This window comes from Anolis carolinensis, chromosome 2 (genome assembly GCF_035594765.1).
Source record: "Anolis carolinensis isolate JA03-04 chromosome 2, rAnoCar3.1.pri, whole genome shotgun sequence".
Lineage (NCBI taxonomy): Eukaryota > Metazoa > Chordata > Lepidosauria > Squamata > Dactyloidae > Anolis > Anolis carolinensis.
The window spans coordinates 146,828,273-146,972,451 of record NC_085842.1 but is presented as its reverse complement, the minus strand read 5'-3'; the positions used below and the strand labels follow the sequence as shown (position 1 = coordinate 146,972,451).

At 42.4% G+C, this 144,179-nt stretch overlaps 4 protein-coding genes and 1 long non-coding RNA gene across 9 annotated transcripts in view; 1 reads left to right on the top strand and 4 right to left on the bottom strand.

Moving 5' to 3' along the window:
- Positions 1-50,284: 50,284 nt before the first annotated feature.
- On the bottom strand, positions 50,285-76,232 carry LOC103277796 (uncharacterized). The gene is made up of 3 exons (XR_505678.3): positions 75,553-76,232; positions 74,579-74,791; positions 50,285-50,485 (listed from the first exon to the last, which is right to left on the bottom strand). It is a non-coding gene; the product is annotated as an uncharacterized LOC103277796 (long non-coding RNA).
- Positions 76,233-89,923: 13,691 nt separating this feature from the next.
- On the top strand, positions 89,924-108,005 carry LOC100564571 (uncharacterized). Its single transcript, XM_008104200.3, has 7 exons — positions 89,924-90,380; positions 92,903-92,986; positions 93,880-93,968; positions 98,831-99,016; positions 100,677-100,814; positions 101,198-101,390; positions 101,665-108,005. The coding sequence occupies exons 1-7, from the start codon at positions 90,020-90,022 to the stop codon at positions 101,952-101,954; spliced, it is 1,341 nt and encodes a 446-aa protein (XP_008102407.3). The 5' UTR covers positions 89,924-90,019; the 3' UTR covers positions 101,955-108,005.
- On the bottom strand, positions 95,405-123,963 carry tmem235 (transmembrane protein 235). 2 transcript variants are annotated; one of them, XM_008104198.3, is made up of 4 exons: positions 118,905-123,963; positions 113,448-113,528; positions 112,317-112,454; positions 95,405-103,609 (listed from the first exon to the last, which is right to left on the bottom strand). In XM_008104198.3, the coding sequence occupies exons 1-4, from the start codon at positions 119,752-119,754 to the stop codon at positions 103,377-103,379; spliced, it is 1,302 nt and encodes a 433-aa protein (XP_008102405.2). In that variant the 5' UTR covers positions 119,755-123,963; the 3' UTR covers positions 95,405-103,376. The 2 variants fall into 2 exon arrangements, with proteins under 2 accessions (XP_008102405.2, XP_008102406.2); XM_008104199.3 differs by lacking the exon at positions 113,448-113,528.
- Positions 123,964-127,543: 3,580 nt separating this feature from the next.
- Positions 127,544-135,792, bottom strand: birc5 (baculoviral IAP repeat containing 5). 2 transcript variants are annotated; one of them, XM_062970772.1, is made up of 5 exons: positions 135,611-135,750; positions 133,251-133,376; positions 132,346-132,455; positions 127,906-128,023; positions 127,544-127,746 (listed from the first exon to the last, which is right to left on the bottom strand). In XM_062970772.1, the coding sequence occupies exons 2-5, from the start codon at positions 133,350-133,352 to the stop codon at positions 127,666-127,668; spliced, it is 411 nt and encodes a 136-aa protein (XP_062826842.1). In that variant the 5' UTR covers positions 133,353-133,376; positions 135,611-135,750; the 3' UTR covers positions 127,544-127,665. The 2 variants fall into 2 exon arrangements, with proteins under 2 accessions (XP_062826842.1, XP_008102410.1); XM_008104203.3 differs by lacking the exon at positions 133,251-133,376 and having other exon boundaries at positions 135,611-135,792.
- Positions 135,793-141,279: 5,487 nt separating this feature from the next.
- afmid (arylformamidase) overlaps positions 141,280-144,179 on the bottom strand; it is a 12,824-nt gene continuing 9,924 nt past the window's right edge. For all 3 annotated transcript variants that reach the window (XM_008104206.3, XM_008104204.3, XM_008104205.3), the window contains one exon: positions 141,280-142,946. In XM_008104206.3, the coding sequence (XP_008102413.1) occupies positions 142,909-142,946 (38 nt within the window). In that variant the 3' untranslated portion in view covers positions 141,280-142,908. The remainder of the gene's footprint in view (positions 142,947-144,179) is intronic.

The following is a 144,179-nucleotide window of genomic DNA, read 5'->3' as shown; positions in this document are numbered from 1 at the left end:
CACTTTTTGCTTGATATTCAAGTAATGCTTCTTGTAGATCAGAGCACCGTCCAGGGTAACTCCCAAGTATTTTGGTGTGCTGCAATGCTCCAGTGGGATTCCTTCCCAGGTAATCCTCAGAGCTCGAGATGTCATTTTCATTAAAGTAGTGTGAAACTGCATTAATTCCACAGTGTAGAAGCATCCTGAAACTTTGGACACTATGGTTCAGCTCCCCACTTAGCCGTAGAAAGCTACTGGGGAATCTTGGGCAAGTCACACTCTCTCAGCCCCAGAGGATGGCAAGAGCAAACCTCCTCTGAATTAATCCTACCAAGATTAGGGTTGCCACAAATCAGAAATTACAGTAGAGTCTCAGTTATCCAACATAAATGGGCCAGCAGAACGTTGGATAAGCGAATATGTTGGATAATAAGGAGGGATTAAGGAAAAGCCTATTACACATCAAATTAGGTTATGATTTTACAAATTAAGCACCAAAACATCATGTTTAACAACAAATTTGACAGAAAAAGTAGTTCAATACGCAGTAATGCTATGTAGTAATTACTGTATTTACGAATTTAGCACCAAAATATCACGATGTATTAAAACATTGACTACAAAAATGTGTTGGATAATCCAGAAAGTTGGATAAGCGAGTGTTGGATAAGTGAGACTCTACTGTACTTGAAAACACAGAAAACACAAAAGCATGTTGTTCATCTGCATTATGCTCTTCAAAAACAGCTGAAGAACTATGACTTTCCGCAAAAAATTCTTGGGAATTTCATGATGTACTGGCAGCTGATGGCTCTCATGTCAATGGGAGTAGTAAATCCACAATGACTTTGAATCTGAAGTTGAATGGATGTTGCATTATTTTGAGCACAGAATTCATTAATGGATTACCCCTTTGAAGTGCAGACTAAATCCCAGGCTGGAATTACCAGCTCAGTGACATCAAATCCACCATTATTATGTTGTTGAAATGGCATTGAATATTTGCCAGTTTTTATGTTTTATGTCTGGAAGCTGCCTTAAGTCCCTCCAGGGAGATAGGGTGGGTTAAAAATAAATTATTATTATTATTATTATTATTATTATTATTATTATTATTATTATTATTATTATTACCAGCTGCCACTGAGAATTTTCAAATACTGTAGAATAAATTCAAATTTCAGTTGCATTAAAAAAAAGGGGGACAGGAGAAACAACATTACAACAGAGTACAAACCCTTATTTGCAAGATAAATGAAGATTGCAAATCTACATTAATTTACCTGGGGGAATGCCCCACAAGATTTAATGGGGCTTATTTCCAAGTACACACCTACATGTATATTGCAAAGATATTGGATGAATCTAGACTTGGTAATCTTTTGAGTCATGACTAACTGAAGTTCTACTGATTTCAGTTGTTCTGTTGTAAGCATGACTAACACTAGATGCAGCCTATTGCATTGCAATTTTATTTTTTTTATATCTCAGAATATGTATAATGTTGCTTTCACCGTGGAACAAAGAGCCACCTCTTTCATGAAGCATATAAAACAATACCTTTGCCATGTGCTCCTACCATACAAGGCCAAGTGTTTATAGTAGTCACAAGAAAAGGGTTGACTTGAATAGAAATACAATTGTTCCTGAGACTATCAAATATGGTTTGAAAAACTGAAGGAGGTTTCTTGTATGGGTGGGGGAGGGATTTATTTTGTTTTAGATTCTTTTTGGAGTACTAATGTGTAATGTATAGTTTAACAACCATTATTCCCCAGATCAGAAAAAAAACACCTTCTTTTGATCTGGGGAGTAATGGGCCTTAAACTAAACATTACAAATTCTTTAAATTAATTTTTGTAATTCAGAACCTTGCAGTGCCATACAAGAAGCACCAGTAGACAGACACACAGATCTTAAGAAAAAATCCAGAACTGTAGTGGGGCAATATCTTATTAAGGCCATATCTTTAAACTGCCCCAGTCTGGGAGAGAGAGTCCTGATTTGGTTGTTGTGAGTTTTCCGGGCTATACGGCCATGTTCCAGAAGCATTCTCTCCTGACTTTTCACCCACATCTATGGTAGGCATCCTCGGAGGTTGTGAGGTAACTTCTAAGGATGCCTGCCATAGATGTGGGTGAAATGTCAGGAAAGAATGCTTCTGGAACATGGCCATACAGCCTTGAAAATTCACAACAACCCAGTGATCCTGGCCATGAAAGCCTTCGACAACACAGAGTCCTGATTAATCTTTTGTCATCACATTTTTTGAGGTGCCTTTAAAATTTCCCAGCATCTCGCTCCCCCCTTTTCCTCAGCTTACTTCAATTTATTTATTTATTTACAGTTTTTATATCCTACCCTTCTCACCCTGAAGGGGACTTAGAGCAGCTTTACAATAGGCAACAATTCAATGCCATAAACATTAAACAAACATGTAGTAAAATGAACAGATACATAAAAATATAAGATTAAAAGCATAAAACATTAAAACCAATTACAGTAGAGTCTCACTTATCCAAGCTAAACGGGCCGGCAGAAGCTTGGATAAGCGAATATCTTGGATAATAAGGAGGGATTAAGGAAAAGCCTATTAAACATCAAATTAGGTTATGATTTTACAAATTAAGCACCAAAACATCATGTTATACAACAAATTTGATGAAAAAGTAGTTCAATACGCAGTAATGTTATGTTGTAATTACTGTATTTACGAATTTAGCCCCAAAATATCATGATATATTGAAAACATTGACTACAAAAATGGCTTGGATAATCCAGAAGCTTGGATAAGCGAGGCTTGGATAAGTGAGACTCTACTGTATTAGCAATAACCACATAATCTGATCTTAGTCAAAAGGCCGATCCAGTCATCTTTCATCTTCCCTTATTTCACTGCATTGCTATCCAAAGGCTATTGTTTTAATAAAAAGTTGGACAAAATGTAGAAGCATTCAGAAAGGTGCAAGTGACATGCTTTCTGTCATTTTAGATCCTATTACATTTTATCCAGCTTCCGTAACTATAGAAATATGCTTTATCCCTGCAGTCTTCATACCACTTGGGTTTCTATCTGAATAAGCAGATGAAAGCTTATGTGAAAGAAAAACTAGCTAGTTCCAAAGATGCCAAATTGTTTTCTCTCTCTCCTTTCTTCCTCCTTTCAATTACTGTTATTAATACATTTGTTTAATTTCATTGTTTGTGTGTTTTTTGGGTGTACATGCGTCTTCAAGTTACAGATTAATTTATAGTAACCCCGTGCTTTGAATGCGATTTCCTGCTTCTTAGCGGGGGGTTGGACTGGATGGCCCATGAGATCTCTTCCAACTCTACTATTCTATGATTCTATGAATTTCTTAGGGTTTTCTTAGTCAAGAAATAGCCAAGAGGTTCTTCTGCCATTTCCTTCCTGTAAAAGATAGCCTACAGCAGTGGTTCTCCACCTGTGGGTCCCCAGATATTTTGGCCTACAACTCCCAGAAATCCCAGTCAGTTTACCAGCTGTTAGGATTTCGGGGAGTTGAAAGCCAAAACATCTGAGGACCCACAGGTTGAGAACCACTGGCCTACAGCATCTGTATTCCTTAGGTGTCTTCCATCCAAGTACAAACAAGGACTGACCCTGCCAATCTTTTTAGGATCAGATGGGATCTTGTGCTTCTAGAGAATATACCCTCGGATAATAATATTCAGGTAGTACAAATTACCTGTTATTTAGGTTCCTGCAGGGGAATGGCTAAAATATGGTATTTTCAAATGAGGTTTAATCTGTTTTCTCCCTTCTAAAACTATAATGTAGTGGTTCTAAACCTATGGGCCCCCAGATGTGTTTGCCTTCAACTCCCAGGAATCCTAACAGCTGGTAAACAAGCTAGGATTTCTGGGAGTTGTAGGCCAAAACATCTGGGGACCCACAGATTGAGAATCACTGCTATAATGAACGTAGAATCCAAGGATTGGAACAGGCCTCACAGGCCATTCAGTCCAACCCCACTCTGCCATGCAGGAACACACAAGCAAAGCACTCCTGACAGATGGTCTTTGTTTATAAACCTTCAAGAAGAGTTACCCAACTTCCAAGGCTTTAAAGCTTGGACACTATTTTGTGACTAGACAGTCTAATAACTGTACTGCTCTTATATGGATGTTTTTCTCATGGCCAGCATGATATTTCTTTGTGAGTAAGAGATTACTGAAGTTCCCTTGATCAACACAGAAATCCTCAACTGGTGAAAGAGGCTGAATTTACTGATTCATGTTACCAGTCTTTCAGGGAAGTGGAAGCTTTTAACAGAAGCATGAATACATATTGCTGCAATGTGATGGGGGGGGGGGGGGCAGGATAGAGACTGGCACATATTTTGGGGAAGCAGTGTTGGCTGGTTGAAAATGCTGTGTATCATGTCACCATAGTAACACATTTTCTGTTGCTCCATCGCCAGTGAGGTCTACGATAAACCCTCGTAAAAGGAGACGGGCAGCTGCACATTCCTCACTTGTTCCATTAGTGAAACTCCTCTCTGAGCCCAGACCTTTCCTTCTTGCCAAAGCAACCAAGATCCATGAGGTCATCAGATTCCTCTCTCAGCTCCCCCCCCCCCCCCATTCCTCTCCAGATTTACTCCAGCCACAACATTTCCCAGAGATGCTGTGAATGAAATCAGAGCAAAGCTGGCTAATGTCAGGCCAGCTTGAATTCAGTGTAAACAGATCTGGCACTGAGTGGTTATGTAAGGTAAAAGGTACAACTCTAACCATTATGACCTCTAGTAGCATCCTATCATCTATACAAGCTTAGTAGATATAAAGGCACTAAATATGTGTTATTTTCCCCCCTTTATCTGCTTCCTTTAGTAGACAAGGTGTTTAAAAAAGGATGGCTACTGAACTGATGTTGAAGACAGGATATTTGCATGATGGGTTGAGATCAAGGGTCTACTGTCAACATTCAAATTGGAATCACTTAACTCCATGTTTCTCCACCTGTGGGTCCCCAGGTGTTTTGGTCTACAACTCCCAGAAATACCAGCCAGTTTACCAGCTGTTAAGATTTCTGGGAGTTGAAGGCCAAAACATCTGGGGGCCCATAGGTTGAGAAACACTGAGTTAAGTGATCGGTTTGGGATTTTACCAGGCTGATCCCAAGGTAATAAAAAAGGAATGGAAGTTTGAATTTCCATTTGGAAAACATAGAATCCAACCGGTAAACAATCCAACTGGCAAAATAAGCCAAATCTATATCAATATCTATCTATACGCATAATAAAAGTGAAAAATGTGTATGTGTGTATGTGGAGGAGGTATCCACTTACATAGACAACCACCCACCTCCACAAACAGTTCTAGTTCCCACTGAACAGGAGACACCAATGGCCCTCCCTCCACTGACAAGAAGGTTATAGTGAGCATCATGAACATGTAGTCCAAACCCTGCCCGTGTCCTCCACAAACACTATTTGCCCTATAACCAAGTGAAGGATTTCATGCGGGGACCATTTCATCCTAGATGTTCTGTTTTTCCTCCAGAATTGACATCCCAGGGTTCCTTAATTTGCATGACCCCACCCACTGCCTCTACCTTAACCCTTTCTTATGGCACACAGTTAACAGAGGAATTGATCAGCAACTGAACAAGAGGTTTGGAAAGAATTCACCATGATTTACAAGAGTTGTAGTTGACCTACACCTAGGGACCACTTTTAACCTAACCAACAAGGGATCTGGACCCAACTTGCCATGGATAATGGGACTTACTGATACTGTGACCCCCACCAACAATGGGTTGGGACCAAACTTGGCACAGAGAAACCCCATGACCAACTGAACATACTATAGGGTTTAGGGGAATTGACCTATCTGCTCCTTCCTTTGCCTTATCAGTCACTATTTATAGATGGGATTATGTTTTCTAAGCAATGGTGATTCTTTGGGGAGTTTCCTCTTGTCTTTCCAGTATAGTCTTTCCAGTACAGAAGGAAGCTCTTCTGTAGAGCTGGGGAATCTTGTGTGCTAAAGGTCTGTCTGCATAAAACAATCTTTGCCCTTTGCTGTAAGGATAACAAGGGAGCAGCCTTCCAGCCAAGGCTCCCTTGGAAGGGTGTGTGAAAAGCTGTGAGCTACAGCCACCAAGAGGGCATTATTTCCTGTCCTCCAAATGAGAAGGTGGCAAGTTAAGAGAAAAGACCAAGATAAGGATTGAATACTAAGGAACAATAGGAGTCGCAGGCCACCAGTATCTGCAGGGCCACATAGGACCCGTCCTGCTCCACCTGCATTTTCTCTCTATACTAGGAAGAGAGATGATCTGCATTCCATTAGAATGTCCCTGCTTCAGAGCAACTGAATTACATACCAAGTATTGTGACTTAATATATATTGGGGCGGGGGCACACGATATGTAAACACAATACAGTAAAGCCTCCATTGTCCTAGAGTGGGCATTGCCCTGTCTTCCTATTCTGTTGCATCAATTTTATAATTGTCCTGTGTATTGCTGCCTCATTACCTGAATAATGTGAGTAAAAAATTCACTGAGCAGTGAGGCTGACATAGAAAAAAAAGTTATCTCAAAGAACAATGGCCTTTCACAGCCATCATAAAGTAATTAATACAAAAACCAGTGTAGGGTGGCATGTTAATGCAACACTCCACTAGATGATGAAGAAGTTTGGCACAGTTTAAGTGTAACATTGAGATCCTGATAACAGGAGCAAAATTATTCCCATAAAATCAATACTATGAAAACAATGAAATTAATTCCAGAAGTTCAGAACTAGGAACCAAGGCCATGACTACATTATAGTTTTAAATCAATTTAAACCCCTTTTAACTGTCATGGCTCTCATCCAAAGAGCATGGGAACTGTAGTTTTGTCCAAGAACTAGGAATCTCAAATGAATTCACTGTCCTTTACAACAGTATTTGTGGCAGAAACCTTTTGCAATAGTTTAAAACACTCAGGGGACTATTTTACTCTATTGCACATATGAAAACACTTTGCTCAACATATGCTTAAACATACCCTGTTTGGACAAAGTAAATGGTAAAGGGGGGGTGTATTTCTCCAAGCAATTGTCACTTCTTGGGCACAGGGCTCTTGCAAGTTTGACGTTTAGAAAATACTCATTCTAAACACAGAACCATTTGGCTGTGTCTTAAAGTTTAGTAAGAATGGGGCACAGAACATGCAATATTTACAGTAGACTTTGCAGAAAATGCTTCAGTTGTACTTCACAAAAAGCAAAATCAGCCTATTTAGCAAGCTTGCATATGCTAATTTATTATCAGCAAATGTTTAATGTTTATACCTATTTTCTTTACTTTTATGCCTGGGTTCACATAAAAAAAATTCTTGAGCAGAAAGGGGTCATAAGTGGAAAAGGTTTAAGAAGCCATGGTCTAGAACAGATAGTGGAGTCAGGATCGGAAAAATTTCACTTCCTCCTTCCTTTAAGGCAATTTCAAGTGTCATTAAACTGTCATGCTCGTCACCATCTCTGATGTTATCTTTCTCTGTCAGCTGAAAAATATACAGATGTACACCTGCTATTTAAGCAACAACTTTCAAGATAGTGGAAATATGGAAATATTTGCATGCACAGCAGAAATTACAAAACTTTACTACATGCATTAGCATGGGAAACCTACAGCATTCCATACTGTAATATCTCATTGCAGTTCTTTATCTTTCAAGGTGAATAACAATGTAGCAGATGCCTTATATCTTTTTCTAGGCAAGAAATTCATTCTGGAGGTATCCTGACAAGAGAGGTGAGCCTATCATTCTGTGGGGAGTAATTAGTGTAACTGCTCCAGGCCTTCCAGCTACAATCCAGGTTTCCCCGCGTGGCATTTGAATATTTCATAAGCTTTCACAAGGTAGGTGGCCCATAGCTGGCCTCAATCAGGAGCCATGGTCTTAAGCAATCTCATATCCCTTATGCGGTGGGATTTTGTGCCCAAGGCTATAACCACCCATTTTACAGGTCTTTCTCTATCAAGATTCTTGAACTGGCTGGCCCATGCTACTGCAAAAATTAGGGGCGGATTTGCCAGTGCATATCCCAGAATGCTCCAATAACATCTCTGTGTTGGTCCCATTAAAGCATTCATATCCCACGCTAGCTTCTCTCCAGCCGTCTTTGAGACACTAAGATCCAATAATTTGTACCATGCTCTAGAACAAGATGCTTCTGCCAGAAATCTTCACAGCAGAAAAAATAATTTGCCCAGAAAGAGGTTCGTTTACACATTCTGCTTTTCTCAAAAGGGACTAAATTGGGAAAGGGACATTCATTCCCTTAAAAGTTCTCCCTGGCCTCGGGAATTTAAGGTAAAGGTTTCCCCTGACGTTAAGTCCAGTCATGTCTGACTCTGGGGGTTGGTGCTCATCTCCATTTCTAAGCCGAAGAGCCGGTGTTGTCCGTAGACACCTCCAAGGTCATGTGGCCGGCATGACTGCATGGAGTGCCATTACCTTCCCGCCAGAGCGGTACCTATTGATCTACTCACATTTGTATGTTTTCAAACTGCTAGGTTGGCAGAAGCTAGAGCTAACAGCAGCCGCTCACGCCGCTCCCGGGGTTTGAACCTGGGACCTTTCGGTTTGCAAGTTCAGCAGCTCAGTGCTTTAACACACTTCGCCACCGGGGAATTCCCAGTCTTCTCAACTGTCAGGCCTGCTAAGAAGGGCCCATTCTAAATTAGGTGATGGATCCTCCCCCAATCAGATTTCGGTTTGTATGGACACTGTGCAATTGCTCCATGGGTCTTTCACTGGAAGCATTTGGCTGCCGTTTGCTTCAAGCTGGGGCCAACACTTCAGCCTCTGCTTGGGATATGCCCAGTGTGTGGATCCAGGTTGTTTAGATTGAGATACTCAACCTACTGAACTTTTACGTAGCAGCTCAAGCATCTCACCCATACTCTTTCTGTCATTTTGTTTGTCTGTCTCAATCTTTCTATTTTGAAGCTGAAGGTACCAGAAAGCATACAGCTTGGATTGTTGGCTACAGTACTGTGCACCGGTCTCAAACTTTTGATGCATTTTCTTGGGAGTATGCTTTCAGAATTTTCTACAAATGCGATACACTTTGGTTTCAGTATACACTGTCTCTTTCAGAGTATTATCTCCTTGTCTTAAATCAGATTGTATTTCATGGAATCATAGAATCATAGAGTTGGAAGAGACCTCGTGGGCCACCCTGTCCTACCCCATTCAGCCAAGAAGCAGGAAAATCACATTCAAAGCACCCCCGACAGATGGCCATCCAGCCTCTGCTTAAAAGCCTTCAAAGAAGGAGCCTCCACCACACTCCGAGGCAGAGAGTTCCACTGTTGAACAGCTCTCCCTCTCACAGTGAGGAAGTTCTTCCTAATGTTCAGGTGGAATCTCCTTTCTTTCCTGGAGTTTGTAGCCATTGTTCCACGTCCTAGTCTCCAGGGCAGCAGAAAACAAGTTTGCTCCCTCCTCACTATGACTTCCCCTCACATATTTGTACATGGCTATCATGTCTCCTCTTAGCCTTCTCTTCTGCAAGCTAAACATGCCCAGCTCTTCCAGCCTCTCCTCATAGGGCTTGTTCTCCAGACCCTTGATCAGTTTAGTCGCCCTCCTCTGGGCACTTTCCAGCTTGTCAACATCTCACTTTAATTGTGGTGCCCAGAACTGGACACAGTATTCCAGGTGTGGTCTGACCAAGGCATAATTTAGGCTCAAAATTGGCTAGTAAGCCTGTACACTTACTATTATGCTGTCTTGCAAATGACATCCTATGTTTTAGTTTATTTATAGATATTTTCATAATATTCAGACATTAGGTGGATTGGATGTGACAAAGTATGTATCAAAACAGCAAGCTGCATTTAATAACAGGCTGTTAGGTCCTAGAGCAGTGGTTCTCAACCTGCGGGTCCCCAGTTGTTTTGGCCTACAACCCCCAGAAATCCCAGCCAATTTACCAGCAGTTAGGATTTCAGGGAATTGAAGGCCAAAACATCTGGGGACCCACAGGTTGAGAACTACTATCCTAGAGTCTTTGGCCTCAACTACACTGCCCTATAATGCAGACTGAACTGCATTGAACTGGATTATATGAGTCTATACTGCCATGTAATCCAGTTCAATCTTCATTAAAATGGCAGTGTAAATGAGGCCTTTCTCAGCATCATGGCAAAATGTTAACAGCTGTCCAATGGCCTCAAAATGGCTAATTAGACTCTTTTTGATAGTTTCACAGTGCCTGCTTATTTCAAGGCTTATTTCCAAATCCAGCTGCATAGGATTGCATCCACTCAAAAACTCTTCTAGAGCAATTCTATATAAGGATGTTTAGAAACCAGTCCCATTGATGCACCAAGGACTTTATCCTACGCCCCCTCCCCACATTTGAAAATAGTTGTAATCTATTGAGGGAATGAAAAGTGACAGAGCCATGACGCAGAGGGACTTCCTGTCAGTCCCCATCATGATTAGAAAATAAAACGTCTGAAAAAGTCCAAAAAAAGGGAGTTGGGAGAAGACTGTCTGAGATCGTCTCAGTAACTGGGATATTCCATTAGAAAATACCAAAAACACATGGGATAGAAGCTGTCAGAATCGCCCACACTGAATCGAATTGATAATGAGAGCAAATGGGCGGTCCTGTGGGCGGTCTCCTACCCAAGAGTCCCTGGTACCATAATGCAGCTGCCCAATCCTTGAATGGTAATTTTTTTTAAAAAAAATTCAAAAGTAAAAAATAGCGTGATTATTATTATTGTTTACTTTTCACTCTGCTTTTTCTCTCCACAAGGAGACTCAAAGCAGCTTAGGAGATCACTACTTTGGGAGGTCACTACTTTGCCTTATGTTTTAATCACAAGACATTGTGAAAGTTCGATCCTTCATGGTGTTGAAGAATCCACTCGCTTGTGGGATAAAAATGAAAATGTATAGTAAAGGGTAAACCAGCAAATTCAGATGACATATGATAAGTAATGCATAACAGAACATAGTGATTTGCAAGGCTACAAGACTATGACGTTACCCCCCACCCCATGGAATAAGTCCCAAGTGAATGGATATTTTAAAAACCCTTGCAAGCAAAGCAATCTAAGCATATACATGTGCCAACAGATAACTGGATGGCATTCCTTCATCCACTGCTGGAAATAAATCTGAACTGGCTTAGCAGCCTATAATATCAGAGTAAGATTCTATAATTAGGAACTTTGCTACCCTGAAGCTTAGATTGGCAGATCAAGTTTATTCTTGTTTCTGTGTTGAGTTATTCATTTCATAACCTTTATTTCATAGCCTTCCAGAATTTTTTGGCTGCCCTTAATGGGTATATACAGTTCTGCACTGGAATGTTTGTTCTACGAGTCTATTGAAACTGAATCAACTGGAGTCAATCCAATTTAGTCTCCTAATGTGTGCATATGTGCAATATAATAGTTGTAATATCATACTGTTTACATTTCAAGTATCAACAGTGCCAAAATAGAAAGAGACAGATAAAGAACTAGTTCTGGTGGAATAGTTTTCAAAGTAAGTGTGGGAAAAGTGTGGCCCATCCATCAGATATGTCCCCTGGGGGGGCTTTTTGCATTTTTCAGGTTGATAAAGCCTCCCTGCAAATCTTTTGGAGAAAGAATATACACCACATATTGGCTCAAATTGGTCAAAAATGCTCAGACATTGTGTATGCCACTCTCTGGAAGTGATGGTTTGCCTTGCAACAGAGCCTCTCCCAGTCCCCAGAACAGCTGAAAAATTATGGAAATCCAAAATAGAAGACCTGTGTGATCATTTCTGGTTCAGATAGTTTTCAGTCCACTACAGGTTCATAGGAACAAAATTGTCCTCCATGCTCATTCCTGATGTAATGGAGTCCCCAAAGACAGGGATCTGCTAAGAGACAGATCTATAGGAAAATCCATGGCACCCAAATCTTCTCTGGTTCAGGAATTAAGAGGCACTTGGAAAAGAAAAGTGAGGGTAAATGAACCATGCCAGAAATGCCCACAGGGGTTACTCTGCATCAGCCAATTCAGATCAATCCACAATATACCCACAGCATTTCTTTCCACCAGTAGTGGCAGCCAGTGATCTCTTGTTGTCCTGCACACATACATTTGTCTATATTGTATGTGTATGTACATCTGCACACACACATCAATGTTAATGCTGTCACACACGTGCCACTTAACAAGCAGAATTAAAGCCCTTTCACTGTGATTTAATCCTAGGGAAGAGTGTAAAGACTACCTCCCGGAGAAGACTTTTGACCACTGGAGTTATTTAAATCCAACCTAGATTGGTGGGGGCCCTGATAACAGGCCTATGTAACCATATTAATAATACTTTCAACATACCTATAGGTTGGAAAATGGCAATAATCATCCCAATTTACAAAAAAGGGTGCAAAAAAGATCCAAAAAATTATAGACCTATCAGTCTCATTGACACAGTGGCCAAAGTTTACTCTCTAGTACTCCTCTCTAAATTAGACCTATGGGAACAAGAAAATAAAATCTTAATAGTAGACCAGGAAGATCCACCATGGACAATTGCTTTGTCCTAGGTCACTTAATTAATAAACACCTAAAAAGAAAGAGCTTCTTATACGTCGCTTTCATCAATTTAAATGCAACCTTTGATAGCATCAATAAGGAGATTATCTAGCAAAAATTAGCAGATCACAATTTATCATAACTATTGCCCTTGATTAAAAGTCTATATACTAACAACAACTCATATATTCAGGTTAGAATGGGAATCAGTGGAGCCCTGACAAAGAGACTAGAATCCTACTAAGGCATAAGACAAGGCTGTCTATTAGCCCCTTTACTTTTTAACCTTTATATTAATGATCTGCCAGATTATCTCAAGAGGTTCTGAAGCACATATGCAAAATTTGGCAATAGACACATAAACACACTTTTATATGCAGATGATATGGTTCTAATGTCAAACACACACATGGGATTAATGAGGTTACTGAATAAAATTAACGTTTATGCCCATAAAAATGAGTTGACGATAAACAAAACTAAATAAAAAATAATGGTGTTTGGAAATCGCCTCCCAAGGCATAAATGGTTCTTAGATGCTGATGGTATAGAACAGGTCAGCTCATTTACATACTTAGATTTAGTCTTTTCGGAGTTGGGTTCATGGCCTGCACATTTTCACTCATGTGCTATTAAAACTAGGGCACGCTCAAACACACTAAAAAGCCTACTATCCCATAGATGCCTAAGGTCTTTAATCCCAATAATAAAAGTTTATAAAGCAAAGATTGTCCCTATGATATTATAGAGGGCTGAAATTTGGGGTCTAAACACATTATTGGTAATGGAACCTATCCAATCAATTCCTAAAACATATGCTGGGGGTAGACACAAGGACCACTGCTTCTGCTGTCAGAGCGGAATTAGAAATAAACCCCATTGAAGGACTCGTTAAAATCAGAGTCTTCAATTATTGGTCAAAAATTTTAAAATTGGAAAATGGTAGACTCCTAAAATTATGCTTGACAGAACAAACTAATGGTCAAACCCAAGCTACCTGGTCAGAACAATTAACAAGGTCCCTCTGCACTTGTGGATTACAAATCTCTTCCTTAGGACATAATAGGAACACTGAGAAAAGGATAGTATCTTAAAGGATTTTAGATATTGAAGCACAGAAGGATATAGCCACTCTGTCAAACACAGTCTCCTTGTGATTAGGTGATTAGGTCATTTTAAACAAAATTTCCAGTCAGTGCTTTACTTAAAAGTTGATATGCCAAGACACTTAAGAATCGGTTTTACAAGGGCCAGAATTGAACAAATGAAGTCTATGGAGAGACATGGTAGATTCAATAATATCCCACCCGAAGAAAGACTTCATGTCTGTGGCGCCCCCGAAATTGTAATCTGAACCACATATTACATAAATGCTGTTTGTATGAAAAATAAAGGAAACAACATTTATGGCTTTTTATTTGTAATAAAATGAGCTGGGATACAGCGGCCAAAACCACATTTTTACTACCTGGTCATAATCCTGTTGTAACAACTAAAGTGATTCTTTATTTGTTTAAAGCATCTAAAAGGAGATCAGAGTATATTGATCAGATTGATATACAGTGTAAGGGGGACGAGCACGTCTGATGTATATACCTAAGATTAAGGTACATTTGGTTACAAGTTGGTCACCCCCACTTTTTATCTCTGTCCTTGTATGTTCATAATTTACTCGGACCAGGTGTATACTGCATGTTGTGTTTATATTGTCTGTTTTGATAAAGCCAATTGGCTGATCAATAAAATCGTTTCTATAAAAGGTAAAGACTATCATTATTTCTGTATGTCCTCTGGTTTTATTTTACAAAATAAGCTTCTTTAGAACATCAGCTGTAATAAGAAAAAAACAAATTAACACAGGTCTCTTTCATTCTGTCATACAAATTAAACAGACATTGCTTTCAATTGTTGGACTTTATCGCATGAGATTGATAAAGTGCAATTACAGCATGATAAAAGCATATTTTGATGGGGTTTGCCACACAACACTGTATCTTTCCCGAACCCACATTGTACTTTAAGGTCGGGTTGCTGACCCGAAAGCTGCCGGTTTAAATCCAGGAAGACCGCGGATGAGCTCGCTCCATCAGCTCCAGCTCCCCATGCGGGGACATGAGAGAAGCCTCCCACAAGAATGGTAAAAGTCAAAATATCCAAGCGTCCCTTGGGCAACGTTCTTGCAGAAGGCCAATTCTCTCACACTAAAAGCGGACTGCAGTTTCTCAAGTCGCTCCTGACATGAAAAAAAATTGTACTTTAATCATGTGTTTTTGTTAATGGGAAAAAAACAATTAATGAAACCAATACTGATGTTGTTCCATCACCCTTCCTTGTACATTAATGTCCTCCCATTGCAGTCTTGATAACAAGAAGCAAAGGAAGGTCACACGAGAACAGCAAAACTGCAGAAGGCAAAAAAAGGCAAAAATGATAATTCTTATAAAGATATGTTTCCATTTGCTTGAACAACACAATTATGATGAGACAACAGACTAGTGCGATAAAGTCCTTCCTGACCAAAATAATTAAATATTGCGACTTTGCACAGGTATCATATGATAGGTCTTTCTGTTGCATTTTTTCAGGAAGATATTCTTTCTACCATTTTCATTTCTCTCTCTCTCTCTCTCTCTCTCTCTCTCTCTTCTTTTTTGTAATATCTTTGGTCATTGACTAATTGTCTGGTCATATTTATTCCCCCTCCCCCCAATATTTTAATTAAATTTTTGGACAGAAAACACACACACACACACACACACACACACACACACACACACAAGAAAAGCCACAATGTTTATGTGTATATACACATGGACATACTCAGACAACAATTATAAACAAATATTTACATATAACTCTAAAACTACCAACATATAGATAGATTAGTTTTAAAAGTGGATTTCCAGCTTCCCGTTTGTCAGTTTTACTATAAGTTAACATTTTTTCCTACTTTATTTCCAATGATTTGTTTACTTCAGTTTGTTTTAACATTGACAAGTGAACCCTGGCCATGAAGAGACTTCCATCTTGTCTCTTTGCATCGGCTGAGGCCTCTCCCACCATCTCCAACTGACGCTCGGGTGCCAGAGCTACGAGGGGGCCATGAAGAGACTTCCATCTTGTCTCTTTGTATCGGCTGAGGCCTCTCTCACCATCTCCAACTGACGCTCGGGTGCCAGAGCTAAGAGGGGGCCATGAAGAGACTTCCATCTTGTCTCTTTGCATCAGCTGAGGCCCCTCCCACCATCTCCAACTGACGCTCGGGTGCCAGAGCTAAGAGCGAGCCATGAGGACAGTTCCATCTTGTCTCTTTACATCAGCTAGAGGCCCCTATCCGCAATAACATGCTATGCTAGTTTTATATCTGGAGCAGAATGAAGAAGGCGGGGCCGGGAAGACATCTTTCCACCATGTCTCCTGTATCAATTTAATGATATAATGATATATAATAATATTATACTATACTAATATTATAATACATTGTATATACATGTAATATTAATAATAATATTATGATGTAATACAATGTAATAATTATTATAATTCACTATTATAATTGTATATTTATATTACATGCAATATTACTAATAATATTGCGATATAGTTGTATAATATAATATATTGTATGTATATATACTTGTAAACCACCCTGAGTCCCCTTCGGGGTGAGAAGGGCGGTATATAAATGTCGCAAATAAATAAATAATAATAAACATCCCAATATTTTATGTCTGGTCTCATTTAATAAATTCTCGGTGGGAGTTTGCAAAACATCCAGAATAAACCAGTGCAATTGTTCCGGCTCCTTGTAAATCATAATCTATTCTGAGAAAACAACACCCTGAGAATTGTAAACAGTAGTGTCAAAAACTATGCATGCCATTTTACTGGATGCTAAACTCTATTTCTATTAATGATTTGCTGAGATCGTTACTCACAAGGGACCGAAAGAGACGGATTGAGCTGGGAGTGGCCAGCTCCCACACCCCATTATAAGCCCCCTACTCAATTTGGGCCTAGGAGTTAAAAGTGATAGGATATTTCAAGGTATGAATCACATGTCAACATGAAGTTCTAGAAGTTATTTTCCCCCCCAAAAAAGCTTTCAGAACTCAATAATTTTCTTAGAGATTTTATTCTGAATATTTATGCTCCCAGGCAAATAAACTCAACATAAACATACTTGTCCCAGACACAATTCTGCTTGAAAAGTAGTCATTGTGGACTAGATGGGCCCAATATGAAAAAGAGACAGTGGGAAGACTCTGATGAGTGTTTCCAAGCATGTTTTGGCTACCAGCATGTAATAGACACTCTCAAGCAATGCTTTTGAACAAAGTTGATCTTGCCACTTGGTGAATCTAAATTAACAATTAAGTTTGAAAAATATGACTCCCATATCCACAGTAATTGTATATGTGGTTTCATGTTCCCATATCCAACAAAACATGTCCTCTCTTGGCATTTTCAAGGTCATCCACCATGATTCTATGTATTCTTGGGCCGAAGGTTCTTTATTTCAATAGGGTTTGCTGTTATCTATCCACTGTTTTGGGCATTCACTCATATCCTGGGAAGTTATTCCCGACAGACCTGCAGGTTGTACTGTACATAGCAGGGAACAATACAATTCTTCTGCTGGATCAGAACAAAGTCAGTCAAATCCAATTCTGCCTAAACTGGCTAGGGTTTCTGTGGGTCATAGTACTCGAAAGGTAACTTTTCCAAACTCTGTATCCAACACACAAAACACATTTTCAGAATCTAAAATTTCTATGAGATTTATCACATAGTCCCCTGTGCTCTCTCCCTCTTTCAACATCTTAGATTATGAACTGCTTTTGAAATTACGCTGTTTCAAAATCAGCATGGGGACTGTTTTTAGTGAGACTCTATAATCTCCTTGACTTCAAGAAACTGGTTTCATGTTTATTTGGGTTTGATCGTTGTCTAGAAAATACATGGATCCCTTCTGTACTTTCTCCTCAATAATTAGATAAAGTCCTATAGAAGGAAATTCCCATCACAGGGCTTATCTGAGCGCTGCATTGCTCCCTGATGACAACAGAGAGAGGAAATGTCATTGTTATTTGCATAATTTGAAAAAAGAAAAAGGAACTAACAGCTGGGACAGTAAAAAGAGAGCATTTGCTTCCCTGTTTGACCAGGCTCCAAGTTCTTTCGACAGGGCAATATTACGTGGCCACTTTGCGAAGGAAATTGCAACTTCAGGAGAGTCTTCGTGATTGACAGGGGTGACATTTCCGGGAAATGTTCCAGCGAGAAGGATCTCCTACGCACTCACACACCCCTGGGGGCTGGTTCATGGGAAGAGAAAAGTAGTCTTGTTGTCATAAACAGCACGAGAGATTCCCCAGAAGCTCCACTTCCCGAAAGCCTCCCAGTTTCTGTCAGAGACGAGTCACAGCTGCAACCAGCAAGTGGAGGCAAGCAGCACCCCAGAGGCCAGCAAAAGGGCATGCCCTTCCAGCAGAAAGGCACTGGGTACCAGATTGAATTGACCAAATTTAGCATCTATTTATAGGCCTCCTCTAGAGTGCCTTTTTACATGTATCCCCTTGTGAAGCAGCTCAGCCTTCCATTCTGTGTGCAAAGGTGTGTGTAAAAATGGGGCTGTCGTTCCAGATAAGATTTTGGGTTGTTTCACTCAAGGCCTCAATACAGCATATATTTTATGTGGGTTTTGCTTGAGATCTTCCTCCACTTACAACCTTCCATTGATTTTTTTCCCCTGCTTCTAGGTAGAAGGCTCCTACCTCTCCCAGTTAAAAGGCATTAAGCAGTTGTTCCATTCTTTTCCTTAACAGATTTTCTCTGGTAAACAAATAAATGTGGAAGAACCAAGGGAAAACATGGAAGGACTTCCAGTTGGAGCCAGTGTTGTCTGAACCTCTACAAACTTTCATGAATCCCCCATCTGAAATAAATGGAAAATCTATTAAGAAAAAAAGCTATAGAATAGCTAGAAGCTGATTTCCAACTGCTAGTAGAATAAAAGCCTTGCCTGACAACCCTATTATTATTATTAATAATAATAATAATAATAATAATAATAATAATAATAAACTTTATTTGTAGACAGCCCTATCTCCCCGAGGGGACTCTGGGCAGTTTCCAACATGTAAGGCAAATATTCAATGCCAAGAAGTGAAAACATACAGAGAAATTACATTAGGACTGACCACATCAAACAATATAAAAACAGCCTAACTTAAACTTAATAACAGACCAATAACAGACAATGAGTCTTAAATGATTCATGCAAACATAACACTAATATAAATTTAACATTAGGTAAACACAGTAGCTAAAACCGTAATAAAATATGACATGATATACAACAACCAATAGGCTGAAGTCAGTTCAAGTCTCCAGACAAGATTTAACATATCTAGGCAAGTTTGGGAGGCAGGCATGTTAGTCCTCCTCCTCTCCATACACCAGGGTGCATAGATGGGTTTTTAGCAGGGCACGATCACAGAGAAGGACTTGTGGAAAGTGAAGGGGAGGGCCATCTCCTTTTTATTTTGCCCCCATAAATGAAATCCCTGTCCACATTTTATCTGATTAGTTTGATTTGGAATTTATTGCCATCCTGGCTGCATTTCTATGCGCATACACACATTTATGCACGAGAGTCAGAAGAATATAACAGGGCTCTTTTCACACCAGAGTGATAGAGAAATTGTTCTACTTTAGCTGCCATTGGAACATACTATGAAATCCCAAGACTTAATGTTTAGGAAGGAGCACTTTGAACAAGCTGCGAATCCCATGATTCCATAGGATGCAGTCACAGCAGTTAAAGTAGAATCATAGTCAATAAGAAAGGGCCCATAGATGGACAGACACACACTATGGGCATCTATTGGATGAAAGGCTGGAAATGGCAGCACTACCAAAAGACATAAGTACATAAAATAAAGTTGGCACCAGAAGAGAAGCCAAGATTAAAGGAGGTGAACTACCAAACCTGAGATAATCCTTTTGTCGGTGCCTCCAAGTATTCATCCACATGCAGCTTTTCTCACTCCCACCCTGAGAGGCAGGGAAAGCCTTTCCCCTTCATTCTGACTCACTTCTGATGTTGGAAATAGGACAGAGGAAAATGTCTTAAGCAACCAATGCATGAATTAAGGTAAATGAGTCACAGTTTGATTCTTTGCCTCATATACTAGTTTCATATAAAAAGTAGATCACAATGATAAAGACCTCAGTGACATAAAAATTACTGATATAAAGTTTTTGGCTACACACTCCTTTTGAGATGTCTTGTCTTTTTTTTTAAACCACTATACTACATGGACTCTCATAAAAATCTATTTACTTAGTTTTTTATCCGCATCTAGGTAGGAAAAGTGTTAACCTGAACTCTACCTCAGCTGCTTTTTTGTGCCTCTCAAGCCCTTCAGGATACTTCCAAAGTTCCTAGAATAATAATTAAAAAAAACCTCTGGGTCGAATAAATCATTTCAAACCCAACCACCCTAAAATATACAAATCTAATTTAAACCCTGTCATCATTGAGGAAAAAATAACTACCAAATGAGTCACAAATCAAGCAAATCAAAGGTGACTTTCATTGACTCCCATTTTGCTAAAATACATTGATATGCACTGCCAGGTGTGTAAGAAATTGAAGATTGTGCCTGCCTGTCATGCATTTTTCCAGCCATTTTCTACATGATCCAAATGGTGCAACAATTATTTGCATACATGTTAAATTCTGTGTATTTTTCAGTATGTCCAGGCATAACATTTAAAAACACATATAGATCCAGGAAATAAAAATTCAACCTAGTTTACATCTTTTCCTCCATGTTTCATACAGAAACACTGCTCTCGTTTTGTGGCTTATAGTTATGTCTCATGACTTTTGAAAGGAACTCCAAACATGCAGGAGAAGTTCAGAAGGAAGTGAGTGTTCCCCCCATTTGAGAAAATTGCTACCTCTGCTTTAGGTTTGGTAACTATTCTCTTTACACATCTTCTACCACCAACTGCATCATTACTAAAGTAGTAGCCAGCTGTGGGTGGTTTGGGATGCAATTAGTACGGAAAAAAAGATGTGTTCATTGGGTTGTTGTTGTTTTTAATCCTCCTTTGATTCATCAGGAACCACAAAGTACGGTAACTTTCCAAGCCCACACTATAGCCAGAAGGAAAGCTTACTCATTCAGACTCCTCCTGTTGTAATGCAAGACCTTGTATTGCCTTTGAAGCTGGCTGCATTACACCCAGTTACAGGCACCAAAATATAGACCAATGTTTCACATCTGATGATTTGGCGTTTCCTCCCCAATGTACTAGAATAGATACCATTTTTGTGCCCACTGGCTACAGTAGTTTGTTTCCTGGAAGCCTCCTAAGGAGCAGCACCTGGGTGGCTTGCAGACCAGCACTGATCCATAGATCACCATTTTGAGTAGAATTAGCATCAGCTCACCTGCTTCAGTTTTGTGCCCTCCGGAAGTCCAGCCATGACTTGTGAGTGAAGGGTATGATAGTCCTGACACTGACATCTGATCATGCTTGTGGAATCACTAGTATTAGTGTCACTTAGTGTGGTAACTCATGGATCACCTTCCAAAGGAAACCGGCACAACCTTCCTGGTCATTACTCTCCTAGAAATCCAACCAGCCCCTTCATCTCCTAATTCAGCTTCTTCACTTGCATGGCTACCTCACAGAGGTGCACATTGGGTCTTGATTTGCTGCATTAAGAGGAGGGTTGGACTAGATGGTCTTTAGTTATGCCTTCTCATTCTATGTTTCCCATGTGCCAAAATCAAATGCTGAAATCTTGTTGGTCCCAGGTAATGCAGACCCACTGAATCAATTGTTTAACATATTAGTAAATCCAACTGATTCAAGGAATCTAGTCAGGGTCAGCAATAGGATTGGTGCCAAAGAGATCCCTGCCTCAGGCAAGCCCCAGTTTGGTGGTACACCGTTTACAGCATTGGAAGCCTCTGTTGGCCCAGTACTTAACTGGGGGTGAGTCCACCCTTATAGTTTCATCCCCTTCTTCAAAGGCTCATGGACTCACTCTGGGCAAGAGGAAAGCACTGAGGATCCAAGGAAGGCCTACACAACTTGGCAGCAGTAAGGGGCTGAAATTAAATAGGCCAAATCTCTTGGGGCTACTGATAAGTTTTTAGCACCTCACTTTCCAAATAAAGGTATAATGAATGATTAATTAGGATTTTTGGTGTTGTGTGCCTTCAGGTTGTTGGCTTAGGATAACCCTAAAGTGACCCTATCACTGGACTCCAGATCTGGGATCTGGCTTCTCTCTCTCTCTCTTTCTTTCTCTGTGTTGGGATCCGGAGTCCAGGCCTTCCAGTTGGTTGCCCCCTCTTTCCTTTTCTTTCTGAAGGCATAATGGCAAAGGAACAGGAGATGGGAGAAAGATGCCCTGTCTGCCAGGAGCAATAGATAGCTGCTGCCACCTCCTGTTCCTGGCACACAGGGCTTCCTCCCATCTCCCCATCCCCTCTCTCCAGTCAAAGAGAGAGAAACTAGATACAGATCTGGAGTCCCTCCCCCTGATTTCCCACTCTCTTTCCAGAGGCACAGTGACAAGAGAGTGGGGAGGCAGGAGGAAGCCCTGTGTGCCAGGAGCATGGAGCTGGGAATGGTGATGTCCCTTTTGCTGCTTCCTCCCTCTGTGGGCCGCACCAACTACTTGTGTGGGCTGCACATGGCCCCCAAACCACACGTTGTGCAGGCCTAGTCCAAGGTTCTTCCCAGTGCAGCAGAGACATCAGGTTTTGAGCTATTATTTTTTGCACATGGAAATATTTCCTTTTTTTCAGGATATGCATCTGTGCCCGGCATGGACATCTATGCTTTGAGAGGAAAAAATGCAGGGTATGTGTATGTGTATGTGTAAAACAGATTACTTCTTTGACCAAACAGAGGAGGGAGATGCGACATATCCTGGAGTATGAGAAACAAAGGCAGAGTAGACTCTTGGTTTTGAGAAAAGTGTCCAGTTTTAGAAAAAGAGGCAGTGTGGCGTAGTTGTTAGAGTGCTGGACTTGGAGGTCCAGGTTTGAGTTCTCCACTGAGTAATGAAACTCCCTAAGGGACCTTGGGCTTCTTGGTCAGTCATTTTGGTGTCATCCAGGGTGGTTTGGAGTCCCCACACCCCTCTAGAGATGCCACTAAATCAAGCAACATCAAGAGCAGAAACATCATTTTAAGGGGAGGCTTTAAGATATTCCATATAGGTCCCAGGTTCAAATCCCGGGAGCGGAATGAGCACCCGCTGTTAGCCCCAGCTCCTGCCAACCTAGCAGTTTGAAAACATGAAAATGTGAGTAGATCAATAGGTAGCGCTCCGGTGGGAAGGTAACGGTGCTCCATGCAGTCATGCCGGCCACATGATCTTGGAGCTGTCTATGGACAACTCCGGCTCTTCAGCTTAGAAATGGAGATGAGCACCAACCCCCAGAGTCAGTCACGACTGAACTTAACGTCAGGGGAAAACCTTTACTTCCTTAAGATATTCCCATGGAAGATTCCAAAAATTCCCATTTAGGTGAAGGCCATCTACTTTTGTAGTCCCTGGAAGTGCATTCTGCTCAGCAAGCAATATAAGCAATACTTCATGCCATTCTCAGTATCGCCAGGAATTCAGTTCTAGACATTACAAAAACATGGAAAAAATTTCCCATGCATGGCCATTTTCGAGACAGATTGACATAGTTGACTCAGGCAGCAACAGCGGACTGCTGGCAGAAAAGTGTCAGAGGAAGGAACTGGGTGTTGTCGGGGTTTTTTCAGTACCCCTAAGTTGTCCTGTTGCCTTCAGGAATGATCTGTTGTCAAAGATTCAGCTTTCAGCTCTCAGAGCTTTCTTAGATAGACAGAAGGATCTTCTTCCTGTTCAAGTGGAAGAATGTCTTGGGTCAGTTCTGTTTACATAGATACCAAGCTTCAGCAAAGCAGAGGGTATGCAAAGGGAGAAGAAAAACTATTTCGGCACTTAACCCTTGCCATTTCTTTCCTTTTCCTTTAATACAGAATCCGCTGCTTCCTCAGTGGGTTAAAGCAGATTTTTAGATTGGGGAGGGCATTAACTGTGTCTTTTCATTTCCATGGTATCCAAAGATATTTCTGCCATGAGAAGCAGCCTCTAAATGCTTGCCGAAGGGAAAACATACACACATACACATACATTTACATACGAACACAGCACAAAGGATTTTGTGACATTCTGGGCAAATGTTTCAAACAAAGCCCTGTTCCTATAGCAGCTGGAGCTGCATGCATGTCATTTTTTCCTTCCTTCCCTCCACTCCACACCACACACATCACCCCCCTGCTTCCTTCCCAAACTAGGGACACTGCCAAGGAGGAGAGGAAGCAATTGCTGCTCACATCCCTGGCGGAGAAAGGCAGCCACTCATGCGAGATGGATTGCTAAAACAGAGATGCTGAATTGGCCCTGAAATTTGGGTCTAGTTATTCTGAGGGAATGTCATATGATTCTGCCTTGACAAGCACAGAGCAGACTATTTTGGAGATGGGCAAATACAATATTGTCATCCCAGCCGTGTGAACATAGCAATTCCTTGTAGAAAGAGCCCTTTTTCCTATGCAAAGATTCCCTGTCCTATGGCACACAGTGCCATGCACAACCCTTATTTTCTGGGATCTGTCTCTGGTTTAGTCAAGAGTCTGTTGACACTGCTTTTTTCCTTGCTGAAGAAGGATAACAAAGAGGGATTCAGCATTTCCCTCTCACACATCTGCCAAACATGCCCCCGAGATTATTGGACTGAGAGAACGTGTCCCCCCCAACAGTTAAAAATGCAGGCAGACTCATGTGGGAGAATCCCGTTCTTCTAATAACCAGCTTCCTGAGATTTCTTAGGATTTTACAGGTTGTAACTGGTGCTTTGATTTGTGCCCAAAACAGACCAACAGACAGCAGGAAGAATTGCACACTCCCTGGAACTAGCTATGATCAACAGTCTGGCCACAGTGTTTTCCACCAACAGAAGTTTCCAAATGGTTTTCAAAGGTATCCCCACACAGAACCCTTTACAGCAATCCAAATGAGATTTCTAACTAATATATGTGTGTATTATAGCAATACATGAAATTTTAAACCATAAATGCAGTTGGTACCCTAGTCATGCAAACACATTCCTGGCTAACACAACATTGGGGTTATTGCACAATATCATGGCTGCTCCTTAGTTGCATTGTGCTTGAATCATCATTGGATCGTTTCTTTTCATTGATGGGGAAAACCTGTAACTGAATCCAATATTGCTGTTGTTCTGCCACTATTTCTGATGCAATATTTTACTTCCTCTGCAGTCTCGATATAGCAAAGTAGAGGAAGATCTTGTGAGAACACCGAACCTGCATGACTGCGCAGTTGTAGACAAAGAGAAACACAGTGTGCATGCACTATATTGGTTGAACACAGGAAGAAAGTGAGGCTGTACAGAAAACTGACCATAGGAATTTCTATCCCCAAAGCACCGGCATAGCACAATTGCAGCAAAATATGAAACCGATCATTCCAATAATGATATGTTTCCATGTGCTAAAACAATGTAATAAGCTTGTGTGATAGTCCCAAGAATAGAATATTGTAGACTGGCTGAAAGTCATCCAATATAAAGGGTATCGGGAACAGGGAGAGTTTTTTTGTTTTGTTTTTAAAGCAATCTTACTGACTCTTCTATGTATGGTGGAACTACATCACGAAGAAGCATACACAACTACGCTTCTCCATTTGGCAAGCCCCTCCTGCCTGCTTTTATAAGTCAAGTAGAAGAAGATTCAAACATATACATGACATGTCTCCCCTCTCTAGGGATCCCAGCCACAAACTGGTATGTACAAACTGGAAATATATCCATTATTATTGGACAAGCAATGCTTCCAAATTATATCAATTGGCCTAACTATGTAAGACCGAAGTCAGGACAAATCTAAGCAATTTTATCCACAAATATCCATACATATTGATCACAATAGGCTAAAAGGTAATGTTTTGGGTTGGGCTTTCATAAAGTCAGAAATGTGTGCACTATAGGTAAGGTAAAGGTAAAGGTTTTCCCCTGACATTAAGTCCAATCGTTTCCGACTCGGGCATGGAGCTCATCTCCTTTTCTAAGCTGAAGAGCTGGCATTGTCCATAGATGCCTCCAAGATCATGTGGCCAGCATGACTGCATGGAGCACCGTTACCTTCCCACTGGAGTAGTACCTATTGATCTACTCATATTTGCATGTTTTCAAACTGCTAGGTTGACAGAAGCTGAGGCTAACAGCGGGAGTTCACCCCGCTCCCTGAATTCGAACCAACAACCTTTCAGTCAGCAAGTTCAGCAGCTCAGCATTTTAACCTGCCTTACTACTGGCAGCTCCACAATGAGTTACTGAGTGGTATATACTTTCTTCTCTGAAGCTAAAACATTTTTGTGAGCCAAACAGTACTAACCTTTACAAAAAAAGAGCTGTCAATGAAATTAGAACTAAAGAAAGTTTCTTCATGAAAGTTTTCAGATTCCAGCAAGTTTGTCTAGAAATCAAACTCCCCCTGCTGTGAATCACAAACCTCAGTCCACATTAATGCATTGACACAAAAGCATGGAACTCCCCATGCCTATGGAAATACTCTTATAGCATGAAATAAGGTCTACTGTGCGATAAATCTAAGATTTTTTAAAAAGTGTTATAAGATGGAATGTCCTTGGTAAACACCAGATTTCAAAATTGGGCAATGCCACCAAATGTGGGCCTTGTTATGCAATTACTCTGCCTCTTTCAGTGAACTTTGGCAAGGGTGCAGATATTGTTATTTTCAATGTGCAACTCTTTTGTGTTTTTCCATGGTTTCTTCCAAATTCTTTTCTTAACACAGAAATAGCCCTGTTTATGGAAAAATGGAATATGGACTTAATACCTTAGAGCAGCCCAAGCTGCAGACAGACACAGCAAAAGCTTTGTTGCAATAATCTCCTTGAGAATTTTTGACATGTATTACATGTTCCTAACCACACAATGTTTCCTGATAGTATTCTTTTAAATACTATTATTGCAGTTGCCATGCAATGCAGTCCAAGCCTTTTTAGTGTAAGATGTTGAGAAGAGGAAGGAAAGGTTATTTTCCGGAGAAAGTTGACTTCAAAGTTAGCTTCACGGGGACAGCCTGGACCTCAAGGGAAGTTCCTTTTCTGCTGCTAATGGAGTTGAAATTTTATTACTTGTCTTTTATTTCTCTTTGTCCCTTGTCCCCAACTGTCCGAGAAAGGAAATGGCCTCTACCTGTATTGAGGTCTCTTCTGATCATCTTAAAAATAACAGATGAAACAACTGAGATAAAATGTAAGACCGTAACATTAACATTATCTTTGCTGTACCCCAGCAGCCCAGTGAATGCCATCTGGCCTGGGAGTGTCATATTCTGGCACTCCTGGTTTCATTTTGAATTCTCTTATCATAGGGTTTGCAAGACAAAAGATCTTCAAAAGAATGCTTTGGTCTTCCAGATGTTCTGGATATCAGCTCCCATAACCACTTGCTATTAGCCACAGAGGATGGGGTTTTGGAAATGGATGTCCAAAACATCTGAGAGCCATGGTTGAGAATTATGACAAATGACCACTCAGGTTTTGTGAGATAGTTTTTTTTTATGTCAGGAGCGACTTGAGAAACTGCAAGTTGCTTCTGGTGTGGGAGAATTGGCTATCTGCAAGGATGTTGCCCAGGGGACGTCCAATGTTTTGATGTTTTTACCATCCTTGTGGGAGGCTTCTCTCAGGTCCCCGCATGAGGAGCTAGAGCTGATAGAGGGAGCTCATCTGCATTCTCCCCGGGTTGGATTTGAACCGGCAACCTTCAGGTCAGCAACCCAACCTTCAAGTCATCAGTCCTGCCAACACAAGAGTTTAATCCACTGCACCACCGGGGGCTCCTTTGTGGGATAGTTTATTTTTTCCGTTTCAGGAGCGACTTGAGAAACTGCAAGTCGCTTCTGGTGTGGTATAGTGCAGGGCAGGGAAAGGAAAATAGTTGCAAGTATGCAAAATAGTTGCAAGTATGAAAGCAAAGTCAATCAGTATCTATATGTCAGGTAGAGATGGGAGTGCCAATAGCAAAAAACCTAGGCCCAGCGATTGACCGAAACTAATAAAATGAAGTTCAACAGGGAGAAATGCAAGATACTCCACTTAGGCAGAAAAAAATGAAAGATACAGAATGGGGGACACCTGGCTCAACAGCAGTATGAGTGAAAAAGATCTTTGAGTCTTCGTGGAAAACAAGTTAAACATGAGCCTACAATGTCATGCAGTGGCTAAAAGAGCCAATGGGATTTTGTCCTGCATAAATAGGGGTATAGTGTCTAGATCCAGGGAAGTCATGCTACCCCTCTATTCTGCCTTGGTCAGGCCACACCTGGAATCACACTGGGTCCAATTCTGGGCACTGCAATTGAAGGGAGATGTTGACAAGCTGGAATGTGTCCAGAGGAGGGTGACTAAAATGATCAAGGGTTTGGAGAACAAGCCGTATGAGGAGCGGCTTAAAGAGCTGGGCATGTTTAGCCTGCAGAAGGGAAGGCTGAGAGGAGACAGATGAGGGCCATATATAAATAAGGTAAAGGTAAAGGTTTCCCCTAACGTTAAGTCCAGTCATGTCTGACGCTGGGGGTTGGTGCTCATCTCCATTTCTAAGCTGAAGAGCCAGCATTGTCCGTAGACACCTCCAAGGTCATGTGGCCGGCATGACTGCATGAAGCGCCGTTACCTTCCCTCCTATTGATCTATTTACATTGGCATGTTTTCGAACTGCTAGGTTGGCAGGAGCTGGAGCTAATAGCAGGCGCTCACTCCGCTCATATATAAATATGTGAGGGGAAGTCATAGGGAGGAGGGAGCAAGCTTGTTTTCTGCTGCCCTGGACACTAGGACGCGGAACAACAGCTTCAAACTACAGGAAAGGAGATTCCACCTGAACATCAGGAAGAGCTTTCTGTGAGAGCTGTTCAGCAGTGGAACTCTCTGCCCCAGAATGTGGTGGAGGCTCCTTCCTTGGAGGCTTTTAAGCAGCTATATAAAAGGCAATGCTTGAGAAGTGATACCACAGAATGTAGAGCCTCTGTTTTTTCTTCAAGCCATCTGCTAGAATGGTTTTCTAGCCAGCAGCTGAGTATTAGGAAATCATCCCTTGACCACAACAGCTGATTCCCACCAGGCTCCCCAAACCAGCTCTGTTCCCTTGGGAATGTGGCTTCCCCTTCCTCCCCCACTTCTCGAGGTCTCTCGTGTTCTCCAGGTTGGCACACTTTGATTCTATTCAGGTTGAGCAAGATTTGAATGACTCCCTCCCTTCCTCCTTCCCACCTGCCAGTAGGTGCTTCAGAACCAGAACAGGGGGTGGAGGAGAGACTGCAGCAGTGCTTACACAACATTACTACGTGTGAGGCATGCTTCCCGTCAGTCAGTCCACAAGTACAACACACACCCCGGTTTTATAATTTGCACGTGCATTCCCATTACACATGTACACACCCATAAAACCAGTACATTACAATAATTAATCTCGTTACTCAAATTACTACCTTGGAGTGAAGGAAGTACATTGCATTTTTCATTTTAGAGGCCCATTTGTTTGCTTCTATCCAACAGGAAAAAAAAGAAGAAGAACAAGAAAGGCTACATGTGTCAAACTCAAGGCCCACAAGCTGAATTTGTCCTGCCATATCATTTTATTGGCCCTCCAGATGCTGGACTACAACTCCTATATTCCTCATCATTAGACATCATGACTAGAGCTGATGGGAGTTGTGATACAGTAACATCTGGAAGACTGCAGTTTGTTCTGTTTGGTCAGGATATTGTGGTTTGAATTTAGATACAAGGCTTGTGGATATAATGCCTGACTTTAAAATGTCCTTTAACCTTTCTCCAACATCAGAGACACAAGTGCTGTTGGGATTCAATTTCCATTATACCCAGTCGGCATGGCAGATAGTCAAAAATGATGGGAGTTGTCATTCAATAACCCAAACTGGATAAAAGCTAAAGAGCACTCACCACTATGTAAAAAAAATATAGTTGGCTCTCTGTATCCACATATTTTCTGTCCATGGATTCAACAGCCCATTGAATGCATCCATAAGGCTAAAGTGGCCCTTGACGATAATGAGTTTGGCACTGTTGAATGACTTGCTGAAAGAGATTCAACAGCTAAACAGGCTTTTGAAATTTTAAAAAGAACTATTGACCTACCTTTTCTGGCAGTTTTACCCAGTCAATTTTAACCTATCAATTTTAAATTATTTTATAGCCATGACTTATTTCTCTGTGAGTTTTGATCTTGTCCTATGGGTTTTTAATCTGTGTTTTAAAGAGATTTATATTTTTATCTATTGCTATGTTTTTAGCAGTTGTATTTTAACTCTCTTGTAACCAGCCCCAAACCTTGGGAAGAGGTGGGTAAGAACTAAAGCATTATTTTTATCATCATCATCATCATCATCATCATCATCATCATCATCATCTGAGATATCAGGATAGGTATCACTACTGTGGCAATTTGTCATCTTCATGCAATAAAGTCCTAAGTTATTGTTGACCACGGGTGAAGAGGCATGCAGGACCCCACCTTTGCAGTCTCTAAAAGACCCTTCCCCATTTTTTCAGAGAGATTTCCAGGCAATTATCTGCTCATACTGCCCCAAGCACACCAAAACAGAAGACGCGGGAGTCTGCCCCTAACCCACCCTTTGTGGAAGACAGAAACTGGCTGACAATCCTGACTGACAATGACATGGTATCAAGCTTACATCAAACTTATTGGATATGGCTGGCTTGCATTTCATGTCTGAATCAGTCTAGGCAGAGGATAATTTAAATATCTCCCCCTCTACATCCTCAGCAGTCTTGAAATGCTATGGGATTTCAGTCCACCTGGGCCTTTTACGTACGGTAGGATTGAAGGATGAACAGAGAGCAGCTGCTAGTACAATTGATCCATCGAACTCAGTACTGTTTAGTCCAGATGCAGAAGTCACCTACTTCACAGGTCACAAGCAGTCCCTGAAAGCTAAATATGCCCCCTTCCAAAGCCAGAGATTAGATATAATGAGTCACACGTAACATCATTGCTTTCTATGGAAGATGGTGGTTATTAGGCTGTAAAAAAAACTATATGAAAAGCATAGTAACAAATAAGAACCTAATTGATGAACGAGAACCACAGCTTATAATCATTTTAAAAAGTCATCTACCTTTTAAAAACAAAGTAACATCTAAAAGCTTTACTGAAGAACTGAGTAATAGTTTCTAGTTATTTTCAAAAGTTCCCTTTTGAAAACAAGGTACAATTTCCAGTTTTATGGCTTTTTCTACTTTGTTCTGCTTCGCTTTTCAGAAAAGCAACAGAAAGTAATGGACTGTAAGAATCAGTACCATAGGCAACAGAACGAGGTAAGATTTCCCCACCCTTGTAAAACAGTATTAACAAGTTACTTTTGAAATTCTGCAATGAACAACTTAATTTCCCAAGTTCTGCCTCAGGCCCTTTTTTGACCACATCAACCAACAAAAGAGCTATGGGGACATAATTCTGGCCTAAACCAAGTTACAAGCTTGCCCCATATTGTGCTTTGATAATAATAACAATAATAATTTCTGTTCTTTGCAGAAAACAGAAATGACTTTACAGTCACTTTCCCCAGAAAGCTGGGCACAACCTGGAGGGGTCTGAGACAACGTTGCTCTTTACATTTACAGCCACGTTATAGTAGCCTATCGCCGTTGGTTGATGCCCACTGTTTTAATTGAGTCTTAAATTGTTCCTATGCCTATATGTTTTATTCAATTGTATTTTATATTGTGTTTATTTTATGTTCTATTTTTAGGCACCTTGTGCCGTGTGTAATCCACTCCAAGTCTCTTCGGGGAGATGGTGTCAGGATACAAGAATAAAGTTGTTGTTGTTGTTGTTGTTGTTGTTGTTGTTGTTGTTGTTGTTGTTGTTGTTACTATTACAAACCACATCCTTAATCTGTGCTGGCAGAAGTCCCCTATAGTTTCAGACAAGGGTCCTTCCCAGCCCAAGTCTGAGATTCTAGAGACAAAACTAGGGATTTCTTTTTGCAGCTTGTGAGGGGCACACTGTCCTTTCACAAGATCTTTATTTCCAGCAGGAGATGAGATCCACCAAGATTCAGCATTGGTATCAGTATTCAATATCTCGGGGATGGATGACATAACGGCACCTGAGCGGCTGCAAAGTTCATTTCCCATCTCTACTAAGCAACTACAGATTCCTCAAACAAGAGATTTGGGAGAAAGGCTCCCAGATTAGAACGAAGGAGTTTGTATAACTATCTCTTTTACCCCAAAAAAATCAGCATTGCGAAGTAAACTTTAAGTATCAATCCTTCAATTTCGGAAGGTTCTGACAAAGCATGATTGGGGGGCTGAGTTGAGAGCAACAGATTGACGTGTTAGACATGGTGAGTCAGTCAGTCTGTTTGTTTCTCTCTCTCTTATGCAAACGCATGTGTGTGAACACACAGAATCCTTACACCAATGCCTTTGTTGGTGATTTTGTCCTGGGAAGCCCGGAGGAGAATCGTGACTAATATGTTCTTCAAACAAGAGTGATTTCTGTAAACCTCTCCAGAGGAGATTGGCAGGACAAGAAGGGGGAAACTGAATCATAGGCATAGGCCAGAAAGTTATGTTGGTCAGAGAAAGGAAAAGGCAGCAGGCGCCTGCCAAGGGCATGGTTGAAGCACACTGCGCTGGAGCCTGTGGCGAGCGAGAAGGCATGTCATGGCTGGGGGAAGACAGTTCAGCCAAGAGAGCCCTGGCAGAGCTTTCCGTTTGTATCTCAGGCGGGTTAGGAAGAGCCAAGGAGGTTTTTTTTCTCTCTCTTTCATACTTGCTATTGCTGTGAACTTTGTCAATAATAAAAACGCACCTCGAACTCTATCCATTACTGCTCACTAACATTTAAATCAGGGGCATATAATGGTCATAAACATAAGGAAGGACTTAAGGCAACACTTACACGTAAAGAATTCTTATGCAGCTGCAGGAAATGGAACTTAGGACATGGAAGCCCCCTCTCAAAAGCATGATGTCCTCCCAGAAAGACAAATAGCAAGTCACAAGATATCTTTTCTTTCTGGGGGGTTCTTTTACACTACACAATTATATGTTTATAATGCTCTTAAATACAGTAGAGTCTCACTTATCCAACATAAATGGGCCGGTAGAACGTTGGATAAGCAAATATGTTGGATAATAAGGAGAGATTAAGAAAAAGCCTATTAAACATCAAAATAGGTTATGATTTTACAAATTAAGCACCAAAACATCATGTTAGACAACAAATTTGACAGAAAAAGTAGTTCATTACACATTAATGCTATGTAGTAATTACTGTATTTACGAATTTAGCACCAAAATATCACGATGCATTGAAAACATTGACTACAAAAATGCATTGGATAATCCAGAACGTTGGATAAGTGAGTGTTGGATAAGTGAGACTCTACTGTACCCCCAAAGATACCAGATCCTATCTGATCTTGAAGCTAAGCAGGGTCTGCCCTGGTTAGAACTTGGATGAGAGATCACCAATGAATACCAGGTACAGTATGTCAGAAGCAAAGGTCTCACTTGCCTAAGAAAATACCTTCAATTTACCTGTTGACTGATGACAACCCTATGAATGTCATACGGCTTCCTTTCTCTTAAATGTACTCTGCAGCACCTGGTATCTGTTGGCAATCTCCTATCCAAGTACTAAACAGGCCAAACCCTGCTTAACGTCCAAGAGAAAAAAGGATCTGGTTCCTTTAGGGCAGTGGTTCTCAACCTGGGCTCCCCAGATGTTTTTGGCCTTCAGCTTCCAAAAATCCCAACAGCTGGTAAACCGGCTGGGATTTCTGGGAGTTGTAGGCCAAAAACATCTGGGGACCCCAGGTTGAGAACCACTGCTTTAGGATCTCTAGGCTACACTACACAATTTACCACCATGGTTCCACTTTAACTGCCATAGCTGCATCCTGTGGAATCCTGTTTTATTTTTGGTTCTTTTGTAATTTGGTCAAAGGCATAGAGAAATTCTTTTGGTAGAGGATCTGTAATACCATTCCCTAAGATGCAAACCCCAGGAGACCATAGGATGGAGCCATGACAATTACAGTGGCATCACAGCATTAGCTGTCTGATGTAAAAGAACCCCATTACAGTCTGCTTCAGGCAGGATGACAACCTTTTCTCTGCAAGCCCCAAAGAAAACCCATCTTTCAAAAATCTTTCTCAAGATGGGAAGGTTATAAAGGCAGTGATGGAGATAAGCCTAAATTGTGCAAAATGAGCTTCTGGTGATATACTTAGTGACATAACCATAAATTAGTTGACAAATTATTCTTATGCTTTGTTTAATTATTGTGTTATAAGCCATCCCTAAGACTGCAAAGTGAACAAATAAGTCTCCAGCCAATTTTTGAAAATGTTACCTAACATAAATTTACATTTAGCAAGGTTTGCAAGATTTTTGGTGCCCTCCTACGCTCACCTGAGAACACCTGTGTCATAACTTTAACAAACCCACATTTCTGCCAATCTCCCATTTTATAATGTCTCTCTTAAAGACAGTCTAACAGCAGTCTTTTACCTCTCCAAGTATATGAACCCAATGGGGAAGTCTGTAATGAACATGATTATCCACAATGGAGAATATTCTGGAGAATATTCTGTCCTAACAAATGGATGAAGATAACCTTTCTAAAGGGGAAAAACATCCTATGCGCTCATTTGCCACTTATATAAATGCTAATTTGGGAGGAGGATGCACCCCAGTACTATAAGAGAGTTTAAAAAAAAATCTGGTGTGGCACTGTTGTGGAAAGATAGAATTCTTGCTGGTATTCCCCATTCCACAACTTCATTTTTTTCTGCACATCTTCTCTCATTTGAAAGGCACAATGCTAATATTTGCACTAGCAAACCATAATGTACTACACTGACAGTTTAAGCTTTGCTCAGAGTACTTAAAAACACAATAGCCTTGAAGGAAAATCAGTAACTTGCAGAAAGGCAATGTCTTCCTTACACGTGAAGAGTTAACAAAATTGCACACACAATATGGACCTGTTTGATTATAAATGCTCCCTGTATCTCCACTCTATGCCATTCCTCCCCACTTCCAGTATCATGAAAATGTCAGTGAGTAAATGACCAGTGAATAGGGCGGTCTTGTTCTGCTTGGGATCAGGCCCCCATTGATTTGCTGTTATTGAAGGAAACAGCAGTGGATGCTGCTGTCGGGAACTCAGAAGCCTGGCTTCCCCTCAGCCATTTCCTGGAACAGGTCTTGCACATATGGCCTTGGGTCCCAGAAGCTGTATACACAAACACTTAACGTGCCTTAGACCCTGGACTGGCTCACATGCCTTTGCACAAGCACACAATACACACAGAGAGACAATTTCTGGCTTCTACACATAACCAATTCATCACTGTTTCTGCACGCCCCACTTCTATTATGAGTTATTCATGAAAACACAACAGGTATCAAATCTGTTGGCTGGCGACTTCTATACTGGAGTGCCAAATCTCCTTTGGGTTTCAGGCCAAGCTTAAAATGGGATCTCCAAGATGCTGTTCTGGATAGAAGATTCAGCATTCTAAATATTAGAGCAGATTCATCACCTCACCGTAACATGTTTCATTAGGACACACTCATTGCCTCAAGCAAGGCAGTTTATTACCGACACAGGATTTAGCTGTGAACACATACTCGTAATGGACCGAGTTCAAAGCACTGGGCTTCATCTGTAAAGCTTGAAGTTGGGTTATTTGAAAGACTGCCATCACCAATATAATCCTGCAAAATCTGTTTCTCAAGTGTCTGCTCTTAAGACTGGCTACATATACAGTAGAGTCTCACTTATCCAACATTCACTTATCCAACATTCTGGATTATCCAACACATTTTTGTAGTCAATGTTTTCAATACATCATATTTTGGTGCTAGATTTGTAAATACAGTAATTACTACATAGCATTACTGTGTATTGAACTACTTTTTCTGTCAAATTTGTTGTAGAACATGATGTTTTGTTGCTTAATTTGTAAAATCATAACCTAAATTGATGTTTAATAGGCTTTTTCTTAATCTCTCCTTATTATCCAACATATTCGCTTATCCAACGTTCTGCCGGCCCGTTTATGTTGGATAAGTGAGACTCTACTGTACTAACATGCCCAAGAAACCTGTCTCCGAAGAGGCCATCTTGGTGGCAATCTGAAAACTGTGCAATTTCTCTCCTACATTTTCCCCCTTTTCAGATATGATGCTATGATTTGTTGTAGTTTATTATTTATAAAATAAAATATTTTTTAAAATCTCTCTTACTACTGATTTTCATCTTGAGCTTTCTTTACAGGCATGCCCTAAAGGCATCCTTGTCTGTGATGCCTTGCAGTAGCTGTAAATAAGGGAGAGAAGCCCTTGAACTGAATCCTATATCTGGACGATCTGTTCCTGTATAGTGTGGGCAAAATGGTAAAATGGGGAGAAACCAGAAGTTAAAGGAGGCCTTATGAGTTTGCTTTTACCTGATCCTACTGGGAAGGGTGAGACTCCATTCCTTTCTCTCTCTTCTGTTGAGTTTACTGAGTACAAACTACTTTTACACTGTGAAATCAGTCTGTGGTGAATGAACTAAGCTGAGGACAAAGGAGGAAAGTGAGAGGGGAATAAGACACTGGGCATTTTAGAAGCATCAGAAAAAGTGGGACAACAAATGATTAATCAGGACTGTCCATATCAAATCAGGATAGTCTGAGGGTATGTTCTGCTGTTATCTCTGTTTTGTGCCTCAAAAATGGATATGGTTCTAGAAGCTGTGTCGAGCGTCCACTCCAGGGTGACAATCTTGCCCCCTTCCAATTATCCTCTCTTGCTATCATGATTATGAACCACGTTAAAACAAGGCCAGTTTGCTTGCTTCCTCTCACATGTTCTCACATTTTCTTCCAACTCCAGGAACCACACCCTTTGGCTGAGCCCCAAGGGCCCATCTTCTTAGCCTTCTCTTGCCATCTGGCTCCTGAATGACTGAGGAGGTCAATGGATCATCAGCTTAGGCCACAACCCCCATCCTCTTGCCCTTGTGAGTCTTTCCTGGAGATGAGAAAGTCATCACTTCCAGCTTTGGATGACGAGGAGGGCCATGTGAATCACTACCTTGAAAAAATGCAGACAATTTTTTTCTGTTAAAGAAGAGTTAAAAGGTTTTTAAAATCATTGAAACATGGTTTAATTTTTCTTCCAAGACACGTAGAGATTCAGGAACCAGGGGCAGATCATGGGTCTTCAGTCATCTGACAATTGGCTCAAATGATCAAAAACAGCCTTCTCAAAAGATGAATAGCAACTCTGGGCACTAAGTATATCCTTCCAAAGTAGTACATCTGAGGCTTAAGTTTCACATCTCTCTCAGCAGATAAGAAGTTTCAACATGGCAAGAAAGGACATGCCATACTTATTGGCCACCCAGACACCCACTCACACCTTTCTTGCAGATTGAATTATGCTCAAGAAGGAGTTCATGCTTGATATAAACGGGCGCCTTTAACTCACACCAATGTTATTTTCTGTCTTAATGTGAGATTAAAAAGTAGAATTAAGCAAATTTAAAACTAACTGTTCATTTTAGTCAATCCAGATTTCATGCACCCACAGCAGAGGGATATAGTTGAAAGTCTCAAATGTGAAATTTAGGCTTCTTATGTGAAAACTCTCAAGCTCCCAGATACAGGGATAGCACAACCCTTTCCATACCAAGGGTACATGGGTACGGGTATGTGCAGATTATACCTATTTAGGCTTCAGTTTGAGAAAAGGACTGAAGAGGATAACTGAGCTCTTTGGGAGTCTTGGGGCATTTAAAAAAAAACTGTTACAAAACAATACTTTTACTTTAACTGTCATCCCCTAGAATCCTAGGATTTGTAGTTTGATCAGCGGCACCAGAGCAGAAACTTTCTGGATGAGAAATTTACAGGATTTCATAGAGTGAGAGCATGCCAAGTAATGCAGAATCATCACGCTATAACTGTATAATGTGTATAGGCCCCAGAAGGCTGGTTATGATGTAAAGGAGGCATATTTATGGAACATGTGAAGTACAGAATCCCTCTTCAGATACCATTGTGCTCACTAGTCCCATGCCAGACTAACACACAGGTTGAACAGATATGTATGAATAGACCCTATATGCATTAGCTCCATACGTATGTTGTTGGGCTTGGTCCCCATGTGAGCTACCCCGAGTCCCCTCGAGGAGATAGGGCGGGATACAAAAATAAAGTTGTTGTTGTTGTTGTTGTTGTTGTTATATTGTATGACACAGCAAACAAGATAGATATGCTGGATTTCGTATCACAAAATCACAAGTCGAACACTTCCCAAGTGTCTAGGACTGTGTGATATATTTTCGGATGATGCGAGCAGATCCCAGTAGGATGGCCTTTTGCAGTTGGCAGATCGTATTATTATTATTATTATTATTATTATTATTATTATTATTATTATTATTTTATTGTATGACACAGCAAACAAGATAGATATGCTGGATTTCGTATCACAAAATCACAAGTTGAACACTTCCCAAGTGTATATTATTATTATTATTATTATTATTATTATTATTATTATTATTATTATTATTATTATTATTAGACCATACTGTAATCTAGGACTGCAACCACAGAGAAGACTATGTTTGCACTAGATTTCGGACATGCAGGGTGTGTTTGTACATCCTCTTAACCCTGTACCTCTTCACTCGTCTTTTAGTATATATTTGAACAGGGCTATGATAAAGAGAGTCTGTGAGCATGTAAGAATGGAATCCATAAGTATATGAGTCTAACTGCTGGGAACAACTTGTATTGACAGCTGCTCAGAACAGTTACAATTAGATTGATTCTTGTGCTTGTTTGTGGAAATGACCAGGAAAAGGTGTTCACAATGTGGTCACATAAGAATATCTACACGTCACACTGCTGTAAAAAGGCACAAAGCTAAGGAATCATTTGAAAAGTTTTGTCACCATGCATGGGGAGCTGTGTAAACAGTTGTATAGTGCATCCTGACTCTTTCCTGGCGGCTGGCTCGGATGGGAAATGTTGTTGTAGGAAGGAGGAACCTGGATGAGGCTGAGGTTGCTCAGAAACAGGCCTTGGGGAACTCTCTGTTCTAAGTATGAGGCAAGGAATGTTAATTAAACCACTCACCATAAGCTGAGCAGTGAAGTACATTGTGTCCCATTTTGCTCTGTGGTTGAATATATTTCTCACACTGTTTACTGGTGTCATTTGCTTTCTGTTGCAAAAGGGTTGCATTCTTATCTTTAGCTCTTGCTACCATCATTCTCTTAACTTAAATCTCTGTACTGAATAAACAGTATCACATGCAGGAAATTCTTTTTCATTTAGAGCAAAAGCAGCACTGGTTGACATTTGCATGTTACAAAAATGTTAATAGTATGCAGAGCTTCTGATAGGAAAAAGGAGCCAGTTTCCCCCTATTTTCCTTCATTCTTCCTTCCTTCCTTCCTTCCTTCCTTCCTTCCTTTTATGACAGGCTCTTTCTGTCCTGGTACAAACCAAGATGTTCTGTTCACCATTTATGATGCCATTCTCCCACAAACATTTCATAGCTTTAAAATTGGTTATCCTTCCTAGTTTGAAATATTACTTTAGACTCCTTGCACTCAATGGAACGTATTTCTCACAACTAGAATACATTGTATTGGGGTCAATGGGACTACTCTAGTTGGGATTCAAAATGGTTTTAGCACATAGTCCTAAGGATGTTTAAAACAAGTCTATTGCCACTAATGCGCTGGAGTGTATACAAAATAACTACTTTTTTCATTTAGGAAAATCTAAATGCTACAATCCACTGATTTATAGTTGAAACACTACCTTCTCTTTTCCACTTTGCTGTCACTTCCAAACATAGGGCAGAGTTTAAGGCAGTAGCATGGAGCATGCCACAAGTCAGCTCTTGAATTATATTACAGTAGAGTCTCGCTTATCCAACGTTCTGGATTATCCAACACATTTTTGTAGTCAATGTATTCAATACATTGTGATATTTTGGTGCTAAATTCGTAAATACAGAAATTACTACATAGCATTACTGCGTATTGAACTACTTTTTCTGTCAAATTTGTTGTATAACATGATGTTTTGGTGCTTAATTTGTAAAATCATAACCTAATTTGATGTTTAATAGGCTTTTTCTTAATCCCTCCTTATTATCCAACATATTCACTTATACAACATTCTGCCGGCCCGTTTATGTTGGATAAGTGAGACTCTACTGTATATTCTGTTTCTATCTGCTGCCTGCCAGCACAGGAGAAGGGAGTCCTGCTGACCCACCTCTGGCCCTGCTACTCTGGCCCTGCTACTCGGGGGTAAGGAGGAAAGGAAGAGAGTGGAGGAAGCCCTTAAAAACTCCTGCTTCTGGACTCTTCTTGCTGTTTCCATCTGCTGCCTGCCAGCACAGGAGAAGGGAGTCCTGCTGACCCACCTCTGGCCCTGCTACTCTGGCCCTGCTACTCTGGGGTAAGGAGGAAAGGAAGAGAGTGGAGGAAGCCCTTAAAAACTCCTGCTTCTGGACTCTTCTTGCTGTTTCTATCTGCTGCCTGCCAGCACAGGAGAAGGGAGTCCTGCTGACCCACCTCTGGCCCTGCTACTCTGGCCCTGCTACTCGGGGGTAAGGAGGAAAGGAAGAGAGTGGAGGAAGCCCTTAAAAACTCCTGCTTCTGGACTCTTCTTGCTGTTTCCATCTGCTGCCTGCCAGCACAGGAGAAGGGAGTCCTGCTGACCCACCTCTGGCCCTGCTACTCTGGCCCTGCTACTCTGGGGTAAGGAGGAAAGGAAGAGAGTGGAGGAAGCCCTTAAAAACTCCTGCTTCTGGACTCTTCTTGCTGTTTCTATCTGCTGCCTGCCAGCACAGGAGAAGGGAGTCCTGCTGACCCACCTCTGGCCCTGCTACTCTGGCCCTGCTACTCGGGGGTAAGGAGGAAAGGAAGAGAGTGGAGGAAGCCCTTAAAAACTCCTGCTTCTGGACTCTTCTTGCTGTTTCCATCTGCTGCCTGCCAGCACAGGAGAAGGGAGTCCTGCTGACCCACCTCTGGCCCTGCTACTCTGGCCCTGCTACTCTGGGGTAAGGAGGAAAGGAAGAGAGTGGAGGAAGCCCTTAAAAACTCCTGCTTCTGGACTCTTCTTGCTGTTTCTATCTGCTGCCTGCCAGCACAGGAGAAGGGAGTCCTGCTGACCCACCTCTGGCCCTGCTACTCTGGCCCTGCTACTCGGGGGTAAGGAGGAAAGGAAGAGAGTGGAGGAAGCCCTTAAAAACTCCTGCTTCTGGACTCTTCTTGCTGTTTCCATCTGCTGCCTGCCAGCACAGGAGAAGGGAGTCCTGCTGACCCACCTCTGGCCCTGCTACTCTGGCCCTGCTACTCTGGGGTAAGGAGGAAAGGAAGAGAGTGGAGGAAGCCCTTAAAAACTCCTGCTTCTGGACTCTTCTTGCTGTTTCTATCTGCTGCCTGCCAGCACAGGAGAAGGGAGTCCTGCTGACCCACCTCTGGCCCTGCTACTCTGGGGTAAGGAGGAAAGGAAGAGAGTGAAAACATCTGTGTCTGGACACTTTTTGTTTCCATCTGCTGCCTGCCAGCACAGGAGAAGGGATTCCTGCTGGCCCACTTCTGGCCCTGCTACTCTGGGGTAAGGAGGAAAGAAAGAGAGTGGAGGAAGCCATCGGACCGGGAGGCTGCCTTCACTGGAGTCATCGCCTTGCCACCTCAGAGGGTCCGCTTGGACAGCTTTCGTCGGACTGAATGCTCCCCATTGGAGATTTTTAGATTCGCATATGGATATTGCTGTACTTGTCTAAAGAGTGTCCCTTATTAGATTTAATGTGTCGCCGCCACTTGGCTTTCTCCCCATTTTTGTTTCTTACCTATCCCTTTTAAACCTATGTTTTTAGCAGTGTGAGTCAATTGAGTATACTTAACTCACATTGTTATAATTGCTCTGAGTAATTAGTGCCTTGGTGCCTTTATTCAGGACTGGGTTGTGTAGAAGAAGGAGGGTCTGGCTAGAAGAGTAGTAGAGTTGTAGTAGAGAATGAGTCAGATAGATGCACATGGGAACCACGATCTATCCCAGTTATGCCACCTCATGGGTAGATCGTTTAGCCTCGTCCTCTCTCAGCTCGTAACAGTGAATGAGAAATTAGATCATCTCCTCAAAGGAATTTTGTTACTGGTAAACACCACTAGACTACAGGATGTTCCTGGGGAGGATAATAATAATACTGGTTATGATCTAAAGGAGGCCAGTTGTCCTTCAGATTTGGTGGGAGAGGTAGAACTTGGGCTCCAAAAGGGTATTAAGGAGCTAAGATTAGAAAATGACGAGGTTGAGGGAGGGAATGATTTGTTTGTTGATCAAACTGTTCAAAGGAGGGAAGGTATGGATCTAGATTTGGCAGCGGTGAAGCCGATAACTAATTCTCCGTTGGAGGGGGATTTCTCTCCTCCATACGTAGAGGATTACTATGAACATCTTGTACAGACGAAACAGCTGGCTTTTCAAATTGAAGACTCTATATTGAACAGGGGTAGATGGACCTCGGAAAGAGTGATCCAGAGGTCCTTGGGTCAAATTCTTTCAAGGAGCCTGATGACAGTCAAGATAAAGATGATCACTTGGCTCCATAAGGGCTATCAATCATATGATCGCTCTTTACGCCTTATCTTCACTTTTGAGGATAAGTCTATAACAGAGGAATTATGGGCCCTTAGGTTCCGGCTGCTCTCATGGGGCATTACCATTAGAAGAGTATTTGTGGACCCCGTGATTCGCCCTTTGGTGGCCAACCTATCTTTACACACTCAACCATCTGTTAGGCCCAGAGATAATAGGATGTGTAGTCCTCAGCGTAGGCTCCCCCCTTTAGAAAAGTCTCAATTAGAGACTCTGGCCCAATCATTTTCCGTACCAGACCAGCAACTTTCACCCTCTTCAACCTCACTACGTTTTTCCAGTAGGCCCCATTTATCCCCTTCTTTTGAAGTAAAGTTAGATGGTGTGTCTAGTAACCTTTTGGATCCAGGGAGCTGACTAGATTCTCTTAAGGATGCTCCAATTGAGCCAGACTCCTTGGGGGGTGGGGAACAGGCGGGGGGTGGCTCCATCGAGGTCGTGTGGGGGAGGAGGAGGAATTGCCGTCAACGCATTTCCAGGGAGAAGCGCAACAGGGTTCTTGCGACCCTGGAGAAGGATAGGTGTGGTAGCCTCCATGGTAGCCCCTCCCGGCTGAAGGTCCTGCTGTTTAATGCCAGATCCGTCAAAGGTAAATCATCTATTATCCAGGATCTAATCATGGATGAACATGCGGATCTGGCCTGCATCACCGAAACCTGGTTGGATGATCTGGGTGGGGTTAGTCTTACCCAGCTTTGTCCTCCGGGTTTCGGGGTGCATCAGCAGGCTAGGCCAGGAGGGCGGGGAGGTGGGGTTGCGGTGGTCTTTAGGCAGTCCATCGCCCTGGTCAGATGCGTCGCTTTGCAATCGGTCGGGTTTGAGTGTCTCCACTTGAAGGTGGGTACCCGGGACAGTTTGGGGATTCTGCTGGTGTACCGTCCACCCCGCGACACAGCAGTCTCCCTGCCTGAGCTAGCAGAGGTGGTTTCTAGCGTGGTGTTGGGTTCCCAGCGCCTGTTGATGCTGGGCGACTTCAACATTCACGCTGAGACCACCTTGACAGGTGCAGCTCAGGAATTCATGGCCGCCATGACGACCATGGGTCTGTCCCAAATAATATCGGGTCCCACTCATCAAGCTGGACATACACTCGACCTGGTTTTTGTTGCGGGCGACGGTTTGGTCGGAGTGGAAGAGCAAATTATTCTTCCATTGTCATGGTCCGACCACTATCTGATCAGTTTAAGACTAACCGTCTCTTCCAACCTCCGCAGGGGTGGTGGACCAATTAAGATGGTCCGCCCCAGGAGACTTATGGATCCTGAGAGATTCCTGAGGTCTCTTGGGGATCTGTCTACCATGGAAGCTGACGATCCTGTCGATGCCCTGGTCACTCGTTATAATGGCGAGTTGTCCAGGGCAATAGACACGATCGCTCCTGAGCGTCCCCTCTTGCTGCGTGGAGTTGCCCCAGCTCCCTGGTTTACTGGGGAGCTGGCAGAGATGAAACGTGCAAGAAGGAGACTAGAGTGCCGCTGGCGGACAACTCGTGACGTATCTGACCGAGCACGGTCTAGAGCCGCTATTAGGGCCTATTCCGCGGCATTGCGGGCAGCCAGGAAAGTTTTCTCGACTGCCCGCATCGCGTCTGCAACAAATAGATCTTCAGAGTTATTTCGAGTTGTTGGGGAGCTCCTCCACCCTCCTCAGGTTGGGGGAGCACCCGACATCTCGTCAACTCGGTGTAGCGAGTTCGCTCACCATTTTGCAGACAAAGTCGCTCAGATTCGTTCCGACTTAGACGCCGGCCTTGATGCATTGCCAGGTGAGGTAACCGAGGCATCTGTCTGTTCGATCTTGTGGGATTCGTTTCGGCTTGTGCAGCCTGATGATGTGGACAAGATTCTTGGAGCGGTGAGGGCGACCACCTGTGCCCTTGACCCTTGCCCATCTTGGCTCTTAAAACAAGCCAGTGGAGGGCTAGTTGATTGGTTTGTGAGAATAATCAATGCCTCTTTGGAGCAGGGCATATTTCCATCTGGCCTAAAACAAGCTGTGGTGAGGCCTGTTTTGAAGAAAGCCTCCTTGGATCCGGCTAACCTCAGTAACTACAGACCAATCTCTAACCTTCCATTCTTGGGCAAGGTCTTGGAGCGGGTGGTTGCTTCCCAGCTCCAGGGATTCTTGGAAGATACGGATTTTCTGGACCAATCGCAGTCTGGTTTCAGACCTGGCTACAGTACCGAGACGGCTTTGGTCGCCTTGGTGGATGACCTCCGCAGAGAGCTGGACAGGGGGAGTGTGACCCTGCTGGTTCTCTTGGACATCTCAGCGGCTTTCGATACCATCGACCATGGTATCCTTCTGGGACGTCTCTCCGGGATGGGCCTTGGGGGTACTGTTCTGCAGTGGCTCCAGTCCTTCCTAGAGGGCCGTTCCCAGTTGGTGAAGCTGGGGGACACCTGCTCGGACCCCTGGCCATTGACCTGTGGGGTCCCGCAAGGTTCCATTTTGTCCCCCATGCTTTTTAATATCTACATGAAACCGCTGGGTGAGGTCATCCGGAGTTTTGGAGTGCGGTGCCATCTCTACGCGGATGACACCCAACTCTACTACTCCTTTCCACCTAATTCCAAGGAAGCCCCTCGGATACTGGACCAGTGTCTGGCCGCTGTATTGGCCTGGATGAGGGCGAACAAGCTGAGGCTCAATCCTGACAAGACAGAGGTCCTCCAGGTCAGTCGTACGTCTGATCGGGGTATTGGGTGGCAACCTGTGCTTGACGGGGTTGCACTCCCCCTGAAGGCGCAGGTCCGCAGCTTGGGGGTCCTCCTGGACACTGCGCTGACACTTGAGGCCCAGGTGTCGGCCGTGGCTGGGAGGGCCTTTGCACAACTAAAACTTGTGCGCCAGCTGCGACCATACCTCGAGAAGTCAGATCTGACCATGGTGGTCCACGCCTTAGTTACCTCTAGACTGGATTACTGCAATGCGCTCTACGTGGGGCTGCCTTTGAAGACGGCTCGGAAACTACAACTAGTACAACGATCGGCAGCCAGGTTTCTAACTGGGGCAGATTACAGGACGCGCTCAACGCCGCTGTTTAAAGAGCTCCACTGGCTGCCATTTATTTTCCGAGCCCAATTCAAGGTGCAGGTTATCACCTACAAAGCCCTTAACGGTTTGGGACCCACCTACCTTCGAGACCGCATTTCCCCCTATGAACCCGCACGACCTCTTCGCTCGTCGGGGGAGGCCCTCCTCTCGCTTCCACCAACTTCGCAGTTGCGGTTGGTGGGGACGAGGGAGAGGGCCTTCTCCGCCGTGGCCCCCCGGCTGTGGAACTCGCTCCCCAGGGAGATTAGGCAGGCCCCTACCCTACTCTCATTCAGGAAGAGCCTGAAAACTTGGCTATTCCAGAAGGCCTTCGTTGACTGATCCTTGTGGGATCATGTTATTTACCTATTAAGCAGTAGACCCTCTGGATTGTTTTTAGGATTCATTCAGCACTTTAAGTATTACACCTGCTGCATAATTATCCCTCCCTGATAACTTGATATTACTTTGCACCTTGGCCTGGATCTTTTGACCCAAATCGGGATCTTAATATTATTGTGTATATTGACTTTTATGACTGTTTTTAATCATGTTGAAGTTTTACTGCTCGGTTTAATGTTTTATCTGATTTGTGCTGTCGTGTCTGGGCATGGCCCCATGTAAGCCGCCCCGAGTCCCTCCGGGGAGATGGGGCGGGATATAAGAATAAAATTATTATTATTATTATTATTATTATTCCTTCATCCTGCATCTACTTAAAAAGATTTCACAAGGCTATAGCTGTATCACATTAGGAATGATTTTTCTCTACAACAGAAACAGGATTGTATCATGCCAGCCTGCAATTGCATTAGTTAAGGGAAGAGAAAAAACTTGGGAGAGATAGATTTATTATCACATTGAACAGAAACACCCTAACCTAGGCACAGGATAGATATCACTGTTTTGTGGATTTTAATTTTTTTTTATTTTGCTACACAGCCAACATAACTAACCTTGAATACATTTACTGTAACATAGTTATACTATGGTTATTGGGGGAAAAACTAATGGCAAACAATTTGCAACATGTAACTAGCTGTGTGGAGCCCCTGGTGGTGCAGCGGATTAAACTGCTGAGCCAAAAGGTTGGCGGTTCAAATCCGGGGAGCAGGGTACGCTCCTACTGTTAGCCCCAGCTTCTGCCAACCTAGCAGTTCGAAAACATACAAATGTGAGTAGATCAATAGGTACTGCTCTGGCGGGAAGGTAACGGTGCCCCATGCAGTCATGCCGGCCACATGACCTTGGAGGTGTCTACAGACAAAGCCGGCAAGTGGAGATGAGCACCACTCCCCAGAGTCAGACACGACTAGACTTAATGTCAAGGGGAAACCTTTACCTTTACTTTAACTAGCTGTTCCACAACTCATTTCCCACTCATGCCTTATAAGCATCTGAATTAATCCTTCCTTTCTTTAAACTCCATGCACATCCAACCACCCACTGTGAAATAAACACAACAATACAAAACCAGCCCTGAATCTAATGGTGTCAGCATCCTTTTGCACTGCAAGATTTCATGAAGATCAGACTAACAAGGAGACCTTTCTGCTGATTTTGGCTGCCCTGACTCAGCCTCCTGGAACCATCATGGCAGGAATCCAGAAGTTGTTTCCAGAGGAAACACTCACTTGGTTCAGTAAACTCACAGTGGAAGAATTCAGGAAAAGCGCAACCCTTTCAAAGCCTGAAGCAGCCACACGCCTAGATAGAAGAAATTGAGTATTAAGAACAACCCATGAAGTCTGTCAACTACTCCATTCTTGAACCAAAGGTTTGGGGTACAAGCCCTGCATTTTTGTATCAACACCCCAAAGAAAATTTCTCCTGTTGTAAGATTTTCCCTCTACAACCATGGAATTGTGTGTTGTTTATGGCTGCACATCTAAATAACAGCCTATCAGAGGCCACACTATTACTACCACTACAACTACAGGCAGTCCCCAAGTTACGAACAAGATATGTTCAGTAGGTTCTTAAGTTGAATTTGTATGTAAGTCAGAACAGGTATATTTTTAAAGTATAACTCCAGTTATATATTAGCTTTAGATAGTATAGAGAAGATTTGACACCCCTGTGGTGTTTATTTTGCTGTTCAGAGGATTTCACCTCACTTTGTGTCCCTGCAATAATTGGATTTTCAAAAAACTGGCTTGTTGTGGAAAAAAGGATTGTTGATAAAGTTTCAGTGGAGACCCCTTTTCCCCATGATAACTCTTCTTGGAGTGAATTTCCCTTCCGAGGGGTAGATTCCTCTCACTTCCTATCATCTCACCCCTGTTCTTGCAAGTCAGATGTTTGCAACTTGGAGACTGCCTGTAGTTATTATAATTCTCCTTCTCCTCCAGTTGTTCATTTGTATCTCACCTTTTTCCTGTTAATGGAATTCAAGGCAGCTAACCACATAATAAAAACAATGCAAGTTAAAAGCAAATACAAAAATCAAAATATAAATATGGAATTTTTAACAAGTAAACAATTTTTAAATTAAAACATTAAAAATTAAAAACATTAAAATGCATTAAAAACTACAGAAAAGTCATTCAACTCTTCAAACCTACCACACAATGTCATAACCTCTCCATGTCCCGTTTTATTATTATTATTATTATTATTATTATTATTATTATTATTATTATTCATTCATTCAGTTGCTTCCAGCTCTTCATGATGTCATGGACCAGCCCATGCCAGAGCTCCCTGTTGGCTGTTGTCGCCTCCAGGTCCTTCAAGGTCAAGCCAGTCACTTCAAGGAGACCATCCATCCATCTTACCCTTGGTCGGCCCCTCTTCCTTTTTCCTTCCATTTTCCCCAGCATCATTCTCTTCTCCATGCTCCATAGAGACCTGGAAACTGGAAGAGCTACTGTGTGGTCCCAGTAAGTCCACAGGCAAATGCATTTATACACACACACACCACAAAGTGAGGGCCTTCCAAGCTATAGCATTTTCAGTTTGGATAAATTGGTGGGAAAGCTGGACAGTTAAGGAAACGTACAGGAAAATAACGCATTTGAAATGTAGCACTGGAGAAGAGTTTTACTAATACTGCTGACAACTAAAGAGACAAATCAATGGGTCTGACAGAAAATCAAGCCTGAGCTCTCATTAGATGTAAAATCACTAAACTGGGGCTATTATAGTTTGGGTTATGGGAGACAACAACCCTGAGTTTATAAGATATGAGCAGGACTGTTGGTAATGGGCTCCTTGGAAGCTTTCATTCATGGGGTTGTAATATATCAAAGCCGTGTTGGTGATACATAAGAACAATACTGGTAACAGAGCACAACATTCTGGAAAATAATGGGAAATGTTTTAAAGCAAAAACTAGAAGAGGGTATTTTTTAGGGCATGGCATTCTATTTCACCATAACACCAATCACAAAAATGACATTTAGTGAAAAACATTGCCACAAGAGGAGCAGCAAGGTGTTTGTGTAGCTCTTTGGTGGCTCATAGCTCACAAAAGTAATCTTAGAGCTGCATTTGGCCCAAAGGCAACGGCCTTTGCCCACTTCTGTTTTAGAGAGACATTGCTCCAGTTCTGTATACTTCTAAAGAGCAGGTGGTCTGCCCTGCAGGGCAAGCATAGAGCTGTACGGTTTTGTTTCTCTGTGGTAAGGAAAAAAAACTGGTGGGTATCACTTTCAGTTCTTGTTTCACAGAAGGTTCCTCCTTGAGGAGAAATTCCCCTGCTCTTGCTTTCTGTCAGCAATGTAAAGAGAGAACCCATACTGATGATCACATGCTGACTTCTTCCCAAACATTACAATGTCACAATGATGACCAGATCTCAGCTAGACTAAGAACACCCACACTCTCTACCTGTTTCCACCAACAAACATTTTGAAAAGCTGTTGCCTGTCAAGTTTTTAAAAGCGATATTTCATTTTATCAATAGTTCTTTCCAGTTGGGCTTGGCACAATCCCACCCCCAGAAACCACAACTTAATTAACCTAATAGGTAAATGCTGTGGGTGTATGCACCCTCAAGCCACCTTTCACTTATGGTAACTCCAAGCATTCTATAAGGTTTTCTGAACTAACATATACTGAGAGGTAGTTTGCCAATGTCTTCTTCTGAAATATAGCCTACAGCACATGGTATCCCCTGGTCTCCCATACAAGTACTAACCAAGCCTGGCTTTATATAAGCTTTCAAGATCAGATGGAATTTGGTGTTTTCGGGGTATTTAGGCTTAGAGAGAATGTTGTATTTGATCAGTGATTCTTAAATTGTGGGTCCCCAGATGTTTTGGCCTTCAACACCCAGAAATCCAAAAAGCTGGTAAAGTGGCTGGGATTTCCAGGAGTTATAGGCCAAAACACCTGGGGACCCACAGGTTGAGAACCACTGTACTAGATACATTTAAATCAGAGGTTGACAACCACAGACTGGGTAGGGATACTTTTTCATCCCTGCACACACATATACATACAAGGTGACTGCATCAGTAGCTCTCACAAAACTGGAAGCGGTATCATGTCACTTCCAAAAATGTTTGGTTTATTGGAGGAAATTGAATTTACATTTTGAATTAAATACCTTTTATCAATTAACAGCAACTATTCATTCCAAGTGGGTGTCATCCTAACCATATCCAATTTTTTTTTCATTGGTTAAGTACCTTTCCAAACACTGATTTCTAGATAGATGTCAAGGTATGATATCTTATATCTTAATATTGTGTTGATCATACTACTGGGTAAGGTCCAGAATTAGATATGCCACCAAGTGTTGTGGAACTCTAACTCCCATTTTCCTTGGCTCTTGGCCATACTAAGGAAAGTGAATGGCAGCTGGAGCGCTGTAACATCTGGAATACCCAGGTTCCCCTGCTGTGACACAGAGAACTTCTGGGTTCCTGACTTCTGTGCCACAGACCCATTTCTGCTACAGAAGCAAAACCAGGACTTAAGCACTTGGCACTCGGTTGCACTCACACCACCTTCTTTCTATGGCATTCCTAAAGTTTCTCAGTTGGGGACATTCTTCCATTTGTTCAGGATCTCAAAAGTTTAGAAGATCTAGGAGGAGAAAGAGAAAGAGGAGAAGGAAAAATAATCTAAATGATTCTTAATTCAAATATTTTCTCTCTCACTTTAAAATCAACTTGTAGGCACATAACAACAATCTTTCTTCAAAATGCTTCTCTCTGGGTACAGCCAACTTGTTCAAAAAGCCTCTTCTGAACATATTAACATGATACTGAAATGCAGAAGTACTGGTTTTCATTTCAGTTTTACTTCAGGTTCATTACTTAACTTAAAATTGTGGGAGAACACAAAACAAAAACTACCCAGTCCACTATTCTTCAAATCACATGTACAAAATGTACGGTACTTTAAAGTCCCAACAGCTTTACTTTTACAGAGCATTTAAAAAAAATATCCCAACTGAAATTTTAGAAGCATGCACTGCGAAGTACCATATACAGTAATGGTGTTTGGTAACTAAATAATGATATTCACTTAGGAGTTGAAGGACCATCTTATACAAGCATATGCTTCACTAGTCAACATTTTCAAATCCCCACTTTGATCCTCTTCTTTCATTTAAACACACAACATTATGAAGGAGAACAAGGGAATAAGAGACAAAACTCCAGGTACAACCAATTTTTTTTTTTTTTGCTAGAATTGACACTTTTCTGGATAATAGTCCTTCTTTAAGGACAATATATGACAGGAATGAGATGTCAAATAGCAGCAAAGAAATTTTAAAATACAGCAACTCAGCAGTGAAGATATTTTAAAATACAGTACAGTGGACTCTCCATTAACCAGAACCCATGAGGATTGCTAGATGCCAGATAAATGTGGTTTCTGGGTACTTGAGGGTTACTATTAAAAATAGGCCTAATACTACGCTCCATACTATGGTATATCATACCATATTAATATTGAAATACAGTAATTAAAAGCAAAGAAAGACAGACATAAATTAAATGTAACACAGTTTTACTGTATTATAAAAACTGATGTTATTGTGTTATAAAAATTGATTTTATTTTAATTTTATTCCAAGTATTACTTTCATTTTTACCAGTTGCTTGACAGGTCCAGTTAACTGAGAATCTAATATATTAGAAAAGTATTAAAATTATATTGTAATGCATGAAAAGCTAACAATTTGGGGGATTAATGTGTTATAAATAATACAGAAATATTCATGAAGCTTCAAGTCACAGCACTTATACAACCAGTTAGGCACACAGAACAATGTGCCTAAAACTGTAAATGCAGATATAAAAACAATCCAGAAGGCAAATAGTAGCTAGTTTTGTGTTCTAGTTATCTGTATTATCTAATGAAATTTTAAGATCCTTGATGTTCCATCATTTCCAGTACTTGTGAGGGTGTAAATTGAGAGAAAAAAAGATTCTTAGCATCAACTGGGGAAATGCACTTAAATTCCCAACAGCTTTATTTTTTACATAGTGAAGATCTTGTAAATCCATCTATAGCAAGATCAGGAATGTTGCATTCATTTCTTAGTTGGAGTGAGGGCATCTGTAAGGCACCTGCATCCTTAATAAGTGATTTTTAGAAATTCCTAATTGACCTGCTTCCTTAGCTAGTCTTCTACTTCTAAGAAGGTGATGAGATCATTCACATAAATAGAAAAGAAAACTGAAAAAGAAACATCTGAGCAATGTAGAAATTACAGTATCCTGGATCCTATCTTCCTCCTCAGAAAAAAAAAGTACAGAGAATATGAGAGACGGGAACGGTGGCTAAAAAGTGCAGCCTGTTTCCCCAGCAGGGTTATACAGAAATATGATAAAAAGAAAATGAGATGTAGGAAAAAATTGCTTTTTAAACTTCCCCTATTTCACATAAGAAATCTCCGCCTTCCAACTATTCTGTCCTTTTAATATTACTACAATCAAATCATAAAGCTGAAAGAGACTACATGGGCCATCCAGTCTAAACCTCTGCCATACAGGAAAAGCACAATCAAAGCACCCCCAACAGATGGCTATTAAGATTCTGTTTAAAAGCCTTCAAAGAAAGAGTTTCTATCACACTCTAAGGCAGTGAGTTCAATCTGGAGTTTTGTTTTAGTCTGTTTGTAGAATTTTTCAAGAGTAGCCAGGTGAGGTGCCATTAAGACAGGGTTGGTATGGTGTAGTAGTTTGAGCAGTGGGTTACAATTCTGGAGAGCAGGGCCCAAATACTCTCTCAGCCTCAGAGGAAGGCAATGGCAAACTTCTTCTGAACAAACCTACCACAGGGGCACCAAGAAAACCCGGTGACTGGGTTTGCTTAGGGTCTCCATATTGCCAGAAATGCACTGGCACAACTCCATCTGCAACACCATGGGATTCTTTTGAGGGTATGTATTTATCATGTCAGAAGTGAATTGCATACAAAACCACAAACAAAGTTAAAAACTTGGCATTAAACTACATTTCCTTTGACCAGAAGCTGGCCACTTCGAGTGCCTCTGTTAGCGCTGTAAGAAGGTCCTCTGTTGTGTATGTGGCAGGGCTCAGACTGCATTGTAGTAAGTGGCCTGTGGTTTACTCTTCTCCACACCCGCATGTCATGGGCTCCACTTTGTAGCCCACTTTTGAGGGTGACAACAGATTCTTCAGAGTGCCCAGTGGCTCTAGAGACAAGGCCTAAATGCCCTGAAAGCACCAGAGCAACTCTGCTTTTGCAGGCTCAGACTTAGTCAGTATATTGATAGGAGATTGACAAGGAATACCAGGTATTGTAAGCTAGATTTCGGAGGAAGGAACTGCAAAACCACAGCTGAGCTTCATCATAGGTCAATAGGCGGCTTGAAAGTACATGCACACAGTGAAGACCCACTCCTTGGTTTCTTAGAAGAGGGAAAATGACAGGATAAGATGTCAGAAAGGGATAAAATAGAAAGGTGGGATAATTTGAAATAGGGATCTGTAGACAGAACAAAATGGTCTGGAGGAAGAAAAAAAACAACTTAGTGGTGAGGCTGGGTAGGAAGATCCTAACTTTGGGTTCAGGACTGAGGGCAAGAGAAAACCGATTCATGACCCTATGGTATTATACAATCATCCGAGGGCAGAATGTAAATTATTAGATAAAGAGATCTGTCAACAGGAAGGCATTTTGATGAAACATTTGGCACCTAGAACTGGAATGCTGCTGGGGTGCCTGGGAAGAGGCTTGTCAAGGCACATGAACAAATAGGAAGGGGCTCCAGATGGGATATTTGTGTTTGGATAGATGACAAATAGATATTCTTGGATCATCCCAAACTGAGATAGGAATACATGCCAGCTTGGCCATGCTGTTTTCATTTAGCTCCTAAGGCGAAGGAACAGATGCTGCTTATCCTTTGCAAGAGAAACAGAGAAGGTTCAGAAGAGCAGGAAAACACTGTAACCTGAATCCTAGCAGCTAGTGCCAGCTGAAATAAGCCCATTCAAATTATTGTTGGATGGTGCCTCAACTTGTTGATCCATTGGGTCTAATCTAGTTGGGACCAACAATAAGTTTCAAACCTACATTTTCCACGTCATTAACAACTAATCGCCATCTGCAGATTCTGAATTAGAAACATTTATGGCTTTCTATGGGGTAAGGATTTAAAATTGACAATTGGATCAGACTGCCAGGGAGAACCTAGAAAAGTTATTTTGGGGGCTAGAGCTCCCAGGATTGTCAAGCCAACAAGGACAATAGCCATGCTGGCTGGAAGACTCTATGAGCAGTAATCCAGAAATAGCCTTTTCAAAACTTGGTGATGGTGCTTTTAGAGGGAGAAGAAAGCCAGGGAAAGGAAGCCAGAGCTTTATGATTTAGAGAAGGCTACAAAGGGCACAATTCTGTGACAATATTATATATGGAGATTCAGTGAAAAGACCATTACAGTATATCTCAGTTAACTATCCTATATACTCACGTTTAAAACTAGAAATTTTAGTCAAAACTCAACTCAAGCCACTTTGTGTCTCTTGCAGGAGAGATAAAATGGGGTATAAATAAATATAAATATCATTATAATAACCCCTGAAACCTAGGTCACCCTATCCACAAGCCAATAGAAGCACTGTACCATACCTCTTGTCAAAGAAAAAGGAGCCATCTCCTTCTCTGAGTGGGAAAAGGTGAGGGCACCTTCCCCTCTTTGTAGAATGACCATTGACTTATCTAAAGGTCATATCAAAATTCAGGTTTTGGCCCCCAAACCTGCCCTTTATACGTGACGTCAACTTGTATGTAAGCATATATGGTAGATGTGTTCTTAGGCATTACTTCTTTAAAAGAAATTTTGGGACCAGAGACAGAAAATACTGTGGAAGGGTCAAGAACAGTTCAATATGTTTCCGCAAACTTTTTGTGGAAAGAACAAGGGCAGTTCAACTTGTTTCCACAAACCTTTTATCCAAAACTAACAATTTACACATGTGGAATAAAACAACCAGCTCAAGGGAGCCTTGTGTAAGTAAAAAGAAATGTTTCTACAGGCCATCTGAAAGCTTCTTCCAGGGATGTTTTTCTTCCTTCCTTCCTTCCTTCCTTCCGTCCTTCCGTCCTTCCTTCCTTCCTTCCTTCCTTCCTTCCTTCCTTCCTTCCTTCCTTCCTTCCTTCCTTCCTTCCTTCCTTCCTTCCTTTCAACAGTCTGCACTATTCCTATGGTTTCCCTTTTGGTGGACAAACTTATAGATCTGTGTTACTGAGACAGGCATCTCTCTGTTCTGCTGTTGAAATATATTTGGGAAAAGATCCTGGACGCAGCTGTTGTTTACCTTGTCTATTATAGGAAAGAACACAGAGCTGCAATAGGGTCGGATGGAGTAGAATCCTATTCTTTCCCATCTTGAGCTTTATTGCATTGTTTGCTACAGACATGCTGCTTCAATCTGATATAGAAAATGTGTGTTCCTCCAGTCCTCCTTCACCATTTTCCCAATGCTGATTCTGCTAAATAAACTTACAGGCAGACAGAGGATGAGGAGGGCAAGTGGGGTGTGGGCAGGCATTTAAAAACATTGTAAAGATACTTCGTTAACAGAGATATTTTCAGTATTAGCCATATACTTTCCAAAAATTCATATGACAAAGATCTTTATCATATCTTTGGTCCCATAAACTTATTCTTCTCTGAATTTATTTCCAGTTGTCTGACTCCTTCTCAATTTTTACAGAAATTCCACCAGAGAACTGAACTTGCAAAATACCTGGGTATCACTGAACACCTGGGTTTTTCCTAAAAAAGATCTCAACATTTGCTGGGCTAGTCTCATCATGGCTGGTAGGCACAGATGTTGAGCTTACTGATAGCGTTGACAGTTAATATTTGGAAGGTGGCATTAAAACACAGGCAATTAAAATATTGTAGGTCTTTCTGGGCTCAGTAATGGTGGCTGATAACACAAATAAAGCTGTAATCCTATATGCACTTATCTAGGAGTAAGCCCTATTGCCTTTAGTAGGACCTACTCCTGAGGAGACATGTATAGGCTTGCATTGTAAAGGGATTATGCTTTCCCTTACAGGAAACAAATCACATCTATGTTTTCCTCTTACAGTAAATTGCAACCAGGGTGGGGCATTTAAGACTCTCCATTATCTAGAAAGCAAAACACGGGGGTGCAGTTCAGATGGTTGGTCAAGAAAACAGTATTGAGCCATCAATGTAAAAAAAGCTAAGATCTTTGTTTGTTCTCCCTGTTAACTACTCCAGTGGAAACTTATGACCTATCTATGATTCTATGATTCTATGACCTCATCAGATGGCCCAAAGTAAAGTGGGGGACAGTGGGGGAACTTGTGGGGCAGCACAGGGAACCGTCATGCTTTGTTCCCTGCCATCAAGGTCCATGGCATCCTTTTCCACAACGTTTCCCTGTTGTCCCGCACTTTGGCTCCTCTGCCTTTTTTGGATGAGGAGTGGGGTGTATACCCGACTCCTCTGGGCTCAACTGCCGCAACACTGCCGGCACGGAGAAGCATGGAGTCCCACTGGAAGTAGCCGTGCATCGTATAATGGGCTCTGGGGGACTCCGTACCAGCAGCGGAGATAATACGCTTCTCTGCCTTAATGTGATGAGGCTATCTCATTTTTTGGCCCCAAATAGGTCCAGCCAAAATCTATTATCCCAATCTTCTGTACTCCTTACATCCTAGTTTTTCTGAGCTTTCTAGCAACTATAAGCAAATTTGCTTAACTGAAAACTAGGGAGGACTCCTGTTGTGTAGAAAGAGAAATTTCATACAACTAGGTAACAAGCAACACTTGCCAACATTTCCTATGCAATTATTAAAGTTATACATGTCTCCAGTTTTTACTCTGAGAACCCTAAGTGTCCTGCCAGTGGGGAAATGTGTGCCTGCCTCTCTCCTCCTTGCAATCCAGGTGTCCCTCGGACTAAGATGCATACAACCTGACCTAGCCCTACAGGGAACAAAACTCATTTTCACCAAGGGTCACATCAACCTTAAAGGACCGGGTATAATTGTAAGACAGTTAAATGTAGCTGCTGAACTTGCTGACCGAAAGGTTGGTGGTTCAAATTTGGGGGGTGGGGTGAGCTCCCGTTGTTAGCCCCAGCTTCTGCCAAGCTAGCAGTTCAAAAACATGTAAATGTGAGTAGATCAATAGGTACCGCTCTGGCAGGAAGCTAACGGCATTCCATGCAGTCATGCTTGCCACATGATCTTGGAGGTTTCTATTGACAACGCTGGCTCTTTGGCTTAGAAATGCAGATGAGCACCAACCCCCAGAGTCAAACACGACTAGACTTAATGTCAGGAGAAAACCTTTACCTTTACCTTTACCTATATGTAACTATGTTGCTCTGGCTTTGAAAGCCTCATGATGAGCTGGATTTGGCCATGGGCCTTGTGTTTGACATGTTAGAAAGGTAGTTGTAGCAACTAAAGCAAATATCCCAAACCACATGGTTTTCTACAGATCTTCTGATGCATGGGGCAGCATTTTTTGAAAATGCTGAAAGTAAGTCACCTAAGCACCAGACTTAGGTTCCATGGTGACTTTGAACTTCATGAAGCTAGGTTCTTCAAGTAAAGATCAGAGAAGTCATCCTGTATTGTGGTTGAATCAGGCATTGGAGTAACAGCACTTTTGTCCCCACCCACCAGGTGTGTACAGCAAACCAGCCTCATGGATGGGTTGGTTATTGACTGGAAATGAACCAACCTTTCTCAAATCTGGATCCAGCTCTGGCACACAGGCTCCCCTACGAAAGTTTTTATTCATCCTTCAAACAGATTTGGGCATCATTTGATTGCTTTATTCTTTCAATGTTTCTTTGCATTTGATAAATACTCTTGGACTGAATGGATTTGGAGGGGACAGATGGAGAAACAGATATACCCTGTGTTGAACATATGTCCTATATTCTGTTAGTTGTATCCTATGCTCTATCTTAGCCAGAGCATCTGACAACATTTGTGCATTTATTTGCACAATTACCTTGTGAAATAAATTGTTATTATATTGATTTTATAGCAGCAATCTGCTCAATGTCATCCAAATATGAAATCAGATCCAAGTCCAATAAATTGTATATTGACTGGATTACATCTGTAGCATATTAAATAATAATAATTTGTTTTACTAAGCCAATCCCATTTTATGAGAAGACCTCTAGTCCCCCACTAACTCTAGCTCTCAAAGGGAGGTGATGACTTTAGCATTAGAAAAACAACTGACAGAAAGAAATTTCAGCTTTCTTTAACTGCACACAGACAACCCAGGACAAAAAGGCAACTGCATACATAGCTTTCAATGTAGCACATAGCCCCCATCTACACTGACTATTTAATGCAATTTCAAACTGGTATTGAAGAAAGTGTTTTCACTGTGCAAATGCTTACACAGGAAATCCTGAGACCAGTTTGAGACCCAGATGGTGCTCCCACAAGCCACAGAGCACTAATGGACGTTCAATGCTGTCTTTAGCATGCTTTTGTGGGAATTTGTTATCTGGTCGCTGCAGTCTGAAGCTAACTTTGAACTGTATTAACTGTCAGTGTAGATGGGGTCCTGGTTTCACATTGTCTAGTTCTGCACTGGTCAGTAACTCGGATTAACGTATCCTCATTCAATTTAAAGCCTTGTCTCCACCTAGTGGCTGCTGCATGTAGACTTAATAAAGCTTTCCCTATCAATTACAGAAAATCTATAAACCTTCTCAGATATAATATGGCAAATAATCAACAACACAGATGGCAGCACACACTTTTGGACTGGGTTCAGTCCAGAGTCCACAAGTTGAACAGTAAGAGGACAGAAGACGGTAAGAGCCAGTTGGATCTTTGAGCAGAAATCTTGAATAGAGAAATGAGTATTTAGTGCCACTTATTATTATGGAGTTTCAATGCTCATGAGACACTGTTAACACATTAAAATTCACTAACAGATCAGATGCAAAAGAGTTTGCCTGTCTCTGAACTGAAATGTATGCAAACAATGTCAAAACTCACTCTGTCTGTCAATTCATAAACATTTTTTTAATCAAACAATCCCATTCACAGAATTTGGTGACAATTTTTCTCTTCTATTTGTAACCCTGCCATGTTTCTACTGTATTTATTATTAGTAGGAAAAAATCAATTAAAGAAGTAAAGATGAAATATCTGCATAATACATTTTTGACTGGTAGTACTGGGATCCGACCGTTTGGAATTGCTTAAGGAGCTATATAGCTAGAGATGAGGTTCTCACAGAAACTCTCTGAACAAAGAAGAAAAATTAGTCTGTAAAACAACAGACTAGTAAGCTAGCCTGATCTGCCATATACACTCAAAATTTGTTCAGAAACACTGTTACATTTGTCCTCCATTAAATGAAGGAATAGATTATCAGAGCAGAAAAGCAAAGCAAATCAATATAGAGTCCTCAGTATTTAAGCATGTCTATATCTTTAGCTCTTAAACATTATACACTTCAGCATTTCAAAAGTGAATACACGCAAGCAACATGGTTTAATTCCATATCAACATAAGAAAGCAGGTATTCTTACCAAGGAATTAGGTACATTGGAGAATAGCAATAGCTATATACCTGATATGAACGAATAATTTATATACTTGGGAAATAAATTCTCTACTAACTACTTTGGTAGTCAGAGATGGATTACTGGCAGTTTCATCTTACTTTGCAACTGATTCATGCTACATGGGATCATTTTAACTTTAACTGGTCCTGCTCACATATGACATGGATAAACCAGAGATGGGGAACCTGTGGCCATCCATTTATATCATAGAATTTTCTTATACAAGGAATTCTCAGATAGTCTGACCTTTTTCTGCAGTATAGGCTATGGCACCTGGAATTCATTAACAATTTCCCTTCCAAGTACTAATCAGAGTTGACCCTGCTTAGTTTCCAGGATCGGACAGAATCTGGTGCCTTTAGGGAATCTGAGCCCTCTACCTCTGTAATAAATGCTCCCAGGGGTCACAGATATAAGATGCTGATGTTTCTGCAATTCCGTACCATAAATCTTTGCTGCTTCACTTGGCCACTCTCCTTCCTTGCTATGGTGAAACAAAATTAAAAGCTTGCTGACCATAAATGGTGATAAGTTGCAAAGATAATATGCAGCTCTGAATAGGAATGGGAACGGAGATATCAGTGGTTCTGCTTTGGCACTGAAAGCATGAATTCTAGCCTTTATAGCTCCAAATGTAGTGCTGTGTGTTCTCCTTTCTCATTAGACTAGGAAACCATATCTCACATGGATGACTGGAGATGGATGTGGGACTGTATATAATAGAGCTTATACATATTATGTATCCCTTATCCGAAATCCTTGGGACCTGAAGTATTTGGAATTTTGTATTGTGGATATGGGATCCTAGTCTAAACATGAAAATCATTTATGTTTTATATGCACCTTATACACATTGCCTGAAGGTAATTTTATACAATATTATTAATAATAATTTGTCCATTAAGCAAAGTTTGTATACACTGCATCATCAGATAGCAACCACCTATGTGGACAATTTCGTATTTTGAAGCATTCAAAATTCTGGAGAAGCGATGCTCAACTTATACAAAACTTACACCATCTCAAAGTCTGAACTGGATTTGGCAAATACAGTAGAGTCTCACTTATCCAACACTCGCTTATCCAACGTTCTGGATTATCCAACGCATTTTTGTAGTCAATGTTTTCAATATATCATGATATTTTGGTGCGAAATTCATAAATACAGTAATTACTACATAGCATTACTGTGTATTGAACTACTTTTTCTGCCAGATTTGTTGTATAACATGATGTTTTGGTGCTTAATTTGTAAAATCATAACCTAATTTGATGTTTAATAGGCTTCTCCTTAATCTCTCCTTATTATCCAACATATTCGCTTATCCAACATTCTGCCGGCCCGTTTATGTTGGATAAGTGAGACTCTACTGTACTAGTTAGCTGGACTGGCAGCTTCTGACCTATAGACCACATTGGTGCTGTAACAAAAGAACAGTAGGTAGCAATAGCTGTTTGAGAAAGAACAGATGGTAAAAGGAACATAAGGCTGACTGGCAGGGCTAGAACGTTTCCATAGCACAGAATCCCATCACAGGGCAGGAATTCTTTTGTATGCCATTACTTACTAATACATCTTAAGGTCGCATGTCTCATTTCCAGATAAACTGGTTAGTCCCAACTGGAGGAGACCTATTGAATCAACTGTAGAATGGCACAACAATCATAATAAATTCTGATTGAATGGTTCTACTCTAGTTGGGACTAGCAACACCATTTTAACTATCAGACTTCATAATACAAGTTTCAAAACTGAGTTGTTATCATTTGGGCCATTTGTAAAATGTATTGGTACCAGAAGGTAAGGACAGAACAGGGAAGAGGAAGAAGAGCCATTTTCACTTCCTTCCTAAAAGGATTTTAAATGCCAGAAGTATTTTTGCAACCAGACCAATAAACCTAATAGGGAGATTCCCGTCTTTATGTCTATATTCCATTTTAAGTGCAGGTTCTGTAACTTCACCCTAAGATTCACCATCACACCCTTTTTGGCATTGGTCACTATCAAGCCTGCTGAACAGGGTTAAAAAACATGAAATCTTGTATACTGTTTTATGACCTGTGAAATAGTTTATAACTGATTTTGTATTTTCCCCCTTAGGGCTCACAAGACTACTTTTACTTTTTGAATATGAATTCACACATTGCACCTCCTCCACAGTGAATGTGTGTGTGTGTGTGTTCATGAGGTTGCATGTGACAAAAACCTGTGGGTTAAAGGGTTTCAGGGTTGCTAAATGCAGTCATTGTGGCTAGCCTGAGCCCACGCCCGGAGGGTTTCCTCTACTGCGAGTGTGAGGTGTCAGTTCTGCTTCTGTGACACGAGAAACTGGGCCTTGAAAGTGTGAGACAAGAGGCCTGTGTCACTTCCTGAAGATCTCCGAGAAGCACCTGGTTAATGTCTCACAGTTGAGTCAGGACATTTACTAGCAGAGTGGAAATGTCTGGAATTACTGTGGATGCTGGTGCCTAGGTTTTGCTTCCGGGCATTTCTTTGGTTTCCTGTGCACATCACTGGCCAATAGTCTATCAGCTATACCCACCACAGTCTCCAACCACTAGGGCAGCAATAAGGAGCTTCCAGCCCAAAGAGGCCTCAGCCAAATCCTGACTTGCCCCAAACTCTGCTTCCTGGAGGCTATTGGAAAAAGTAAATCCCACAGTCATCTCCAGCTGTGATTAGAGTTAACTATAGCAATTCCTGCTCTGTCTCCCTTGGGGCTGTGGGCATTTAAAGTCAGCAGAGAAAGGGGTGGGACCCTCTAAGGACATTTAATGCCAGCAATTCTACTTAATGTTTCCTCTACTGTACAATCTTAAGTATCTTCACCACCAAGTGCACTCAGCAAAATCCATGATTTAACTTTCCATGGGCATGTGCAGGGGGCCAGCGTTTCCACTTAGCCTGACTATGGCAGAGAAACTATGCAAAAGAGCGGTGTAAAAGTGAGAAATCGTGAAGAGGAAATATGGCACTAGATAGAGCTAATGTGACAGAGTTGGAGACGTGCTGCGTTTAAAAAAAATTCCCTTCATTTACTTGCCCTTACTGGAATCTAGGAGCTTGGCATGATCCCTCTAGGCCCGTTTCCAGGAAAAACCAGCTCCCCCTACTTCCTGACACACACCACTGCCACTAAACCAGATGCTGGCTGCTTAGGATTGGCCTCACGGGATCAACTCGTGGTGACTTGCCTTGGGGATGATACAGATTTAATGTAGCATGGCTGCCAGCTGCTCTCCCGCAGCTTTGTTTGCCTTTCAAAACCTAAATGCCTGGCCTGTATCATGCTGGCTGTAGGATTACTATGTGTAAGAGGAGAATTCTTTGTTGCCATTCTCCCATGAACCTCCCTCCCTCCCTCTTTGGCACCAATGTGCCCAGCACACGGTTGCAGACACTAAAAGGAAGTTGAAATATTAGCACGACAGGAGAGTGCTGGTGAAGAAGATAACACTGGCTTCTTCACCCTTCTGTATCTATGCACCACAGGACCCACACTCACATTCCAGATCTCAATAGGATACAAGGCCCCTTCCTGGGGTGTTTTCTCTCAAGGGGTCAGCCTCCTGACTCAATTGCTCCATTTTCAAAGCAATTACCAGCAAAGGGCTTTGTAGGCTGTGCTCCCTCCCCATTAACACCCAGTTGATTTATAGGAAACCGATGGCTAGGCCTGTCAGAGCTCATTAATGGCTGGCAAAAGCACAAGACAAACAGCCCGGGCAGCAAGAAGGAAATCCTTGTCTAGGCCACAGAAGAGATGTATGGCTCTTCCCCTTGCATTCCAGCTTGGAGCTCCAGACTGCGGGGAAATGGAGAAGAAGCTATGTAGGTGAGATAGGGATCAAGTGAAAATAGAACATCTGAGAATCATCTAAAAGAAGAGCCAGGTGACTCAGACTATTCTCACATGTTACATTTTCAGCCAAGCCCTGAATACCCTAAAGGCACCAGAGACTTTAGGGTATTTAGTAAATTAGAGTCAGCCCTACTTAGTACCTGGAAGGAACACCATCAAAGAATGCAAGGTGCTGTAGGCTATATTTCTGACGCAGGGAAAGACCATTATTCCTTGCCTACGAAAACCCTATGAAATTCATGGGGTTATCGTGTCAACAGGCAACTTGAAGTCACAACCAAGTATACTGTATTTTGTTGGCCTATTGTTGCTATCTGGATATGTCCGCAGGGGCTGATAAGAGCTAGAGTCCCGCAATGTATGCATGGCCATAGGATCCCCACTCCTGGTATATCAGTGTCATGTGTGAGCAGGACAGCTGACTTGATGACACACACACATGCATACACACACATTTGTTGTGTGGCAGAGGCAGACAGATCATTAGATCTGAAGATTCCTAGGAGAAGGTTGTTTTGTTATTAGATCAAGATACAGAGAAGTTCTGTTTCAAATCCTTTCCCATGAAAACACTCATCTACAGAGACAAAGATTCCAGTCATATTATGGATAGCACTATATGCTTGAAGGCTAGATTCAGAGCAGTGTGTATGATTCTTCAGCAATGTGACTCCAACTGAACAAATTGTTACCCTGTAGAACAAAACTACTACAGAGCAGCTCAAAGTCTTTGTTACTGAGCAACCTGACAGCAAGGTCCTAGAGTAGTTGTGAAAAGACAGGAATGCATGTCTACACTGTAAAAATTCTCTTGAAAAACTTTAATACTTGATTCCCAGCACAGTGGTCCTCATTAGTCAATTGAAACCAGAGAACAATGGTAACATCTATCAAGACTGCAAACTCCATGACATGTACTGATTGCTGTGCTACTCTGAGTAGCCTGAAAATTACTGGTAAAGATTAAGAAAAAAACATTGAGAAAATCCAATTTTCTGGAAATGGGAAAGAAAGAAATGAATATAAATAACCCAAGAAGGAAATGAACACAAATAACTCAAGAAGTGCTACGGTAGTTAAATCCCTCCCCCCCCCCCCCCCCGGGTTTTAGATTTTACCAAACAGTTCATGCCCATACTGCCAGATTATAAGAGAAACTACAAGTCAAGTGTATGAGAACCCTACACTCAGAAAATAATTCCTACCCACTCATAAAGAGCCTTATCACTTCTCTGCCTCAATGTGATGAGGTCCCTTATGAGTGGACGGATAGTATAAATTATTTTGAGCGTATAATACACTGAACTCCTCATACGAGAACGGAGGCAAAGAGGAAGTGGGGGACGGCTGGGAAATGTTGTGGGAAGGGATACCACGGCCCCCGTCAGTAGGGAATGCAGCGTAACGCAGCCCCACAATTTCCCCTGCTGTCCCTTGGCTTTGTAAGGGCCATCTGACGAGGTCTTAGATCAGTCTAAAAAGAGATTCCACATGTTATCAAAAAACAGACCCTCAAATTGAGGAAGGGATGAATTGCTGGAGATTTCTCGGTCCTTTCTCCCAAATCCAAAAACCACACACAGCCTCCCTCAGCGGTCTAGCCCCAAGTTTTCATAAGCAGCACACATTTCTCCCTACTTCATCACGATATGTGGGAATCGGTCTTAGCCAGTTTTCTCTAGCTAACCAAAGGTCCATGCTCAGCAGGAACCAAAAACCAATTTATTACTCCTCTCCTCACCCCTTTGTCATATCTGTGGAGCCCAAACACACATTGTCCTTATATCCCGGGATCTTTCAGGGTGTCCAGGAATCCCATTATCCCAGACTTGGGAACTGTGTTCGCAGGGATAATCCTCTCAAGGGTCCATTATCTCCCAAATTCCATTCCCAGACTCTCCAAGGGAGGTTGAAATGCCAGGAAACTGATAGCTTCAAATTCAACCAATGACAGTTTATTGAAGTTCCTGCCAGGCTGCTTAGCCAATCATTGGCCAATATTCATGGACCTTGAAACTTGCAGAAAATCCACAACCTAGACATGGACAAGTCTCCATGTCCAACTAATCCAGAAATCCTGAGAACTCCATCAACCACCTCTGTTCTTCATGTTTCCAAATGTGTGTAACTCTCCTATTAAAAAACAAAACAAAACTTGTTTGGGCTAGGGGGCCTTTCCCCAGCTCTGAATAAATTGGACAGCTCTGAATAAATTGATTTCTATCCTGCCATCAACTCCTGCTACGTGTGTTTCATTGAGATGATTAGAAGCTGCCACATACCAAAAAGAACCTAAGATTCCAGACAACACATCCTTTGACTATTAATGATTAGCGTGTACCTATAATCTTTGATTGGAGCACCCAGTGGCACAGTGGGTTAAACCACTGAGCTGTTGAATGTGCTGACCGAAAGGCCAGCAGTTCGAATCCGGGGAGCAGGGTGAGCTCCTGCTATTAGCCCCAGCTTCTGCCAACCTGGCAGTTCAAAAGCATGCAAATATGAGTAAATGCTCCAGTGGGAACGTATGCAGTCTCTATGCAGTCATGCCAGCCACATGACCTTAGAGGTGTCTACGGACAACGCTGGCTCTTTGGCTTAGAAATGGAGATGAGCACCAACCCCCAGAGTTGGACACTAGACTAAATGTCAGGGGAAAATCTTTATCTATAACCTTTGAAACTCATATTTTTTCTTGGCCTTTATTTCATTAAAAAGCCAATCCTTAAAAGATCTGCTTTGCCTTTTCCAGGTATTTTAGAATTTTCATTGAATACACTGAGTGGTTACTTCCAAATTAAGTACAAATGCCCAGAGCCTGCAACAAGACAATAGATTTTGCCACGAGAAATGGATTTAATTAACTAGTTTAAGGCTCCTGTGAGCAAAACGTAAGGAGAGGGGAAGGCTGCTTACTGAGTATCTGGATAAATCTTTCTGCTTCTTTCCAGTCACCCTCCTTTGGGAGCAAGTAATTCTATCTCCCTCTTCTACACATTGGGTATGATTGGTGCTTCCAGTTATTCTTGGCGGAAAGAGGCAGTAAATTTTCCTATACACAGAAGAGGTAACCCATTGTGTCTCTGTATGAGTATTTCCATGGTCTTACCTCATGTCAAGCAGGAGTCATGTTCAGAACAATAAGTGATGCAAAACACAAATTTTCCCTTAAGAGTATGCAAGAATGAAGTAGCCTCCAGTTTTAGTTGCAGGTTATGTGTATTTCTCAACTTTCCAGATGTCTGGGAAAGTCTTGAGTTAATAGAAATGATACCATGCATCTATCTGTTCTGCAGAGATTGGATTAGCTGATTGGATCACGCTGTGTGATTGTGTGCATGCATCTTTAAGTCCGCTATTTACCTATGGCAACTCCATGAAGTTTACAGGGTTTTCTTAGGCAAGGAATACTCAGAAGTATTTTTGTAATGTGATCTATAAATTCATACACATTACACCAACACATAAAATACACCTAGGCCAGGATGATCATGTAGACCAGGGTGGGCAACCATGTGAACAGAAGGGGCCAGTGTTTGCGCTGGCAACTCACCTCCCACAGGTCATACCAATGTAACCAGATACACAATGTCACTCCTGATTACCATTTTCAACTGATGTCAGGTACTATATTTTTTTTCAGGGGGATTGACAAGTTAACCTGGTTCTTATGCATTTACAGACAAAAAGCCCTAAAAATAAAGTTGGGAGCCTGGGGCCTTAGGGACTGCAAATAGCCTGCAAGTTATACTTTCCCCACCCCATTACAAAACAATGCCTCCAGCAGTCCCCGATAGGAGAATATAGAATGCATCCTATAGCAGGAAAAACTTGAAGTGAGCCAAAGCTGTAAGTCTGAAACACAATCACCTGAAAATATTAGTAACCCATCAAGCTGTTTTCTATTAAGGAAAAATGTGGTATCTTCTCTCTTACCGCATTTTGCAACAAACTGTTTTTTAGCAGAATGGTTAATATCAGCACTACTGATAGTTTTGTAGTGCTTCTATGCTGCTAAAACCTACTGTCTCCAGGCAGTAATTGCTGTTGCTTCATCACTGTTGGAAAAACAATGTTATGATTGAGCCTCATGGCTCTGTTACTGACAGATGTGGGCGTAAGACTCCTCGAGAGTCAGATACTCTCGAGGAGCGAGAAAGAAAAAGACTGCGAGACATTTTTGCAGCACCATCTGACGAAGAGTCTTTTGAGGGGTTTACGGAGAGAATGGAGGAGGGGCTGGTTAGCTCGGAGGAGGATGAGATGGATTGGACTCGGGTAAGGGAGGAATTGGGTGCCACTGGTCATGATGGGATAGAAGATGAATGGGGACCTTCAGGATTAGACCCATGGCTTAGCTGGAGGGATGGGACGGGATCCACAGCTGGAGATGCTGTGGGGCGTAGTCAGAGGTGTTCCAGCTCTGATGAGGAAAGTGATGAGGAAACGCCCGGGTTAAGGAGGACAGCTGACAGTGATGAGGATTTGTAACTGGCATAAAATGGGGCTTGGGAGCAATTGCAAATTGCGTTGGGCAAGGTAATCTGGACGAACGCTTGGGATCTGTGTGGGACGCTTTCCTGAAGACTGGTGTGTTTTCCTGTGCTGAGACGTAAGTTGTTTTGGAATTCAGGGTCAGACGGCGGGAGGAATTGTGTGGGCATTTGTTTGTGCAAACCTGTGCTTACTCTTATTAGCTTGACCTTCCGTCGTCTTCTTGACGGACGCCATCTCCTGTTTTGAAAACTCGGACTGAACTGACCACGGCTTGTCTTCCCCCCTTCTTGGACTTGGAATCTACAAACGTCTGCTTCTGGCTTTGATCTACGGAAAGGAACTGGGTCTACTCTACTGCTACAATCCTTGGCTGATCTGTTCGTGTTGGAAATCCTGTCTGCTGTGTGTGTGGGAGCGACGCAAGTTACTCTAAGCACAGTGTTGGCAGCAGAGAGGAATCTGCTGCCAATTAGTTGCATTCTTTTGTATCTTTTGTTCCTCGGCTTTTGTTTTGTTTATCCCCAGGCTGAAGCAAGCAGTTTGTTTTTACCCGGATTAAACTCCGGTTTAATCCGGTTTATCTTTTGAACGTTTTTCCTTGCCCCTTTTTGCTCCTAAAGGCTAATACTGCCTGGCCCTTGTATTTTACGGGCATTTTTGAGTTCTGTAATCCAATAAACTCTGTTATCTTGAACCTTGTGGCGTTCTGTCCTTGACAAACAAACATTCTTTCTTTTTCCTCCCCCTCCCCTATTGGTTTTAGAGCAATTGGGAATTTTAGATAGTTTCTTTATATCCATTCTGAGTTCTTTAGCATTAGTTGGCCTATCTACTCTTCTATCTATTGCAACTCATGGTCATAAATACTTGGTATATTCAGGCAATCAGACTACGTGACTGCAGAACTCCCAGAGTTGGTGGTCATATTAAAACATCTCTTGTTTCATTCCTTCCTTTGAGGTTAGCTTTGGGATAGCAAATTAAAAATTTAAGACTACTGGATAATTTCCTTTTATCTAACCTTTCCATTACTTAGTTAGGAGGTAGTTACTCCAAATGTATGTGCATCTTAAAAATAATCTGTAAAGTTCTTTACTTAGTAACTTCATGCTGCCTGCTTGTATTGACTCAAGTCATTCTTTGCTAGAGACATATTGAAGACTGTGGCATCTTCTGCTAAACTGAAGGAGGCTATTTCCAAACAGATCCAGTCATCATAATATCCTGGGAAAGACTCCATTTTATCACAATCATCTAGAATTTGGGATCAGCCAACAACCTGACACATGTAATATGACCAACTGAAAGATATAAAGATATGAGGTTTTTTTAAACCCCATTGGCTTCATCATCAGGCAGAGGTGATTAAAATCATGCAGGGGAAGAAAACTGACGGGTTTCACTGTCATAGCCTTACATCTTGCTCTGTTTATTTGAGGTATTGTTGACAACTGAGACTATCATGTTTGTCTTCTGCATAATTTTTACCTGTGTTGTCAAATAAAAAATCTGGAGGGCTTAGAAAACTAGTATAATGTATGTTATGCTTTTTGGTTGGTCCAATAAATTTTTCACTACAATGTATATTTTGGATTTTGTTTCAAGACTAATACATTTAATACATGGTTTTTTAAAATCTAGATTGTTGTTTTTAATTGAACCAGTCAAAGGTTTTGATTTTGATTTTCCAGCTAATTTAGCAACAAATAGGTCATTCCTAACTGCTCATGCTATACAAATATGGGACCAAGATTAAAAAAAGGAAAAAAATATCATTCTGATAAGGTAAGACTCAGCAGTCGTAGCTAGCACGGCCAAGGGTTAGGATTGCTTAGAGTTGCTGTCCAACAACTGATGCCCACATCCTACCCATTACTCCTGTGTATTGTGATTGCATTACCACATGATTCCCCTTATGGTAATATTGGCCTCAGCAGTTTACATCATAGAGGTTCCTCCCATCCTCACACACACCCTTAGTAATTTATTCCATCAACTCAGGAAAAGCCGTTTACTGTCAATAACAGCTTTAATTAATTCTTCTCAAAGGCTTCTCAATTATTCATGCCTGGGCCACAGAGAAAACAATTAAAGCACTTTACATCTCTGGGCTATCCCCAGGCTCTAGGTGGGAGGGAAAGACATTACACTGTAGAGCTTCTGCACAAAGCAAGATGGAAGGCAACCAAAGCATAGAGGAGATCTGGTTTAGAGGATTTCACATTGGATTTCTTTTTTATCGTTGTTCTTGGGAGCAATAACATTGGAATAAGGTCCATGTGAGGGATTTCTAGGGCAGCTTTGTCTGCCCAGAGCACCCCTACATCCATCACTGAACCATCATCTTTAGAAAAATTCCCTTTGCCTTGTCACTGCTTGAAAAAGCAATAATGCTTGGGACTCTTCCAGACAGGCCAAAGCGCAGAACCTGACCTGGTTTTACCTGAAGCATCTAAATGATGCCTTAGGTAAAACCATTGTGTTTCCGGTTCTTTGGGTGGTGTCCCCATCCTCCTCTTCCAGCCCCCCATTAAAAAAAACTTATATGAAGAGCTTGCTGGCAGCGGAGCCCCCCCCCCCCCCCCAGTACTCAAAAATGATGTGTCCAGAGAAATCTCTCATCTCCTATCCCCCACCTCCTCAAGTGTCATTTTCAAGTACCAGGAGAGTGAACAGGCCCCTTAAGTTTTGGGGGGGGGGGATGGAGGGTGGCTGGATGCCCTCCCGGGTCAACCCCTAGTAGGCATGTAGGGCCCCTCGGGAAATCCCGGGGATTGCGGGAGGGTGTGTTGCCTTAATCCTGGGAGGAACTGGGTTTAAATAACCCAGTTCCTCCTGGGATTCATGCCTTTCTGGAAGAGCCCTTGGAAAGGTAAACGGGAGCAAGAAAAGAGGATGGGCACATTCCAGATGGAGAGACTCAATCAGGAAAGCCATGGCTCTGAGTTTGCAAGATCTGAGCAAGGCGGTTAATGATAAAAATGACTTAGGGGTCTCCCATTCATAGTATTGTCATCAATCAAAGTTGACCTAATGGCAGCGAACAACACCACCAACTAAACAGCTAAATGGCTCTTGGGATACCGTCCCTTTCTTTTTTAAAAATATATTTTTATTAAGCTTTTCAAAATAAATTTTATATTGAAAAGGGGAAACAAGGTAAAGGATAGATATATGGAATGAAGGGGAAATGGGTGTTCATGGGAGGGAATGGGGACAAAAATGGAGGAGGGGCAGGAAAGAGAAATAAGGGGGAAGGGAAAGGGGTAATTTGTGTCTTCCATTCTTCTTCATTGTGGTTTTCTTTTTTCTTTCTTTCTTCCCCCTAAACATTAGGGGTAAATAGTCACTTGTCTTGTCCTCTTTTTCTAAATGTTCTTTGTTTTACTCTTTCTATTTTTGTCTTTGTCCGTATTTCTCCGTTCTAGGTTGTGTATTCTTCAAAAAGGCTCCAGTCCGTTTGTTTTATTTGACTTCCTGTGTTTTTCTTCATAGAAAGACCCAGTTCAGTTTGAGACCCTAATAGTAGGGCAAGGGGATTTAACAATTTACTCCCTGCTTTGGCCCTAATTCATTTGGGGAATTCAACAGCCGTACATTGCCCAAGAATGATCTACTTATTTCTATGAAACCCGTTTAATCAATAAACCTGATAGGTGTGAAGGCTCTGATTTGAATCACAACCATGATAAAGACAGTTTAAATATGCACACTCTTCGTCATTAGGTTCATTCTGAATTACATCTCTCTCTGTACTGTGGTGCAAACAAAGACATATTTGCTATCCTAGGAAGAGGAGTGCTCAAAGAGCAAATGGGTTTAAAACATATCATGAATTGCACAGATGAAGCTGTGCTTCTTATGGTAAGGCAGTTAACCCAGTGTTATAGAAACAAGAAAAAAAGAAAGAAAGAAAGAAAGAAAGAAAGAAAGAAAGAAAGAAAGAAAGAAAGAAAGAAAGAAAGTAAAACAGGTCCCTTCATCCACACTTAACACATTGTGAAATACTAACAACTGAGCCCTAAACCTTTATAGACAAAACCCTTACAGCTCCAATGCTAGTTGAAGGCCAAAACAACCCCAGATATTTTGGTCTTCAACTCCCAGAAATCCTAACAGCTTGTAAGATGGCTGGGATTTCTGGAAGTTGTAGGCCAAGACACCTGGGGACCCATAGGTTGAGAAAAACTGCTCTAGAGCAGTGTTTCTCAAACTGCTCCTCCAAGAGTTTTGGACCTCAGTTGTCCAGGTGTCTTGGCCTACAACGCCCAGAAATCCCAGCCAGTTTACCAGCTGTTAGGATTTCTGGGAGTTGAAGGCCAAAACATCTGGGGACCCATAGGTTGAGAACCATTGCTCTAGAGTGAGAGAAACCAAGAAACAGATGTTGTCTACATCTTTAATGTATCAGTTAGTTTTGGCCTTTTACTTTTGCAGCTTGCTGCTGAATGCCTTGAGGAAGGAAATTTTGTTTTCCAAAACACACTGTGCCTTAATAAACTTAAGCATTTCTGAGAATTGTTTCTCCCCTGGTTATTTGCGATTGCCAGATGTGACACAGAATGGGACTGCAGTGGTTTCTGTAGCTGAAGGGGAGAAAGAGTTCTGTTATCCATTCGAAGTTGACCACCATGACAACACTGTTAACAATGCAATTGCTGAAGCACAAATATCAGCTCAACAATAAGAAAACTATATTGTGGACTGAGCAAGTATTCTTTGTTTCTAGTCTAGACACCCTTAAACAATTGCCTTGGACTTCCCTCACCATCACTGAACATCCCAAACCCACTGTTTTTCTTCTGGCATATTCATTTGTCTTTTTCTTGATGAAGTATTGAGCCTTACAGGATATGAGCCTTCGGCTTTCCTAATGTTTTGGACTTCACCTCATTTCAGCTAAACCCAACGTAGCCAACGATCACATAGCACAGGTCCAAAACACATGGAAGCTCAAGGGTAATTTGACATACAGGGTGTTCTTTTATCACACACCTGCACTTGATGTGTATAAAATATCTCTGATTACATAATACCAATGGTACTGATGATTAGAGTACCCCAGAATAAAGAAGCTAATTTCAAGGCATGGGCTGAGGAATCCATTGTGTCCTGAACTTATTCACATGGGACATTTTTAAATCAGAGGATTTTGAAATGGATAAGACAAAAGTACACATATCTAAAGATGTAAAGACCATGTAATATTTGTACTAGGAGCCAGCATGGTGTAACATTTTTGTGTTGGACTAGGACTCTGGGAAACCACTGTTCAAGTCCCCACTAGGTGGCCTTGAGCAAGTCAAACATTTTCAGCCTCTGAGGAACCTTGTCTGAATAACTCTACCAAGGAAACATAGGATAGAATTACAATAAGCCCACATTGACTTGAAGGTACAAAACAATCATAATTTTGCAGGATTACTGATAAAAGAAGGGTTCAGCTTTAGCTATGACAAGACGGCTGCATGTAGATTGAATGGAAGAAAGGCGGAACACACTAGGCAGAAATCTCTATTTGCTGGAGAAAATGGGGAAAGGTGGGAAGGCCTAATCTAAGCATAGGTGGCACAATCTACATCTGAAAATGGTTGCACTTTTGAAAATAGGATTGAAAGGGAGATTGCAAAGGGTGCTGCTTTTTTTCTTTCTTTCTTTTACGAGCACTGTCATTAGAACCAACACTGCACAAACAGAATTGGGGTTTGTGTGCCAACTAAGTTCAGGAAGGGAAACATAGTTTCCATGTGAAAAAGGGAGTGGAGAAAATCAGCACCTCAGATCAGGATACTACTTTTGGCTGAATGCATTATTTTTGTCCACTTTTTTGTCTGCATTTTTTAAAACTGCAGCACCCCCAAATCCCATAATCTATGCTGGGAATAACCCCCCTTTTTTCATGCCAAGCTCTAACACAGGCACATCTCTATGTGGCATTCTTATGTTGAGAACCTACATCAGTTGTATGGCATCAACACGACATGTAGTCATGTTGATTGCACTAAGTGCTTTTTGTATTGAATTACTCGATTGCACAACAGAATGTGCAATTGGAAGAGTACCACTATCAGCTTCAGCAGGGCAGGTGGATGCCCACTGGCTGAGAAAGTGAATCTGCATGCACTACTGCACCAAATGCCCAACTCTACTTCCATCATCTTAAACTGACTGAATGTTGCACATGAAACAAAACTCCCCAGTTACTTCTGTAGGAGAATTTATACATGAATAAAAAACATACGATTCTGAATGTGGTCTCCTTGGAGGAAGTGTGTGGTTTGATCTGAGATGTAATAAATATACCGTAACTGAATAAATTATGCCTGACAAATAAAAGCCAGGACTAAATAACCCCCAGTTGTCCTGATTTAGCAGAGAGCTATCTGATTACTCTTCTGCCATCTCACTTTTCCAGCTGCTTTTCAAATTTCCCATGTTATCTCATTTCCCAGATTCGTTTTTTGTCCTCAGCTTAATTATTACTGCTAAATGAGTTCAAAGTGCAAAAGCGACAAGCATTCAGTTACTGGAACAGGAGAGAAATGAGGGGAAAATCTTTCCCTTTCCTGTATTATTAGGCAAAAGCAAAGTGCTGTGGACTCTCCTAGTTTGTCCATTTTTTCCATTAAGAAGTTTTTATCATCTTGACCATACTATAGTGCTGCTTGTCCTCACGTGTCCCACTTGTTTTATCTCTGAAATGTTCACAAGTATGGAACCACCTGCTAAAACCTACTCACCCTTTGAATGTATCTTTCAATTTAAGTCGCCAGGATGCACATGTGTGCCACTTCATACATGTCCTTCTTGTGAGCTTCCCATGTTCCTTTCAATTATCACAGAGGAATGAAGAGTCTTGGTTAGTCAAGCCTGTGGTCTATTCCAGTAGGAATCTTCTTATATTTCTACTTAAGTTTTTACATTGAGATTTGTACTTGTCATCAGCACCATTCCTAACCGAAAAAAGAAAGAAAAAGCACCATTGGTGAATTAGGAAGGCAGATCTGGGCAAAACAAGTCTGAGAGAACTGGGAGTTTTTCCAAAACTGGGGTAATGAGGCAGATGGGGAGACAGCTGCCTTTCTCCCACAATGTTTTCATGTGTGCGCAGGTACACAGCGGCTGCTGCTTCATCACGTAAAAACCCACAAGGTGAACAGCCCACCTCCCCTCCATTTGTCTCAGCCTGCCAAGGGTTAAGCAAACAACAAATCCTCCCCCCATCGCACCACCATCCGCTATGCAGCCAGGGGCGGGCCTGTCGGGAAGCCCAGATTTCAGCAGGGGTTTTACTGGAAAAGTTGTTGTGGCAGGTGGGAGGGGGTCACCATGGTAACGCCAAAGGCATGAACAGGTTCGCAAATGGCACACTATCAGGGATCAGATTCATCAAAAACATCGGATGGAAAACCGGGACCAGCCTTGGGGGTGTGCAATGTTTAGTTTCTAAACAGAGAGAGGTGTGATGGACTCTAGCTATGCTGACCAAGAGGACAGGGAAAGGCTGAGAGGCACTCTTCTTTATTATTCTTATTATTATTACAACTACTAAAAATCCCTGTAGTGAAAATAGGTTGGGCAGGGAAAGACTGGGTTATCAATAGTGAAAGTAGAGCATACCAGGGGCTGGTTTCCTGGAATGGAAACCGGAGAGGGCTCCTGTCCCTTTAATGGTTCTGTTGAAGAGGGGCATGATTAAGCAGTTGCTCATTACCTGGTTGCATGAGGCACAACACCTGTGGCAATTCCTTTTTCTACAAATCCTTATAGATACAAGGTATTGTACAAATCCCTAAACCAGCATCCTCCGTTGCAACTGTGGAGCAGAACAAACTCAGCATCTGTCTGCTTGTCCACAATGCCCTGCCTCATGCAGAGAGGAAGAACTGTTTAAAGCTACAGACTGTGCAGTCGCTGTTTGTTTTGGTCTAAAACTATTTAGCTGCTTGTGATTCCTTCATTTGTTCAGTTTTAAACTTATTTTATGCAATGCTTTTGGCATGAAATAAATAAAGTTGCGAACAGTCCCATGTTCCTGTTCCTGCTGCTCCACAGATATAAGCTTCTTGTTCTGTGGCATTGTCAAGAAAGAAATACTCCAAGGAAAGGGTGGCTGTAGATATCTCTCCTGCTACTCTCCCCAAGGAGTAATAGCATTTACTTCTCATTTTAGCCCCCTGTTCTAGCAGAATATGAGTGAAGGGGAAGATGAGACATTAGGACAATTGCCCCTGAGACTTTGGTCGTGGTGGCACTAGCTTGGACATGTAAGGGTTAAAGGATGCTCCCAGGAACAGACTTCTAACACCAAAATACTAAACATAGTGCCCAGTACTTTAGCTAATTTCACTTTTTGGAAGCAACACAGATTGTGTCCTATGGGATATAAAGACCTTTTCACTTTTGAACCAAAGTGCCTCCATCTTATTATAAAACTATGATTATAATACTGCTCCATTTTTAGATAAAGTACAAGGGAACAGGAATGCGCTAAGGTCTGTGTTCATGTGTCAGCAGTCTCACTCACTATCTTTACCGTATACATATAAAGTAACCACTCAAGGACAGAACTGAATCACCCTGCACCACAGATGAAGACCACATTGTCTTTTGTTTTTAATCTTTTGGTGACACTGTAACTTTTACTGTGAGAACTAATCTTGATCTGCACATGCACTGAATGTTGTATGAAGTCACTGTATTCTCCATAAACAGTTCCCCGTTTCCATCAATAAGCAACTGGGCTGTTTGTATTTTATGCTGGGTGCCCTTTTGATGAAAGGTTCATTATCTTTCCAAACTGATTCTGAGAGTCCACCCATGTGATATGTGGTAGGTCTAGTGTATTAGATCTACCCCAACAGGAACAGCTAAACAAGACACTTTGAGCTACCCACGCCGTCCCTCTTGGCTAAAGAAATGAGGGCTGGCTCCATTGGGGGGTCTCCTTTTGACCTGGCAGGACTATTGTGTCTGATCTGTGGGATCACCTAGAAGGCGGTCCAACAGCACAGCTTGTACATCTACACCAATGGAGCCCCCTTTTAAAAAATTGCTCCATGATCCTAAACACCTTAGTCTTGCTATGGGAGGGAAGAACCACCAGATCTGTAATGCATACATAGTTGGTGGGTTTGGCTTTTGTGGATTTGGGTATTCATGGATTTGATGAAAAATTATCTTGGAATTTCTTGGTCCTTCAGTGAGATTCTATGATAAGCTTCTAGCAGAAGTTGACCAAAGAATTGTGCTCGAGCACCTAGAACTTCCCAGAGAGGTATTCTCCTAGGTAAAGGAAGATGTGTTCTCTCAGGTAAACATTATATTTATTGAGACTGGGATACCAATAGACAAGAAACACAGTCAAAATAATATTTTTATTTACAAGGTTGTTGTATGTCTTTCGGGCTGCGTGGCCATGTTCCAGAAGCATTCTCTCCTGACATTTCGCCCACATCTATGGTAGGCATCCTCAGAGGTTGTGAGGTATACAACAACCCTATGATCCCGGCCATGAAAGCCTTCGACAACACATTTTTATTTACAATTTTTTACCTTCACAGGGGTCCTGTGCTCCTTACTCCAACGAATGTAGAGGGCTGACTGCACAGCCACGGTAGCACTGAAAGGTAATGCTCTTTAATTTATCTCACTGAGGTTCTCTCTCCAATTCCTCCCTATTGCAGATGCTTGACCCCTTTCCTGTACATCCTTAGAGCTGGGTCATAGCTTGGCAGTGGAATCTCAAAGTTGATATCACAGATATACTTGGCTAGTTGGGAAATGGAATGGGAATGGAATGGAATGTCTCCCCTGAGACACTTCCAGAGAGCAAGTTACGGAGATTCCTTTCCAAATTAAGTTTGTCCTGTTTTGTAAAGGAAAAAGCACAGCTCCCACCTGTTAAGATTATACTATGTGTAATTCACCTATATGTGAGATTAGATGGATGTGTGATTATCTCACACAATCTACAAGTAACATTTATACTTTCGCTTCATGGTTTATTTGACATGGGAAGCACCAAGTATCTTCTATGAAAAAGAATGGGAAGCGCAAGGACTTCTTTTCAGGTTTTTGACTCACTCATTTCTAATACAAAACTTAATTTAAAACAATTAACTACCCACTCTGCTGTGCCTTGTAAGATCAGACAGGTGGAAAAAACCCTCTATAAATACATTTGGAATTCAATTTACATCACCTCATGTGCATGCCAGTGGGAATATTTCCAAAAAGGCATGTAATTGAGCTAATGCAACACCTTTTCAGTGATATAAATCTACCAAGATAAGCGAGACCTACACAATCCATTTATGTTGCATTGGCTGAAGATGCCAATAGTTTTGAAACATTTATTTGTTTGGTCATTTACATTTGCATTTTTGCTGTCATGCAAAACAATAGGAAAAACAGTAGGAAAACACCATTTATGTTACTGGATGGTGATGTCTTCTGCCTCTTTTACATAATCCCATAATTTAATTGCACCACAAAAAATGCTAAGAAACACTCTAAATCAGATGTAATGTTCCTGTGGGTTTGTCTGCTCCTGACTTCCTGTGTGTGTTTGTGTGTGAAAATATATCTATCTGTATGTATGTATGTACGTATGTATGTATGTATGTACACACATACCTACCTAGGTACCCATCTATTTGACTGTCTGTCTTTTTCCAAGATGACTCCCACTTCCAGAGAGCACTGTGAGCTCTGCAGGTGATAGATCTGGACCATACATATCCAACATAACTAATAGAAAATGCTGGAAGGGTTTGGGGGTTGGGATTGACCCTGGATTATAGGAATTGCAGTTCATCCCACATCCCGGGAAAACTTCTAGAGAGCACTGAGAACCCTATCAATGATGGATAGGGGCCAAACTTAGCACACAGACCCAACATGACCAACTGAAAATACTGGAAGGGTTTGCAGAGGAGAGGGTGTGATGGGCCTAGGGTGATGGGAGTTGTAGCCCACCCATATTCAGAAAGCCCTATATATCCCATTGACAATGGATGTGGACCAGACTTGGCAAACATATCCATAATTACCATCTTTAAATACTGGGGGCCAATGACAGATGATGTTGGGAATTGTAGTCCACCCACAGGCAGAGAGCATTGTGAATCCCATTGATGATGGATCCGGACCATACTTGGCACACATACCCATTACCACAAAGTTTAACTATTGCCAGGGTTTGGAGGAGAATGACCAGTGTGGTGACAGCTGCAGTCTATCCATTTCCAGAGAACCCTGTGAGTGCCACCGACAATGGATCTAGATCAAACTTGGCACACACACCCATCATGACCAACTTTAAATACTAGAAGTGAGGGGTGGGAGTTGACCCAGAATGTTGGGAGTTGTAGTTCACCCACATCATAATAGGATCATCCATAAAATCCAAAACCAAACAATGACTACTTCTAATGTTTATCCTTACAAAATCTCTAACCTGAGTATTGCCGGGTATCTAAGCTAGTATGCCATAAAAAATAGTTTTTCCTGGACACATCCCGTAAGGCAGCAGGGAGCCTCCAGTGTTTTTCAAGCTCAGCTCTATTGATTTAGTATTCCTCTGTTTGATAAATGCATCCCAGAGAAGTAATATGCCTGATGTGCCCCTGCTGCCTTGGGGTGGGATGGGGGGTGGTGAGCCCTTCCTCCTCCTAATCAATAATGAAAGCAATATGTAAGATTCATCTTGGAGTTGCCAAGCCTCAGTTCCAGGAACTGCCTCAGCTTCTTATGGAGAAGTATGGTGTGGTTGCCAGTGAATGCAGCCAAGCACAGCAGGGAAGCCTTCTTTCCACCCTTCTCCTGTAAAGTTTCTTTGCTGTAAGGTGTTGGTGGGTTGGGAAGGAAGCCCACACAAATCTAAAGGTTCTGTCTGTCTCTCTGTCTCTCATACACACACATCCAACTGTATGCACGGTATTACTGGGTGTACCATGCATATAGTTGCACTGTTTGCACCGACACATATTCCAAAAATAAATGCATGTAAACCTTGCAATAAATAAAGCATCTGGGCAAATTGGTTACACAAAACTATTTCTCGGAGTTTAAAAACCTGAACAGACAAGAATCAGAATATGCACCACAACTGCACTGTTGCAGATCTTCTAAGAGGAAATCTGCTAGCTAATAAGTAATGACTGAAAGTCTGACATTATACTAAGCAATGTTTTAAAAACTAAATTAACAACACACATTTCCACAGATCAAATAAAACTATGCAGATGTTTTGACATTAGAGCCCATTCAAGTTGCTACAGTGCTATAAATAAAGGCTTCAGTCTATCTAATCTGGTCCCCACTGGCCGAAAGAGTTGGTAGTGAGGGATCTATAGTCCAACACAATGGGAAAACAACAAACTGGGGTAGAGTATTCTCTTCTGTTCTCCTTCGAAGAACAAAACGCCCACAGACAGCTCTTTGATCAAAAAATGATTGACCATGCATTCAAAATACATGTTCCTATTCCAGAACGTGGCTCCTAAACTTCCACTCAAAAACCGTTTTCAGCATTTACACCAGAATATTTGTCCAGGAGCCTCTATGTAAAGTCATTGGACAGGATTAGGTCATTCTGTGATACTCACCTGTTCTTCCTGTATGATAGTGAGGTTTCTCATCCACAATATGGATATTGTAATTTTGGCACTTTAAAAGATAGAATTATGAGCTCTTCAATTTGCAGGCCTTGCAGAAGCATGTTTTGCATGTGTTCCCATACTGTGGACGGGAAACCTAATATAAAAATATTAGACATGTGGGGTTTTGGGAATGGCCTGACCACTTCCCTTAAATGAATTCCCTAATGCAAATGATTAGAAGATATTTCTAAATAAAGTTTTAAGGGGAAATGACATGTGTTTACTATTCTCTTTCAACTTGTTTAAAAATGTCAGTGTATACTCAAAATTGGAAGAGGTATGCACTCAATGATAGGTAAAAATGAGTACCACCCCTTTAGTGAGTACATTGGACAAGTGTTTCCTGTACTCTTGAACATTAGGTCACAGAAGAAAAGAACAACTGTCTTGCTGGATCATAAAACTCTTATTCACAGTTTCATCTCTCCAACAGAAGTCAAACAGAAGATTTTGGGAAGCCCACAAGCAGGGTATGAGTGAGTGCATAGTATCCCATACTTTTAATTCCTAGAAATGATTATTAATAAATACACTAATAGAGATTCTATTAAGCTAGGGTTGGACAGGGTTTTGGAAAAAGTGCATTTTGAGCAGGCCTTGTCCAGAATTCCTAAATTTGAAATATTCCAAAATTCAAAATTGTCCATATTATTGGCTGAGAGTGACACGTTTGCTTTCTAATGGTTCTGTGTATACAAACTTTGTTCAATTCACAAAAATGTTAAAAATATTGTGTAAAATTACCTTCAGGTTATGTGTACAAGGTGTATATAAAAAGATACATAAATGTAAAGTTTAGATTTGGGTTCCCTCTCCATGATATCTTACTGTGTATGTACAACAGTGGTTTCCAATCTTTTTTTGACCAGGAACCACTTTGACCAGGGACCACTCTCCAACATTAGTACCAAAAGGGTTACAAATCAATTTTTTGCCAACTTTAGGTTCGGTTTGGTTATCTGGGGTACTGATTCAGAAAATTGCGTTGGATAGACCACATCAGCCCTAGTTTCTGATACAGAACATATGTCATCCAGTAGTCGCCATCTGCTTGCCCACAGAAAACCATATTTAATAATCTAGAGCTTATTAAAGCTGTAGATTATCCAATGCAATTTTCTGAATCAACACCCCAAATAATCTTAGGAACAGGCCTAAAAACAAAGACACCAAGGCGCCTCCGCTTCCAGGCTCCACATGGAACGGCTCCGCTTGGGGGAAGGGAGGAGGAGGAGAAGCAGCAGTCAGGAGGCTTGTTGTCACGCCTTCAGTGGGTAGTCAACCTCTCCATTCTCTACATCCCCGTGGCCTCGGCACTATAAGAGGGTTTCGCGAGACCAGTCGCTCTCGTTGCAATGGTATAGTAATGGTGTGGCCATGGACCATATTTTAGTTCTTGAGTACCACACGTTGGGAACTACTGTTATACAGGGTGAGCCAAAAGTCACAAAGGGGTTTCAATATTTAATAATTTCTATATTTTTGGTGTTAACTTACAATACATAGCATCATATACAAAATATATAGGAAATAAAATTAGATCCTACGTGTGTAAAATATTTTCAATTTTTCCCAAAATTATCAGGCGCCTTTGTGATTTTGTGCAAATACAGGAGTTCCAAATTTTAAAAAATCCAAAATTCGAAACATGTCTAGTTTTAAGCATTTCAGATAACTCCACTTGTATCGTTTCCAAGTTATGATTGTGGTTTGCCTTGTATTTATTTATCTGTTACGTTGTTAGCTTTGAATCCTAGATTTCTACCATGAATGTGATACAAGGTGGCTTCCAATATAATTTTTAAAAACTTAATAAATGATGCATAAAAATAAACTGATCACAGTATTAAAACAGAAAATTAAAACATTTAAACATTATTCAGTAATGATAGATAAAATACTGAGAAGTCTGCCTCATCCTTTAAAACATACATCTACAGCAGTATGTAAATTGCCCTCAAATTGTCTAACATCCAAGAATATCTTATTAATATTGTAGAAAAACTAGGGAAGAGGAAAATACTTCCTTTTGTCTTCTGAGCAGCAAACAAACAAAACAAAACAAAACAAAAATCCAAAATGGCATATCATATTTGCGCAACCAAAAGAATGTTGGGGAGAGAATGTGAGGAGGGAAACAACATTCTTCCAGAAAGCACACTGCCAGTTAACCATAATTGAAGTCTGTGATGTTTTTGCAGCCAGAGTCCACACATCCTATGTGGGAATTGTATTGCATGCTTCCCACATCAAATACTGTCCTTTGTTCAGAAAATGTAATTTCCTCATTACAAAAGTACATGAGGCAGCACACAGGGACTGTGAACTATAGTACAAAGGGAAATGAACACACATTTAATTCACATTCATGCACATACATACATTGCACAACAAGATCCTGAGTTGCTATCCTTTTTTGGATGGTATCATTCTAATTCAAGCTCCCAACTCCAGAAAAAAAGATTAAGCTGAAGAAACCCATCCATCCATTCTTTTCGCTTAGCACAAATTTTCCCCACACCAGAAAGATAAAGTAAGAATACTTTAAATTTCCTCGTTAAACCTTATGGCCTCACTGATCCTCCAAGAGGCTCAAGGAGGCATGTATGGATCCTTCCCCCAACTGAAAATGGTACATCAAGTAGCCTTTAGCATTTGGTTCCAATGCAGCAAGTATGACTCCCTCCCTTGCCTAAAATACATCAATTTAATTAGTGTGGACAAACTCTCAGAGACTTGACACCTTCCATGGAGCCCTCTCTTCTATTTCACATTTTGCAGAGGGAAGGAGAAAGTGAAGAGCGATAACTGCATGCACTGTCCTCTTCTGAGGCAAAGTAGTGGCCGAGGGACCTCTTGAATACAGTAGTTCAGGCCACCCAAGTCATTTTCTGCCTAAAGTGAAATACTGGCTAAATGATGTTTGTGCACAAGCACACACAGCTCAAGTCAAGGTATGTAGAACCAAAAGTGATCCAAGTTAGAAATTCTTGTAAGTAACTCAGTGACAATAAAAACACAATTAGCATAAATAATAAGATTTGCTGCCTTTTCACTAGACCTAAAACCTGCTGTCAAAAGCAGCTGCTTCACTGCCTAATGACAGGACTGGCTTTGTCCTCATTGTCGACATGGGGGTGTATTTAAGATATGCTTGATGGTCTGAGAAGGCAGGGGAACGAGAGAGACACTTGTGCAGTACTGTACATAGATGACCGGCATCCTGCCCATCTATACATTTCAACATCTTTTGCCAGGCCTCCAACTTTGTTACTCGCAATGCTTTCCTGGGACCCTCTTGCTTCACTGATCTCTCCATGACTTTTTTAACTTCCTTCCCTTTCCTGCTTGTGTTTCCATATCAATAATGCCATTCACCCACCTGTTGGCATGCCTTTTCCCCTCTATCTTTGCCTTACTGGACCAATGTTTTTACTGGCTGGTGAAATTACCAGGAAAGAAGGTATACGAGGTGACTGGATGGGTCTTGTGGTGTGGCGATGAGTGTGTTCCCAAGGCTGGGACTAGTAACGGGAAGTGGCTATTCTCAATGACAGTAAATCAGATCGGCAAGATTAGAGGGCTCTTGCGGCCTAATCATGAGCCACTTGGGCAGGAGGACAACTTACTGGAACTGGGAGGAAATAAAAGCAATAAATAAAGCATGACTGCTAACATCTGGCCCTTGCCATGGGGTGAGAAGTAAATGTAGGATGGGTTGTTTATGGTTCATTCCCTGACTTTACAGGGCTCAATGGTGCAGGGAGCAAAAGGGCACAAGAGAGAAACAGCAAATTAATCTATGTGCCAAACTTAGATTGAATATGTGTGCACACTTGTATGTGTGTATGTGTTTTAAGGAGTCTGGGCATATATACCAACTAAATCCAGATGCACAGATTATACATGAATAATGTTCATGACCAATCTTTGGGAGTCCTTTTCTTACATGTTACATAAAGGCAGGTCTAGGCAGGCTGGGTAGGTAAGAGGACACTTCCAAACAGGACAAAAGAAACAATTATTACCGTTTTGCATTATGTTGATTTTGACACAATGCCAAATGCCCTATAGATCTCAAGAACAAGGCGTCATGCGTCAACCACAAACAGAAGAAGGTTTATGGAGAGCTCATAAAACACGTTTTATGCAGCTGCGCCAGAAGCTAGGGTCAGCTCTGCCGTGAAGGCTTGTCACTGCAAGTGAAATTGGACCAAGTCTTCCCAGCAAGAGAGTTCACATCTATGACTTCCTTCCTGGTAGCGGCTGGGTGGGGGAGCATTTAAAACATACCGACACTCATCTTTTGTGTGCAAAATGGGCCAAATTAGCCTCTCACATCCAGAGATTAGGCACGTCTGTGGATACGTTTCCCATAACCTTTTGGCAGGGTGCCCACTGGCCGTGGCTCATCCATGGGGGGAAAGACAAGGCCATAGCTGGGAGCTTGTGGGCTGATTGAAGGAAACCAGAACACAGTAGACCACTGTAGCTGGAAGCTGAGTAATAAAATTCTACTTGGCCCTGACTTCATAGGCCCCTTCTACACTGCCCCATATCCCAGGATCTGATCCCAGATTATTTGATTTAAACTGGATTATATGAATTTCCACTGTCAGATAATCTGGGATAAGAAGATAATCTGGGATCAGATCCTGTGGTATAGGGGCAGTATAAAAGGGGCTATAGTCCTTACCTCCAAGCACAAAAAAACCAACCCTATATATTCATGTATAAGTTTAGAAATTTTAGTCAAAAATCAACCGCGCAAACTGGGTTGGCTTATCAATGGGCCTATGTGAGTACTCTTGCCAAACCCAAACTCTCACGTAAACTCTTACCAAAAAAGAAACCATCACTTGTGTGATCAAATGTGTCCAGATTATCAAAAGTCTGGAGAGTATGCCCTATGAAGAGTGGCTTAAAGAGCTGGATCTAGTTTTCTGCTGCCCTGGAAAATAAGACTCGGAGCAATGAGTTCAAATGACAGGAAAGGAGATTCCATCTGGACATTAGGAAAAAACTTCCTGACTGTACGAGCTGTTCAACATTGGAATTCTCTGCCTCAGAGGTTCCTTCTTTGGAGGCATTTAAAAAGAAGCTGGATGGCCACCTATCAAGGGTGCTTTGATTGTGCTTTTCCTGAATGGTAGGATGGGGTTGGACTAGATGGCCCTTGGGGTTTCTTCCAACTATGATTCTATAATTCTGAGCACCAATGCACTTTTGAACGCCTGGATGGGGAAATGGCAGTGGGCGCCAGGAATCTTGGCACCTTGGGGCAGACAGTTTCCTCTTTTTGTGGAATGATCCACAGGTTATATCAACATCTGTAATTTTGGCCCCAAAACCCAACTCTTTACTAATACATGAACTAGGGTACTTACAGAGAAGTGAATTTGTTTGACAAGTTCTATCATTGGTTTGTCACATTATTTCTCTTTAAAGATCTATGTTGACATGCTGTTGTCCAGTCCCATCAAATCGTTCCCAACTTGTGGCAACCTTAAGGTTAATCTATCATGTGGTTTTCTAGGGCTACTATAGAACCGTAATATCAGCACTACTATTTTAATATCACAAATGATGGATCTTTTCCTTCAGAAAAAAAAACCCAGCCGACCCTCATAAGTATGAAGGGGAAGCGACAGAACCAGGGACATGTTACTTCCCAGAAATGACAGAATCGTGAAGATAAGGATGGCTTTGCTAAGTCAAGAAGTTTGCCCATGTTTTGAAATATGCTGATTTGCCAACATACTTTACAAATCTGTTCTACACATCAGGCCTCTAGAGTTAAATGATGCTTTTATCAGTGGTGTGCTGAGTAGTCTATTTAGAGAACAGAAAATATGCATCTCATTATTATCAACTATATCTCTCCTTCAAGAGTTTTCTGTGTGGGAGACATGCAAATGTAAAAATGAATTTGTTGAGAGAAGTAGAATCATTTGCATACAGTTCACTAATTTATTGTTACAACATAACTTAGCAATAATGGCTGGTTATTTCCAAATTCCACCCCACCCTGAACACAGGCAATATCATGATCATAGAAATTAAGCAAGACCAGTCCTGTTTAGTACTTGGGTGGGAATACACTAGAATTAAACAGGTCTCCAGATCAGGTGAAAAAATCATTGTGCCTAAAACCCAGGAGAGCTATTACAGTCAACCAAATTTGGCAATACAGTCAGTTCTCCACATTTGCTGGAACTAAAGACACAGGACATCGTAAAAGTGAAAAAAACATGCATTTTTAAAAAATATATTTTATTGTGTTTCTTGTTTATTGGTGCTATTTACGGTAAATATCGATAAAATTATTTATTTTAAATATTTTTTACCTAAGACAATATCTCTCTAGTAATTTCTAGGTCTCCAACATGACTCTATATAACTTTTGCTGAAAGATGACCACAGAATCATATCAAAGGACAGAGATCCCTAGAACGAGCATATTAATCAAATCCATGAATAATCAAACCTTCAAAAAGTCAATCTCGCAAATGTGGAGGGCCAACTGCAAGGCATTAAACAGTCTAAGAGTCTGCTAGATGGGAGCTTCGTATGTTCCTATGGAAAATTTCTGGAAGTTGCAGAAATAGAATGCTGTGTGATAGAGTTTGCATTTGGGACTTGAGTGCCGTACAATTCAGTTGAAAACTAGATTAAGTAGCAGAAAACCCAAGTAAGGCTGCCTTTACAGCAATTATGCTAGTGGAATGTTGGGGGGGGGGCATAGACAACAAACGTGAGGATATGTGTATTCCAAATTCTACACATGTTCAGTTCATGGGGCAGTTTTACATCAGCCTCTGGAACAGCTACTAGATGGCAGGAACTTGCTGGCTGCAGCATTTGGGGAGCTGTAGCTCCAAAGCAGCAATTTGTCCAAGTTTCCCCCCACAAAACAGTTCCTTTCCATTGACTTTGGATAGTAGCAGTAAAAATTGCAACCATGCAGAAAGATCAAACAAGGGAGCAGAAGCTATGCTCACCTTATATTGCTTTACTCACCCCACCTCCAGAAGATAGTAAGGATTGGTTTCACTGGACTCAACTCGCCAGGTCAGGCCAAATTTGGGCTTCCCGATTTCCTTATTCAGCCTTGTATGATTCTAGGATGACATTCCCATCTTTTGTCTTTCTAAGGTTGGAAATACCATTATTTCCTAAAACGTAGCTATTGGAAATGGCAACCTAAGGTGAAACCAAGGGTGTATCTACACTGTAGAATGAATGCTGTTTGATACAATTTAACACCAGTGATTCCAAGGTCTTTAACCTCCTCTGAGAGCCCCCGATGGCATGGTGGATTAAACCCTTGTGTCAGGACTGCTGACCGAAATGTTACTGGTTTGAATCCGGGAAGCAGAGTGAGCTCCCATCTGTCAGCTCCAGCTACCCATGCAGAGACATGAGAGAAGCCTCCCACAGGATGGTAAAGTATCCGGGCATCCCCCAGGCAACATTCTTGCAGATGGCCAATTCTCTCATGCCAGAAGCGACTTGCAGTTTTTCAAGTTGCTCCTGATACACACAAAAAGCCTCCTCTGGCAAAGAATGCTGGGGCTCATCAAACTACAATTCCCAGGATCCCGTAGCATTGAGACATGACAGCTAAAGTGCTATCAAACCACATTCATTCTACAGTGTAGATACACTCCCAGTATCTCTCACCTCTCTGAATCTGAATTCAACCCTTAGTAGAACTGATATAAGCTGGAACGGATAAAATGAGACAACCAGACAGCCCCCAAAACAGCATTCCATACCTATAGACATATCTGCATGCCAGGATACCCAGGTTTTAGTTAGTGACAGTTACCAACTAAAACACACCTGAAATTATGTAATGCAAATAACCTCTAAATATCCTTAGGAAACAGGTTCTGGTGAACACTACCCAGTTCTGTATTGCTGTTGGTGCTCATAGCTATCCATAAAGTCCATGTTCCCAGTCCTTTTCTGTAATACTTTTTGCACAGTACAGGAATGGGGAAGGGGCTGATTTTGGCACCACATCCATCAAGCCATGTGTGACTGGGGAATCTCTTTGATGTGGCAATCCAGAGAAAATGCTGCAGCTCTTTCCTGGAATACAGATTTTTGTACCTGTAGTGAGTATCGGAATCCAATTCCTTTGGGTTTTTTTTTTTTACTTGTTGCCTCGTTTCCAAATAGTCATGTGTGTTGGCTGAATTTGTTGGGCCTGGCTACCTGGAAAGGTGGCATTCCAGCTGTAAAGTCTAGTATCAACAAAGTCGATTCACTTCCAGCATTTACACTGCTGTTGCTAGAAGTGCACTGGAGAGCAGGCACAAGGTTGCCTTCTTGAGTCTGGTTGCCTTCCCCAAGCTGTGGTGGCCATCTTTTTTTTCATGCAAGAGAGAGAGAGGGGACAAGGCTGAGGGCAGTGGAGGCAAGGGGGATGGAAAGGAGGGAGGGTGGAAAGAAGAGGGAAGAAAGAGGATGAAAACAAGAAAGAAAGAAAGAATTGGATCATCCATGACTTCATGCTACCCCTCTATTCTGTTCTTGGGCAAACCACACCTGGAATACTGTGTCCAGTTCTGGGCACTGCAATTGAAAGGAGATGTTGACAAGATGGACCGTGTAACAGAGGTGACTAAAATGATCAAGGGTCTGGAAAACAAGCCCTATGAGAAGTGGCATGTTTAGCCTGCAGGCGAGAAGGCTGCGAGGAGACATGATGGCCATGTATCAAGATATGAGGGGAAGTCATAGGGAGGAGGCGTGTTTTCTGCTGCCCTGGATATCAGGACAGGGAACAAGGGCTTTAAACTACAGGAAAGGAGATTCTGCCTGAACATGAGGAAGAATTTCCTCACTGTAAGAAAGAGCTGTTCAGCAGTGGAACTCTCTGCTCCGGACTGTAGTGGTGGAGGCTCCTTCTTTGGAGGCTTTGAAGCAGAGGCTGGATGGCCATCTGTCGGTGGTGCTTTGAATGCGATTTTCCTGAAGGTCCTCTATTGGGGCAGGGCTCAGACTGCATTGTAATAGGTGGTCTATGGTTTGCTCTTCTCCACACTCGCATGCCGTGGACTCCACTTTGTGGCCTCATTTCTTGAGGGAGGGAGGGAGAGCTGAGGGGGAAGAAAGAAGGCAGAGTGAATGAAGGAAGAGACGAAAGGTAGGCATGAAGGAGAAAAGAGGAAAGATGGAAACCCGAATAACCCCGCTGTCTGCGAAGGTGCCCAAACCTCCTCGACCGGCCCCTGCTTCATCTTCCTCAAACTAGGTCAGGCATGGGCAAACTTCGGCCCTCCGGGTGTTTTGAAGTCCAAAACACCTGGAGGGGCGAAGTTTGCCCAAGCCTGAGCTAACTGCTTCCCCGCTTTCCCGCTCCCTCCCCTGGCACCGGAAGCGCGTCACCCAACAGGACTACAATTCCCATGGAGCTGCGGGCGGGGAGCTCGGCCGGTCCCAGCAGGAGTGCGGAAGTCGGGCACGCTCGGAACTCGCCTCCCTCGCCCCTGCAGGCAGGCAGCTATGGCTGGCGCGCTGCGTAGCAGGATGGGGCCTCTCGTGGCCTCTGCGCCTTGGCGCCGGAGATGTGGAGCCTCGGCGCTCCGATGCCGCCCCTGCTGCCCGGAGGAGCCCGAGGCTGTTCGCAGCGCCTCGAGCCACGCGGCGGGGCTCGTGTCCTGCGCGGGCTCTGGGGGCCAGCCCCTTTTTGGCGCCCCGGGGAAGAGCTCCCCCACTCGCCCCAGCCTCCCGCGCCGCCGTTGTTCCCACCGCGTGGTGGACCTGCGGAGCGACACCGTGACCCGACCCAGCCCCGCGATGAGACGAGCCATGGCTCAGGCGGAAGTGGGCCAGGACGACTACGGGGAGGACCCCACCGTCAATGGTGAGCCCTTCGCCCCCTGGGAAGACCCCAGCTCCCGCCAGGCTCCGCTGCGAAGAGTGAGGGGAGTTAGAATCATAGAGACCTCGTGGGCCACCCTGCCCAACCCCATTCAGCCAAGAAGCAGGAAAATCGCATTCAAAGCACCCCCGACAGATGGCCATCCAGCCTCTGCTTAAAGGCCTCCAAAGAAGGAGCCTCCACCACACTGCGGGGCAGAGAGTTCCACTGCTGAACAGCTCTCTCACAGTGAGGAGGTTCTTCCTAATGTTCAGGTGGAATCTCCTTTCCTGTAGTTTGAAGCCCTTGTTCCACGTCCTAGTCTCCAGGGCAGCAGAAAACAAGCTTGCTCCCTCTTCCTTAAGACTTCCCCTCACATATTTATACATGGCTATCATGTCTCCTCTCAGCCTTCTCTTCTGCAGGCTAAACATGCCCAGCTCTTTAAGCCGCTCCTCATAGGGCTTGTTCTCCAGGCCCTCCTAGTTACCCTCCTCTGGACACTTTCCAGCTTATTTATTTATTTACAGCATTTATATTCCGCCCTTCTCACCCCGAAGGGGACTCAGGGCGGATCCCATTGCACACATAAAGGCAAACATTCAGTGCCATAACATAGAACAGAGACAGAGACAAGACGCAGGCACGGGCTGGCCTCGAACTCATTACCTCTTGGTCAGAGTGATTTGTTGCAGCTGGCTTGCTTTTCAGCCTGCGCCACAGCCCGGCCTAGCTTGTCAACATCTCCCTTCAACTGCGGTGCCCAGAATTGGACACAGTAATCCAGGTGTGCTCTGACCAAGGCAGAATGGAGGGGTAGCATGGCTTCCCTGGATTCACAAGGCCTTTAGCCTCCTCTGCCAAACAAGGCTGGCGCCTCACCAAACTACAAATCCCAGGGTTCCATAAGCATTGAGCCATGGCAGTTCAAGTGGTGCCCAACCCCTTGGTCCAGAGAAGTTATCTCTCTGAGTTCTATGTGTACAGGATGAGCCAAAAGTCACAAAGGGGACTTTCAGTATTTAATAGTGTCATTATTATTATTATTATTATTATTTACAGGGCCATAGTATCATCTATTCCAAGGAGCCCCCAGTGGCGCAATGGGTTAAAAGGTTGGGTTGCTGGCCTGAACGTTGCTGGTTGAAATCTGGAAAGAGCGTGGATGAGCTTCCTCTGTCAGCTCCAGCTCTATGCGGGGACATGAGATGATAAAGCATCAAAACAGCCTGGTGTCCCTTGGGCAATGCCCTTGCTGATGTCCAATTCTCTCATACCAGAAGCGACTTTTAGTTTCTCAAGTTGCTCATGGGAGAAAGAACTGTTGTCTGCCTGAGGTAAGTGTGAATGTAGCAATTGGCCAGGTTGTTTAGGATTGAATAGCCTGGCACAATGCCAGACTGCACAGAGAAGCCATTGAAATTCACAAACAAGTGGGCAATTTCAACAGAAAGGAAGAAACTATGAAAATGAACAAAATCTGTCTACTAAAATCTATTAAAAACTAAAATCAGGACAGTAAATAAAGAACAACACTCAGAAGACGGGGAATTCCAGACAAGAAACAATCAGGGGCAGTTAACACCTCCCAAGAAAGGATTCCCCAGGCAAGAAACAGCCCGGCTTTGAAGCTGCCAGGCTATTCAATCCTAAACAAACTGGCCAGTTGCTACATTCACACTTACCTCAGGCAGACAACAGTTCTTTCTCCCACCCTGACCATTCCTCAGGTATATAAACCCTAGTTCCCTAGTTTCAGACAGACCTCACAACCTCCAAGGATGCCTACCATAGATGTAGGCAAAATGTCAGGAGAGAATGCTTCTGAAACATGGCCATACAGCCCAGAAAACCCAGCGATTCTGGCCATGAAAGCCTTCAATAACACTACCATAGGTGTTTGTAGGCTCTCCAGCGTGATTCTATAATTTAAGTTGGCCCTAAACTTGGACTGAAGGATCTAGAGAGATGTTCTCTCCGCTCACATTATTTTTTTCCCACTTTCAAGGGACTCTTGCCCTTGAATGAACGTGGAAGTCTGACAGTTCTTCCATTTTTTGTGGCTGTTAAATACAACTTTCTCACTGGTGCACCGTAGCTTCCATTAGCCCCAGCCAGCATACCTAAGGGCAAGCCTCTGAGGGGACAGACTTTGTCCACCCTTGCTATGAAGGACATGTCGTGGGATTTAACACCATATTCCCTATCCCTTTGAGCAGAAGAAAATAGGACTACAACTTGTCCCAATGGAAAAAAAACTATCTATTGTTGCTTCTCTTACACTATTGCCAAAATAGAATGGAAAGTAAAATAATCCCATTGCCAAGATAATGAGACTGGTCTTTATTTTAAAAGAAATAAAAGATTATATATATTTGGCCAAAGGACTTTTTTTTCTTTCTTCCTTTCTTTTCTTCTTTCTTTCTGACCTAAGCTATGAAGAAGCACCTTCCTGTGATCTTGCCAACCTAATAAAATAAATCTGAGCCTTTTAGATTCCTTTTGTGCTTCTTTTCTGCCTCCAGAACTGCAGAGAGTGGTGGCTGAGCTCCTTGGAATGGAAGAGGCTCTGTTTGTTCCCACAACCACCATGGCCAATCTCATTGCCGGTGAGTCTCACACCAGAACTGTGGAATACTTTGGCCCACCTGGTCCTGGTGGACTGCTACTCCCATCATCCCTCTCCATTGATCATACTGACTGATAGGAGTTGTAGACTCCCAATGACATCTGAAGGGCTACATGACCCCATCCTTTACAGCAGTGGTTCTCAACCTGTGGGTCCCCAGGTGTTTTGGCCTACAATTCCCAGAAATCCCAACCAGTTTACCAGCTGTTAGGATTTCTGAGAGTTGGATTTCTGAGAGTTGAAGGCCAAAACATCTGGGGACCCACAGGTTGAGAACCACTGCTTTACAGGAAGCAGATGTTAATGTTGGGTTTTACTGGGAAAGAAAATTTATGATGCCAATTTCACACATTATGCAGTTTTATTAATTTAAACAAATCTTTACAGTGCAATCGCTGTGCAAAGCTCTGAACATAATAAAGACAGAAATGCAGGTTCTGTGTTAAGGGTCATATTCTAAAGTGCACCTACACTGTAGAATTAATGCAGTTTGGCACTATTTTAACTGTCATGGAATCACAGGAGTTGTAGTTTGGTGCGGCACCAGCCCTCTTTGGCAGAGAAGGCTAAGACCTTGTGAAATGACAGCTCTCACAATTCCATAGCATTGCTTCATTGCAGTTAAAGTGCTGTCAAACTACATTAATTCCCTAGCCTTACAATCACAGGTGTGAATGAGTGCTCTCATCCAGATGTGTTCCAAGAGTGATGGGAACAACAGCAACAGCATTGCATCTGTGGAGATGACAATAACAAATCCATAATCATATCTCCTGACATTATGACCATTACCCATATATTCCCCTTTCTACCACCTGTGATCATTTCCTGGTTGGAGTCCCCTCTTCTCATGGCTGTCCTTTCTCACCATAGTCATGTGCCATTGTCACAGACGAGGGGCGCAGGTCCTACTCGGGAAGAAGTCCCACATCCATGTTTTTGAGCAGGGAGGGGTCTCCCAGGTAAGTGGCATTGGGGGAAAGCCTACAGCTCTTGCCTCCTCTTTCACCTGCATCTAATAATAATAATAATTTTATATCCCGCCACATCTCCTTAAGGGGACTCAGGGCAGCATCTGCCTTTTCTTTGCCTGTGACAATATCAGTACAGTCTGAGTGGACTTTTGTATGTGGGGCATCCCTGAGTCCAAGAATGGCTCGTACAGCACAAGGGGAGGCGTTTTCATACAGCACACTTCATTTCTGTTTGTCTCTGGGTCACATCTACAAACACCTCCAATGTGAGAGAGAACCCAAAAGAATAACCAAGGAATTATCAAAAGAATCCCAGTCAGTGCAAGTGTTGCATCTATTTTGTTGTTGTTATTCGTTCAGTTGCTTCTGACTCTTCATGACCTCATGGACCAGCCCACGCCAGAGCTTCCTGTCAGCGTCGCCACCCCCAGCTCCTTCAAGGTCAAGCCAGTCACTTCAAGGATACCATCCATCCATCTTGCCCTTGGTCAGCCCCTCTTCCTTTTTCCTTCCATCTATATTAAAAATTTATTCAAAACATGACACAAGAAGACCCAAAACAGCCCCTTAGGAAACAGTGGTCAACACACATTTTGGTGCCTCAAATATATATCTGGGTATATCTGACCTGCTGATTCAAAAGAGGGGCACCAGTTTTCCCGGATCAGGTCTAGCTTTTGAGATACATAATATATGCCATCTACAAGTTGCCATCTGTTCACCTATAGAAAACCATGATAACCATATGGGCCGGGCTGTGGCGCAGGCTGTTGAGCAGCTGCAATAAATCACTCTGACCATGAGGTCATGAGTTCGAGGCCAGCCCGTGGCGGGGTGAGCACCCGTCAATTAAAAATAAAAAATAGCCCCTGCTCATTGCTGACCTAGCAACTCGAAAGATAGTTGCATCTATCAAGTAGGAAATAAGTTACCACTTATAAAAAGTGGGGAGGCAAGTTTATCTAATTTACGACCTGGAATGAGGAAGTGCCGTCAGAGTGGATGACGAAGCAGCTGCTCCCCCCTATGGCCAGAATCGAACATCCCCTCAGAAGAAGGTTAAATTGCCTCTGTGTCTGTCTGTCTCGGTCTCTGATGTGTTTATGGGCATTGAATGTTTGCCCTATGTGTGTATAATGTGATCCGCCCCGAGTCCCCTTCGGGGTGAGAAGGGCAGAATATAAATACTGTAAATAAATAAATAAATAAATATCTAAGAAACTAGAGCTGTTGCAGTCTATCCAATTCAATTTTTTGAATCCGCAACCCAAAGAACCTCAGGAACAGGCCTAAAAAACAAGAAAAGTGTTTTCTTTGTTGGGCTGTGTAATTATCAACAGAATAATCCTGGTAAATTCAGGTTTACATCTATATAAGGAACCTCTTTAAAACATAGCATAAGAAAACCCATAATTAGTGGAATCTCTTTGATCACATTTTATTTTATTTATTTATTACAACATTTATATCCCGTCCTTCTCACCCGAGAGGGGACTCAAGGCGGCTTACAATAAACGCACATATAAAAATTATATAGTACATATAAATCTGATTAAAAATTATTAATTTACATCAACATTCATAAAAACATTTAAAAATACAAATGGACATGTTCAGGTTCAAAAGACTGGGTCTGTCAATTGGGTTCTGGCGTACATAATAATAATTGGCGCTGCCGATTCTTATTTGAAAGCCTGGCCGCACAACCAAGTTTTGTTTCTATTTAACACTCAGGTTTGAAACACCCAAAAAATTCCAAAGTGATCTAGTTAGTATGTTGGATTATGCTTTGGGACAGTTAAGTTAGTCTGTCATGACATTCATTTGGGCCAGTATTCTCTCAACCTGACCTGCATCACAGGGTTGTTGTGAAAAGAAGAGGGAAGCTGTGTGTGTTGCCTTGAACCTGTAAGACCAAAGAAGGGATATAAATGCATAGTGATAGTAATACTAATAAAGAATAGCAACAATTCAGGAGCACAGTATTTCAAAGCTTTACAGAGGATCATGTGCTGTAGCCATTCCAGCTCCGATGTCAAGACTGAAAAATGATGCCCAAGTTACATCCAAAAAAAGTACTGAATGAGCCGCCTAATTAAACCACCTCAAGAGGCATATCTGGAATGTGTTATGGGAAAGGCCCTGTATTACTTGCAGCTGCCAAAGCAAATGAAGTCATCAAAGGGACAAAAGGACTTGGTTTTCCAAGGCTTTTCCAAAATTGAGTCTGGTGGTTGAGAAACAGGGAGAAACCTAGTGATGTGCTTCCCTCTAGTGGTCAGTAGTAGTGAAAGCTGCACCCTTTTCTTAGCAGCTTCCTTAATCCAGGGCTGAACAATTTAAATCTGTATTTGTGGTGGAGGTGATGAAGTCATTTCTGCCTTATGCTGCCACCAAGGCAAACCAGCCACGGAGTCTTTTGGGCAAGATTTGTGTCAGAGGGGGCTTGGTCCAGGGCTCAAACCACTACATCATACTGGCTAACTTCTGTCTTCAAAATCAAAATAACTGCCTATAACTAGAAAGCTATTTCTAATTCACTATAGCAGCAACTAGAAAGTATTTGTAAAGATTTGTGTGTGGTGGGGGGTTGTCCTGGGAATTGCTTTTCTAAATGAGTTCACCATCTTAGTTCCCTCAAGCCATCTTTTACACTAAAAATTTGGGATCCCCCCCCCCCCCGGTAGGCACAGCAGGTTAAACGGCTGAGCTGCTGAACTTGCTGACCAAAAGGTCAGCGGTTTGAATACGGGGAGCAGGGTGAGCTCCCATTGTTAGCCCCAGCTTCTGCCAACCTAGTAGTTCGACAACATGCAAATGTGAGATCACTAGGTACCGCATCGGCAGGAAGGTAATGACGCTCCATGCAGTCATGACCTTGGAGGTGTCTATGGACAATGCTGGTTCTTCAGCTTAGAAATTGAGATGAGCACCAACCCCCAGAATTGGACACGACTAAACTTAACGTCAGAGGTAAACGTTTGCCCTTACCTCCCCCCGCCTCCCAGTGTCTTCATTTGCTTTCGTTCTATTGTTGAATCTCCTTCACTGAAAGGAGATTATGCTGTATTGTAATTAATTGAATTTAGACTTTTTCTCATTTTATTTTGTAAAATGCCAGGCACCCATGGGCGACAAAAGAAAGGTGTGAAGCGAAGTGAGAGAACAGTCAAATAGTTCCACACAAGTGGTAGTATCTAGTTTCCTGGGCAAGCTGGAGGTGACATGACAGCCATAATGTACAGAGATCCCTGGAAAGTACTAATCTTGGGCAGAAAAGATGGAAAACACCAATCCATCATTGAGATATGAGTATTTAATCACTCATGGGCTTGGAGAAATCTTGTTTTCAAGCTTAATTGAAGTGTGTGGAGACAGCTGAAGGAGACTGTGGTGGGAGAGTTAAACTTTCCATTGACTTGAGAGGGAGGTGCTTTCCCCCCAAACTCAATTGCAGCAGGGAAACAAGAGGGAAGTAGTTCTTTGTGGCTCATATAGATCCTCTGGTAAGTTTCCAAACCAATAGATAAATTTCAGCTGTCAGGAGCAACTTGAGAAACTATGGGGATGAACCCTACAGTCTTCAAACAGCTAAGCTTCCCTCCTTTCCCTCTATTGGCTAGAAAATATCCCTAAGGCAGTCTTTCTCAAACTGTGCTCCTCCAGGTGTTTTGGCCTTCAGCTCCCAAAAATCCCAGCCAGCCTACCAGTTATGAAGAATTGTGAGAGCTGAAGTCCAAAACATATGGAGGAGCACAATTTGAGAAACTGCCCTAAAGTCTCTATCTAGATCAGGAAGGGGCATGAGGTGTCCTTCATCCACTTACCTTTTTAAAGCTCAATACTGAAATTGCAAATAATATTTGGGATTCATTCTGCCTGCACTCACACAAAGATTTTCCCTCTATATTCTTATATTTAAATAACTTGCATACTTCTAACACTTCTGAGTAATATTCACTTCTACTTCTTATTAGATCGTACCATAATTGACTTGTTATCATATGGCAGTCTATCCCGTTGAAGGAGTTATACACAGAAACATATGCTTGTCCAACATGCATGATTTGATCAGAAGCAAGGCCTATTTAATTTAGAATTTTGCTCCTAATAATAATAATAATCATCATCATCATCATCTTTATTTATATTCCACCCCATCTTCCCGGAAGGACTCAGGACGGATTCCAAACATAAAAGACAAACATTCAATGCCTGAACACAACAATACACCCATAATAACAAAAATTGACAACCCAACATATAAGAACAAAGTATGACTTAACAACTAAAATTAAATTAAAAATGCAACCTGTTATCAGACATAAGACAAAACATCGAACAGAAGCATCAATTCTACATTAATCCTACATTAGATTAATACTGACTTCTCAGAAATCCACACTCGGGACAACCACAATCTGTCACATATACATGTCCTTACTTAGACATAATTCCCACTTTATCCAATTATTACAAGGGTAGGCAACTTGTAATTGAATTCTGACCACCTAGAACAGTGGTTCTCAACCTATGGGTCCCTGGGTGTTTTGGCCTACAACTCCCAGAAATCCCAACCAGCTGTTGGGATTTCTGGAAGTTGAAGGCCAAAACATCGGGTCCCACAGGTTGAGAATCATTGATCTAGAAGTTGGTTGGATTCCAACTACTCTCACTCCTCATCATTGGCTATGCTGACTTGAACTCATTGGAGAAGCAGTTGAGCAGCATCTGGAGAGCCAGAACTTTTCTAACCATGGATTAAAGCTTTGGTGATGCTTGTTTAGCAGCTGATCTAGAAATCCCACTCTCACTGACATTGCCTCGTCCCATTCACTGCTCTGGAACAGGTGGCTGGAGTCCATTCACAGCTGTTGCAGGAACTGCCCAATGGGACCTTCTGTCTTGATGAAGTGGAACGCAAGATCCAGGAGTCCCACAGAAGCAAGTATTACCCTTGCCCTGAGCTCATCTGCCTGGAGAACACACACTGCTCAGCCGGGGGACGCATCCTACCTCTCACGTACCTGCAGGAAGTGAGTACAACAGCTATCCTCCAGCTGTACATTGCAAACACTCATCACAGTTTCTAGCTCAGTGGTTCTCAATCAGTGGGTCCCCAGATGTTTTGGCCTTCAACTCCCAGGAATCGTAACAGCTGGTAAACTGGCTGGGATTTCTGGGAGTTGTAGGCTAAAACACCTGGGGACCCACAGGTTGAGAACCACTGTTCTAGCTGAAAGGACACATGTTCTCATTGTGGGTTTTCTGAAAAGGCTATCAACAATAAGAGTGGCCTCCGACAAATATCTATATAGTAATTTGGTCCTTCTTTCTACAAAATGGGAAAGCTTTTGATTTTAATAATAATAATAATAACAACAACAACAACAACAACAACTTTCAATACAAAATCCCCATAATTCTTTAGTGTTAGCTTTGTCAAAGAGCAGAAGGTATCCACTGCTCCTATATGTTGAAAGGATATGTGCTTCCTTTTCCTACCACCCAAATGTTCAATCCTGCCAGGAAGTCTGTCTGTAACTATCAGGAAACTTGATAGTCTTTTTCTCAGTATTGCTTTCAGCTGACACATTGTCAGACCAATTACATTTCTTTTAATTTACAAAGGTATGCCTAAACATGCTTAGGGAGTTCCAAGATATGGAAATTGCTACACTATTTTGGGGATTAGGGCTTGTGTTGGGCATTCAAACATCCAGCTCTACTAGAAGATTATGATCCAGCTATTAGCATAACCAATGTTTTGGCCAAGCAACAACATTCAAAATTTCCAAAATAGCAATATCTTTTCCAGGCCAATCAAAAGTGCACAAAATATACAATGCAAGCTTTTAAAGCTCCTTCCCCATCAAGCAATGATGTTAAAATCATATAGGAGAAGGAAAAATACAGAAGAATAAAAGAGGCAAGAACTTAACTCTTTTAATCTGCAACACAGATAAAGTATCTTCATTGGGACTGCATTTGGTAAGTTTTACTTACACAGCGCCTAAAAGATGTTTCCACATGCAACAGTACAGAGACTTCTTGAGACATTCAGTGTTCTTTGCCCAAGAAAAGCAGTAGAAGCTTCACCCAGGAGAGAAAAGGCCTGGATTTCAAGGGAAGTTGCTTTTTCCATTACTAATGGAATTTAATTTTTACTGCCTGGATTTTCCAGTGCCCACATAGTCAAAGAGGGGAGTGACCCCTGTTTACATTGATATGATACGTTTTATTGCCATTTTAACAAAAACATCTTTAAAAAATGAAAGCCTGTTGCACCAACATTTTTTCTTTTTCTGATGAAGAACCCAGTGGAACTTCAAAAGTTTGCACAATGTAATCTGTTCATTTTTGTTTGGCCCAATACATTTCTTAACATCTTTCCCTGTGCTATTACAGAAACTATGGTAATAAATGACAATAATGAACTGAAACCCCAACTCAAGCTGTCCTGTTTGGGTACAGTATTAATAAGCAATCTCCTTCTTGGAGATTTTTGTTTCTCCGATAGCTGGAATGGGCCAACCAGCCTTCCCCAATTGCAATCCAGGATTGTCTTATCCCAGAACTAGGGCCACCATTCTCTGGTCTAAATGTGCTATCTCAAGTCAGAATGCCCCAGGGTTGTCTTTCTCTGGATCATGTTGGTCATTCTTTCAAATGCTGACTGTCTCCTTTCCTACACAGTTGAGTCAGCTAGCCCAGCGGTACGGGTTGCGGATACACATGGATGGTGCCCGTTTGCTTAATGCTGCTGTGGCACTGGGAGTGCCAGCAACTCAAATCTCTCAGCACTGTGATTCCATCTCTTTCTGCCTCTCTAAGGTGAGAAGTTACTAGTGGGACTGTAAATATTGCAGGGAGCTCGAGGAGTATAAATGAAGCACTTATAAGCTGTGTCAGGAATCTGTGACGATACCTTTAATATCCAAAAATAGCCTGGATGCTTTGTCAGATTCCTCCTCACCAAGTTGAGGAAAAGTGGGGGTGCTTGACCGCAGTTCCCATGTTTCTTTACTTGCTTTGCTTGCTGATGGAAGGAGCAGTTCCAAAACCCCTGGAGGGTGACATATTTCCCATGCATGAACTAAAGGTAATTAGAGGAGGCTGCTAAAGAACAACTGCATAATACAGGCAGAATCTCTCAGAGGGACTTGGGTAAAGGGGTTAGGATGCCGCATGATTCCTGTTTTCTTTTTGCTTCACAGGGTGCGGGAGCACCAGTCGGCTCACTTCTGGTAGGATCCAAAGATTTCATCTCCGAAGCCTGGCGTGTACGCAAGCTCCTTGGAGGTGGGATGTGCCAGGCAGGGGTTCTGGCAGCAGCAGGCCTTGTTGCATTAAGCCATGTGGAGGAGACACTGCAAAGGGATCATAGCAACGCCAGGTGCTTTGCCCAAGGTGCTTATGTTGTGGGAATGGGGAGAGATACAGTCACACTGCTAAGTCATCTCAGAGTAATAAATTCCACTTCATGAGTGAAGGTAGATTTCTTTTACTGTGGTGTTAATATCTACCTTGGAGACCCATTTTTCAGGTTAGTCTTTCTTGTTAATTGCAAAGAACCTGCCTTCTTTGCTTCCTTTTACACTGTATCATATGTACATTTTTCCTTTGTAGCATAGAGGGGTTCTGTGGTGTCGCATCTTTCTGACCACCTCATTTTTCCTCACAGGTGTCTGTGATCTTGGTTCTCCTCTCTGCTCCATAAATCCAGCCACAGTGGAGACCAATATTGTCATGGTGACATTGTTAACACCCAGGCTGACTCCTGACAGATTGTGTGAGCTAATGGAGGCCGTGAGTGCAGAGGAGATTGCTGTCACAGGCCATGCCATTAGCGTGCAGCTCTTCCCGTGGGGTGAGCACTGCTTCCGTGCTGTCTGGCACTGTGACATCTCCCCTCATGACACACAACTGGCTTTGAACAAATTGCACTTTGTGCTGGACAACTGTGGGCAGTGACATCCTTTCAGCCTGCAGACCAGAAGTTTAAGTTGGTGCTTGGCATGCCAATGTGGAATTAAGCCAAGGCAGGCTCTCAAAACTCAGTTATGTTAGTTTCTGATTCAATTGTGCCAATCGACCTGAAATCAAGGCTGACGTCTACATATTGTGCAGGGCTTTGCAGTAGAAATGTAAGCCTGAACTCCAAACCCTATGCACACAAAAGAACAAACAAGTGCCTACTGTTCCTGACCTCCCTACAGATTAGACCAAGATTCAAGACACACTTCATCCTTTGATCATAGTTGACAGTCAGCATATCCAAGACCTAAAATATAGTCTTCACTCTGCTCTGCATATTGTCCTCTGCTACAATGGCATCTTGTTATTATTCTACATTCAGTAGAATGATAAAAACAGCCAGATATGGCTGGTCGTTCCCCTGCTATGGAGAGTCAGTTTTAGGAGTGCCAACTAAAATCTAGAAGGTGAACTTTCCAGAATCATTTTCTTTACAGACCTCAGGCTACCTGCTCCAGAGCTTTCTTCCAAAGGAGTTGCTGTCTCTTCATGACCTGGAACCCATTCTGCATGAAAATAGGTGTTCTCCTTTTCCAGCCTCATCAGAGAGTGCAGTAGCAGACTTTTGTGAAACACTAGTGTCCACTTTTTTTCAGTCTGCTACCAACACCCCGTGTGCCTCTGTGTGTAAGAGACTTTCTGCAGGCTGCATCATGCCCTTGTTTCAGGAAAGGAGGCAGAACTAGCAGGATCTTAGGACAAAGAAGTCATATAGAGTGACCTGCTGCAGACAGTAGCAGTGAACATTCTGGAACAACGATTAAACTGTCTCCTTGACAGCTCCTCTCTGGTACAGCAAGCATTGTACCCACTGCTGACAGACTCCTCTGTCTGAAAGGAATCACTTTTTTTCAAATAATTCTACATGTGCTTACTGGATCCAAATATTGCAAGGTGTCCAAGGCACACCAAAGGAAGACGACCATACTTAATGGGAATAACTATGTATAGAAGGGGACAAAGTAAGAAATTCTTGGGAAAGGGACAGGGTGCTGCTTTCTAATCTTTCTGTCTCAGCTTTGCTTGCCTATTTAGAGGCTGAGGAATGGAGCTTTCAGTGTCATCCCTCCTAGTGCCTCATCAAGCTGACAAGCAAACAAGGTGACTGCTAGGCCTTATGAATAAAAGCTGGTTCCTCACATAACATCCACAGAGATACCTTTCTATCTTCCAGCCACAGCCCTGGTCCTGTGGTCAAGGGGTGTCTGTGTGTTGCAGCTATGAAGGAAGAGGAAGCAGCACCAGCCAGGATTTCTTATAAGGAACAGGGAAGGGAAGAGTGAAGGGTTCTCTTGCAGCCCTGTAATCTCTCCCCACCCCCCACCACCCAATTCCATTCTCCTATCCTTTTAACGGTGGTCAAATTGACACTGAACATGCATTGGGCTTCAGTTGGAGCTGCCGAGCAGCCAGGAGAAACAGGACACCAGCCAGTCCCTCGGTGCCAAAAGAGAGCCAGGCGAGAGCCAGGGACCAGCCAAAGGCAATATGGACGTGCTTAAAGCGCTCCTGGTCAAACATACGAACTGTCTCTGTGAATGCTGCTCCAGAGTAGCAGATGTAGATGCTAGTTCCGGACAGCGTCAGCAGCGCTGGGTAGGAAAGAAAGAGGTGGGGAAAAAAGTTGTATCAGAGATGCAGGCTGGACAGCAGGCATTGCCTCCAAATAGGGAGAGCCTGACCCTTAAATTTTAGTGATAGTTAGATAAAGTCTCCCTTAGCAGAGACAACAAGGTTTTCATCTTTGTCATTAAGGCAAAACAGCTACTTTAAGCAGGTGGTATTGGTTGTATAAAACATCGATTTTTAGCTATTTAATTCATTTTCCTTGCACATTAGAAGGGCTATCAGCTTCGAAATACACATTTTGTAAATTGTGTATATACAACTGAGCGATTCAGTACAATCATGCAATACTGGGGAATTCTCAATGGGGTCAGAAAAATAACCCCAATTCAATCACACAATGTACCTTTAAAAAATCTTTCTAGTTGCCTACTACTTGCCTCTCCTCTAGTTCAGGATTGCCTATCCCACCCAGGTTGTGGTTCTTTGGGGCATCAGGCTGAGATGCCCCACATTGACTGATACTTGCTCCTTTGCAGGAGATTCCAGGGCTGAACCTGGAACACTAAACTGCCATTTCAGATAAACAGTTTCAGGAATCAAACGTACCTCAAGAGAAGCAAAATTTTAGAAACGTGAAAAAATTGGCTTTATTGCACAGAAATGTCAGCAAAAAGAAGAAATTTGAGAGGCAAATTGAAATACATGAGACCCCCACTTGTCTGATGGGTTAGGGGCCACACCATTGTCAGAAAGTGAGATCAGTTGAAAAGTGGAATCCAGATTATTTAATTTTACAAATGCATGTTGGCCACTGCAACACATACCAGTAATACACTTCTTGAATGTGTGGTCAAGCTGAAAGAGCTTTTGCATGCATCTAAAAGTGTTTCAAGGTGGTCTCTGCTCTTTCCGTAGGCAATTTTTAGGATCATATATGTGTGTGCGAGCAATCCCAAGCATGCCTCTTAGGCAAGAACTGAGAAATGAAATGATCCCTCAACAAATTAATGAAATGTATCTGCCATTTGAAAGCATTTAAAAAGTGAGTTGTCAGAAAGCAACCTATCAGAAGGTGGGGAAAGTCTATACAGGCAGTCCACAAGTTAGAAACAAGATAGGTTCTGTAGGTTTGTTCTTAAGTGAATTTCTATGCAAGTTGGAACAGGTACATTTTTATGTGTAATTCCAGCCAAAATATATATTCTTTAGCTTTGGAAGGCATAGGAAAGGGTTAACACTCCTGTAACATTTCTTCCTCCATCGTGGTCAACTGTGAAATACGCACATATGGTATCCCTCAGCCTATGCTGACAGTTCACGGAATCTTCTAGAGCTCTCCCAGCGGAAGCCCCACCCACTCTACCCCATGACCTATATATAGCCAGTCTGAGGGGCTGCCGCCCAGTTCCCTTTTTTCCGCTTGACAGTTAAGAGAATCCTTTCTCTGCTCTCCACTTTAAAGAGTAAATTTTGACTAATGGCATCAACTACTGCCTTTAAAAGATGTACCTCTTGCAGAGGAAAATTACCAGACACTGATGGGCACACAATGTGCCTTTTATGCCTAGGAGAAGGGCACATAGTGCAATCCTGTGCCATCTGTCAGGGATTCACCCCCCAGGCAAGAAGAAATAGAGAATCGCGTCTAAAAGCGATGCTCTATGAACAAGCATTGCTGCCTTCCTCAGTTTTGGAAAGTCAAAATACCTTATCAGAAGTTTGCCAAAATCCTGCAGTTCCTGAGAGAAAAAAATCCAAGAAATTCAAAAATTCAACGACTATAACGGCCCCCCAAAATGGCGGTGGACGTCAGGATGGCTCAACTTTACCTCAGATAAATAAAGATAAGAATCGGCAATCCTCAGCACCATTGCTAGTCGTGGCTGCTAATGAGGATCAACAAATTAAGCCCTCTCCGACGCTCCCGGAAGAGGTGCTTGCACCCCAGCCTCAGACTGTTGAAAACCAGGAGGAAACAGAGGTTTCCCCGGGGGCAAAAGCCGAATCCCAGGAGCAAGTACAGGCTTCGGGCTCGACGCCCGCAATGCCAATCCTGGAAGGGCCTGAAGGCCAAGTATCAAAATGGAATGGAGCAATGCAGGCTCCCTCCTTACCTATTGGGCTCCATAGCCCAGGAATGGAAGTTTCTCGCCTCCGCAAAAGGCATCGGAGCCGAAGCCCATCCCGAGGCTCCAAACGCCTGCGCAGAGGCCATAGCCACTCCCGACGCAAGCATAGGAGTCATAGCCACTCCCACCGCTCCCATCAGCATCGACGTAGAAGGCCTAGCCCCTCCTCCTCCAGCAGCCACTCCTCGGATTCGAGCACTGGAGGCTTGTCATCAAGCTCAAGCAGCTCAGGAAGGGCTCGAAATCGAGGCAGGAAGAATTCAAGAAGGGAAAGGGAGGAGCGTCCCCTTTCAAATCAATGGAGAGGAGTTCAATATGAATACCAGGGTCAACAGGCAAATCTGTGGCATATCTCCCCAGATGGACAATACTATTATTTTGGACCACCTGGCTCAAATGTGCCTCTTCCCCAAGGATTAGCCAATTGTAATCCTATACAAATGTATGAGGTTAACCCCTTAATTGACTCAGTCCCAAAAGAGGGCTCTCTAGAGCATTCCTTAGCAACAAGAGAACTGCAGAATGCTGGGGTCTCAAAGGAAAACACCAATAAAACTATAACTCATCAAAAATTACTTGCTCCCTCCTCTAATATTGAGAATAATGCAGCTACAATATCTAACCAAAATTTAAATATAGCTACATCAGTAGCAATGTCTGGATTAGGACTACCACAGCCACCAATACAAGCTATACCCAAGATATCAAGACTATCTCACTCACAACAAACAGAGATCTTGGAATCGGATTCAAGTGATAATACAGAACAATTACAAAGCATCCTTGTGGACAATGATGAGTCATTAACAACTTCTGAGGAGCTACATAGTTTCTCATCTCTGATGATCCGAATGTCTAAAGCACTAGCTTTACCTACCCCTAAAATACCTACCACTGTGGATGATCCTCTCTTTCCAGCGGCTCAACAAAGACCACCAGCACCAACAACATTACCTGCACTACCGTTTTTCCTTCAGCTGGCAGGTGCAATACCAACCGCGCCAGCAGCAGTACCAGCCATACCTAGATATGTAGACAACATGTATAAACTAGACACTTCCTCAGCAGAATGGCTGGCACGTCCACCTAAACCAAATTCAGTAGTTGCAGACGCAACTCATGCCAAGCGCCTTAGAAGGCAAATGCCAACACCACCAGACAAAGAAGGACGCAAAATTGACGCCCTGGGTAGAAGAGTGCATACCTCTGCAGCATTATTTACAAGACTAGCCCACTATGGTGCATATATGGGGGCTTATCAAACCCTTTTATGGTCAAAAATTGAGCCTTTTATTAGTCTCTTGCCTCATGATCAACAAAGACTGGCCAGAGCATTCCACCTTGAGGCTATTTCTTTGGCTAAGCTGCAGAAAGACTTAGGGAAACATATGGCAGACTCTGCTGGGAAACTATTCGCTACAGCTACTTCGATTCGCCGGCATGGCTGGCTACGTGCATCAGGACTCTCGGAAGAAGGTCGTGCTGTTGCAGAGGACCTCCCTATGGACAATACAGGTCTTTTTAACTCAGAAACTGATGCCAATCTGAAACATGGCCAAGAAATGAGACAAACAATGTTTAAATACGGTTACCAGCCACCATATCAACAGAGGGGACGCTGGCAGCCAATCATGCAACCCTTTTACAGGAGATCAGATAGACAACAAGGTGCAGGCTATAATAAATTCAAAGGGGCATCACAATTTAGATACAATTCTCAGAGAAAACAATCTTATCAAGCAAGAGGTCGAGGCACTGGTAAAATGAGGAATCTAGGTGGCCCAAAGCGTCGGCTTTAGCGACTCGCCAAAAATAAAAACCCAAGTTGACATTTCCTCATCCCGCCCATTGGCGGATTGTGAACCATTAGTTACAAAACCTATAGAAAATACATTTAAATTACCTGTTTTTGGTTCTAGACTGGCACCTTTTATCTCAGTTTGGCGTGGGATCACGTCTGATAGCTGGGTGCTCAACATTATAGAGTTTGGTTATTTTATAGAGTTTTCTAAACTTCCACCAGTTGGTGTGGTTCGTTTAACTCCCCCCTCTCCTGCATTATGGGAAGAGATCCAAGCACTCCTAAATAAAGGTGCTATCAAACACCTTAACCAAGATATGTTACCAAATTGTTTCTTCTCACGTTACTTCTTGGTGCCTAAAAGGGGAGGGGGACGTAGACCAATTCTGAATTTAAGGGAAGTAAATACTTTCATTATTTCGAAAAAGTTCAGAATGATTACTTTGTCATTGATTCTTCCACTACTAAATAAAGGAGATTGGTTTGCTACCATTGATTTGAAAGATGCTTATTTCCATATATCGATACACAAAGACCATTGCAAATACCTAGCATTTATGATTGGAAATCATGCATTTTGTTTTAATGTCCTTCCCTTTGGATTGACCACAGCCCCAAGGGTGTTTACGAATTGCATGGCCGTAGTTGCAGCTGCCCTCCGTTTACGAGGCATAACTGTTTACCCCTATATTGATGATTGGTTGATCGTATCTAATTCTCCTTCACAGTTACAAACTGATATTGACTCAAAGTTATCCCTTCTCCAGTCTTTAGGTCTTATCGTGAACCTAGAGAAGTCACATCTCCAACCAACACAATCAATTCAATATATTGGGGCCGTCATAGATTCAATACAACAAAAAGCTTATCTACCGAAGGACCGTTTCCTAACACTAAAAAATGCTGTGCAAATGGCAATCCAACAACCGAACATCTCTGCCAAACAGATTCAAGTAATTCTAGGTTACATGGCCTCTACCACGAGCGTAACACCTCATGCTCGCCTGCGTATGCGAATCTTACAGGCATGGTTCCTCAATACTTTCAACCCCTTGGTGGACAATCCCAATATGCGATTGTACCTTTCACTGGAGGTGCGCAAATCAATGTTATGGTGGACCGTCCACAACAATGTCTGCGCTGGTCTCCCTTTCAAGCAGTCTGAACCAACTATATTTTTAACAACGGACTCATCCTTACGCGGTTGGGGGGCCCACACAGGGGAATTAACAGTACAAGGCATTTGGTCAAAGGAAGAAGCAGGAGAGCACATAAACTACTTAGAACTTCTCGCAATACAAAAGGCACTGAAAGCTTTCGAACCAGCTCTCACAGGACATGTCGTTCAAGTCATCACCAACAATACGACTACAAAGTACTATCTAAACAGACAAGGAGGAACGAGATCAAAGCGACTTCTTCAACTCTCCCTTCAATTGTGGAATTGGTGCATCGACAAGGAAATAGACCTAACGGCGATACATCTGCCGGGAGAAGAAAATGTCCTTGCAGACCAACTAAGCAGGACATCTTTTGCGAACCACGAATGGTCACTCCACGAGGAAGTAGTGAAGATGTTATTCAATTACTGGGGAGTCCCGAGCATAGACCTATTTGCTTCACCACAAAATTCGAAATGCCCTCTGTACTGTGCTCGCCAACCTGCCAATCTGAGACCAGGATGTCTAGGGGATGCGTTCCTTCAACAGTGGAACGGCAAATTTCTATATCTGTTTCCACCAATTCCCCTTATCACGAAGGTGATTTCCAAAATACGGAAGGACAAAACAAATTGCATTCTAATCACCCCGTGGTGACCTCGACAGCCATGGTTTGCGAGCCTCTTACTTCTGTCCAAGAGGGAGTACATTCGCCTACCAAGCCGCCCGAATTTGTTATCAACCCAGGGAGGTATGGTCTGGCATCCGAATGTGCATCAGCTCAAGTTGACAGCGTGGCGAATTTGTTAAATGCAGTGACTCCAACATTATCTGCTTCAGTGCAAAAGATACTGTCAGCAGCACATAGAACGTCCACAAAGAGATCATACATGTATAAATGGACTCGATTTAAAACATTCGCTCAACATAAGGGAGTTCAACCAGAATCGGCTCCGTCTGCCATAGTACTAGACTTCTTGGGCTCACTTGTAGATGCAGGATTATCATTATCATCGCTGAAATGTTATCTTGCTGCAATATCCTGGTATAGGAGGAAAGCTGGTTTACCATCATGTTTCACAGACCCATTAATTGCACTATTTCTTCGAGGTTTTAAGAATCTGAGACCATCAGTCGCTCCTATAGTTCCATGCTGGAGTTTGGAATTAGTACTGTCGTCTTTAATGAAGCCTCCATTCGAACCCCTGGCTACTGCGGATTTAGCTTACCTGTCTTGGAAAACAGCGTTTTTAGTAGCAATTACGTCTGCTAGACGAGCGAGCGAACTGTGTGCTCTTCGGGCAGATGCCCATATATAAGATTTCATAAAGATAAAGTGGTGTTGCGCACTGATGTCTCGTTCCTCCCAAAAGTAGTATCTGTGTTTCATACTTCCCAGGAAATAGTCCTTCCAGCCTTTTTCAAAAATCCATCAACAGCACTAGAAAGGAATCTACACATGCTAGATGTTCGAAGAGCGCTGGCTTTTTACATTGACAGAACAGCTGATTTTCGTAAATCTCCAAGATTATTTCTGAAATATCGTGAAGATACTAAGGGTGCACCAGTTTCCACACAACGGCTGTCGGCATGGATTGTAGCTACGATTCGATACGCGTACAAGCTAGCTGGCCGAGAGTTGCCAGAACATGTTAGAGGCCATTCAACGAGATCTATGTCCACCTCAATGGCCTTTATGAAGGGTGTGCCCATGGATGCCGTTTGCCGTGCAGCTGCTTGGTCCAATCCATCAACATTCATCAGACATTACAAGGTTGATGCAGTGTCTCGAGAGGATGCTGTGTTTGGAAGAGCAGTACTTTTTTCTACGGTGGCATGACTCCAGCCAAGGTTAGTAGCTCGCTAATCTACCATATGTGCGTATTTCACAGTTGACCACGATGGAGGAAAGAAAAGGTTGCTTACCTGTAACCGTGTTTCTCCGAGTGGTCACCTGTGAAATTCGCACATCCCCGCCCATCCTCCCCACTGTGTCATGCCTCTTACCTTGCTACTATCGCGGCAGGGAACTGGGCGGCAGCCCCTCAGACTGGCTATATATAGGTCATGGGGTAGAGTGGGCGGGGCTTCCGCTGGGAGAGCTCTAGAAGATTCCGTGAACTGTCAGCATAGGCTGAGGGATACCATATGTGCGAATTTCACAGGTGACCACTCGGAGAAAAACGGTTACAGGTAAGCAACCTTTTCTTTTTTCTGTCTGTGCCCCTGTTCAGAACATCTCACCTCACTTTCTCTCCCTGTGATAATTTGATTTTAATGAATTTGGCTTATTGTGGAAACAATTGATGACAAAGCTTTAGTGGAGATACCTCTTTTCACCATGATAACTCTTGCAGGAGTTAATTTCCCTTCCAAGAGATAGATTTCTCTCACTTCCTGTTGTCTCACTCCCATTCTTAACTGTGAATTGTTTGTAAGTCAGGCATTTGTAACTCAGGGATTATCTGTACTGTACAGGGCCGGTTGGTTATAAGAGGCCGCTGACGCGGCCGCCTCGGGCGCTGGCCGCTAGGGGCGCACGCCAAACCGTTAAAAACAGATAGGCCATTTTGCCCTTAGTCTACAAACTAAGGGCAAAATGGCCTATCTGTGCTGTGCGCATGCGCACAGCCAGATAAGCCATTTTGCCCTTAGTTTGTTGACTAAGGGCAAACTAAGGGCAAAATGGCTTATCTGGCTGTGCGCATGCGCACAGCACAGATAGGCCATTTTGCCCTTAGTTTGTAGACTAAGGGCAAAATGGCCTATCTGTTTTTAACGGTTTGGCGTGCGCCCCTAAAAAAAATATCTCCAGCCGGCCCTGGTACTGTATATGCAATATTTACTTTAAAACCTTAATGATTTTTACTGCTTTAATTGCCATTAAATTGCCATTAAAATTAAATTGCCATTTAATTGCCTCCTCCTTGCCATTTGTGACATTTTTATTTCTTTTACTGATAAGATTTATCTTTGGTTCCATTTCCTCACCCTGGCCAAAGGAAAAGAAGAGACTACATGGAGACTAGCCAAAGTAGATAACAAAGGCTCCTGATGCTAGTGAGCCAGAATGCATCAAATGATAGTCTGTGACCCTTTGAAGTCAGAATAAGTAACCTGAGGATATCCAGATAGTTGTACACTGCAGCTCCCATCAGCATTATAGCGTTGGCTATACTGAGCCAGATGCTGATAGAAGGTGCAATCCAACAGTAGCTGGAGACTATTCATCCATCAACCATTCCATAAAGACTCTTTGTTAAGCCTCTCTGCCAAGCCTCTGGCTGTTGTGCCTCTGTCCTGCTACCTAGGAGAAAAGGAAGAACCACCAATACAGATTTGGTAGTGAAAGAAAATGTGTGTACTTGCTTTCCAGAACAAAAAGGGAGGAAAAATAACAAGGAGTTAGTAATCAGGGAGTAATATCATCAAGGATGTGGCTATCATACAGGGAACCACTGATTGGTCCATTATTCTCAATCTGTTGTAGCCATCCGGCAGCCAGAGCCATTACAAGCTCTAAGTACCAATGCAGGTTCTAGTAAATAATCTCCAGAAGCAAAACCTGATAAAGGATTCAATGGCAGTTTTGACCACTGGGGCACCGCTCCAAGACCCTCCCAGCCATAGGATCACTCACCACCCAGCAGAAAATAGCAGCCTGTGAACTGAAGAAAGCAGGCGCTCCGGGCCAAGGACCCCATGATCCCACAGATCCAGCCAAAAACAATCAAGATGAGGCTGAGCGGCAGCAGGACCACAAAGGCTCGGTGCATGCCTGGCAAAGAGACAAAGGGAAAGGAATTGATTTGCAGAGGGTCAAAGAAGATTCCTGTTACGTTTTATAGAAGATTCCTGTTATGCTTCTTAAAGGCCTGTAGTGTTTTATGTTGAAGGACAAAGCAATCCCACAATCGCCACTCCCAGGTGACAAATGAGAACTCATCTCCAAGCGTAGTTTGAGTTTATAGACCATACTGGCAAATGCCACCTGAATTTCCAACAATGTGGTCACACTAAAAAAAAGGCACGGTTCCAAGCTCAATGTAGCTATACAATGAAGATGATGATGAATAGTTTATTGTACTAGCCATAGGCCATGACATCAATAATGTACGACCTTTATAAGCACTTTCCAATATAAACATTAAAACTTGTTAAAAAATTTAAAACTAGCTCTTTAAAATTATGATAGCAGCAACATAACAATGACAGTGTCTGATTTGTATCATCCCAAACCATCACCATTTCCATTTCTGTCCTCAAGTCTGGATTTTGCTACTTTAGCTCTGATCTTTTGGGCTGCAATTGCAAATGTGGCCACCTTTAGTGTTATATTTTTGGAATAATCTGCTAGCAAGTCACAGATCACAGCAGATTGTTGCCATGCTGCCCTTTCTTCCAAGAGTGTTCCCAGGAGATTTTTCCTAGGATCATTATACAAGGGGCAATGTAGCAGATAGTGTGTTAGATCTTCTTTTCCCCCCGTGCCACAAATGCAAAGTCGTTGGACATGGGGGATCCTTCTGTATCTTCCCTCTAGCCAGTTTGATGGCATTGTTTGGAAGCGCAGAGCTGTGAATGCTTTCCTCAGGACTGCAGACGTTAGGTCTTGAAGATATTGCTGACAATATTGGTCACTCTTTAGTTGGGGATACCAGGTAGAGAAGCCTTGCTGTTTACTAATCTGCAGATTGTCAGCTGCATCCATCTCAAAGATGATTTCCACCACCTCTCAGAGTCCCAAACCTCATAAATGTTCTCTACTCACAGATAAGATGCTGAAGTGACGTGGGGACTTGCCAGCTCTCTATTCCAAATGGGTCAATGAGAGGGATGCAGGCATTCTGCCCTGAGGGAGCAAAAGAGAACCCAGGGCATCAGATCAGAGAGGAGCCTCACTCAAGGCAATGCTAGACTGCTTCCTCCCTAGTGCAGGCAGGATATTCTGCAGCTCAGACACAACAACTGCCCAGAACCTTTCATGGATAAAGAGCTGATGTGAATTGTGTCGAGACAGACAATTGGTATTGACCTGCTATTAGTCCCAAGTGCCGCTTTATGAGAGCAATGCCTAAAGACCTGTTTTTAATCTTGGCAATTTACATGGAGCATTCTAAAAAAAAGTAGGGCTGAGCAAATGTACATCCGGTTTGATTACTTCTTAGGGTTTCACGATGGGCAAGATCCCCTTCTACCTACATTAGTGTCACAGCAGCTAGTTCGCTTCTTTATTATATGTTCCCAGGCAAGATGTCCGAAGTGTCAATTTCAGACATGGGAGAGGAATGTAAGTTGGTCAGGATGCATTCCTGATAAGACATCTGGCCGAATACAGATTACTATTAGTATCCTGAAGGGCTTTGGATCCACCCTTCTCTCCAAACTGAGCAAAGTGATCTGTGTGTGAAGCAAAGACCTTTGCAACTGGAAAAAATACAATGTAGGTTGACAAATTCCATTGTTTCTACCCAAAACTGTATTTTACAGTCAACAAATTCCAACCTCACTTACACAGAAGGTGAGACAGAAAGTAAAAGAGCCCAACTCTGAGACCAGAACAAGGCTCTCTTTCCTATCCCCTTGTCATTTAGCCAGGCCTATAGCTACCCTAAAGGCAACAGATCCCCATCAGATCTTGGAGGCTAAGCAGGGTTAGCCCTGGTTAATACTTGGATGTGAAGCAACCAAGACAAAAGTGATGCTGTAGGCTGGATTTCAGAGGGAGGAACTGATGAACCACCTCTTGAGTATTTATGCCTAGGACAACCCTATTAAATCTGCAAGCTGATAGGCGATTTATCATCATAGAATAATAGAGTTAGAAGAGATCACATGGACCATCTAGGCCAACCCCCTGCCATGTAGGAAATGCACAATCAAAATGTGCCATCCAGCTTCTGTTTAAAAACTTCCAAGGAAGGAGTTACCATCCCACTCTGAGGCAGAGAGTTCCACTGCTAAATACCTCTTACAGTCAGGAAGTTATTCGTAATGTTAAGGTGGAGTCCCCTTTCCTGTCATTTTAACCCATTGCTCTGAGTCCTAATTTCAAGAGCAGCAGAAAACAACCCTGCTCCCACTTCCTTATGACATCCTTTCATATATTTATACATGGCTATCATGTCTCCTCTCAACCTTCTCTTCTGCAGGCTAAACATACCCAGTTCTTTAAGACGCTCCTCATAGGGCATGGTCTCCAGACCTTTGATCATTTTAGTCACCCTCCTCTGGACACCTTCCAGTTTGTCAGTATCTCTTTTAAACTGTGGTGCTCAGAACTGGATACAGTATTCCAGATGAGGTCTGACCAAGGCAGAATAGAAAGGCATCATGACTTCCCTCGATCTAGACACTATACTCCTTTTGATGCAGCCCAAAATCCCATTGGCTTTTTTATCTGCTGCATCACACTGTTGGCTCATGTTCAGCTTGTTGCCCACGAAGACTCTAAGAACTTTCTCACATGGACTGTTGTCGAGCCAAGCATCACTCATGCTGTATCTTTGCATTTCATGTTGTCTGTCTAAGTGTAGTATCTTATATTTGTCCTTGCTGAAATTCATTTAGCTATTTTTGGCCCAGCTCTCTAATCTGTTAAGGTCACTTTGAATTCGGATTCTGTCCTCTGAAATACTGACTATCCCTCCCAATTTGGTGTCATCTACAAACTTGATAAGCATGCCCTCTAGACCTTCATCCAAGTCATTAATAAAGATGTTGAACAGTACTGGGCCCAATGGGTGAAACCTGCAGCACTCCACTAGTCACTTCTTTCCAGAATGAAGAGGAACCATTGGTGAGCACCCTTGGGTTCAGTCACTTGAAGGCACATATGCAAAGGAACCCAGTCATCATACATACCACTGTGGACTACAGAATTCTTGCGAGGCATTGGAGTAAATTCATTTTCATGTCCCTTTGAGAGCCGGAAATGTCTTTGCTCAACTCAGGGCCGGCCGGAGATATTTTTAAATGTTAAGCGGGGGTGCTAAAAAGCGCCCCCGCCACCGGCCCCGCCTCCCACGCCCTGGCCCCGCCCAGCGTGCCCTGGCCCCGCCTCCCACGCTGTGTGGGAGGCGGGGCCAGGGCGAATAGTGCGGGGGGCGGGGCCAGAGTTGGGGCTTCAATCCCCGCGCCCACGCCAAACCGCGACAAGCAGCTAGGCCATTTTGCCCTTAGTCAACAAACTAAGGGCAAAAATGGCCTATCTGTGCTGTGCGCATGCGCACAGCCAGATAAGCCATTTTTGCCCTTAGTTTGTTGACTAAGGGCAAAATGGCCTAGCTGTGCTGTGCGCACGCGCACAGCACAGCTAGGCCATTCGGGCCTTACTTCCTGGTCGCGGCCGCCGATCGCCCGGGCGGCCGGCGGCCGCGACCAGGAAGGGCCAAATGGGCTATCTGCGCTGTGCCCGTGCGCACAGCGCAGATAGCCCATTTGGGCCTTACTTCCTGGTCGCGGCCGCCGGCTGCCCGGGCGATCGGCAGCCGCGACCAGGAAGTAAGGCCATTTTGCCCTTAGTCAACAAACTAAGTTTGTTGACTAAGGGCAAAAGTTTGTTGACTAAGGGCAAAATGGCCTAGGTGTGCTGTGCGCACACGCACAGCACAGCTAGGCCATTCGGGCCTTACTTCCTGGTTGCGGCCGGCGATCGCCCGGGCGATCGCCGGCCGCGACCAGGAAGTAAGGCCCGAATGGCCGTGCTGTGCGCGTGCGCACAGCACACCTAGGCCATTTTGCCCTTAGTCAACAAACTAAGGGCAAAAATGGCTTATCTGGCTGTGCGCATGCGCACAGCACAGATAGGCCATTTTTGCCCTTAGTTTGTTGACTAAGGGCAAAATGGCCTAGCTGCTTGTCGCGGTTTGGCGTGGGCGCGGGGATTGAAGCCCCGCGGGCCCGCGCCAACACCGGAGGCGTCGGTGGCGCTACGGGTCGCTGTCGACGCCTCGACAGCGCCCCTAGCGGCCAGCGCCCGAGGCGGCCGCGTCAGCGGCCTCGTAGTAACAACCGGCCCTGGCTCAACTATCCACTTGGGTTGCATCAAAAAGAGCAGGAACAATGAGGGGTTGGGCTGCTGTGAATTTTCCGGGCTGTATGGCTATGTTCCAGAAGCATTCTCTCCTGACATTTCACCCACATCTATGGCAGGCATCCTCAGAGGTTGTGGGGTTTATGTATCTGTAGAAAGTCCAAGGTAGGAGAAAGAACTCTTGTCTGTTTGAGGCAAGTATTAATGTAGCAATTGGACACCTTGATTAGCATTTAATGGCCTTGCAGCTTAATGAGGGGTTGCTTTGAGGTTTGATATTTCGGACTCCCTTCACTTCTACTCAGTGTTATTCTTCTAAGCTCATTCTCAAAGAAAAAACATTCATCCCAGTTTCTTACTTTTGTGTTCCTTCCCACTTTTGCCCTGCCTTTATGGACGCAATCCTCACCACCACAAGCACATATTCCTGGATCTCCTTGCATACCTTGAATATGCCCCTAGGATGAAGTAATAACAGGGTCAGACATAAAAGGGAGAAAAGGCAAAGTGAGGGAAACAGGCAAAAGGGTGAGGCTAGAGGCAGTTTTTGAGGAACCCGATGTTGGGGGAAGAGACTTCAGGGCAGAGGCAACTGAGAAGCCCTGGCTGTTAAAGGGGAAAACATCCCCAGACAGGGAGGGGACCCCTTGGATCAAGAAGAAAGCAGCAAAGGGGACCAAGTGGGGCAAGGGTCGCCCTTAGCTTTGCAGTTGCATCAAAGGCAGCTCCTGGAGCGAAGAGTACCAACAGCCTACCCTCCGTATCTATGGATTCAGTATCTGCGGCTTTAAAATACATTTTTTAAAAACTCAAAACAAACCTTACTTTGTTATAGAAGTCTTTATGGCCAAAATCACTGGCTTGCTGTGAGTTTCCGGGTTGTATGGCTGTGTTCCATAAATGTTCTTTCCTGAGGTTTCGCCTGCATCTGTGGCAGGTGTCCTCAGAGACTGTGAGTACTGTTGGAAACTAGGCAATTGGGGTTTATATATCTGAGGAATGTTCAGGGTGGGAGAAAGAACTCTTGTCTGCTTGAGGCAAGTGTGGATGTAGCAATTGGCCAGCTTGATTAACACTGAATAGCCTTGCAGCTTCAAAGCCTGGCTGCTTACTACCTGGGGGAATCCTTTGTTGGAAGGTATTAGCTGGCCCTGATTGTTTCATGTCTGGAATTCCTCTGTTTTTTGAGTGGTGTTTTTTATTTACTGTTCTGATTTTCGAGGTTTGTTTTTTTTTTTAATACTGATAGATTTCATACATTGAAATACTGTGGATTTCAATGGCTTCTCTGTGTAGTCTGAGATGGTCGTTAGAGTGGTCCTGCATTTCTGTGTTCTCAAATCATATGCTTTGTCCAGGTTGGTTCATCAAGTGCTCTGCTATGGCTGACTTCTCGGGTTGAAGTAGTCTGCAGTGCCTTTCATGTTCCTTGATTTGCGTCTTAGTGCTGCATTTGGTGGTCCCTATATAGACTAATTCAACCAGAGAAGTCAGCCATAGCAAAGCACTTGATGAACCAACCTGGGCACGGCATATTATTATTTGAGAACGCAGAAATGCTGGACCACTCTAACAACCACCATGTCAAACTACACAGAGAAGCCACTGAAATCCACAAGCATGTGGACAATTTCAACAGAAAGGAGGAAACCATGAACATGAACAAAATCTGGCTGCCAGTATTTTAAAAAACTTGAAAATCAGGACAGTAAATAAAGAATAACACTCTGAAAACAGGGGAATTCCAGACAAGAAACAATCAGGGGCTGCTAATACCTCCCAAGAAAGGATTCCCCCAGGCAGGATGTCACCAAGCTTTGAAGCTGCAAAGCTATTCAGTGCTAATCAAGGGGGGTCAAATGCAGCATTCACACTTTCCTCAGACAGACAAAGAGTTCTTTCTCCCACCCTGGACCTTCCACAGATATATAAACCCCACTTGAAAGTTTCCAACAACCTGAGGATGCCTGCCATAGATGTGAGAGCAACATCAGGGGGAGGGGGGGGGGAGGCTTCTGGAACATGGCCATACAGCCCGGAAAAACTTGCTTTTTGCCATTTATATAAGGGACTTGAACACCCGCGGATTGGGGTAAGCATGCACGAAGATGCCTGGACCCAAATGCACCCACCCGTAGCTTTTTGCGCAGCAGGAGAGTCTGGCTCTTCTAAGCCCGCAGGCTCCTTCCTTACCTTCGCAGAGGCGCCAGAGCCCCGAGTGGGAGCCCAGCCTCTCGGCCTCGCCTGCGCTGCGGTTGCCGCCCTCGCGGTCCACGCGGAGCAGGTACCAGTAGTCGGTGCCCAGGGAGGCGGCCAGGAGGGCGAAGCTCAGCGCCCCGCACAGCCCCGCGCCCAAGCACAGCGCCCCGGGAGGCACCGCCGCCTTGCCCCGCGCCACAGGAGGGCCCGTCACCCCCATCATCATCGTCGTCTCCCCTGCCTGCCCGTCCGCCTGCCCGCCCGCCCGCCTGCCTCCGGGCGGGGGGCCTGGAAGAAAAGTAGCAGCAAGTGGCAGCCAAACGGGAAACGCCCCCTCCTTGCCAGCCTCAGGAGGAGGAGGAAGAGGAGGAGGAGGAGAGCAGGTTGTGCGCCTCCGCCCTGCCCACCTTGACTTGTGAGCATGCAGCTCCATTGTAGCACGAAGGCAGGCAGGCGCCACTTCTGCTGCTCTGGAATCCAGTCCCCTTGGGCAGGCAGGGCTCGAGCCCGCCAGGGTTCCATAGCGCAGTTCAGCGGGGACCAAAGCTGTAGATGCAAGAAGAACCTTTCCCTTGGGTTGTTGTGTGTTTTCCGGGCCGTAGGGCCATGTTCCAGAGGTATTCTCTCCTGACGTTTCGCCCTCATCTGTGGCAGGCAGCCTCAGAGGTTGTGACGTATATGGAGAAACTAAGCAAGGAAGGTTTATATACAGTAGAGTCTCACTTATCCAACACTCGCTTATCCAAGGTTCTGAATTATCCAACGCATTTTTGTAGTTAATGTTTTCAATACATCGTGATATTTTGGTGCTAAATTCGAAAATACAGTAATTACTACATAGCATTACTGCGTATTGAACTACTTTTTCTGTCAAATTTGTTGTATAACATGTTTTGGTGCTTAATTTGTAAAATCATAACCTAATTTAATGTACAATAGGCTTTTTCTTAATCTCTCCTTATTATCCAACATATTCGCTTATCCAACGTTCTGCCATTTATGTTGGATAAGCGAAACTCTACTGTATCTGTGAAAGGTCCAGGGTGAGAGAAAGAACTCTTGTCAGTTGGAGACCAGTGTGAATGTTGTAATTAACCACCTTGATTAGCACTGAATAGCCTAGGAAGCTTCATCTCCTGGCTTCTTCTTGCCTTGGGGAATCCTTTGTTCAGAGTCCTTAGCTGTTGGATTGATTTATGTCTGGAATTCCTCTGTTTTCAGAGTGTTGTTCCTTATTTTGGAGTTTTTTAAATACTGGTAGCCAGATTTTGTTCATTTTCATGGTTTCCTCCTTTCTGTTGAAATTGTCTACATGCTCGTGGATTTCAATGGTTTCTCTGTGTCTGACATAATAGTTGTTAAATTGGTCCAGAATCATAGAATAGTAGAGTTGGAAGAGACCTCATGGGCCATCCAGTCCAACCCCCTGCCAAGAAGCAGGAAATCGCATTCAAAGCAGCCCCAACAGATGGCCATCCAGCCTCTGTTTAAAAGCCTCCAAAGAAGGAGCCTCCACCACAGTCCGGGGGAGAGAGTTCCACTGCCGAACAGCCCTCACAGTGAGGAAGTTCTTCCTGATGTTCAGGTGGAATCTCCTTTCCTGTAGTTTGAAGCCATTGTTCCGCGTCCTAGTCTGCAGGGCAGCAGGAAACAAGCTTGCTCCCTCCTCCCTATGACTTCCCCTCACATATTTATACATGGCTATCATGTCTCCTCTCAGGCTTCTCTTCTGCAAGCTAAACATGCCCAGCTCTTTAAGCCTCTCCTCATAGGGCTTGTTCTCCAGAGCCTTAAACATTTCAGTCACCCTCCTCTGGACGCTTTCCAGCTTGTCAACATCTCCCTTCAATTGCGGTGCCCAGAATTGGACACAGTATTCCAGGTGTGGTCTGATCAAGGCAGAATAGAGGGGTAGCATGACTTCCCTGGATCTAGACACTATTCCCCTATTGATGCAGGGCAGAATCCCGTTGGCTTTTTTCGCTGCCGCATCACATTGTTGGCTCATGTTTAACTTGTTGTTCACAAGGACTCCAAGGTCTTTTTCATACACACTGCTGTCAAGCCAGGCGTCCCCATTCTGTATCATTGCATTCCATTTTTTCTGCCGAAATGAAGTATCTTGCATTTGTCCCTGTTGAACTTCATTTTGTTAGTTTCGGCCCATCTCTCTAGTCTGTCAAGATCGTTTTGAATTCTGCTCCTGTCTTCTGGAGTGTTGGCTATCCTTCCCAGTTTGGTGTCATCTGCAAACTTGATAATTGTGCCTTCTAACCCTTCGTCTAAGTCGTTAATAAAGATGTTGAACAGAACCAGGCCCAGGATGGAACCCTGCGGCACTCCACTCTTGACTTCTTTCCTAGATGAAGACGACGCATTGGTGAGCACCCTTTGGGTTTGTTCGCTTAGCCAATTACAGATCCACCTAACCGTAGTTTTGTCTAGCCCACATTTTACTAGTTTGTTTGCCAGAAGGTCGTGGGGGACTTTGTCGAAGGCCTTACTGAAACCCAGGTACGCTACATCCACAGCATTCCCTGTATCGACCCAACTCGTAACTCTGTCGAAAAAAGAGATCAGATTAGTCTGGCATGACTTGTTTTTGGTAAATCCGTGTTGGCTATTAGCAATGACTGCATTTGTTTCTAGATGTTCGCAGACCACTTCCTTAATGATCTTTTCCAGGATCTTGCCTGGTATCGACGTGAGGCTGACCAGACAGTAATTGTTTGGGTCGTTCTTTTTTCCCTTCTTTTAGATAGGGACCACATTCGCCCTCCTCCAATCTGCTGGGACTTCTGTTCTCCAAGAACTCTCGAAGATAATTGCCAGTGGTTCTGAAATAACCTCAGCTAGTTCCTTCAATTCTCTTGGATGTAGCTGATCTGGCCCTGGGGACTTGAATTCGTTTAGAGCGGCCAGGTGTTCCTGGACAACTTGTTTCCCTATTTGGGGTTGGATTTCCCCTAATCCTTCGTCCATTTCATGTTGCTGAGGTTGAAGATGGCTTTCTTTTTGTGAGAAGACCGAGGCAAAGAAGGCATTAAGTAGTTCTGCCTTTTCCCTGTCCCCTGTCACCATCACCCCATCTTCTCCTCGCAGAGGCCCTATTGCCTCCTTGTTCTTTCTTTTTCTACCAACAGAGGCAAAAAAGCCCTTTTTGTTGTTTTTAATGTCCCTGGCAAGCCTGAGCTCATGTTGCGCTTTAGCCTTGCAAACCTTTTCCCTACAGGAGTTGGCTATACGTTTGAATTCTTCTTTGGTGATTTCTCCCCTTTTCCACTTCTTGTGCATGTCTCTTTTGAGTCTTAGCCCGGTTAGAAGTTCTTTAGACATCCATTCTGGCTTCTTCGCACTTGTCTTGTTTTTTTTTCCTTTGTTGGCACTGTTTGCATTTGCACCTTGAGTATTTCACTTTTACAAAACTCCCATCCATCCTTAACTCCCTTGTCTTTTAATATTGGCGTCCATGGAATGCTGCTCAGTATTTCCTTCATTTTTTGGAAGTCAGCTCTCTTAAAGTCCAGAATGCGTGTTTGACTTGTCTTAGTTTCAGCCTTTCTTTGTATCGCAAACTGCACGAGCACATGGTCACTTGCCCCTAAGGATCCAACCACTTCAACTGTATTGATCAGGTCAGCTCCAGTTCCCCATGCAAGGACATGAGAGAAGCCTCCCACAGGTTGATAAAACATCAACCATCCAGGTGTCCCCTGGGCAACATCTTTGCAGACAGCCAATTCTCTCACACCAGAAGTGACTTGCAGTTTCTTGTCGCTCCTGAAACGAAAAAAAAAAAAAGGATCAGCACTAGACCATGGCAGGGCACAACGTATGAGAACAAAGGGGCAGAAAGTGAGAGTCCCCTTTGGACTGATGTGGTTTCCTCTCCCAAGAGAATAATTTTTTACCTTCTACCAGCTGTGTTTCCTTGGTTTTTTTTTAAGTGTTCAACACTAGAGATCCTGTCAAACACTCTTTTCAGTCTCAGATTTTAACCCTGCAGGGTATTGGTAACAGATTCCCTGGCCAATTCCAAACTTTCTGGTGAGTTTTTCTTAATACACTTTTTCTGGCTTAATGCATGCTGCCGTGCACATTGGAGGTGTATGTTTTGTGGACACCCTAGCCTCCAGCCAGCTTCGAACCGCATTATAGTGTCTGTGAGGATCTGCCCATAGACTTGTTCAGGTAGTAGTTTCCTCCTTTGCTAGTTTACTTAATCCAGCATCTACAGTTCTCCTCCTTCTCTTCTGCTTCCTTTTCTTAAGGACTCTTCTGCTTTGTCCTTTTCCATTTTGTCTTTACAACCATCATGTCAACAGGCTTAGGCTAAGAATGACTGGCCTTGGGACATTCAGTGACTTTGATTGTTGAAAAAGGACCCTGAGCCTGTTTCCTTTGTATCTCAAGCACAACATTCTTTAACATCCCACACCACCCTTTATTTAAGAGTCACAGCTTTTATTTAGGACATTAGGAACGCTGGCTAACCCACTTGTATTTTATGGCTGCTACGATACATCTTAAATGAACACTGGTGTCAGCCATTTTAATGTAATTATATCTAAATTGCTTTTAGGATATATGTTGTAATGTTTTACTCATGTTTTAGTTTACTATGTCTGATTGGATTGTTTTTGATTATTTTCATCTCAATGTTTAATTTTTTGTTGTAAGTTTACTGTAGTTATTGTGCATTATCTTGTATTATTTTGATGTGTTTGTACTCATTTGAGGCATTGAATGTTTGCCTTTTTGTTTTGTGTCTGTAAACTGCCCTGAGTCCCTTCGAGGGAGAGGGCAATCTAGAAATAAAATATTATGTTTTGTTATACTTTATTACTAAGTTGAAGTAATCATGCATTTTCCACTCCTTCCCACCTTTCAAGCCTTGGTCTTTGTAAAACATTATGTGCAATCTAGCGGCAACCCATGCAAATCAAGAATCACCCAGTCACAGCTCAACATTTTGATTCCTGAGACAAAAAGTCCTCACCCTGACCCATAGAATAAGCAAACTCAATATAATAGATATTCTCTCTGCCTTTTAATGACATCCCAAAATGTATTGAAGGGAGCCCCACCCTGGGTCTAATAGTATTGGCTGGCCCCATCAAGAAAGACAGCAGCTATCTCCCCTCCATGCCAGAAAGCACAGTTCACTATTCTTTCTGCAATTACTCTGGGGGTTCAATATGGCTTCAACGCTGAGTGAAAGCAGGGACTTAATGTGTCTGGAAAAACACATGCACACTACCCACTCATTGTCAGCACTCAGCAAGGAGTCTAACCTCCAAAGAGGAAAGTTAAGGCACATCTTGTTCAACAGAAATTAATAATTTATCCCATCATCTTTGCAAGATTCTGTGAATTTCACCGAGTCTCCCTGTGTGATTAATCACCTACAATGGCATGAACACTGCGAAAACACTCTTCTCCACAGCAGGATCATGTGCAGAAGTCAGCTCCCACCAGATGGGGATGGTCGGCGCAAGGAACTCCCCGTTTCCTAATGCTTTTTCTCTACAAGTAACTAGCAAAAATGCTTCAAAAAATTAGAGGAGTAAATTACATTTCGGACTAGACCATGAAAATAAACCTGACCAGCTAATTAGTTGCCACAAACAAAAGCATTGCATTTCTCAAAAACAATTTCAACTATTCCATGGTTGTAAACAGCTTGCAATGATTTTATTGATTAGCTTAGTGTTGGCTGTTTTAATGTTTTCTAGGGGGCATTTCAGACCTCTCATTAGATGTTCTCGTAGTCCTCAAAAAGGACTGGAAAGATGCATGCTTCCACTTGTAGCTTTGTTATCTAGTTCGTTTGGGTTCTTGTTATCACACAAATATCTTGATTTCATTGATTGGTAAATATTGAAAAATACAGATTTGCTGGGGCTATAGGTGAGAGATAGGATCAAATGTAAGTGGGGCCTAATGCAGTTCTTATCCATTTGCACATTTTCTCCAAACATACGAAATACTGTTCAATTTTATGTGTCTATTCGGGAATAAATTTCAGTACAACAGTTTCCCATCCAGCTCAGATTTAAATAATCTAAGTCTACACCCTGTTTCTGTCAGAAGACCCACTGTTGAGACGTTAAATATAGGGTGCAATTTTTGTACTCATCAAATCAAAAATCTACTTTAGCTATATAATTGTAAGATTGCTAGTCTCTTTTGTAACCTTTTTTTAGGAGCCATCAAAAGTAGCATAACCATGTGATGAATTTCAAAATTACACATTTCCTTGTTTTGTATTTTGTTTATTCGGAAAATGTTCTCAATTCTTTTAAAAGACAGTGAAGCTAGCATCTATCACACTTTGTGGCAATGAATGTTAGCAGTTAATTATGCATTGCATGAAGCATTGCTTTGTTTACCCTGAACATACTGACAGTTTCATTAATAACTGGAAGGTATGCTGTTTTGAAAAAGAATAGATTGTCTGTTCACATCATTTGAACGACCTGTGACTTCACCAGCCCTCCTTAGGAAGATAGAATGTCCTCTCAGTGATCATTGCACAGTAAAGCTTTATGCCCATCTGAGAGAGAATGCCCCACTGACATCAGTAAATAAACACATGCTAAGCTTTCTTTGAGTTGTCTATTCTCAAAAAGGCAATTTGCACATCACTGATTCACATAATGCATTAATAATGCCTGGCGATTTGTTTTCCATCTCTCTCGTAGTTCCTAGAAATGAATCAATGCTTTCAGTGTGCTTTTTGATATTACTCAAAAATCTGCCTTCAAATTAGTTTCAGCCCAATTAGACTCCATCACTATCTAGAAAAACCCTGGAGTTTTAGCTTGCAATATGGATGCTACTCTTCTGCTAGTTGCTGGACCTTGAACTTTGTCCTGCAATGCAATGCATCTGTTACTTTGTTCCATCTGAATAAATGTGATGAACACAATTAACTACCTAAACACGGGTATTTGGTTTCTTCATGAAAAGAATCTGGAATCCCGCAGCCTCCTCATGGCCTCTTTGGTGCTCAAGGAACATGCAGAGGCCTTCAAAAGCAACAAAGTCGAAGATGAAAACTACGTTAGGAAATCTATCCAGTATTTTCCAGAAACTCTGAACTGAATTACAAAAAGGATTAGGCAATTACTTTGCAACCAAGGATATTGAAAATTAGCTACTCCAAGCAAGGTCAACTAAGGCAAAAAAATGTCAGTAACCTCATGGATATTAGCGTGTTTTGGGATTTCAAGGTATTTAGCATCAAGTTCTTCATTATCAAAATCATTATCAAATATCAAAGAGCAGTGGACAGAAATTGTATCCCACTGACAAACTAGTTATTCTGAAAGAAATTAAGCTGGCCACTTGCTTTTTGGGTATCTTGAAATTATAAAAATGTACAGATCAAATAAAGGGGAACGACGTTAGCGTAGACAAGTCCTTTTATAGAGAATGCTGGCTATATTGAACATGAAGCTCCAACTCCTAAGGAACAGTTTTTGGATCATAGTAGTGTCACTCCACTGTGCTTTGGTTAGATCATACAGTTCTGGGCACTACAGCTCAAGGAAGACATTGACAAGCTGCAACATGATAGACCCAGTTTTTTAGACTCGAAATATACCAATTGTGTGTGTGTATATATATATAATGAATGTTTATTGTATTTAATTTTAATTGATTGAATGTTCTGTATTATTTTTATATATGTTTTTATTGTAAGCCGCCCTGAGTCCCCTATTGGGTGAGAAGAGCGGGATACAAGTGCTGTAATAAATATAAATGTTCAGAGATGGGCAATCTAAATCAGTTCTGCAAACCAAGTCTTGCAATGGACAACTTAGAAAGTTGACTATGTTTAACTTGGAGAAGAGGCTTGAGTGATAACTGCAAAGGTTGACATATAGAAGATAGGGTAAGAATGTTTTCTACTGCTCTAGAAACTAGAACACAAACCAATGGATTCCACTCTCAAGAAAAATCTACCTAAACATTAAGAATGTCTTCATTTTAGGAACTGTTTGACAGTGAAACAGACTGCCACAGAGGATGAATTTTCTGTTTTGAGGTCTTTAAACAGGTTGGATGGACATATTTCAGGAGTGCTGTAGTGTTTACCTGCATGGTAAATTACACTAGATGGCCTTTGCAACTCTATGATTTCACAGCATTCTGAAATAGGGAAATAGCACATCTCATTCAATATAATGATTCTGTTCCAAGAGTGTAAATGAAACTTTGGATATCCCTCAGTTTTGCCATGCTGCCTCATTCAAGTCACATGCTGCTGATACCAAAAGCAGTGCCAGCAGCCACTTACGGTCTTATATACAGTGTGTAGCTCCTGCCTCTGCAGTGATCTCTACCCAGGAACCTTCTCAATTTTCACACCTAGACAAGTATGCTCAATGCAAAGGCTATCACAATAAATAACTTTTCCCTCTAACAATCTTTCTTCACCGCCTTGGTGTTTGTGTATATGTTACTTCATAATTTACTACTACACTACCAGAGTACTTGAGGTAAGTTCCTTTCAGCCTTTGAGAACTGTTATATTAGAAACATTATGGAAAGAAGGAAGTTGGAGATTTTCAGCCATCACAAGTTCTAAGCAGTACTTCCCAGGAAAGTGTCGGGAGGTCAGTACATTCAAAACAGTAACATTTATTTAAAAAGGCAAGAAAAAATACAGAAGGAACTTGTACACTTAGACATAGAGCAACTGAGTTTCAACCTCTGCTGAAGTCCATTAAGGAGTTCACAGCATCAGTTAACGGAAAGAACTGACTTCATTACGGACGTTGGCAGCGTATTTTTCAAGTTCGATAATTTTCAGGTTAATCTCCTTTTTCTAGGAAAAAAAACACAAATCAGAAAATGAAAATAAGGTGGACTTTCAGTTGTAGGAAGAACTATGGCAGTTGTAGGAAGAACTATGGCATGAATGTTAGGGTAGGCAGAAACAGCAGTTGCCCAAGTAAATCTGTGCTCTCCAGACAGTCATACTTACTGATAGATTAATCATTCTTTCTTTGTGAAGTTTCAGCAACTCTTGTAATGTGAGCTTAGCTGTGTCTTTTTGGAGTCTAAGAAATGCACAGTTGGGGGAGTGCCTCTGGTGTTCTTCCCTAAAAATTGATGGGAAGAACTATATTAGTTTGATATGCCTTGGAATGGCAGCCCTCCCCAAGAACAGATGTGGAGAGCTGTTAGAAAAAAAACAGAAGTCTACTATGCCCCATACCTCTTTCTATCAATCCAGTATGTATGTATGCATGTGCTCATTCATGTAATTTGAACAAATGTGACCTGGTGAAATCTTGTATTGACCGAAACCCTGGGAGCAACAGCGTTTTCCATAACCACCAAATCCACCTCTGTGCTTACACTTAAGGTCAGAGTGCAGCACACAGATGGTAAGTTTAAAGTACTCTGAGTTGAATTTAGTGGTCAAAATGAAATATAAGGCAGAAGTAGCCTCCAAAAACATAAGTGGAATATATTTGCTGATATATTGGCAAGAACTAGTACCTTAAAAATAAACCTGAAAGATTAAGGAAATCAGTGCAGATACTGAAACACCAAGGTCATGTGTTTCTTGATAGCTCTCTCTCTCATCAGGTGGGCCAGAATATTCTCCACCAGTGAAAACACCTCTCTTAATATGAGATGACTTTTAAACGAATCTTTACATTTGCTTTAAATCTCCATAAACAATGTTTCAGCTTATTTTGTTTGTTGCATTGAAAAAGAGGTGGGAAGAAAAGCGGTTAGTATTGAACTAATACTGGTCCCCACTTCTTTTTATACGTATCTTTCTCTTACCTTTAGACATAATGAGCTCAAGATCACATGCATGTTTTTCTCTCTCATCGCTTTAACCTCACAACAACCATATAGTACAGTAGTTCTCAACCTGTGGGTCCCCAGGTATTTTGGCCTACAACTCCCAGAAATCCCAGGCAGGTTACCGGTTTTTAGGATTTCCAGGAGTTGAAGGCCAAAACATCTGGGGACCCACAGGTTGCGAACCACTGATACAGTAGGTTAGGATGAGAGGAAGAGGAAGCTTCAAAATTATCCATTTAGTTCCATGTCTTAGTGGAGACTTGATCCTTGAATTCCCAAATCCAAGTCCTACAGCTCAGCGTGCTCATTTTTGTATATCTTTCCAATGCCCAACTTAGTGAAGTTCCAAATCTATATATATAAAAGACAAATGGTGTCCTCCCCTGCCACTAAACAACAAAAGTACAAGCCCTAGAGCCTAGAAATTTGGCAGCACAATCCACCATCCTTGCCCCTACGTTCCGACAACAAAAAGAAAAGAAAAATAAAGTCCTAATTAGAGGGAGAGGAATAATTGTCTTTAGCCAATTGCTGCCAGTTAGAAGACTAAGCTCCACCCACTTGGTCTCCTAGCAACCTACTCAGGCCTCACTCTCTCTTCCACACTGCCTATAAAATACAGATTATCTAATTTTCACTCGATTATATGGCATTGTAGACTCAAGGCCCTTCCACACAGCTATATAACCCATTTATAATATTATATTATCTGCTTTGCACTGGATTATCTTGAGTCCACACTGCCATATAATCCACTTCAGTGTGCATTTTATTCAGCTCTGTAGAAGGAGCCTCATATAATCCAGTTCTAAACAGATAATATAAGATATCCAGTAGAGTCTCACTTATCCAACATAAACACCCTGGCAGAACATTGGATAACTGAATATGTTGAATAATAAGAAGGGATTCAGGAAAAGCAGATTAAACATCCCATTCCCTCTCGACCCTATCTGCTGCCAAACTGCCATCCATGTCAATGCCAGGCATCCTCGGAGATTATGAGATCTGTTTGAAAACAGACAAGTGGGATGTTTATTTTTATCTCACCAATGATACCCAGGATGGGACAACTCTTATCTGTCTCAGGCAACTGTGAATGTTCCACTTTCCCACCTTGATTGCCATTGAATACCCTTGCAGCTTCAAGGCCTGCCTACTTCCTGCTTTAGAGAGGAATCTTTTGTTGGGAGATGTTAGCTGGCCCTCAGTACATCATGTCTGGAATTCCCTGATTGCTCAGTGCTGTTCTTTAGTTAACTGTCCTGATTTCACAGATTTTTTAAATACTGGGAGCCACATTTTGTTCATTCCAGGCAGGCAGGAACCATCCAAGCTTTGAAGCTACAAGGCTATTCAGTGCCAATTCCAACATTCACACTTGCCTAAAGCAGACAACAGTTCTTTCTTCCACCCTGGTCATTCCACAGATATATCAACCCCACTTCCTTTTATTACGACACATTTCACAACCTCTGAGGATGCCTGCCATACATGCAGGCAAAACATCAGGAGACAATACATTTGGAACATGACCAGGCAGACCGCAGAACTCAGAGCAACTCAATACAAAGAGAAACAAAAATACTAAAATAAATACAAAAACAAATAAAAAAACCAAAATAAAATAATACAATTAAAAAAACATAAATAAAAATAATATAATCAAATAATAAAATATAATACATGCGAATAATAATAAAAACACAAATAATAATGAAAGAATAAAAATAAAATAAATACAAATTATACAATAAAAATAATAAAAAACACTAAAAATAATTAAAAACACTAAAAATTGATACAATAAAATACTATAATAACAGAAAATAACTAAAAATAATGCAAGAAAATAATAAAATATAATAAATAAAAAAGATAAGTTACAATAAAATTAATTAAAAACTACAAATAACATCAAATAAAAATTCCACAACAATTTTTAACCAATACCACCACCACTTTGCCACAGCAACGCGTGGCTGGGCACAGCTAGTTAATTATAAGACCATTTGCTAGTCACATTTGCTCTGTTAAGTGATTGAAAATACTGTTCTCCATCATCCCACATGGTTAAAATTATTCCACTATATCAATTGCTTCAAATAGCTGATATAAACAATATAATTATATATACAGTAGGGTTGGTTCAGTCTTGTTTACACTATTCCAGAGCTACTGGGTTAATTTTAATTGTCTGTTTTTCAGCCCAGGTTAACTTTTATAGTGCTGCACATTGTGACATTTCAGTATGTGGAGACATTTATTGAAATCTATTCTGCCATAGTAAAGATTCTAGGCTCCCTACTACAGCAGAAGATGCCAACAGACTGGACAGCTGGTTGACTGTAAAGATGCTAGCCCACATAATGTCTTTTGGTACCTTCCCTGTAGACTCTATATAGCAGTTTATGGGAAAGGAGCACATGTAATATTCATTTTTAGAAAAGATAGGTCTTTTACACAAAGTAACCCTTTCTTTCAAAAAGTGAATACATTGTCCACTTTCAGAGATAAGAATCATGCAGCCTTTCAGATGTTGGAATTATAATTCCTAAAAATTCCTCACGATTGCTCCTGCTGGCTACGACTATTGAGACTTATAGGTAAACAACATCTACAGGGGAACATCATTCCTAGGTGTCCTACCTAGATAATATTGTAATGACCATTGCAGCCATACTGACAAATGAGAATTAACCAGTGAAAGCTAAAGGGTTCTGTCCATTCATAATGCATACAGTAATATTACTGAGCGGACATAGCAGATCTGTCATATGTTAAAGCCACAGGAATGCTTCCTGAAATCAAAGAGAACCCAACCTGCCATAGCTGATCTTTCAAGCTGCCAAACTATGACATCCAACTTTTATAGCTGCCATACCAGTTCTATTTTAAAGGGAATCCTTTGAACCATGTATAGGCACAGATCATATCCCTTGAAGAACACCAAGATTGGAAAATAATGTGTTCCTAGACAAATAATTAAACCTGTTGTCAAAGGCTTTCTTGACTGAAATAATTGTGTTGTTGTGAGTTTTCTGGGCTGTATGGCCATGTTCCAGGAGCATTCTCTCTTGTCTTTTTGCCATAGGTGTGGGCGAAACATCAGGAAAGAACGTTTCTGGAAAATGGCTATAGAGCCTGGAAAACCCACAGAATTTGAAGATAATAAAATGGAATACATAACCCATATGAAGATTATTGTCTTATATAGCTTGCAGGGGAATTCAACTTGAGTAAACGCTATTCAAACACACTCACTACAGTCCAGAAGGCTGGCATTAATTTAGTCTGTACTTTTTGCAAATGCAAGTTAAGTCACACCACAAAATCTAAGCATCAGCTGCTTTGAATACCTCTATAAATTCAAAGAGTAAATATACTATGATAAGAGCTTCACTTCCTCTGAAGTGGCCATATTGGGATGACTTTTGCTTACAAAAAGGTACTATGTCCACAATTCATCTTGAACAGCCAACACTTTTTACTTAACCTGCCTCCATTGCTCTGCAGTACTAGTACTGTGTAACCTTTTATAGGGGTTGATACGCTTTTCTTAAGCATTTTTCAGAGCCCAGGTTCACAATACAGTACATACATGGGGTCATCTTCGGGCTCCCATCCCTCCAGCTCCTTAAAGCATACAAAACATTGGGCCACATCAGGTGCATTCTCGCTAGGAGTGTGAATGAAGCCAGCTTCTGCCATCTGTATTGGGAGAAAAACAGAGAGAGAGAAAAGATAGAGGAAAATATTCTTCTACAAAGGTATGCATTCCAGAAAACGTATATCTGCATAGATAGGCATTCAAATATACACTTGGGAGAGTATGCTTTTTCTATGACTTTTTGGAAATTCGTTAGATTTAACATCCCAGGCATCTTATATGTTGACCTGTAAAAATAAGTCTCTTTGAAGTATTATCAAATACCATTAATTTTAAATAATAATATTGGGCAGATATTAATGGACTTTAACTCCCATCTGCCCAAAATAGGAATATACGCATGTTGGCTTTGTAGTTAAGCTCTAAACTAAATCATAACCTGTAAAAGAAAATAGTGACTTGTAGGAAGCTTTTCTATATAAATGAACAACTAAGTAAGGAGCCCCAGTGGCGAAGTGTTTTAAAACACTGAGCTGCTGAACTTGCAGACCGAAAGGTCCCAGGTTCAAATCCCGGGAGCTGAATGAGCGCCTGCTGTTGCTCCAGCTTCTGCCAACCTAGCAGTTCGAAAACATGCCAATGTGAGTAGATCAATAGGTACCGCTCCGGCAGGAAGGTAACAGCTCTCTGTGCAGTCATGCCAGCCACATGACACTGGATGTGTCTACGGACAATGCCGGCTCTTCGGCTTAGAAATGGAGATGAGCACCAACCCCCAGAGTCAGACATGACTGGACTTAACGTCATGGGAAAACCTTTACCTTTACCTAAGTACGCCCATATTTGAAAGTTTTTGTTGGATATAAGTATTTACACTCTGCCCATCAAACACTTACCTTTCTGAGGGTTTTCACAACAGGAATCACTGGAAAGTTGTGTGGTTTCCAGGCTGTATGGCTGTGCTCCAACAGCATTTTTTCCTGTTGTTTTACCTGCATCTTTGGCTGGCATCTTCAAAGGATCTGCAAGAACACAGTCATACAGCCCTGAAACTATACAACACTCCATTTCCAACTGATGAAAAAAAAATGCGGTAGTTACTTAGTAACGATCAAACATACATTCTGCAGGTCAGTCATCGACATTAAACTTGCTTGTTCTGTTATTATTGTGATGATGGGTTTGCGAGGGAGAGTGAAGCAGAAAGTAGCAACACTGGGAAAGGACATTGTCCATGTTTCTGTAATTATGTCTGATTTCGGCCATGCTAGACCCCATCAACTCTAGATTATCAAATATGGTTTACTGTGAGCTAGCAAATGGCGACTACTGGGTGGCATATGTTCTGTATCAGAAACTAGAGCTGATGTGGTCTATCCAATGCAATTTTCTGAATCACCACCCCAAATAACCAAACTGAATCTAAAGATGACCAAAAGCCGATTCGTAACCCTTTTGGAATTTATGTTGGAGAGTGGTCCCTGATCAAAAGGAGGTTGGGAACCACTGGTTTAAATCTATGTTTTGGCCGATTTATACTACTTTGGCTTCCTAGTTTCAAGCTCTTATAAAAAATACTTGTGAACCTAATTTTAGCTTAAAAGCTATGTTCTTTACCGCTTCACAAAACCCTTTCTTTAAACATTTTTCAAATACTAGTAAAATGCTGAAGAAATGCTTTACACTACTAAATTTGAAATAAGATAGCCAAAATATGTGCACCTATGGTCACGGCATAGCAAAATTCATTAATGCTGTAATTTCTTGCTTTAGAGAAACCATTTTATTGGTGAGTATTGTACATACACTAACTGATTGCATTACTAAAGATTTGAAAAATAGGATATGCCTTCTAATGTTTCTATAAGATTCAATGTGTTAAAATGCAATGATAACTCAGAAGCCACAGCTCATACGATTATTAATACACGAGAAATTCCAATTCGGCAAGAGAGTCTAGGTGTAAAAATTCCAAATTATCAAGCATTAAGGTGAAGTATTAGCTGTTAAGTCTGTTCTAGATTACAAAGACACACATGTTCTAATTTAGAAGATGAGAAAAGGGTAGAATTACCATTTTTAATTTTAAAATATCACAAGGCAGTCTTTCCCATGCCACGAACTTCACTTATAACAATTCTCTGGCTTAAGATAAAGCTCCATGATTGCCTTCTGTAAGGATTCTTCCCCTCCAAGATTGAAGAATAGCTCTCACCTCAACCACTAGTTACTTGAGAAGTGATTCAAGTGCTCCAGCAGTTACTTAAACTACCATGGCTCAATGCTACAGCATTATGTAAATTGTGGTTTTACAAGGTTTTTTGCCTTCTGTGTCAAAGAGTGCTAGTGCCTCACCAAACTACAAATCTCAGGATCCCATAGCATTGAGCCATGGCAGTTAAAATAGTGCCAAATGGCATTATATCTACAGTGTATAAGTTACCTGGGAAGGCCAAGAGCTCAAACACTGTTTCCATCCTAAACATCTTGGTACAGTAGAGTCTCAGTTATCCAACATAAACGGGCCGGCAGAACATTGAATAAGCGAATATGTTGGATAATAAGGAGAGATTAAGGAAAAGCCTATTAAACATCAAATTAGGTTATTTTACAAATTAAGCACCAAAACATCATGTTTAACAACAGATTTGACAGAAAAAGTAGTTCAATACGCAATAATGCTATGTAGTAAGTACTGTATTTACAAATTTAGCACCAAAATATCACAATATATTGAAAACATTGACTACAAAAATGCGTTGGATAATCCAGAACGTTGGATAAGCGAGACTCTACTGTATCGCCTTAGATCGAACACTAACAATTAGGAAACACTGTATGAATACCAAGCACAAAGTAGCTGCACACAATAACATCCTGCAGAAACATATTGGCAACACATGAGGTACAAACCCAAAATTAATAAGAATGTCAGCCTTGGCCTTGTCTTACTCAACTGCTGAATATGCCTGCCCTGTTTGGCACAAGTCTGTCCACGTCAAGCAGATGAACATAGCACTTAGGCTGTTAGGAATGGTGGGAGTTGAAGTCCAAAACACCAGCAGGGCCCAAGTTTGCCTCATGCCTGCGACAAGCCTTAAGACGCAGTCTTACTGTACAGAAAGGAAAAACATGGAGGCACCCGAGCTGCCAGCAGGATGAGCTTCTCCGTGCAGGGAGGGAGCGGGAGAGCAAGAGAGGACAAGCTTTGGGTCAGAAGGGCCTAGGCTGGGAGCAAGGCGAAGCGTCCACTCACCCGCTCTGGAGTACAGGCACAGTCCGAAACGAAGGGCCAGTCGACGAAGGTGGCAGCGCGGTGCTCCTTCAAGTAAATCTCCAGCATCGGGGGGACCGTCTGCGCCAACATACTGAACACACAATTTCAAACTGTGGCGGGGAACCTGAAGGCCAGGCACGCTAAGCATGCCGGGAGAAGTGCGCGCTAATTGGCTGGAAAGACTGGGCGGGGCTGCTTTGGGGAGGGGAGCTCGCGCCCAGTTTGAAAGTGTTGCCGGAAGAGCAGGCAGTAACTTTGTTGAAATCCTCTTTAGTTTATTTTAGAGCATGCGCGTACTATAAGTTTAATATGGCCCTGTGAAATGAAATAAGCGGGTCAGCTGGACCTTGCATAAGTGGACTTGATCAACCAACCTGGACGCAGCATATGATCTGAGAACACAGAAATGCTGGACCACTCTCACAACCACCATGTCAGGCTACACAGAGAAGCCATTGAAATCCCCAAGCAGGTGAACAATTTCAACAGAAAGGAGGAAAACATTAAAGTGGAGCAAAATCCATCTACCAGTATTAAATATATTCGAGAACCAGGACAATAAATAAAGAACAACACTCTGAAAATGGGAATGCCAGAGAGAAAACAATCAGGGCCAGCTAGCATCACCCAGCAAAGAATCCTGCCAGGCAGGAAGCAGCCAGGCTTTGAAGCTGCAAGGCAATTCAATGCTAATCAAGGTGGCCAACAACATTCACACTTGCCTCCAATAGACAAGAGTTCTTTCTCCCACCCTGGACATTATTCCACAGATATATAAATCCCACTTGCCTAGTTTCCAACAGGTCAAAGGCTTTCATCACTGGGTTGCTGTGAGTTTTCCAGGCTAGAAAGCCATGTTCCAGAAGCATTCTCTCCTGATGTTTCACCCGCATCTATGGAAGGCATTCTCAGAGGTTGTGAGGTCTGCTGGAAAACTAGGCAAGTGGGGTTTATATATCAGTGGAATGTCCAGGGTGGGAGAAAGAACTCTTGACTGTTGGAGGCAAGTGTGAATGTTGACATTAATCACCTTGATTAGCATTGCAGCTTCAAGGACTGGCTGCTTCCTGCCTGGGTGAATCCTTTCTTGGGAGGTGTTAGCTGACCCTGATTGTTTCATGCCTGGAATTCTCCCGTTTTTAGAGTGTTATTGTTTATTTACTGTCCTGATTATAGAGTATTTTAATACTGGTAGCCAGATTTTGTTCATGTACATGGTTTCCTCCTTTCTTTTGAAATTGTCCACATGCTTGTGGATTTCAATGGCTAAATATACAGTAGAGTCTCACTTATCCAAGCTTCACTTATCCAAGGTATTATCCAAGGCAATCTGCCTTTTAGTAGTCATTGTTTTTGTAGTAAATGTTGCAATGTTTTGGTGCTAAATTCGTAAATACAGTAATTACTACATAACATTACTGTGTATTGAACTGCTTTTTCTGTCAATTTCTTGTAAAACATGATGTTTTGGTGCTTAATTTGTAAAATCATAATGAAAGTTTGTTTAATAGGCTTTTTTCTTAATCCCTCCTTATTATCCAAGATGTTCGCTTATCCAAGGTTCTGCTGGCCCATTTATCTTGGATAAGTGAGACTTTACTGTAACCTTCACTTGCCTAGTTTCCAATAGACCTCACAACCTCAGAGGATGCCTGCCATAGATGAGGGTGAATTGTCAGGAAAAAATGCATCTGGAACATGGCCATACCAGCCCAGGGAAGTCACAGCAATGCAGTGAATCCGGCCATGAAAGCCTTTGACAACACATTTCCCCATTTTTCTGTTATTTCCCCCCATGCATGTCCCCCTTGTTGAAAAAACCCTTATTTATGATATGGAATGGCGGGGCAGGGGGGGCAGAGCACAATAACCAGCAAACCCAGAAGAAATGGTTTTCCTCCTTCAACTCCCCCCCCCAAATAAAATGATAATGGATCAGTACCAAGGCTTGTATGTCAGTTGTACCCATATAAATTACCCTTGTTGAAAATTGACACCCCCTTTCCCAAAAGAGTAGCTTGATACAAAGGCTGTTATGAATTCCATATACAGTGGAATCTCTGCTAAACAGCGTCCCAGCTTTTGAGTTAAGAGCTGTCACTCAGACTGGGTTTTGCTTTGACATAAGAGTAGTGTTTCAGTTAAGAACTAGACCGAGAGTACAGGGCTTTAGGGCTTCAAGGGAGAAGCCTCTGTGCCTTGTGCTCTTGTCCACTTTGGGAGATTGCTGTTTGCTTTGCTCTTATCTGCTTTGAGGAACTCTGAGTTAGTTTGGTTTCAGGAAGAGTGGAAGGGAGAGAGAGCAAGAGAGGGAAAGAGACTGGAATGAGGACAGTATGAAGAAAATGTTTGTCACCCACCCTTGACATGACCACAAGGACTCCTTTTGTAGTAATGACACCAGCTTGAGCTTTAGTGCACTACTTATTGTAGGCACACTGCTGCAATCTAACCCTGTCAATCTGTGTTTCTCAGATCTCCTCCTTTTAGTGCTGGTGCTGCTAAAAACTTCTAGCTAGACAGAGGATGAGGAAGAAAAGGAAGTGGGTGTGCAAGAAGCCTTTGTAAAAATGAATTTAGTTGTTAAAGGGTTTGCTAACTGAGGTGTACCTGGATTGTAAACAAGATATGTTCTGAATAGAGTGGATCTACACTGCCATATAATGGAGTTCAAACTGCATTATATGACAGTCTAGATCCAGACATATAAATGCCTTAAATACTAAGTATTTCTACAGGATGGAGGTGACCCCCCCCCTTTTTTTTTTAAACTTAAAGGAAACTTTGAAATGTCACAGCCAGAAATTCAACAAATCTAGCATAGGGGATGGCATGATGGTAAAAGCTGCAACTCTACAATATTAATTATACACTTCCTGCATGTAAACACAAACCAAAAGGTGGCAAACTTGGCAGTGAAAAGATCAGCTGCCTTGTTTTCCACCTTTTTCTTGCCTAAAGTGACATGGTAGAACTATGTGGGAGGGATGCCTTGTTCTGGCACATAATTACCCAGCAGGAAGGCAGATGTCAAGCAGCAGGTGCTCTGAACTTGTGTGGAGTTAGTAATGGGTTGGATGAGCACTATCAAATTGAAATTTAATCCAGAGGAGACAGGTGAACTTTTAGAACAGATATCAGGGCTGTCCCAAAACATTTTGGAGTGTGATGCATAGAACAAGGCCTACGACTGACACAGCAAGGGCATTCTGATGGAGCAGACTGGCAGCTCTTGCTTTATTAGTGCCAACACAACATCATCTTTCATTATACAGGAAAATTATGCTGCAAGTTATGTGGTACACACAACCTTATCCATTGTCTGCATCTACTGCCTTTGATCTACACCTCTCTGTGCCCAAGAGTAGAGCTGTCTCTGACAGACTGCCTGGAATGTAAGTTCATCCTATGTTGGACAGATTAGACCTCCGCTTGAAAACACAGCATCACAGATGTCATCTTGGAGTCCTCCTGGACCTGGCTGATCTTGGATACACCAGTGATGGACATAGTTAGATAGGAGTTTGCCCTGTCTAAACTAGCCTCTGTTTTGTTGAGTTGGACAATGTGTGCAAACTCTGAAGGGCCATTAGAGATGGGCTCAAACCTTGGCCCCCTCCAAAGAAAGGGCAGAATGCTATTCCATCATTGTTACCACAGCATCTGTCTCTGAATCCCCACCTTTCTTTTAGAACCCTCTGCTTTCAAATAAAGAGTTATGAACCTTGAGGCCATGTATATCTAACAAAGGGCACCAGTAATGTTATCGACCGCGTTTCTAGGGGATCGGGCCCCTTAAGGAGAGAGCCGATCCGGTCCTGAGAGAACGGACCTTGGCGGAGCCGATAAGAGAATATGAGCCGCAATACAACCTGGAGCCGAAATGAAGAAGGTCCGCCAAAGATGAAGGAAAATCCGCCAAGGAGTCTTTATTGAGCGATTCAGCTGAAAAGGACGCTAGTACCGATCATTCAGTCTACTAGCGTACCATATGTTTCAAATAAAGCCATATTTATACAATGTTCTGGTCTGACAGCCCTTTGAATTTCCCGCCCCGCTCCCCCGCCCATCTGATCGCGGATAGGCTAGAAGATTGAATGAGGCGGGCTTTCGTTTCCCGCCTTGCTCTGCTGTCCCAATGGGGAGCCGTTTTTTTGTCCCCACTCGGGCCAATCAGAGAGGGGAAGGCGGGAGCTATTGAGACAATGAAGTGACTAAGCAGGAAGGACCGGATTAGTCCTTGCCCGGCCGATTTCTAAAGGGATTAATGACAGTCATCAGGGGTTCCTGTCATGTACACTGATTTCAGATATGTCAAGGGGGAAGTAAGGGTGGGTGGCAATGGGCGCAGCAGGGCGTCTTCCTGAGACGTCCTGGTTTTCCCTTTGGAGGAGATATGACAATGTTTGCCCTGGGGGGGCTGAATCACCTTTAGGACTATACTCCGAATTTGGTGACTCTAGCCTTATATTGTCCATGCAATCTAAATTAGATTGGGTTAAGCTGTGGCAGATTATCCTTTTGTTTTTGGGAAGGGAAGCCTGGGTCATAGGGGCCGGGGTTCATATTGGGGTCAAAATATTTCCCATTTGATTTCATGTTTTGACAATTATATGAAATAGAATGAAAAGTAAAATAAAGTTGGAACATAAACCCAACTGGGAAAAACACATATTTTCCGGGGATCCCAAAGAGTACAAATACATATAGGCAGATAGATAGATTTCATGGAAATAAGGGAGAATTCGTAAAAGTGAGTTACATTTCATAAAGGGGAATCATGAATGATATAAACAATTGAAAACATTTGATAAGAACGAAGTTCACAACATCTGGGGAACCCAATATGGAAAGTCATAGGAGTGGAGTTCTAGCAGCATGATTTCACAATTCATGAAGTTAGCCCAACGATTAGAAATTCATACGACAGTGAGTCATGAGGGTGTCCAGGTACATAGAATATGAAAATTCACGGATATATGAGGAAAAAAGAGTTCATCTGTGATGGAAGGAATTCATAGAGATGGCATGGGGAAGGGGCACATGTGGGTTGCAGTCTTTGGAAGTATAGGATTTTATAAGTCCAGGGGTAGGTCTGGGGAAGAGTGTTCTTCTCCTTCACAAAATTATGAAGGTATGAATGAAACGTGGAGGGCGCCCGTCCAGGCACCCCCTGGCAGCTGTAAAGAGGGTGAGGGTACTTGGAGAACTATGTCTCCCCAGCGGGAGAGCGATCCCCCCATCCCCAATTCACAGAAAGGGGCTAGGGATCTCTTAAAACCATTCCGCGGGTCGCGGAGAGAGGAAAGTCCGGGATAAGGCTGAAAGAAAGCAGTCCGGCTTGGAAAGAGCAGTCGGTCCCGTTTGACAGTCAGCTGTTGAGGTGCTGAGAACTGGACCGATTTCGGTTCCGCTGGTGGTCCTTGAGTCAGGAGCCTTAGAAAGGATTAGGACTAAAAGAAGAGCATGCTAGAGGTAGTTTTGATAAAGATATGAGCCAATTTGTACCGCCCGCCGTATTAATCTATGGCGGAGAAACCTCCGCCAGGGTTTAAAGATCAGACGGGTTAGCGAGGGGGAGAGAGAGATTACATGCAAAGGAAGGAGTCAGAAAAAGACACAAAATAACCAGATAGAGAGTGTTACTGTTAAAATAAATGCTACTTTTATTGGGGGATTTGTTACATAGTGCAGGGAAGGGGAAAGTGAAGAAAAAAAGGTTTTTTAATAATAGTCTGCTGCGGTCCCGCTCCGTTCCTTTGGTGAGTGATCTGCGGAACTCTCTGCTGCGTTTTTTAAATTAATTTAAAAGCCGGGGTTTCGGTCATCAGTAACCATGCAGATCTTTTTGATTACATCTTCCATCATCCTTTGCTGGTTGGGACCCATATGAGCTAGAATCCCAACAACAGTTGAAAAGACAGTTTTCAATTCATTTGATCTAATTTTACCCTGCTGTAATGGCACTCTGCTTAAGAGTCCATAGCACTGCTACAATAATGTATTTGGTTTTAAATACTATGTTTTATTTTATAGATGGTTTATGTGTTATATATGCTGATTGTTTGGACTTGTATTGCTTTTAATATGTTGTAAGCTGCTTTGGGTCCCTCTGTGGGAGAAAAGCGGGATACAAATATGTTGTCGAAGGCTTTCATGGCCGGGATCACAGGGTTGTTGTATGTTTTCCGGGCTGTATGGCCATGTTCCAGAAGTATTCTCTCCTGACATTTTGCCCACATCTATGGCAGGCATCCTCTGAGGTTGTGAGGTATGGAGAAACTAAGCAAGGAAGGTTTATATATATCTGTAGAAAGTCCAGGGTGAGAGAAGAATCTTTGTCGGTTGGAGGCCAGTGTGAATGTTGCAGTTAATCACCCTAATTAGCATTGAAAAGCTTCATCTCCTAGCCTTTCCTGCCTGGGGGCATCTTTTGTTCAGAGTCATTAGCTGCCCCTGTCTGGAAATTCCTCTGTTTGCAGAGTGTTGCTTCTTATTTACTGTTCTGATTTTTGAGTTTTTTAATACTGGTAGCCAGATTTTGTTCATTTTTATGGTTTCCTCTTTTCTGTTGAAGTTGTCCACATGCTTGTGAATTTCAATGGCTTCTCTGTGTATTAACAAATAGTGTTTATTATTACAGATATTATTATTATTATTATATTATTATTATTATTGATATTATGTACCAAGAGCTGCTGCCAGTCAGAGCAGACACCACTGACCTAGGTAGACTAATAGTCTGACAAAGAAGAGCCCTAAACATACTCAAAACATTAAATGGTCAACCGATGCTCCAAGTGAAGGAAATCAACCTTCAGCTTGCTCTACACTAAGTGGATTAGAAAAAAAAGTGGTGATTTATGCACCAATTATATCTTGTCTGTACTCACAGATTCATTTCCAGACCATTTCCCAGTGGAAGGTGATTTACAACCACAATGCAGTTGCAATTTTTGTCCTAGTTTTATTTAATGTTCTCAATGCATTCTGAGAAAAGGAGCTTATTGCAGGAGAAGATGGGAACTGTCTTTGTGTCAGGAATGGAGTTGTATTCTCTTCACAAATAATTTCCTCTAAACACATATTGGAATAATGGGCTTCAGAATCCCATTTGACCTCAACTGTCTTGTCCAAATAGATTGCTAGATAGAATTCAAAGGCATTTTGAAGAGTGGCAAGGAAGCTCATTCACAGTTGAACATATAAAGAGCACAATGGGAAGATGGCATGATCAGTGGAAGGCATACACATGGGTGAAGAATTTCCATCCCTTTTCATCTTGTTAGCTTCTGGAAATCATGTTCAAGATCACCTGGAACAAAGAATAAATGCACATTTAAATTATTTGTGAGAGCTAGTGTGGCATATTGCTTTGAGTCTTGGACTAGGACTCCTGGAGACAAGGATTCAAAACTCTTTTGGTCACATAAAGCAACTGAATGACCTTGGGCTAATCACACACTCTCAGCCTTGGAGGAAGGCAGTGTCTGAAAAAATTATTATTATTATTATTATTATTATTATTATTATTATTATTATTATTATTATTGGGTTGGTGTATGTCTTTCGGGCTGTGTGGCCATGTTCCAGAAGTATTCTCTCTTGACGTTTCGCCCACATCTATGGCAGGCATTCTCAGAGGTTGTGAGGTATCCATACCTCACAACCTCTGAGGATGCCTGCCATAGATGTGGGCGAAACGTCAAGAGAGAATACTTCTGGAACATGGCCACACAGCCCGAAAGACATACAACAACCCTGTGATCCCGGCCATGAAAGCCTTCGACAACACATTATTATTATTATTATTATTATTATTATTATTATTATTATTATTATATTAGAATTATAGAGTTAGAAGAGATCGCATGGGCCATCTAGTCCAACCCCCTGCCATGCAGGAAATGCACAATCAAAGTACACCTGACAGATGGCCATCCAGCTTCTGTTTAAAAGGAAGGAGCATCCACCACACTCTGAGGCAGAGAATTCCACTATTGAATAGCTTGCACGATCAGGAAGTTCTTCCTAATGTTCAGGTGGAATCTCTTTTCCTGTCATTTAAACGCATTGCTTCGAGTCCTCGTTTCCAGGGTAGCAGAAAACAAGCTTGCTCCCTCGTCCTTATGACATCCTTTCACATACTTATGCATGGCTATCATATATCCTCTCAGCCTTCTCCTCTGCAGGCTAAACATACCCAATTCTTTAAGATGCTCCTCATAGGGCATGGTTTTGATCATTTTAGTTGCCTTCCTCTGTACACCTTCGAGCGTGTCAATGCCCTGGTGGGTGTCAACTCATTGCCCTGGTGGCGCAATGAGTTAAACCCGTGTGCCGGCAGGACTACTGACTAAGGTTGGTGATTCGAATCTGGGGAGTGGGGTGAGCTCCTGTCTGTCAGCTCCAGCTTCCCATGCAGGGACATGAGAGAAGCCTCCCACAGGATGGTAAAACATCAAACATTCGAGCGTCCCCTGGGCAATGTCCTTGCAGACAAGCAATTCTCTCACACCAGAAGCAACTTGCATTTTCACAAGTCGCT

Coding starts and splice junctions, on each gene's coding strand:
- LOC100564571 (XM_008104200.3), top strand. CDS start 90,020: ATGGCTGGCGCGCTGCGTAGCAGGATGGGGCCTCTCGTGGCCTCTGCG. Junction 90,381..92,902: donor GGAGGACCCCACCGTCAATG/GTGAGCCCTTCG, acceptor TTCTGCCTCCAG/AACTGCAGAGAGTGGTGGCT. Junction 100,815..101,197: donor TCTCTTTCTGCCTCTCTAAG/GTGAGAAGTTAC, acceptor TTTGCTTCACAG/GGTGCGGGAGCACCAGTCGG.
- tmem235 (XM_008104198.3), bottom strand. CDS start 119,754: ATGCTATGTAGTAATTACTGTATTTTCGAATTTAGCACCAAAATATCA. Junction 113,529..118,904: donor GCTCTGGCGCCTCTGCGAAG/GTAAGGAAGGAG, acceptor TTGCTCCCTCAG/GGCAGAATGCCTGCATCCCT. Junction 103,610..112,316: donor CTGCTATTTTCTGCTGGGTG/GTGAGTGATCCT, acceptor TTTCCTACCCAG/CGCTGCTGACGCTGTCCGGA.
- birc5 (XM_008104203.3), bottom strand. CDS start 135,721: ATGTTGGCGCAGACGGTCCCCCCGATGCTGGAGATTTACTTGAAGGAG. Junction 128,024..132,345: donor GAGCCCGAAGATGACCCCAT/GTATGTACTGTA, acceptor ATCAATTTTTAG/GGAAGAACACCAGAGGCACT. Junction 127,747..127,905: donor AAAGAATGATTAATCTATCA/GTAAGTATGACT, acceptor TTTTTTTCCTAG/AAAAAGGAGATTAACCTGAA.